Source organism: Tasmannia lanceolata, unplaced genomic scaffold (assembly GCF_043159265.1).
Source record: "Tasmannia lanceolata isolate RefF3 unplaced genomic scaffold, GAP_Taslan_0.1 ptg000018l, whole genome shotgun sequence".
Classification (NCBI taxonomy): domain Eukaryota; kingdom Viridiplantae; phylum Streptophyta; class Magnoliopsida; order Canellales; family Winteraceae; genus Tasmannia; species Tasmannia lanceolata.
Window position 1 is genome coordinate 32,548,456 of NW_027518695.1, and position 144,179 is coordinate 32,692,634.

Consider the following 144,179-nt stretch of genomic DNA (forward strand, 5'->3'; position numbering starts at 1 on the left):
TAAAATTCATATCTCCCTCATTTCTCGTCGGATTTTGACGTTCCTATACTCTACGGATATGAGAAAAATGAGAGCTATCTGTTAAAAATATTTTTAAAAATATTTAAAAATGTTTTAAATAAGTTTTGATAGGATTTAGTTGCTGGTCCAGGTTGTTGCTTCGGAACTCTGTTTTGTTCATTCTTGTGTTGAATGCCATATGGGTCCCAACATGTTGGTACACCACCATGGCCATTCACTTATCCATTTAAGTCCTTAAAGGGTGTGTTAGTCTCTTTGAAAAATATATTTTTAGGGGTTTTAAGATGTGCCTTGATAAGAGAAAACACAAGAGAGATAGGTGATACAATCTACCCTTTTTACCATTCTCTTGAATGAACTCTTGAGGTAGCCATTGCTTGATCTTCTCTTTGAGTGCATGGCTTGCTTTGGGATCTTCAAGGTTGAGCTTCTTTGCTTGACACCTTCCAAGGATGATGCCACCATTTGGTTCAAGCTTTTTTGCAAGTTGTTGATCCACAAGCTTTGGCCTTCATTGTTCTTCCTTTATTTGTTCAATGCTTTGAGATGGTTGATGATGAGCTTCTCCTTGGTACCTCCAAGGTGTGATTGGTCCAAGTATGTTCCGAGCTCTTTTGCCATTGTGTTTGGTTCATCTTCAAGCATAGGCCAACAAGGTGTGTGCTAGTATGATTTGACTTGTGTAGGACTTGTCTAAAGCACAACACTCAAGGCAAATGATTAGTCCATAAACGACTAATCAATTTGCGTTTGTTAATCATCAAAACAAGGTGATTGAATAAACCCATGGGGAACCCTTGGGCTTACAATAATCCTATGTCTATTAAAATCACACAAATAGACTAGGAACCTCAGATAGCTGGGATAAATTTCTGGGCTCAGAGCGGGTACCACATGATCTATATTTGGTTTGTTAGCCTCTTAATCTATTCCCTAGTTTACTCTGATACCACTTGTTAGAAGGGGCATATAACCCCCGGGCAAAATCACTATGCGCAGCGGAATCTAATCGCATAATATAATAATAATCTTTCAAGTTTTACCCTTAGCTCAGGATTTCTAGGAACTAGATTATATTTTGCTGATAAAATAAATAGATAAAAAAATACCTTTGTAGAAATTACCACGAAGAAGATAGTCTACTTGATCTACTCCCCGAATCGCCACGAACGAACTTTTCGCCGCGGACGCCGCAAGTTGATCCGATGGGATCTTTGATCTTTATACAAAGGGATAGAACAACTCTTGTGCTATTTATGGATCTGATCTAAATCATATCTAATATATGGGATCATCTCAATTGTAGATGGAGCTTTAAGGGTGAAGAAATAGAAGTAGTGGAGAGAGAGAGAGAGATAGAGAGAACGTTTCTCACTTATGGGAGGTGTTCCAAAAGCATTACTTCTAAAAATAAACGTCCATCCCTTCTTATATATTTAGTGTTTTTGTTTGTTTTACCTTTTGAAAACCTATAATATCTCACTTAGATATTATCTAAAACTAGTTTTCTTCCTTTTCAAATAGAAATCCTATAGAGTGGGGATTCCATTTTAAAGAAAACTTGGACGTTATAGCTTGCCCAAGCTTTGGAAATTGTGGGTTGTTTTTTGTTGTTTGCCAAAAGATCTCCACTTTATTCTCTCTCTTTTTCTAGGAAACTTCTTTCTTTTTATTCTCTAAAAAAATTTATGGACCAAGATATTATTTTATTTAAATAATAAGATATTAATAACAATAATATCTTCCAAATCTTCCCCTTATTTATTGATGAAATTCCATTTTAGGGAACTTTGACTACCATAATTATGATTCTTATTCGCTTAAAACTTGGACTCTTCAATTGACTAAAACTTAGCATGGCCTCTCCCACTTAAAATTTCCATATTAAACTCTAAGACTAAATATAAGACTCTTTTCACCCTCGTAATGGCCTCCATCTACCTAGTTAGTTAAGGATGATACACATCAACTAGTATTTGCACTTTGTCACACCCCGAACCCGGGATACATAGTCTGATGCACGTGACAGACGCTGCATGCCTGTAGGGGGGGCGCCTCACGAGCATGCAAGGCTCTATTCAATCAACCATACATAACCTACAGAGATGCTAAATAAACTGTAGAAACATCCTTAACCTACAGAGAACAAAAGTTATAGCTTCCAAAGAACTTAAATGACAAATTAAAATTGAAAGGCATAGAAACATGCATACCTACTAATGAGTCAATGAGAAGCATCCTATTGCACACCGTTTTTTAGATTGTTAGTAATCAAAATGGAGCATTCTTTCTATTACAACCTTTTAGAAAACAGCACATCAATTCACAAGTGAACTCCATAAACCCTGGCATTCATGTGCAGCAAGATGGAAACAATACACTTAACATTGATGCATTTTTTAGCTCCACAAATCGAAGGGTTAAGATGATCCTATGAAGCTTATTTGTTTGTGGACACCCTATCTATGACGGGACTATCAAATGAATGCTTTAGATCACCACAAAAAAATGTGGGACCCCTGTGTTTTATGTCGGTAGATTAGAGAATGATCTCTAGTCGGTAGACTAGACACACTTTCCTCATTGTGATATTGTCACAATATTTTATGATAAAAAAATGAAAACATCGCTATATATTTAAAATCTTTGGATTATTTAGGGATTTTGTCGGAGATATTTGTGACATAGCATAGAATGGCATCAGTTTTTATGATTTTCAACATTGAAGTTATTTTTGTCTATTCGACTGAAGGAGATGAAGCCGAATTCAGTTCCACTTTAACACTGATCTCTTTATCACCTGAATGTTGTTTGTACCAAAGACTACTTCCACTTCGGTTGGAAAGATGATAATGGGTCTTCCAACAACACAAAAGATGGTGGCTAAAAAGGAGGATGGATGCAAAGAGAAATTGATTATGGGGAAGGTTTCAACATCTCAAGCTTTAGACCTGGTTTTACAAAAGCTGGTGTAAAAAGAGAGGAAGATATCAAGGCTAGCAATGGATGGAAACAGAAGAACATGAAATCTGAGTAGGTGGAAAGTCATTTTATGATAAATGGTAAAAGTCAATTTGTGGGACCTGTGGGGGAGGGCATGTATGTGACATCAAGACCGTTGATCTTGTCGAAAATCAACAGTTTAGCATTTCTAGGCAAAAATCAATGGCTTAGTTTTTCTTCACAAAACCCTAAACGATGTTTGATGGATTAAGGGCCTAGATCATCAGATCAAGGTGTTTTTACCGGCCATTGGCTGGACATATGGTTGCCGTTCCAATAACTCTCTTCTGAGAAGGAGAATAAAAGTGACCTTTTAGCATTTTTTCTGTTGAGAAATACAGGACATTTATTTGTTTTCGATGTATGGCAAGAGCTAAAACATTCAAAACTGTTTGTTTGTTCATACCACTGCAACTTGCATCTGATGTAATTCTCTTGACAATCTCTTATAAAAGCTCTAAGAGCCTGTTTGGACATACCAAAAAATTATTTCCATATAAACTTATATGCAAACGGTTTTGAAGTTAAATACGATTATTTGAAAAAATAATGAGTATGTTAGTTTCAGGAGATTTGTTAGGGACCATTGAAGAAAGGCATTTCGCAGCCGACTGTTGAATGTGAAAGCATCCACTCATGCAACGGCTAGCCGCAAAATGCCTTTCTACGATGGTCCCTAGCAAATCCCTAGTTTCAAAAACGACTTAGTCAACATAGAAAAATTAAGAAGGAAATGCAGTAACAAGAAAATGTAACATTAGTATCAGTAACCCAAAATATGGGTAACCCTAATAAAGAACCAAAGATTTCATTGATAGAATGAACATGATAACAAGACAAATAAAGACAGGTCATCTGATCACATTTAGAGGAGACCTTCAATTCCTAAGAGATGGAGATGGTCCAAATCAAGAAAAAAAATTATAAACTTTTCTAAGCGCCTCCCATCCGTATTTAATATGGATGTTGAGTCAGATTGATTATTGGACTCAAAATTGTGTTTACTTTTGAGTCCAATAATCAGTTTTTGACTCAAAACCAATTCTCAAAATCCAGAAGAACTGGAATTTAAATGGTCTGATCATTAACAAAGTAGCTCCCATACCCATTCAACCCTAATTATAATTGAACTGTGTTGGTGGCCCATCTAGGAAGAATGGACTAATTACAAAAATAAGGAAATAAAAAACAAAGAGATTTGCCTTTTTCATTTTCAACATAGGGATTTGCTAGCGTCCATCGCAGAAGGCATTTCGCAGATGGCCTGTTGCATCTGACAACAACCACATTATAAATGAAGACAAAACCTACAGAAAAGTGAGCTGGTGTGGCTGCTGTAAGATGCAACAGGCCATCTGCGAAATGCCTTCTGCGATGGACGCTAGCAACATGTGCGTTGGTGACCCATCTAGGAAACTTAGCATGCTAAATATGAACAATTAATACATGTTAATGGAAAAACATACATATAAAAATATTAGCTTGGAAAAGCATGTGATACAAAAAAGCATGGATCAGTTGTACAAGTGGGATACATCCCTCTCATTTAAAGCTTTGGATTGTCTTCTTCAATCTCCCAGACCAATTTAAAACATTTTTTGGTATTTTTGATTAAATAGAAAAGTCAATGGATTTAATTTCAAAGTAAAAGAGCTATGTTCTTGGAGTTATTGAGGCCCCTAGAAATGGGGGGAGGAAGAGTAGGTAAGCGGGCTTCTTTCCATTTTTTGGTTTTTTCCGGAATTAGAGGAGCAGCCAAAGGGCACCTACTTTCATCTGAAAAGTGTTAGTCATTCTTTAGGTCGTGTTTAGATACCCACAAGATTTAGATATGGATTTCTCACATTTACAATTGAGATTTGGAACTGGATCAGAACCTTAGATTTCCAAATCGGCACAACAGTGCAAAAAAATCCGATTTTCAAATCTATTCTGCGAGACATTATTTGAAAATCAATATTTGTGGCAATTACCTTCACCCTCGCTGCTCCTCGACCTTGCTGCAACAGCAGCAAGACGTCCCTCCCTCCCTCTCTCTCTCTCTCTCTCTCTCTCTCTCTCTCTCTCTCTCTCATACAACATGAGCATGAGGATGATTGATGTATTTTGTATCCAAAACTCAAATCCAAATCCGATTACAAAAACATGAGGTATCCAAATGTGGCCTTAAGTATATTTAAATTTTATGTTGATGCCTAAATCCGGACTAGAGCTTGGAGGCGTGGATGATGCTGAGCTTGGAGGCATGGACAATGCTGAGCTCAGTGCATAGAAATGACTTGTGCCCAGAGAGAAATATGCCAGGAGACCCAGAGTTTGGACCCGAGGGGGACCCTCCGGCGCACAGGTCATATCATGGCTCAATAGTAGAGAATCATATCATAAGCAAGGGGGAGCAGAGAGCTTATGAGGGGTTCTGAAAAGTATGTACCTTAGAGTTTGGTCCCTTTATACAGACTTAGAGTCCTCGGTAATTTGGGAAACTTGCCGTTCCCGGTGTCTTTCCAATTGGTCGACTCCCCTAAGAAGATCCTATCGTTATCCTCACTGCCAGCAAGGTTACCATTTAGAGCCTGGTTTCTAACCAATTACCACTTTGATCGTTTGAAGTCTTCACGCATGTTTTGTGACACATGTCGGGCCTCTATTGGAGGGCTGATTTTACCCCAACATACTGCTCCCTAGTTCTTCGAGTCGCTTCCAGTGGATAAATGGAAACTGAGCTATACACGGCAACTCTTCAGTTGCCAGGATAAACTTAGAAACCGACTTCATAAGAAAGTCTGCCAACGGAAAACTGTCCAAGAATAGCAAGCTTCTTAAGCTGCCAAGGACTCCCAAATATATAAAAGGACCCTCGACACTCAAGGTATTCAAACTCTGAGAGCTTTATCGTACTTTGCTCCCTAGCTGCTCGGATTACTGCTATTGAGAGTGGTCTGACTTGAGTGTCGGAGGGTCCAAACTCCGGGACCTTTAATGGTCCTTGCATAGAGTGCAGGACATGCAATTAGTGTATCCCTGTCATCCCTTCGCGCTCCCATCATCAAAAGGATTCTACATCTTATTTTAACATGCACATGCACCTTCAACTTTCTCAAACCCCATAAGCTCAATATATGCCCAAAAGCTAATCCTTATTTTAAAAAATCATCTCAATTCAAACCAGGATGAGTCATGGTAATTCTCGATCCTTACCTATGAAATATCACACTATTATCTGATTATCAATTACTAAGTGCACATTAGGCTGCGCTTTTCAACACTTCTCATTCTTCAAACTTCGGAGTAAGTGAAATGGTAGAATAGAATCTCACTTGGAGCAACCCTACTTCACCTAGAGAATTCTTTGCAAATTCAAGCCAAATGCCACTCAATAGTTGAAAATTGGAGAAATGGGAGTAAGGGATAGATCTACCCAACACCATTCGTTGTGTTTTCATTTTCTGCAAGGGCCAAGAAAGTCCAACCACAACGAGAAGTTAAGAATGATGGGTGTGTGGAAGAGTTAAATATGAATAAAAACTAGTTTTAATATAGCCAACCTACCCATATTCATTTCTTAGATTCACACCTAATAAGTGTATAAATTCTCAAATAAGACCAAACACAAATTCTAGTGCCAACTCTCAACTCAAATTCGGTTGTGTAAATCACTCTTACTAATTCTTTCCACAACTACATGAAGGGCCTTATTTTAAAGGGACACTGTTATAAATTGAAGGTCTTGCTAGATGAAATTTGAACTCTAAGTTACTTTTTTTTGGTGTGTAATCACAATAAAAACAAGAAATTCTGAAAAGTTTTTCTTATTCATTCTTTTCCCCAAAAAAAGTCCTACAATAAAAACATGGCCTAAGAGAAATCAAATGCTCTCAAAACAAGGAAAATCTTAAAAAGATGCTCTCGCAGGGCTCACTTGTGCCACGTCTAGTGATCAAATTGTTGGTTATACCGGGGAGCACAAGTACGACCAAATTTCCTTGAAAACAACTTCTCCATATGATTTTAGGTCCATGGTTTTCTAATGGTGTGTTTTGATGTTTGGATTTTATTTGGATTTTTTCGCAAAAGTGAATTGTCCACTATTTGGTAAACTCATTTTCATTTATTCCAAAGGTTCCATTTCTTTAACAAAAAATGGGCGAAAAACAAATTTCACACCCGTTTTAAAATGGGAAAGGATATCAGCACAACCATATTTTCACAAACCGTCTTGTCTTTTAGTTTTCAGAGAGCTGTCAAAAGGTTATTACATTTCCCAAAAAACTCTCACAAGCCAATCTAAGACAGCTAGGTTTGTGCAAATATCAAAACATGGTTGTTCTAATAACATTTCCCTTTTAAAATTTATATAAATTGGTTTTACATCGTCTTAGTAAAAAAGAGAAAATGACAAAAAAGCCCTTTTTCGACGAATATTAAAAAAACAGTGGTGCTTTGAAAATGACCAAAGAAGAGTACTTTACACTGTTCATATATTTGGGAGGTCAAAAATGGCCCTCCAACCCATTCCCACTGACAAAGATCTTGTCAGTTAATAAAAGGTAGGATTTTATCCCTTTTGCCTTTCTCTCATCTCATTTTCACCTATCTTCTTCAACCATTTGCCCTTTTGCCTTTTACCTCCTCCCTTTTGCCATGTTTTCCCTTCTATTAGAGGTGTTTGAAGATTCATGTGTAGGTACTCCCTATATATATCTGTATCTCTCTCCATGTTTCGTTTTATGTTGTGTAGTGGTCAAGCTAAATCCAGTGGGTTGAGGTAAACCCGTATTCAACCACTATTTAGTGGCAGTGAACCACTATGTAGAGTGTTTTATCAAGAACTATTCATAGTAGTTTTTGTGAACCACTATCTAGAGTTCAATCTAGAGTTCATGTGTTATAGTGAAGCACTATCTAGAGTTCAATCTATTGATATTAGCTATAGTGAACCACTATGTAGATTTCAATCTAGACTTCAAAATGGGCTGAGCTAATACCGTTTTGAACCACTATTTAGTGATAGTGAACCACTACCTAGTAGTTGATGTGTTTGCATAGTGCTTCGTAAGCGTAAATAGTGGTTAAATTTATGTTTACACAATGTTTCGTAAGTGTAAATAGTGGTTCATGGGTGTAAGTAGCGGTTAAAACAATTTAAATAGTGGTTCAGGGTTGTTCAAAGTGGTTCGTTAGATTGGATTTCATCTAGTTTACATTGGTTCATTGGATTGGGTTCCATCTACTTCAATAGTGGTTTATGATTGTTGGAATAGTGGTTCATGTGTTTACATAGGGTTTCCTAAGTGTAAATAGTGGTTCATGAGTGTAAGTAGTGTTAAAAGAAAAATAAATAGTGGTTCAGGGTTGTTCAAAGTGGTTCATTGGATTGGATTCCATCTAATATATATTGGTTCATTGGATTGGGTTCCATCTACTTTAATAGTTTATGATTGTTGGAATAGTGGTTCATAGTGTTGGAATAGTTCATCTGTTTACACAGTGTTTCTTAAGTGTAAATAGTGGTTCAGAGGGTATAAATAGTGGTTCCAACTCTGCCAATAGTGGTTCATGGGTGTAAGTAGTGGTTAAAACAATATAAATAGTGGTTCCAACTCTGGCCGCTTGCGTTAGCACGGGTTTTCTTGGGAAAAAAATGTGAAAGGGAGTCAACTCTGGAATTGACTTTCAGACTACCTTTTTTGGTTGAAGTCTACTCTTGAGTCGACTTTGAAGCTACTGTTAAGTTATTGGGGACTTTGGAGTCGACTCCCAAGCTCCTGTCGCATTTCATATACTTGATACCTAAACAGAAGCTCTTTGAGTCGACTCTGTATTCGACTCAGGGGAAAAATTCATTTACAAATTCAGTTGCATATAAAAAATGGATTAAGTTACAAAGTCAGTTACATTTCATATTTTGTTGCATTTCATATACCTGAAAAGAAAACAATGAACTTCGAATTTCCATGTACATTCAGTTACATTGAAAAATTATAGAAATTAAAGTAGTGATTCATCTGTTCCTTCCATCTACATTCAATTACAGAAAACAATCAACGACATTTTCTTTCCACCTACAATATTGGCAAAGTCCTATATATTGACGCGCCCATACACACCCTCTAAAAATTCATCGAGTAGAGTTCTTCTCATAACAGTAATATCAGCCTGCCCGAAATTAAAACTTTCATCTCTGCTCAGGCAATCCATTTCTTTAATAACAAATAGCCCACAGTCAAAGCTGCAAGAAAGGAAGACTACACGAAGTTAGAACAGAACAGATTTCAAAGTTATAGGGACCAGCTCAAATTAGTTTACATCACCCTTTTTTTAATGGGCCGATGAGCAGGTTCATGCGCATCCCTAAGCTTTACGGACTGAATGCAGTCGTGAAAACGGGAAGGACAACATCTAGATGAAACATAAAATGCTTGCACAAAAATGCATTATCGTAAAAGCGTAACCACTTACAAAAAATTGCTAATGAATTACTAAATGTACGGGTTGAAGTCATAGTTACTCACCATAGTGTCACCCTAGCCTTACCCGTCCTTCTCTGCAAAAACAAAACCATTGCAATATGTGAACAGATGTTATAGAGGAGGAAATGCATAATAAAGACAGTAAAATATAGACACTTTTAACCACTAAAAAGACATACTGAACCCATTTCAAACAATAATTACAGAGTTCAGCCACTATTTGGACATTTTCAACCTCTAAAAAGACACTTTCAACCACTAAATAGATACTTTCAACCACTCATTACATATTTCAATCACTAATTTGTAACTTACACCTGGTTTCACATTTTAAACCACTATTTCGACACTATAGACACTTTGAACCACTAAAAAGACACTTTCAACAACTAAATAGATACTTTCAACCACTAAATAGACACTTTCAACCACTAAATTCTAACTGTAAACCACTATTACACTTGGTTTCACATTTTCAACCAATATTTCGACACTATAGACACTTTGAATCACTAAAAAGACACTTTCAACCACTAAATAAAGGTTCTAGCCACATTTTAAACAATAATTAGAGTTCAACCACTATTTGGACACTTACAACCATAGTTAGAAAAACTCCATTTAAACTCCATTTTTTTGAGAAAACGTGTTTTATTGGTGTGCCGTTTAAAACTTTCACAACGAATAAAACTCTGTTTTTTTAGGCAAACGTTTTAAACACGTTCCAATTTTACCCCTACCATATTTTGTAAATGACAAAATTCTAAACTCATTTTTCTTGTGTTTCCGTTTTTTTACTACGTTTTTTTGAACCAGTACCATATTGAACTTGAATTTTTGTCGTCCCGTTTTTTGGTGAATCATGTTTTGCTAACTATGCTTTCAACTACTAAATAGACACTTTCAACTGCTAAATAGAATATTTCAACCACTTATTTGTAGCTGTAAACCACTATTATACCTGGTTTCACATTTTCAACCACTATTTGGACATTATAAACACTTTGAACGACTAAATAGACACTTTCAACTACTTAATAGAAGATTTCAACCACTAATTTCTAACTGGAAACCACTATTACACCTGGTTTCACATTTTCAACCACTATTTGGACACTGTAGACACTTTGAACTACTAAAAAGACACTTTCAACCACTAAATAGACACTTTAAACCACTACATAGAAGATTTCAACCGCTAAATAAAAACTTTCAACCACTAATTACAGATTTCAACCACAAATTTCTAACTGGAAACCACTATTACACATGGTTTCACATTTTCAACCATTATTTGGACACTATAGACACTTTGAACCACTAAATAGATACTTTGAACAACTAAATAAACACTTCCAACCATTAATTACAGATTTCAACCACTAATTTAACTGTAAACCACCATTACACCTGATTTCATATTTTTCAGCCACTATTTGGACACTATATACACTTTCAACAACTAAATGGACACTTTCAACCACTAAATAGACAAAATAGATACTTTCAACCACTTTCAACAATTAATTTGTAACTGTAAACTACTGAAATTCCAAGGGTGGTCCCGAGTACGCAACTATGAGGAGTGAATATTAATTAGGTTTCTAGCAAGTTTTAATCCTTTTAAAAACTCAAACCCAATTTGGAAATTAAGAGATCAACAATAAAATTTAAGCACACAAGTTAAATCTAAAGGTGCAATGCAAAATAAAGAGCAAGAGTTTAAGAAAGAGTGCACTCGAGATTTAAAGTGGTTCGGTCCTCAAAACGTGATGCCTACTCCACTCCACCATCCAAACCCGTTGATGGCTTCGCTATGTGATCTTCTTAACTTCGGCGAAGATCGGTGCCGATTACAAATTCCGATTACCTTTAACCTTGGTGGCAATCTTCACCACGGAGAGTGGGCTACGCTTCTCCGAACACTCGCCCAATACAAGTTCTTTGAGTAAGAAAGAAAGAACAAAAAATCCCTCACAGGGGTTTACAAAATGTAGAAGATGTACAAATTTAGCCTATGATCCAAATCCTAATCTTTAGAGGATGAGAGGCATAATCAAGTTTGATTCACTCTTTGGATGTTCAAATGAAGTTTTAGAGTGTTAGGATTGATGGTCTTGAAGTTTAGAATGCCCAAATTTATAGAAAACACCACATATGACCGTTCAGGGGCATTGTGGTAATTCCTGCGAAAATTCCCAACGGCTATAATTATGGCCGTTATAGAGTTCTCGGAGTTCCGGGAATACAAACAGAAGTTAGAAAAATTCTACTGGACCATTTCTCGGAGTTCCGAGGAACGAGCTCGGAGCTCCGAGAATTCTCCCGGAGTTCCGAGAAGCCTAACAGCAGCAGGTTTTCAACTCTTGTTTCTGGGCTTCCAATATTTCACCAACTTGGGATTGTTATGAGGGTTCTAAAGTGTTGGAACACCACAAGGACAATCACTTATATATTTTAGGGGTGTGTGAGATTACTTAATTTATGCCTCTAAAATCTAAATTAAGATTGGATCTTTTACAATCTAAATTGACTTCGATCTTCAATGCGATTCTTCAAGTCTTCATTAGTCTTGGACTACGATGTCTTTGGCCTTCATGATGTGGTCTAATGAGAGCTTCTTTGGTCTCAATCCAAGCAATCTTGTCTTAGCACTAATGTGATCTATAACTTAGACAATCAAACACATTAGTGATCATAAATCACTTGTGTATTGGAATCATCAAAATAAGATGGGAATGCCAAGGTGGAAACCATTGGGCTTACAATCTCCCCCTTTTTTATGATGACAAGCACAAGAGATTTTTTAATAAAAAGCACATATATTTTTCCTTATACTAGAATTCTCTCCCCCTTTGGCATCAATAAAAAAGATTGGGGTAAAAGAGAAACAAATGGATGAAATATTCAATTTAAAGCTCCCCCTTTTTCAAGGAAAAAAAAAACCTAGAACTCCCCCTATTTAGAATTTTTATTCAATATAAGAGGAGATAATAAACTAATCATAAAAAGATATTCAGTATTAAGCAAAAAGCCCCTAATCTAAGCACATATGAAGAAAATCATATGGGGGCTTTGGGAACCCAAGATTTCTTGGTTCCACCATAATCCCTAATCTTAGATGCACATTGGAATTGGTAATGACCATTAATTCCACAATAATGGCATCTAACATGAGGGTTAGATAAGCTAGTTCTATCATAAAATGCATGATTAGATTTATGACTAGCTTTCTTTAAGATTATGTCAATTATTTTATCTCCATTTAGGAATCCATGGAGACATAATCTTAATCTTTCATTTTCATTATGAAGATGTGTTATTTGATTTAAAGAATCATTAAATTCATCTTCATAAGATTTGGAAGAGCTTGCCATATTTTGAAATTGTGCTAATTGGCAAGTTTTCTCATCCAAAATACCCTTAAGGGTTTCAATCTCAAGTTTAAAATTTTCAAGTTGAGCTTGAGATTTGGAAGAAGATTCATTTCTCAAAAAATTAAGTTCATTTTCTAATTTTGAAATAGATTTCTTTTGAACTTTATTTTTAGAAATTTGAGAATGCAAGGTTGAGCATAATTCATCATAAGATATTTTTTCACAATCACTACTTGATGAATTACAAGATGGGTTAGAGTTTACCTCATCTTCATGGGTGAATGCCATGAAGCAAAGATCATCTTTTTTATTTTCTTCCCCTTCACTTGAGCTTTTGCTCGATGTGCTTAACCCATCCCAACCGGCGGCAAGAGCCTTATGCTTCTTCCAATCCTTCTTTCCCTTGTACTTTGAGGAAGACGACTTGAGAAGTGGACAATCCAGTCTTTTGTGTCCAATCTTCTTACAATTGTAGCATCTTAAAGCTCCCTCAACTTCACTTTCTTCTTTCTTCTTCTTTTTATTCTTTTTATGTTTATTTCTCCATAAGCTTTTAAATTTTCTGAGCGCTTCTTCTTCATCACTATCTGCCTCACTTGAGGATGATGAGTCTGCTTTTACCTTGGAGACCTTTAGAGCTAGAGATCGACTTTCTTTTTCTTTCTCTTTAGGCTTCTTCTCCTCTTATCGGCTAGTAAGAAGCATCTCATGGGTGATGAGAGATCCTACGAGCTCCTCCACAGTAAACGTCTTGAGATTCTTTGATTCTTGTATGATGGTTACCTTTGGATCCCAATGTGGAGGAAGAGACCTAAGCAATTTACTCACAAGCTCATCAGTAGGATAAGATTTACCAAGATTAGCTAATTCATTTGAAATTTTAGAAAATCGGGTATACATATCGGAAATACTTTCATTTTGACCCATTCTAAACATTTCATATTTGCTCTTTAATAAGTTTATCTTGGAATCCTTAACTTGTGATGTTCCCTCATGGGTAATGGCAAGTGTATCCCAAATAAGCTTGGCGGAATCAAAAAGAGCTACTCTATTAAACTCCTCCGTAGATAATGCGCAAAACAAAGAGTTTATAGCTTTGTAATTTAAATTTGCATGCCTTTTCTCTACGACACTCCATTCTTCAAAAGGTTGGGAAGGCAAAATGTATCAATTTTCAACAATGTGCCAAAGTTCCACATCTATTGAAAGAAGATAGATGCGCATTCTTGTCTTCCAATGTCCATAATTGGACCCATCAAAGAAGGGAGGTCTAGTTGTGGAATGGCCCTCCGGAAGTCCGGTTCCATTTCTATCCGTCATTTCACAAAATAGAAAGTTGCCAAAGATCTTATGATCTTTCCCTTGTTGAAATTTTTTTTAAAAATTTACCAAAGATTTTTTGGAAAATAAAATCTTTTAAGAGCTTTTGCTCTGATACCAAGTGAAATTCCAAGGGTGGTCCCGAGTACGGCAACTATGAGGAGTGAATATTAATTAGGTTTCTAGCAAGTTTTAATCCTTTTAAAAACTCAAACCCAATTTGGAAATTAAGAGATCAACAATGAAATTCAAGCACACAAGTTAAATCTAAAGGTGCAATGCAAAATAAAGAGCAAGAGTTTAAGAAAGAGTGCACCCGAGATTTAAAGTGGTTCGGTCCTCAAAACGCGAGGCCTACTCCACTCCACCAGCCAAACCCGTTGATGGCTTCACTATGTGATCTTCTTAACTTCGGCGAAGATCGGTGCCGATTACAAATTCCGATTACCTTTAACCTTGGTGAAAATCTTCACCACGGAGAGTGGGCTACGCTTCTCCGAACACTCGCCCAATACAAGTTCTTTGAGTAAGAAAGAAAGAACAAAAAATCCCTCACAAGGGTTTACAAAATGTAGAAGATGTACAAATTTAGCCTATGATCCAAATCCTAATCTTTAGAGGATGAGAGGCATAATCAAGTTTGATTCACTCTCTGGATGTTCAAATGAAGTTTTAGAGTGTTATGATTGATGGTCTTGAAGTTTAGAATGCCCAAATTTATAGAAAACACCACATATGACCGTTCAGGGGCATTGTGGTAATTCCTGCAAAAATTCCCAACGGCTATAATTATGGCCGTTATAGAGTTCTCGGAGTTTCGAGAAAAAATCTCGGAGTTCCGGGAATACAAACAGAAGTTAGAAAATTTCTACTGGACCATTTCTCGGAGTTCCGAGCTCGGAGCTCCGAGAATTCTCTCGGAGTTCTGAGAAGCCTATCAGCAGCAGGTTTTCAACTCTTGTTTCTGGGCTTCCAATATTTCACCAACTTGGGATTGTTATGAGGGTTCCAAAGTGTTGGAACACCACAAGGACAATCACTTATATATTTTAGGGGTGTGTGAGATTACTTAATTTATGCCTCTAAAATCTAAATTAAGATTGGATCTTTTACAATCTAAATTGAATTCGATCTTCAATGCGATTCTTCAAGTCTTCATTAGTCTTAGACTACGATGTCTTTGGCCTTCATGATGTGGTCTAATGAGGGCTTCTTTGGCCTCAATCCAAGCAATCTTGTCTTAGGACCAATGTGATCTATAACTTAGACAATCAAACACATTAGTGATCATAAATCACTTGTGTATTGGAATCATCAAAATAAGATGTGAATGCCAAGGTGGAAACCATTGGGCTTACAACTACTATTACACCTCGTTTCACATTTTTTTCAACCACTATTTGGATACTATAGAACACTTTGAATCACTAAATAGACACTTTCAATCACATATTTCAACCACTAATTTGTCACTACAGACACCCACTAAAAACCTAAAATAGTGGTTGAAATTGGTTTTGCAAAACCCTAACAAAATCCTAAATAGTAGTTGCAATTGGTTTTGCAAAACCCTAAAATGCATAACCTATGAAGCAGTGGAAGATGAGAAAACCTATGAAGCAATGAGTTTTGCATCTCTCAAATCTGTAAAACCCATTGAAGCAATGGAAGACGACAAAATATGTAAAAAAATAACCCATCTCTCAAATTGAAGCAACGGAAGATGAGAAAATATGTAAAAATAACCCATCTCTCAATATGTAAACAACCCATTGAAGCAATAGAAGATGAGAAAATATCTCTCAAATCTATTAAACCCATCTTTCTAATCTGTAAAAATAACCTATGAAGCAGTGGAAGATGAGAAAACCTACTTCAACGGCATGTAAAAAACTGCAGGTGAGCTTCAACGACGGGCTTCACCGGCGTGCAAAAACGGTGGCTGGGCTTCGACAGTGGGCTCCACCGGCGATGGGGTTTGGTAATTCCGTCGAAAAAGGGAGTAGTAAAGGAAAGAGAGAGGTAAGTTTGAAAAAGTGAAAAAACAAAGAATAGACGTGAATATTTTATTCGAATAACTCTGAAGGGCATTTTGGTCCTCCCAAATATATGAACGGTGTGAAGCACTCTTCATCGGTTGTTTTCAAAACACCCCTGTCTTTTTAATATTCGTGCAAGAAAGGGATTTTTTTGGTCATTAACCCGAAAAGAAATGGAGCCAAAATAAAAAAAGGGGAAATGATATCAGCACAACCATATTTTGATTTTTTCACAAACCATCTTGTATTTTTAGTATTTAAAGAGCTGTCAAAAGGTTATTACATTTCCCAAAAAGCTAAAAGAAGAAAAACACATCCAGTTTTGTGCAAATATCATAACATGGTTGTGCTGATAACATTCCCTAAAAATTTTTCGATATTTTTCAAGAAAAACTGCAAACGTACTAGACCTTAGATTTTTATTTTGATAACATTTTTTTTAGTTATTTATCAAGGATTTGCTAGCCAATTTTGGCGTTCACTGCCAGCTTTTTTTGCATGAGAGATCAGCCACACAGGCCGACTATTTGGCAAATTTTTTCTTATTCATTCAACTCATCCGAGGTGCCTAGTCTCAGATGCAAAAGCCAGCCACGAAATGGCTTTGGGCGAAATTGGCTACCAAATCCCCAGTCCGAATGGGGAGACCTCATGATTTTTACAAGATCAGCGGTTTCGATTGCACATAAATGTTTCGACCTTGGAATTGATCGTGACCGTTGATCCTTACAATACGGTCAACCTAGTCGTTATCCAAAACAAACAACCAAAAAAAAAGGGCAGTGATATCCCCCCCCCCCCCCTCTTATGGCTATTCCCCCCCCCCCCCCCCCTTTAACAGTTTCCGTTAACTTTTATGAAGGGGTGGAGAAGCAACCGTTAACTTCAAAAGCATAAAAGTTAACGATTTCTGTTAGGGGGGGGGGGGGGGGGGGGGGGGGGGGAGAAATATGCCCAAAAAAAAGGCAAAAACAAATGTAAGTAAGAATGTGAGCGAGAGCATGTGACAGATACGGTGTATCGTCTCCTCCTATTCTCGTATATTCATTAAAGCCAAGAACGCCAAATTAACAAAGCATTGACATATATGAGAGACGGAGAAAAAGAATCAGCAGTAGTAGAACAAAACCCTTTGGAGCCTCAGTCTGTGGGAATGGCAATAGCTCAGGAGCTCCAAGAAAATCCGGTCCCAAATCACGAACCTAATCCATCCTGGTTCACTCCAAAGAGGTACGATCTCACTTCTATTTCTCTCCCTCTCTCTCACTATATATATAAATCTCATCTTAGCAGCGTTTCAAATCCCCTAGGCCATGTTTGGATTGCAGGAAAAGTTTGGAAAGGAAAAATATTTCTAAAATTTCTTACTTTTTTATACTTGAAAAAAAAAACATAACTTGAATTAACCCTAATCAATTTTTACTTAGAGGAATCTTCAATTTATGATAATATTCATCTTAATTAACCATAAATCATATCATTTCCCTCCACATTGTGGAGAGAGAAAATTTTCCCAAGAAAATATTATACGTCGGAAATGTTTTTCTTGCCATCCAAACCTTCAGCTAGATCAGATTAGTCTTCTACTTCTTATTTAGTGTTATTTACTATGTGAATCTCATTGAGTTCGTACATAATTTAACTGTAATTAAGATGATTCGGCATAATCAATGAAGAATATTGGAACTTTTAAAAATAGGGAGAAACTATAGAGGAGGAAAAATTAAGAGGTTGCAAAGGGTTTTTTTTACCTAGTTGGGAGCATCCCTTCAAGGTATATTAAAAAGCGTTTGGTAAAGGACCCAATGATAGGGGTGGGGTCCTTTTTGTTGTAGAAGTGGTGCAAACCCAAGGTTTCACGGGTTATTCTGGAGAACCTTTTGGAGCTTACTGGGTTAATCTTGACATAAAATAGTACAAACCAGTCCCCAGACTAAGTGTTTGATTGGTAAGTCTACCGTGTTAGGATATTTACTTTAAGCTGATCGATGGGATAATTCAACAACCAGATTTGAAATCTACCTAAACCATGGTTTTAAATTTCAGTCTATTCGGGAAATTGAATTTAAAAAAAAATAAAATAGTATTATTCCAAAATTTCGGATATAATAAAATATTACTTTTTTCTATTGCCAGATTTCGGACTGAAACTGAAATTTAAAACCATGACCCAAACATGCATTGCAAATAATATAACACAACAATCAATAGAGAATATATAAATGTGGAAGCAAAAGTGTAATGTCTGATCACAATCTAAAATACATAAAAGAAAGGGAAATTTGTGGCCCAAACAACCTTTATCTAGGGTGAGTAATCTTGTGAATAAATACGATCAAGGGCTCAAGGCCTATGGGTAAAGGGGTACCAGTGAGTCACAAAACCAGGGTTAATGGGCTGAGAATATCAAAGTTCATATCTTACCCGAAAGGTAATCACATTGCCCACGGTTCTCATGTAAAGGAGGTCCAAGAATGATGGCAGAGGAACTGAGAATAGTAGGTCGAGTTTACTTACGCAATAGTAGTCAACACCTCTAGATCATGCCAAGAGGAAATAAATGGTGTGGATGTGATAGCGCATACCCCAAGACAACTAGATCTAGAAAGTAGGGCAAGATAGTTATAATGATGTAAGGGAAAAGAAGAGGAAAAGTGACTGCTATGATGAACAACCTTGAAAACAGTCCTAGAGACTGTTGGAATAGAATATGGACAAGAAGACAACCAAGGGGAATAGAGAGACGAGGAAAAGTAAGGGGAAAATAAGATTGTAGCAGCCAAGGCTACAACAACAGTTAAGAGACGATTTTGGAAAAGAAACCGTGAGGTGAGGGAGAAAAGAATGGTGAAAGAATAAGTGGAGAAGAAAGGAGAAAGAAATGCAGAGAGAAGAGAGAGTCGAGAAAGAAAGAGAAGGAGATGAGATGAGAGAGGAAATAAGAAAAGAAGAAGATTAGAGGAGAAAAGTAAAGGGGATGGATACCTTGCGCGAAGGGGGAGAGATTTTTCTCCTTTTTGCAACAAAGGAGGTGGAGAAACTCGTTTTACGACTGCTCGTTGGGGCCTGCACGAAAATCACTTCAAAATTAGGGTTTTCTCCCCTCTTGGCCTCTTTAAATATAGCTTAAGTGGTTTTAGTGATGGCCCACTCCAAGGGCCAATATGATAAAAGTAGCTTAAGTAACTTAAGTCATTAGATTAATGATTTAAATGCCCCTACCTAATAATTAAACAAATGCTAACCACTAAAGTATAATATGGGTAATGTAGGTGATGGAATGTGTGTGAGGTTTTGTGGGCCCTAGTTGATGTTGACAACCCCCACATCTAGGTTCTAAAATATTAACATAATGAAATATAAAATCTTAGAGGCTAGACAAATGGAAAATCTATTAGGTCAGATCACATCAATTCTCTCCGGCTGGGAGTCGAGTAAAGTCTGCTAAGTGGTGGAATATGGCCTTGCGAAGATGTCACATCAATACGGCATCCAACCATGAACCCAATCTCCCTTGCCAGCAAGCTAAGCATCGTCAATGAAATGCTCGACAGGTCTTCGGCGTCCACGTGCTGACGAAGTCACCTCCATAAGATGAAGCAATGAAGGTCTTAGTAGAATCTCCAAAGTATGAAAGAATGAATGTCGCCAGTCGCGAAATGATAGTGTCGAAGTACAGTCATTATCCAAGTCAATGCTTAATATCTGGCTCCGATGATGTGGATATGCAGTTATCTGGTACGGATCAAGGCTAGCGCGCAACCGCTCCAACACCCCTTGGCATACCTCAATATGATAAACAAGATCTTTGGCTTCAGTGCTATACCGACCTGGGTAAGGTAAAGGGATATAGTAAAAAAAGGTGGTGAATGGAAAAATCGAAAACAGTATCAAAAGAGGGTGTACTAGGGCACCTATCGATGAAACTATAATGAGCAAGCTCTGCTTGAGGCAAAATCAAGTCCCACTGTTGTGATCTCTTTCTGCTAAACATCTCAGTAAAATTCCTAATCTACGATTGATCACCTCCATCTACCAATCTGACTGGAGATGATAAGTACTACAAAATTGAAGTGTGTTTCCCATTGTCTCCATAAATTTTTCTAGAAACGAGACACTACGGAGAACCTAGCTACACAAATCGAAATAAAACAAGTCACATCTATGAACCTATCAACACTAACAGCAATGAAAGCACATCCCCTAGTAGTCGTAATGATAGGGGAATGAATATATGACTATTTGGAAAATGATTTTTAATAGACTGATTTACACCGGATTGGGTCACACAAACCGTCCTCACAAGATCCCCATTAAGTACTGTTGCGTTGTGCTCACCTTCACGGGATTGCTCATTCGTCTCCTCATGTAGAGCTCCACCATCATGAGGATCATTCTTCGTTCATGGTCATTTCTACCCTCATTATCTACGTGTTCTACCAAAGTGTTCTGAGGATTAAATGCGTGACGTGGACAGTGCATTGCATTGTGAACCGGATCACAACATGTGAAATATTTAATGGTAGTATCTTGTGGTTCAAGATCTAGAAGTCTACGCCATGCACCCGTCTCATCTGCGGGTAGTCTCGTGGTCGTAATTTTAAGAGGAAGAGTTGAGTTTGAGCAAGTAGCCACGGGGCCTCTATTGGTTGAGATAGAAGGGACTCTGTGAAGGTCATTCGTCTCGCCTCGCCTTGCACAAGTGGATAGGTTGGGCGAGTATTCCTAAGAGCCATGGCTTCCTTGGGAGCCTTAGGCCCAAGATGTTTGTTAATAGGAGTCTAGGTAACTCTAATCGCTGCTAACATGTCTGAGTGTTGATCCAACGTAGCTTGAGTATGTTGTGCCCATGATGGTGGTGTTCCACTTTGATCACTAGATACTTTTAGAGACCTTCTATCATGGTTTTAAATTTCCCCGAAACGACCGAAATGTTTCTGTTTCAATTACCACCGAAATGAAATCTCAATGAATTCCTTCCAAGTCATTATTTCCTACCAAAATTCCCAAAATTTAACCGAAGTTCTTGAAATTCGACCTAAATGGTCTGAATGATAAAAAAAAGATGTCAACATATTGAACTGCACAGCAAAGTAACTGTATCTTTTGCATGGGATGTCAATTCGGCACGGGACCGGTAATACCTCATAACTTTATGTGGTATTGACATAAGTTGGGGACCTTGGAGGGGAGATTGGTCATTGTACTTTCTTATACTTCATTTCATTATACTTCTTTATTGATTTTACTGTCCAGACTTGTGCGACATTTCATATCATTGGGTGTTCGATGTGATTATGCTTATGTGATGGGTTCAAAGTATGTATTTGTGCTTATTCTAGCATTTCCCAAAGTTTCATTTTAAAATTTCATCATTTGCATATGTTTCTATATGTTCTGTTGGTTTTACAAGATTTCCACCGAAATCGAAATGTTTCCATTTCTGTGCCGACCAAGACCTAAATTTAAAACATTGGGTGTTGTTGCTATTAGTGACATTAGGAGGCGAGGGCTTACTGACGCAGTGCAATCTACAAGGAGGTGAGGGGATGCCAAATCCGAAGTAGATGATAGACCCTTGCAATCTACAAGGATAAAGCTGAAATTTGGGAGAGAAGAGGCAGCATTCAACAGTCCCAAAGCCCTCTTCCCAGAGGCAAGAGAAAACCAAGAGAAATCTCTTGTACAAATCCCCGAAAAAAAAACAAACCCTAAATTTTCATTTCATCAAAAGCTCCTTACAAAATTGAAAATGAGGGTTTATATAGCCCAATACAAGGTTTAAAACCCTAAATTACCCTTACTAAATGAAGTGACTAAAATGCCCAAAAGACTAAAACTAGTTAAACCATCCCCTAAGTATTAAAACAACTAAAAACTACTTGAATGAGTTTTTTTAAAGGCCAATGTAAAATTTGCTAAAGGGGATGCCCTGTATCACTTACGCTACGGCATAAATTCTCTCAAAAGCTGTATGGAAATTACAATAATGGACCTTGAAAATTCTAGGAACTCTTGGGCACTAAGATTAATATAAGCTTATTGGATCTCAAAACTTAACGACAGAGGAACCACAGCTGTAAATTTCTTGGTCTCAAGTCCCTTACCAAATGGAGTGGTTGAAGTTGAAAATGGTCTAGCGGAATATTAATACTTGGTATGCATGCCTATTTTTTGTTGGGAGATAATATGAGGTTAATACTTCAAAAGAAACAAGTAGGAATATACTAAAACTTCTGGTTCTTTCTTATACTGGGATAAACTATTGGAATTGATTGTTTCTTTTCAACTCTAAGCCTTTATTCTTAAGTTTCAGTTTAGGTTCTATATTTAATGTTTTCATCGATTAATAGGTTTTTTTTTTAATATCATCAATTAATAGGTTACATATGATTTGCCGTGATTTATTTCTTGCAACACTTAAATTTATCCGTAAACTTCTTAATGTCCTGTTTTCAGGTTGCTCATAATCTTTTGCATAATTAACATGCTAAATTATGTTGATCGAGGAGCCATAGGAAGTAATGGTGTGAATGGGAGTCTACAAACATGCACAGATAGCGGTATCTGCACTTCGGGTAGTGGAATTCAGTAAGTTATATTGGGTGATGTTATTTATTATTACTTGGATATAATATTACTTTTTAAGCTTTTATAATGATTGAAGAAATCACAATTTTCTTATTATTGTACTTTAGTTTGACCTTGTGTTGACTTCCATCAGGATCTCACATGTTTGCATTTGGAACTATATTTGATTTTCCATTATATTTCTGGAACTATATTTGATTTTCCATTATATTTCATCAACTCGGTAAAACTTGTTGAATGCTTTCATATTTTATATTTGAATTATAAGTATTAACTGTTTTCATTAAATAATATAGAAGTGAATTTGAATATATCCCAAAACTGCTAATACAATATTAATATATAGCCAAAGTGCCTAATTGAATATTTGAGGCCAAATTTGGAGAGGAAGAACAATTGGAAATCTATTTGTTACTTTCACCTTTTATGTTACTTTGCAGGAAACAATTTTGTATACTTAGTGTGAGAGTTAAATCCCTAAATCTAACAAAAGTACATCTCGATTACTTGGTTGGCCTATTACTAGTCCAATTGACTAGCAAAGGAAGCTTTCCTTGAATTTTGGAAGCTAAATTTGGAGGGGTGTAACAATTGGAAATCTGGTTGTTACTTCATTTTCTTGTTATTTAAAATTAAACATTCCAGTAATATTTTATGAGTGACATCACTCCATTAATCTAACCAAAGTTCATCTTAATCTTGATACTTAATTAGCTTGTCATTGACCCACTTAATTGTCAGAAATATATGCTTACCCTTCATTTAGGGTTCTTTGATCTTCAATATCTATATAAATATTAGTTAGCCATTATTATAAATATTAATAAGATGATGGAAATAAATCTGATTCCTTTTTCTCTCAAATTCTCTTCTCCTCTTTCTCTCTCTTATCCTTGTATTAGATTCAAAGAGTTTTTTTGAACTATTAACTCATTAAAAATAAAATCAAGGGCCAAAAACTACCAAAAAAGTGTGACAAAAAGTATAAATCTACAACAATGCATCCCATTTGACACCCTCAGTTTAGTACTAGTAACCTCACAATTTGCCAAAATGTCCGCCATACTATTTTCTTCGTGCTGAATATGAGTAGAGACGTAGTCTTCCAAGCAAAAAATGATATTATCCACATTTTATTTAAGATTCGCCTTTACTTTCATGAAGGAGTCTCATCTTTCAGCCATCTAATAACATTGAGACTGTGACCTTCAATCCCTAGTTTATGGGAGCAACATGACATCATCCGCTAGGACTATTCTGAACACCAAGAACTTCTACCCTGATTGCATTACTCTCATCACAAGAAGTTGCATAAGTAAAACAATATTCCTGTTGGAGTCCAATATGGTGCCTCCACATTTCACCACTCTAACATAATTGTTGTTCACAATAGATAATTTACTATTCTCTCAAGTTTAGGAGCCGACCAAACTTATGGGGATGAGAAAGAAAACATAAAGTACTTCTAATGTACCATTTTGAATCTATAACTGTTCACCAAATTTTTATCAATGTGAAAATTACACAAAAAATATCGGGATCAAATTTCCCTCTTTCAAGAATAGGTTTAATTAAAATAGCGGGGACATACACTTCTGGCTCTAATAGTCATAAAGAAAGAAAATACCTCTGATTATTCATCAAGAGATTCCCTAGCTAAAATAATTTATAAAGCCTAAACAGAAGTTAAATTAATGATTTGTCCTGATGCTTCTTTTGAGAGTCATTGGAGTGGGGACTCTAGATAATTTTGTCGTGATTCCTTCTAGGAGTGAAATTCTTTAAAATTTGATATCTCGAACAACTCTTTCTTGTAAAATATTCCTCCTGGGATAGGAACTTTGAGTTGTAGAGAATCTTCACTATTTTGGCTCTTCTTTTGTAATATAGTCATAGGGAATCTTAATATCTTTGACAATTGTTATGTAAAAGAGATCCCTGGAGAGGAACTCCTTTGAGTCATAGAGAATCTTTAAAACTTTGACTCTTCTTTTGCGAAAGAGTCCTCCTTGGAGAGGTACCCATTTGTGTTATAGAGAATTTCAAGAACTTTGATTATTCTTTTGTAAAAGAGTCTTACCGGGAGAGGAACACCTTTGAGTCAAAAAGATTAACTACTTTTGACTCTTCTTTTGTGAAAGAGTTCTCCCAGAGAAGAACTCATTTGAGTCATAGAGAATCTTAATTTCCAAAAGGAATTCTTGGAGTCTTGTCTCGTTTACGAGTCCTTTTGAAGAGAAACTCTTTATTATCTTCACAAAAGAAGTCTCTTTGTTAATCCGTCTTCGTGATTTTTAGATCCATGAAGGTGACAACATGGAGATCAATAGGTGCTAGGTGTTGAATATTCACCATAGAAACAATCTGGAGATCAATCAAAGCAGTAATTTGAACATCTACTGGCGTGATGAACCAATCATTTAAAGGTGTGATAATCTGAAAGCTGTTCAATGTGACGATCCACAATGTGATCGATTCTTGTTGCTTTGTAGGGATAGCCGCCTGCAAGTTAACTGGATCAAATTGGAGATTGACAGGACAAGCTAGCAGGGAGTTAATCTGGTAAGCTATCCCTATCATAAAAAATATTTGGGAAGTTATCCCCGGGGAAATGGTGCTATGATTTATTGGTGTAGTAACTTGCAAATCAATTGGCGATGGAAACTTCAATTTATAGAGGCTTTAATCTGAAGATTGGTGAACTTCAGTAAATTATTTTTTCTTTGAGGGCTATTGTATATCTCTTCCATCGTTATCCATTTTCCTAGGGGTGCAACTCGGGTCGGGTTGGGTCGGGTTGAGGCCAACCCGACCCAACCTGAGGAATCCATTTTTCCAACCCAACCCGACCCAACCCGGCTGGGTTCACCCCGACCCAACCCGATTTGCAACCCACCCAACCCAACCCAACCCGATTTCGATTTTTTATTTTTTTTGATGGGTGCCAATCTCTGATTTGTAGTCAAGGTTTTAAAATCTTCGGTCGAAATTTAAGGGATTTTGCCAAGAAATCTGGAATTTATTCGTTATTTAAATTATAAAGAGATAAATTGGGAGGAGTTTTATATTTGGGATTTGCTAGGGACCATTGTACAGGACATTTCGGGGCGGGCTGTTGCATGAGAGTGCAGCCACATAGGCAAAGATTTTGTTTTATTCATTCTTTCATAGGTGGCTGCACTCTCAATGCAACAGCCTGCCCGCGAAAGGCCTTGTGAGATAGTCCCTGGCAAATCACTTTATATTTTATCTCGGAGAAGATGAAAGAACGGTTCGGAGATGAACTGTAAATCTTATCCTTTCAAAAGGGTGGCTGACGAAGTGCTTATATGTTCTTATCCTTTATTCGTTTAAGAATCTGCTCACAGGCACGTGGCATTTTATGATTCGTCAATGTAAGAGAGGTGAACACGTGGGATATAATCGCCCCATTTTTCCCTGGCCACGATTTAACATCTTCCCGAAACTGCAGCCGAAATTTCGGTAATTTCAACCGAGATTTTTTACCGTATAAAATATTTGAATACAATACTCTTCATATGGAACCCAAATTCGGGTTTCGGGTCGGGTCGGGTCGGGTTGCCCGACATCCCAACCCGACCCAACCCGATTTCCAATTCGGGTTGATTTTTTCCAGCCCAACCCAACCCAACCCAACCCGATTTGCGAAAAAACCCAACCCAACCCAACCCAAATTCGAGTTGAACCCGACCCAAGTTGCACCCCTACATTTTCCTAGATCTTCTCTATGGAAATCTTTTTTTTATAGGAAGGAATTTCTTCTCTCTTTTTTTTACCAAAAGTTTTCTCTGTTCTTTTACATGCCTCCTTAGATTTTGGTCATGGCTTTCCATCCACCTTTCTCTTTTTTTTACGAAATGTTTTTACCCTCTCTTTTATTTACCACCTTAGATTTAGGTAATGGGTTGCCAGCCACTATTCTTTTTTACTGAAGGTTGTTACCTCCATTTCTTTTATTTACCTTGGATTTAGGAAGACCCATATGTAATTTTGTTGGATTTATTTCTTAATTTTACAATTCTTTTTTACCGAAGGTTGCTACCCCCATTTCTATTATTTACCTCTGATTTAGGAAGACCCATGTGTAATTTTGTTGGATTTATTTCTTAATTTTTGTGTAATTTAGTTCTTTACAAGTGTATTTGAACACATAAAGAGGTATATAACCATAATAAACTAAGCTTATGAAGTTTGTTAACTTTGGTTAGGACTCTTTATGATAAATACTTTTAAAAATTAAGACTTCTAAGGTCTTCAAACGTCAATTGAACTCTTTAAATTTTTAGAGACATTTGTTTTCTCAACTCAGATGGGTTTCTCTGGGTTCTATTAAAGATCTTAGCCCATTACGGTTTATTCAAGATCATTTTTAGAGTTGACTTCTTGGCATTGACAACACAATTTGAGTTTACAATGACTCCTTAAATATAATATTTATCTTTCCTTTTCTTTGGTAAAATTTTCGATTCAACAGTACCTGAGAAGACGATTAGAGAAACGAATTTGGAAATGGGGAATTCGCTCTGGATATTCTAACCATGCATCGACCAGGCGAGCATCGAGATCATGGAGAAATTGATGGACGGTTCCTAGCACATTCTAGACTATTCTTGATTTCTAGAATTTTCTATATTGTTTTCCTTAGTTTCTAGCACATTCTAGGATATTTTAGGATATTATTGCAATTTCTATTTTAAGAATTCTAACTTGGGTTGGAAGTAACGGTGCAGTGCCTATAAATATAGGACAAAAGAGTTGTATTAGACATCTTATGGAATAAAATTTTAGTTTCTTTTATCTTTTCCTTATGGATTCAAGGATTCTTATTTCTTCCTTGTGGATTCATGGATTTTATCAAAGAAGACGGTGTTCTTCTTCAACCGGATTGAAGACGGTGATCTTCGCCTTTCCGCACGCTTCCGCCCGCGTTCTCGTCAATTGGCATGAAGAGCTATTGTCACTCTGGCACACTTGATCCTCTCTGAGTGACTCTGAGTGATTCCAACCGTATTTCTCCTGACCATCCTCAATTGCATCGATCCATTTTAAGCATTCCGACTCGCAATCTCCATACCCAAAGAAGGGCGGAACAAAAGATAGATCCATGGGTGGTGAATTTCGACTACTTTTAACGGTTAGGATCAAAAGTAAGACTAGGAAATTATGGATGGCTACTATTCCGGTGGTCTTTGTAAGGAAGAAGAGGGTTTGCTTGGACAATTAGGCAAAGAATGGTGAAGCTTCGCGTACCTCTATTAAGGGTAATCGGATGGATTTCCTAGGCTGATTTTATGCTAAAAATTAAGGAACAAGTGGTGTCCTTATCAATATTGGGTGGGTGATTTGCAAAGGACAAAGGGTATGTTGATGGAACTTGAGAAGGATAGGAGGTGAAATCTTTTCTCTCAGTTCAAATCAAGATAACAATGACAGAAGCTTCAAGGTTTTGGAAGAAATGATTAAAAATGGGCTTAACTTACTAATTTTTAGGAGCTAACAATGCTAAGTTCCCATGAACAATTAAGGTGGGAGGCATCAGTTGATTTTAAGGATCTTTAAGTTCAATTAGAATCAACAAAATAAGGGGGGATTGTTCGTGGATTTAAGTGGCTTGGGGCTGTTTTAAGAAGGAATGAGAGGCTTTTTTCTAGTGGCTAATTTTGGCCAATGGGGAAAAGATATTATGTGGCTATTTGTTAGGAAGTTGGGTTTGAAATTTAGAATTAGGAGATGGGTGTTCGGTGAAACACAGAAAAAGATTTTATTCTGCTAATTTGGAGGGGTTAGTGGGTAAACTTTTAGGGAAACAGGTGCCTAAAATTAAGGAAAAAAGAGGTCTTCTCAGGTAGAATTAGAAGGTGGGAAAGAGGAGTTTGATTTGGGCGGTCATGATATATGGAAAGGAGGCTAAACTTTGGGAAAAGTGGTGTAAAATGCCTATTTTTGAGGAAGTCTAACTTTTCCTGGGAAATAGGATATTTTCAGTTTGGTAAAGCTTTTCCAAAGGATTTTGGGTAGTGACTATTTTATAGGGAAAGAGGATATTTTCTGTTTTGAAAAGGGAAGGGAATGGCTAAAAAGTAGGAATCTGATGTCAATTGGTTGTGGGAAGATCTACGTGAGTTTGCTAACATACAGGGTACTCGGTTTACATGTGGGAGGCAAGGTTGGGCGGTTTACTGCTGAAACAAAGGTGGTCTTAATGGTTGGTTCGTGGGCTGAAAGTTGAATGGGTCGTTGGGTATTAAGGACCGGTTTGAGTAAAAGATAGGGGACTGGTTTTCACTCGAAGATCTCAGGTGGGGAATCGAAGTAGTGGCAACCGAGTGATTTGGGCTTAGTTTTCAGGGGGTTTGGAATTGGCTAAAAAGTAGGGGCTGGTTTAGGCAGGGTTTAAAATTTCGGTTTCGGTACCTATTTTGGACCCGGTCCGAAATTTGGTATTAAGCTTCGAAATTTGGGTTTGAAATTTCGGACCGAAATTCCGAAATTTTGTAACATATTTTTTTTAATAAAAAAAAATGCCATTAAAATGAAATTTCGGACCGAAATTCCCGAAATTTGGTAATTGGCGAAATTTGGAATTTCGAAAATTTCGGTCGAAATTTAAAACCATGGGTTTAGGTTAAGTTAATAGCAGTTGGGTGAAGGCTTAGGAAGATGGATGGATGTCGGTTGGAGATCCAACGGATTAAGGTTTGATGGAGCCACAATAATGATGGCTTGCACCTAAAAACTAATAGGGATTTCCACTGATGAAAGGCTGAAATAAGAAAAAAAGGAGGTTGTGGAGAGCACAATTGGGTTTGCGTGAAAATATGCTCCTAGAATCTAGGGAAGAGAAAACTAATCCGAAACGGAAGCTCGATGTTTGTGCGGCAAATCCGCCTAAAAAAATCTTGCCTCTCGATTGGTGGGTAAATGGTTGATGCCAACGGTTTCGATCTGAGGAAAAATCCTCGCTTTGATACCACTTGTCGCGGGCGGAAGCGTGCGGAAAGGCGAAGATCACCGTCTTCAATCCGGTTCAAGAAGAAGAACACCGTCTTCTTTGATAAAATCCTTGAATCCACAAGGAAGAAATAAGAATCCTTGAATCTACAAGGAAAAGATAAAAGAAACTGAAACTTTACTCCATAATATGTCTACTACACTGTTACTTCCTATCCAAGTTAGAATTCTTAAAATAGAAATTGCAATAATATCCTAGAATATCCTAGAATGTGCTAGAAACTAAGGCAAACAATATAGAAAATGCTAGAAATCAAGAATAGTCTAGAATGTGCTAGAAACCGTCCTACATCAGAAATGGGGGCTTTTCCAGAAGTTGGCTTACAACAGATTCTCAGCCCTTTCATTAGCCAATGGATCACCCGCACTCTCTCCACTAGTCTCAGGTCCCTTGATGTTCATGTCGAAACCAAGACCACAGATAATATCTCGACAATTTCTTTCTTCCATTCAATTACGGATAATCGAAGAGAATGCTGATGATGCATTCTATAAAGTTACTGACACTTCTAGCCATACATTTAAAAAGTGTGGAAATTAGTGTCGACACGTGTGGACACATGTGTTGTGTCGGACACGACATGGCACGTTTGTCCGCAATAAATTCAAAGTGTCGGCTAAATCATAGGTTATGCGAATTTTCAGGTTGGGAAGGGACTAGAGTTTTAGTAGTTTTCTCAATAATAACAGCATGTGTACTGTATTTAATTATTCGTTGAAAATTTGAAATTGATCCTGCAGTTACAATTGAACTCTATGGTAACTTTTGGGTATTGTTACTCTAATGTATGGTTGAAAATGTTATTTAGATGGTAAGGGCAATTTTAGAGGCTATTTAGTCATGTCCAACAAATGTAACAAGTGGTAATGAGAGTCATTCTAACGAAACAGGATCCTATTAGAAGTGTGTATATGCCTAAGGGCAAGATGGTCATTGTACTATGTTCTCTCTCTCTTTTATATATATATATATATATGCACACATAAGTGAGGGGGAGACATCCCTAACTCTCTTCTCTTCATTCTTCTTCTTCTATCATGGTATCAGAGCTCTAGTGGTTTGGTGCCTGAGGGACATCCATTGGAAGAACCCATCTTCCTCTTCATCATCTCCATGCCTCATGCTCCTTCCTCTTCCATCCGGCGACCACTCCAATCTCCACGTTCTCCTCTCTCCACTCGCGTCACGCTCGTCAACTAACGTCCCTCATTCACACCTCTCCACCAACGCCCCTCTCCACTCACCCCTTGTCCAACGCCCCTCTCTCCTCCCGTCCTTGGATCACTCTTGGATTGCCCCACCTCACGCCTCTCACTCCACCAGCTCCTCTTACCCTTGTCTTCATCATCTCTCAACGTCCCACAATCCACCAGCATCAACCAGCATCTCTCGCCTCTCGACCTCCACTCCTTCACGCCTCCACTCCATCAATCCTCCAATCGTAAAACTCCTAACTTAAACCCTCTCCATTAAACCTTAGACCCTCAAACCCTTGTAGTACTCCCTCCTTGGGCTTGAACCGCTCTCATTCATGACCTAAATCATCTTAGCACATTTTTTATCCATTTACATGACTCCGATTATGTTCCTTGTTTCTCTTCTCCTACTGCTAGTACATGCTATGTCTTACATCCGGAGCTCCGGCCAGTCTGTTCTGCTCACATCACATATGTTCGTCTTTCTGGTGTGTCCACTTCCTTCTCCGCCGGCTTAGACACCCATGATGGCTATGTCCGCGTCTCTAGGGCCAACTATGATGAGGTTTTATGCTTGCGTGCGCACTGCCAGCCACGTCTTGCGCCTTCCGCCCAGCCCAGTAGTTCACCTGCTTCGCTTCTTACTACCTCTGCTATTGGATTATTGATTCTGGCGCCTTCAACCATATGACGGGTAACCTTGCGTCCCTTTGTTCGTTAAGCCTCTTCATCCAGCCTCTACTGTTACTCTGGCTGATGGGACCACTATACCCATCTCTGGTATTAGTACTATTTCCCTTCACTCTGGTCTTCCCTTATCATCGGTGCTTTGTGTTCCTAAGTCTCCATTTAATTCACTTTCTGTTAGCCAACTTACCAAGAGTTTTAACTGTTCTATCTCTTTCTTCCCCTCTCATTGAGTTTTTCAGGATCTTTCGACCGAGAAGACGATTGCTATGTGTCGTGTCGGGAATGGTCTCTATCACCCTGATTGTAACCCTCCTCGTGCCGTGTTGCATAGTTCTGTTGATGCCTATCAGTGGCATTGCCGTCTACGCCATCCCTCCCTTCAGAGACTTCAGTAGTCCTCTGTTCTTTCTAGTCGTCTTCAGACCTTTCAGTGCGAGTCATGTGAGCTTGGGAAGCATTATCGTGTGTCCTTCCCCTCCAAGGTGATTAGTCGCGTCTCGAGTCCATTTGAGCTCGTACATTCTGATGTCTGGGGTCCTTCCCGGGCTATATCTCTTCGTAGTTATAGTTATTTCATCATTTTTTGTTGATGACTTCTCCCGTATGACCTGCTTCTTTCTTCTTAAGGATCGGTCGCAGGTGTTTATTGCTTTTCGTACTTTCCATGCCGAGGTTACTACCCAATATAATTGTCGTATTAAATGTTTGCGCACCGATAATGCTCGAGAATACTTTTCTGCCTCTAATGGCTTTCAGAATTTCTTATCCATTCATGGAATTATCCATCAGTCCTCGTGTGCCTACACCTCTCAGCAGAATGGTGTAGCCGAGCTGAAGCTTAGGTATTTGTTTAATATAGCCTGTACCATTCTCTTTCAAATGTGGGTCCCTAAACCCTATTGGAGCGTGCTATCCTTACCTCTTGTTTCTTGGCTAATCGGCTTCCCTCCTCTATCCTTGATGGTAAATCTCCTTTTTCGCTCTTACATCCTCATCGTGATCCCTTTCCTCTTACTCCACGGATTTTTGGTTGTGTTTGCTTTGTTCACAACTCTACTCCAGGTTTGGATAAATTAGATCCTCGAGCGGAGCGTTGTGTCTATCTGGGCTACTCTCGTACTCAGAAAGGTTATAGGTGTTACAGCGCCGGCTCTTTGAGTTCGTCTCTTTCTTGACTTCTCCTGCTGAAAGCAGTCCCATTGTCTTCGTCCCTCAGGTTCCACTTCCTCTTCCTGTTCTCCCTGACCCTTTTACGTCCCCTTCCTCTCTATTGTAGGTTACTTCGGCTTTTCCTCCTGCTCACATGCAGGTCTATCGGCGACGTCTGCGACCACATGTCCATCACCCTACACCTGAGGCAGCGCCTTCTCTGCCCAAGATACAAGACCACCCCCATCTCAGGTGTCTCCTCTTTCCTCTTCAGATGTTCCTGTAGACTCTCCTATTGCTTCCCGTACTCGTTTTCGTACTACTAAACATCCTATCTCCTCTGTTGTTTCTTATGATCATCTCACTCCCTCTTTTCGCAGCTTTGTCTCCTCCTTGTCTTCTATTTCTTTACCCAGGTCTGTACCAGAGGCTCTTGTGCATCCCGATTGGCATGTTGCCCGGATATTGAGATGGCCGCTCTTCAGGCCAATCATAATTGGGATTTGGTTCCTCTCCCTCATGGTGCTCAGCCTGTTGGCTGCCGTTGGGTGTTTGTCATCAAATACTTGCCTAATGGCACTGTGGAGCGCCTTAAGGCACGCTTGGTTGCCAAGGGATATACCCAGACATTTGGTGTTGACTACACCGAGATATTTTCTCCAGTTGCCAAAATCCCCTATGTGCGAGTATTTATCTCCCTTGCTATTAACCGAGGTTGGTCCTTATATGAGTTGCATGTCTTCATGGTGACTTGACTGAGGAGGTCTATATGGAGCAACCCTGGGTATGTTGCTCAGGGGAGATGTCCTCCTCAGTGTGCTGACTTCAGAAATCTTTGTATGGGCCCAAACAATCCTAAGGCATGGTTTGGGAGATTCAGTGATGCTGTTGTTAGTAGTGTGTATTGTTGCCTTAAGGACATAGTGGTCATTTTGTATCTTCTCTTTTATATAAATACATTAGTGAGGGGGAGGATCCCTAACTCACTTTCTTCCTCTTCATCCCTTCTCTCTAACATGGTATCAGAGCCCTAGGGTTTTGATCCCCTAGGGACCACCATCGACACCTCCATCACCTCTCGGCCCTCCACCTCCCCTTGCCCCACACCTCCCCTCGTCTCACTCTCTCTCCCATCCCTTTCTTCCTTTCGGCCACAACTCTCGGCCCTTCCCTCGGCCCCCAACCCCTCGGCGCTTGGCGCTTGGCCCTCGGCCCTCGACCCTCGACCGTCTTCCCTCGGCCCCCAGCCCTCGGCCCTCTTCTCAGCCCCTCGTAAACCCCCCTAATCTCTCTCTCTCTCTCTCTCTCTCTCTATCTCTGTCACACTTCTCTTCACACCCTAATCCTCTCTTCTTCCCTCGTGTATTAGATCTCCTTATCCTTCTCTTCCTTCCGTGGCTTCGACTCCTTGTCGCCCCTTTATGATTTAGAGGCTCTCTCATGCCTCCTCGTCTCTTGTTTACTCTTGGAGCCGCGCTCTCTTTCCTTGACACCTCTCATCGCCCATTATCGTCTTTGGGCATCTTCGCTTCATTTTCTTTACATGGATTCCCCCATCATTGAGTATCTCTCTCTTGGGCAGCCTTCTGTGGTTCCTCCCCTCAGCGTCACACACCCTCCTCTTTGTATAGTCCCTCTCCTTCAGTAGATGGCTCATTCCCACCCATGACCACAGTTAAGCTAGACAGTTCAAACTATTTGAATTGGAAAGTTACTGTGGAGACATACCTCATTGCTAGGGGGAAGGTCTCTCTTATCCGTCGTGATCCTCCAGCTGCCACGGATCCCACTTATGAGAAGTGAGAACAGGATGATGCTCTCATTCGTACTCTCCTCTGGCCTCTGATGCACCTTTCGACTTCTCGACAGATTTGGGATCACACCGCGATTCTCTATTATGGGGTGGCAACCTCGCCCGCATATGTGCCACCTATTCACAGTGGATGCATCTCCGGCGGGGTGACACTCTTCTTTCTACATATTATAGCCAGTTTGTTTCTCATTGCCAGCAGTTGGATGTTTTGATGCCCCTCATGACTGATCTAACTACGGCCACCGGGCAGGGGGACCAACTTCGTGACGTCCACTTCCTCGAGACTTTGTGCTCAGAGTTCCTTCCTCTTCGCCAACAGATCTTTAGATCCGGTACTATGCCTTCCCTTCAGAAGGTATATTTGCGTGCCCAACAGTGCATTCTTGGTGATTCTATGTCGGGCCCTTTGTTGATAGCACTGCTACAGCGGCATATGGAGTGGGTGATGGTGCTACCCGTGGTCGTGGTACCTTTGGTTGTGGTCATGGACGTGATTCTGGCCGTGGTGGTTGTGTTGCTGGCCGCAACCTTGCTGCTGGACGTGGTGGCTATCCTCGTCCCTTTCGTTCTCACTGTCGCCGCGAAGGCCATTATCTTGAGACATGTTATGCTTTGCACCTTGACTTGCGCCCTTCCACTGAGCCTCGCCTTGGCCACTCCGCACACATTTGAGCACCGGATGCTTCTGAGTCCTTGGCCTCTTCATCTCAGTTTGGACCTGCGCCTGCTGCTGATGGGGTCTTTCTCTCTCGTGCAGACTATGATTAGTTTCTAACACCTCATGTTGGCCAGCCACCCTCCGAGTGCCGATTTCGCTCAGCCACGTAGCTCCCCTGCATATCTTCTTACTAGCTCCCTCTCCTTGATCATTGATTTCGGAGCCTCCAATCATATGATAGGTTCTTCCTCTCTTCGTTCGTTTCGTCCTCATTATTCTCAGTCTATTATCCTTGCCGATGGGAGCTCTACTCCTATCTCTAGTGTTGGGGACATTTCCCCACCCTGGCCTCACATTGTCCTCCGTCTTATGTGTCCCCAAATCTCCTTTTAGCTTGCTTCTAGTCAGTTAGCTTACTAAACATCTTAACTGCTCTGTCTCATTTTATCCATCTTATTATTTATTTCAGGATCTTTCGACTGGGAGGACGATTGGCTCGGGCCGTGAGGTGGATGGGCTCTATCGTCTCGACTATGGCCCCTCCATTGCCATTTTGCATAGTTCCATCAACGCCTATCAGTGGCACTGCCGCCTTGGTCATCCATGTCTCGAGAGTTTATGGCGGACCTCTATTATTTCATCTCCTGTTCAGTCTTTTCAGTGCGAGGCCTGTGAATTTGGGAAACACCGTGTGTCGTTTCCTTCTAGGCCTGTTAGTCGGTGTAACGACCTGAATTTTTACTGCATGGATCGCTACGGGCAACAAAACATATTTATTCCTGTAATTACGCAGCGGAAGGTTAAAGTACATCCTGAATTTACAAAAATCCCAAGTATGACATATTTAAAACCTTTTTACATCTGAGGAGATTGACTAGGTTTATCATTTCCGTATTTCCTCAAGTGGCTTTCACACTTCTCATAACTAAGGTTCCTCATTGACAAATACTCCCGCATCCAAAGTTTGAAATCCTGGTGGAAAAAAGTGGGTTAGGAGAGCAGGGATATATAAGCTTCGACAAGTGGTTGAAATCAATAATAAGAGACAGATCTATAAAAATATGCAGTATTTTGTCTAGAACATAATGAGTCAAAACTAATACTAACAGTATTTTTGGTAGAAACAATCAAACCAGATAGTGGAAAAACAAACCAATTAAAAGCCAATAGTTTCCAACAGCTTCCATTTCCGAAGTTTCTTGTAACGATCAGCCTCTTCCACGTATTGTCCGCTTTGGCCTTGGCCCGCTTCTGCTTTTGGGTAAGTCGACGGCTCAGAGGTACAAACACGTCACACGAGAGATATACTGTCCCACATATACTTCTTCCATTTCTTTCTTTTCTCATTTTCGTTCAAACTTTTTGTGCATATGAAATCCAACATTTCGTTTTATTTTCAAGAACATTTCATCTTTTTGAATCAAACATGATTTTACCAAAATCAAACAGTAAAACAGATAAGAAATATCAAAATAACATATAATCATATCCCCATCACTTTCATTGAGAAAAGATACAAGTCGAGTCTAGCTATCACCTGCTTTATCAAACCAGAGAAGTGGGAAATTGAAGATGCTTGACCTTGAAGATGACAACGATCAGGGAGAAGTGGGAATTTGAAGATGCTTGACCTTGAAAATAACAACGATCAGGGAAAACAATGAGGGAAATAGTAACATGTGAATAGTTTTTATGCATATTAACTGTTATTTTTACCGAGTAATATATTCTACCCCCCTTAAAAGAATTTCGTCCCCGAAATTCCTCTCTCCATACTCTCAGGAGAAAATGGTTCTACCCTAATCGTAACAACAAACAATGGTTACATTCTGCATATGTAAGACGAACACACGAAGGATTAGATATATTTCAAGCTCGATCTATTGTCTTTGTTTCATCTATCTAACCCCTTTCCTAAGACATCCTAAGACTCATGCAACCAGGTTCCTCACAGACTAAATCTGGTGGCTATGATATTGTATGGTTCTAGACTGCAGCCATCCTGGTTTTGTTTTTCCGCAAAAGACGCCTCTACACAGGGAAGGTCGGGATCTACACAAATAGCCCAAGAACTTTTTCTCTCCGCTTCTGGTGTGGGACCAACACACCCTACTAGAGGAGATACAGCTTTGATACCAACTGTAACAACCCGAATTTTTATTGCATGGATTGCTACGGGCAACAAAACATATTTATTCCTGTAATTACGCAGCGGAAGGTTAAAGTACATCCTGAATTTACAAAAATCCCAAGTATGACATATTTAAAACCTTTTTACATCTGAGGAGATTGACTAGGTTCATCATTTCCGTATTTCCTCAAGTGGCTTCACACTTCTCATAACTAAGGTTCCTCATTGACAAATACTCCCGTATCTAAATTTTCAAATCCTGGTGGGAAAAAGTGGGTTAGGAAAGCAAGTATATAGAAGCTTTGACAAGTGACTGAAATCATTAATAAGAGAGTTCTATAAAAATATGCAGTATTTTGTCTAGAACATAATGAGTCAAAACTAATACTAACAATATTTTTGGTAGAAACAATCAAACCAGATAGTGGAAAAACAAACCAATTAAAAGCCAATAGTTTCCAACAGTTTCCATTTCCGAAGTTTTCTGTCACGATCAGCCTCCTCCACGTATTGTCCGCTTTGGCCTTGGCCCGCTTCCGCTTTTGGGTAAGTCGATGGCTAAGAGGTACAAACACGTCACACGAGAGATATACTGTCGCATATTTACTTCTTCCATTTCTTTCTTTTCTCATTTTCGTTCAAACTTTTCGTGCATATGAAATCCAACATTTCGTTTCATTTTCAAGAACATTTCATCTTTTTGAATCAAACATGATTTTACCAAAATCAAACAGTAAAACAGATAAGAAATATCAAAATAACATATAATCATATCCCCATCACTTTCATTGAGAAAAGATACAAGTCGAGTCTAGCTATCACCTGCCTTATCAAACCAGAGAAGTGGGAAATTGAAGATGCTTGACCTTGAAGATGACAACGATTAGGGAGAATTGAAAATTTGAAGATGCTTGACCTTGAAAATAACAACGATCAGGGAAAAAAATGAGGGAAATAGTAACATGTAAATAGTTTTTATGCATAATAACTGTTATTTTTACCGGGTATTACAGTCGGGCCTCGCACCCTTTTGATATAGTGCACTCAGATGTATGGGGTCCTGTGAGGACTGCCTCTATTTTTGGATATAAATATTTTGTTGTCTTTATTGATGATTTTTCTCACATGACTTTGCTCTATTTACTTGAGGAACGGTTTGAGATTTTCTCTGTTTTTCGCACTTTTCATGCCGAGGTTAGAAATCAATTTGATTGTACCCTCAAATGTTTGCGCACAGATAACGATAGGGAGTATTTTTGCAAATCCAATGGGTTTCGGGATTTCCTTTCTACTCGTGGCATTGTCAACGAATCTTCCTGTGCCCATACCTCCTAACAAAATGGGGTAGTTGAATGGAAGATGAGATCTTTACTAGATGGGGCCCGTACTCTTCTTATTCAAATGCGGGTCCCCAAAAGTTATTTGGCTGATGCCATCCTCACTGCATGTCACCTAGCCAACCGGCTTCCTTCCTCGGTCCTTGGTGGTTCTTCTCCCTTTGCTGTGTTACGTCCTCATCATGACCCTTTTCCTCTCACCCCTCGGATCTTTGGTTGTGTGCTTTGTCCACAACCTTGGTCCTGGCTTAGATAAGTTGGACCCTTGGGCTGAACGGTGCATCTTTCTCGGGTACTCACGGACCCAGAAAGGTTATTGCCTTAGTTATAAATTCCGTTCCGTTCACCGTTCCGTTTTGGCTACCGGAACGGAACGTTCCGGTGTTTCGGTCGTTTCGTTCGGCGTTCTGGTCGAAACTTTCCGTTCCGGTCGAAACTTTCCGTTCCGGTCGAAACAAATAGTTAAAAATATGAAAAAAATCCTAAAAAATTAGAAATTGTTAGAAAAATATAAGAAACACTTAAATGAACTAAAAGACATCTTTATTACTTAAAAACCAAAGTTTAATACAACTAAGACATAAAAAAATAGAACATAGAAGAACAAAAGCCAAATACATAGTGCTAGCCACATCTCATATCATCTCTAAATCTAAATCAAAATGGTGGTGAATCTGGTTGAGGATCATCATACTCAACCGACTGGTAGCCCTCATCATCGCCGTCACCACCACCTCTTGGAGGAGTGTCCTCAAGGTTTGCGTCCTCGTCGTCCTCGTCGGCCACATCAACTCTAGAAGGCGCTTCAATATTTTCCCATCCAATGTCGTCTGGTGTCAGAATGACATCTTCATCTTCCGCAACCCAATCCATCATAACATCTAGGTGATCTATACTCAGTGGGTCGCTAGTGGTAGAAGATCTTCTGTTTAAGTCCCTGAAAAGAATGTCCAACATAAATTAATAAGTAATACTTAAAATTTAAAGGCACGTGATGAAATATGAGAAAATTAATTTTAATTCAATTAAGTAGCATACCTTTTTCGAAACTTGAGGTTGTAATGGACAAATACCAAGTCATTCAACCTTTGGTGCTCCAACCTGTTTCTTTTTGCCGAGTGGATGTGCTCGAAAGTGCTCCAGTTCCTTTCACATCCAGTAGCACTACAGGTTTGGCTGAGAATTCTGACGGCGAGACTCTGTAAGTCCGGGACGTCATTTCCAAACTGGTTCCACCATGCAACTGTAAAGGAAACAATAATAGTTAAGCATTTACTTGTGGAAATTTTAAATAAAATATACTTAATTAAATGAACAAACCAATATACCTGGTCCCAATCTGCCTCGGTTGCGAATTGCCATCTTCATTGCAAACATGCCAGTGGACTCTCGATAGTTCTCAATTTGACTGGTGATGGTGTCCTGTGTAACTTCATCAGGTACTAGTCGATTAATACATTCAATCAAACCTCGGGTGACTTCATGATGCTTGGAGAATGTAGGACTGAAAAAGAGAGCAGGGTTAAGAAAGTATCCCGCTGCATGGAGGGGACTGTGAAGCTGTTTGTCCCATCTTTGATCAATAATCCTCCAGATGGGAGCATAATCTGACTTCTTGTTCTTTAGCCTAGCCTTGATGTTTTCTTTGGCCCTATCCATGGCCTCATATATGTAACCCATTGCTGATTTGTCTTGCCGGTCTACCAAACGCAGCACCCTCAGTAATGGCTCGTTGATGTTTAGAATATGCTTGTAGTTGTCCCAAAATTGTTTATCCAACACTGTACTCACGATCTCTTCACTCAATCTATGTCGAATGTACCTACTAGCAGCATACTCATCAGACACGAACATCTGTAGTAGGGCTTTCCTATGAAGCACCAGACTCTGTATACTAATGAAATTGGTAGCAAATCTAGTCCACGCAGGACGACACAAGTCCCTCCCACCCGCGAATTTCTGTCTCATCAAGTTCAATAGAGCCGCGTGGTTGTAGATAAACCTCGTAATCTTCTGAGCTCTGTTAATTGTGCTTCCTATGAGAGGAAACACATCTGGTTTGCCCAAGTGCTCTAAAATCAAGTCTAAACAATGGGCTGCACACGGAGTCCAGAAGAATGTGGCATATTTGATTTCTAACTTCTTCCCAGCAGCTTTATAACTTGGCTCACTATCAGTTATAAACTGCACCATATTTTCCGGACCTACCTCCAAAACAATCTCATCAAAAATTGCAAACAATGCCTCAACATTCTTCACTACACTAGATGCATTAACAGATTTAAGGAAAACTACTCCTTTAGGACAGTACACCAAAAAGTTAATTAAGGCACGTTGTTTGGTGTCTGTCCATCCATCAGCCATAATACTACAACCACTAGTTTTTCATGAATTCTTAACTTCCCCCAAGTAGTTGTGTACATCTTCTACAGTTTTCTTCAATACCCCCCCCGTAAATCGTGAAAAGAAGGCACCTTATAACCTGAGCCTACTGCATTTATGGCATCAAACATTGGCTGCCAATATGGTGAATTAGCAACATTGAAAGGCAGGTTGGCATCATAACAAAGCATGTCAACTGCCATATTTGCCCGATCAAGTGTTTCTTTTGTTGCCAAAGCACTCTTAATGCTTGGCTGGGATCCAGGGGTTGTTCGTGGTGCAAAGAAATCTCTTAACCCCCCTACAAAACCCTTCTTTTTCCTCTTTGCCCCACTCGGTTCTACAACAACTGCTTTCCCCTTATTCCTAGGCTGAGGTGGTCCCATCGGTTCGTCGTCCTCATCCCCCTCCCCCTCCTCCACATCTTCTTCTTCTGGTGCGGCATAAAAACTACCCACCTCTGTCCTTGATACACTTTTCCTAGCCATTTCTTTTCTCATTTCGCCTAACATTGGTGTCATTCTCCATTTTACATCGGCATTAACTTTTTTACATGTCGCACATCGCCAGGAACACCCTCTAGATGTTCTTTAAACCGGGTTATACCTCCACCCTTTATGAGTTTTTCACAAAAGGTGCATTTAACACAGTTTTTTGACCCAGAATTACTAGGCCATAAGCCCATGCCGGGTCATCCGATCTAGTGGGTGCGGAACCAATAGATGAGGCTCCTTCAGAAGAACTCATCTTTTAAGTTGAAATGGAGAGAGAGAATAAGGAATGAAAGGAAATTAAATCAAATAAAGCTTTAACTTTCCGTACGCCTTTTGGATGAGAGAATAAGTTGAAGAAGCCTTAGGTTGTAGAAGAGAAGCCCTTGTCTTTAGTATAGTAGAGCTTGTTGTTGTAGGGAGATAAAAAAAGCCTTTGATCTTCTTGAGCTTGTAGTGGAATTGAAATAATAAAAGCCTTTGAGATGATCTTTGTTGTTGTAGGAGAAGTAGATATAGTTGTATGTAGTGTAGTGTAGGAGATAAAAGAGTTGTAGTTGTAGGAGAAGATTTGAAGAGGAAATGAGTTGTGAAAAAAGAATTGTGAAAAAACAATGGTTAGAGGGCTATTTATAGCTTTTGGGGTGAAAAATGATGCAAAATGCCCTCCCAACAGCTATAAAACGGTCATAAAATGAGGGTAGAAGTGAAAAAAACAGTCCCCAACAGCTATAATGGCATTTCTGTAATTTTTGAGATTTTTATTTTATTTTTTTCAATTTTTTTGCAAAAAGACGAAAAATGCCCTCCTAATAACTATAAAACGGTCACAAAATGAGGGCAAATGTGTAAAATACACTCCCCAACAGCCATAAATGAATTTATGTAATTTTGTGGATTTTTTTTTATTTTTTTTCAATTTTTTTTGAAAAAAGACGAAAAATGCCCTCCCAACAACTATAAAACGGTGATAAAACGAGGGCAAATCTTTAAAATACACTCCCCAACGGCCTTAATGGCATTTTAGTAATTTTTTTGAATTTGTTTTGAATTTTTTTGAATTTTTTCCGCCTTTCTAGACCGTTCCGGCCGGAACGAAAAATATGCCCATTCCGTTCCGGCCGGAACGGAACGGAATTTATACCTAAGGTTATCGCTGTTATAGTCCTCGCTTGCGTCGGTCATTTATCTCTGCCGATGTCACCTTTTTCGAGTCAAAGTCATACTTTGTCACTTCTCATGAGGATTATCCCACCGTTTTTTATTCGGATATCCCTCTTCCTTGTCTAGTTCTTCTATACCCTATACCTTCTCCTTTGCCGGTACTTGAGTCTACCACTGTGTGTGAGCCCTCTTCTTTATTACAGGCGCCTGAGGCTCAACCGCCAGCTCTTATGAAGACATATCAGCGCCGGCCGAAGTCTGGAGATCATCATCCTTTGCCTGCGCTATCTCCCTCTCAGCCAGAGATCACGACCTCCACCTCTCAGGTACCTATTCTCCCCCCTCCTACTGTTACTTCAGATTCTCCCATTGCTTCTCGTACTTGCTCTCATAGTACTGCTCATCCTATTTCCTCAGCTATTTCATATGACTCTCTCACTCCTATATTTCGGAGTTTTGTCTTTGTCTTCTGTTTCTTTGCCCCAGTCCTTGCCAGCAGCTCTTGATCATCCGGGTTGGCATGCGGCCATGGGTCTTGAGATGGACGCCTTTCAGGCCAATCATACATGGGAGTTGGTTCCCTTTCCTCCTGGGGCTCGGCCTGTAGGTTGCCGCTGAGTTTATGCAGTCAAATACTTACCTGACGGAACTGTTGAGCGCCTTAAGGTGAGGTTGGTTGCCAAAGGTTATACTCAAACCTTTGGAGTTGATTATAACGAGACATTCTCTTCTGTCGCTAAGATCCCCTTTGTTCGGGTTCTCATCTCACTTGGTGTTAACCAAGGGTGGCACCTGCACCAGTTAGATGTCAAGAATGCCTTCTTACATGGTGAGCTTACTGATGAGGTTTATATGGAGCAACCTCCTGGGTATGTTGCTAGGGGGAGATGTCCTCCTCAGTGTGTCGGTTGAGGAGATCTATATACGGCCTCAAGCAGTCTCCTAGAGCTTGGTTTGGGAGGTTGAGTGATGTTGTCATGCGTTTTGGCATGAAGCAATGTGCCGTTGATCACTCCGTCTTCAGTTGTCACTCTGCTGCTGGTTGTGTGCTATTGATAGTATATGTTGATGACATTATCATTCCGGGCAGTGATTTAGTGGGGATACACAAGCTGAAGACCTTGCAGAAAGAGTTTTCAACTAAAGACTTTGGTCGTCTTAGGTACTTTCTTGGCATTGAGGCTGCTTGTTCCACTAGAGGCATCTCTCTCTCTTACAGAGAAAATATGTGCTGGACCTTCTTGAGGAGATACGTCATCTCGGAGTGAAACCTGCTTCTATTCCTATGGACCCAATTGTGAAACTTCTTCCAGAAGGAGGAGATTTATTAGATGATCCTGGCAGATACAGGAGGATTTATTAGATGATCCTAGCAGATACATGAGGCTGGTGGGTAAGCTCATATATCTTACAGTCACTCATGTAGATATATCATTTGTTGTTGGTGTCGTCAGCCAGCGTATGAGCTCACTCCGTACTTCACACTGGGCAGCAGTGATTCGGATTCTTTGCTACTTGAAAGGGGCGCTGATGCAGATTATAGGCCAAATAAAAGGCACATTTGCCCATTAGGATTTTATTTCCATATTATTTAGTTTCTAGGATTTTATTTTCCATGTTATATTTAGAGATGTTATTTTCCATGGTATTTTAGTTCCATTGCCTATATATAGGCCTTATGTAGTAGAGATTAATAACTTTGATGATTATTGAATAAAGATTGAGAGCTTCTCCAGATTTCTTTCTTCCTCTATTCCTCTTCTTCTTCACATATTCTTCTTCTATCTCTCCCTATCTCTTCTCTTCTACTTCTAATTCTTCACTTCTTCTCCTATTCTTCTTCTTTTTTTCTTTTCTTCCCTCTCTTCTCTTCGTCTTCTCTTTTCTCCCCCTTTCTTCTATTTCTTTTCCCGATCCTACATCAAATTTGGTATCAGGGCAAAAGATCCAAGAGTTCTAGCGATTTTCTTCCAAGTCTTCTCAATCAATCGCAAGCTGCATCGCCGCAGCCGTAAGAACCGAGCCCAGATGAATAGCCTCTCCCGGCTTCAGATCATTGCATGATCAGTCCTGAGTTTTGGTGCACAAAACCCCTGAAAGTTTGACGCAAACCGCAGCTCAAACTCCCTTCTGTTTAGCCACTTAACCCTTTCCTCTTTCCCACACCCTCTGATGTTAATCAGCCAGTAGAAGTGAGCCAAAACCTAGTTAATTCTATCTTCTCAGCCCTTCCAGAACGTATATACACCCTTACCCTCCAGCCCTCTTAGAATCCATAATCTATTACCTGATACACACACCATAAGTTCTTCCTTATCCACCCGAAGCCTGAATTTCCATCCTAAGTAGATCATCGACCTTGCCGGATTTTTCTCACTTAAGCGTATTATCATATTGCCGGATTTTCCGTCCTAAGTCGAGCTGCCAAAGATCCGAAAGAAAAGCTCTTTTGCATATTCCCTGGATACAGTTTCTATCTAGGCAAGTTAACTTGCACATCTTTCCAATAAAAGGCAAGGTAAGATATCTGATATAGGAAAAGAGGGTTACTTTTTGTGAAAGAAAAGTAAGTGAATAGGAGATGTGTCCATTAACTGTTTGCATAAATTGCAGCGACAGTCTCTAACTTCTTTAATTTGCCTTGAGTTACCTTTTTTACCCGTTCTTTTCCCACAACAGTAACTTTTGCCACAACAATAGATACTGTGTATATAGTGGAAAGTGTTATATCCGGAAAAGAAAGTAAGGTTATCTAGTCTATTCTTTCCTATTAAATAGCTTTAGCTGTACGTGTCACATACATATTCTTTCTTATTTAATAGCTATAGCCATACGTGTCATTCAAAAGGAAAAAAAGAATAGGCTAAGTGATCTTATCTTATATAATAGCCCCGCAATTTTCTCCTTGAACAACCCCCCCTATTACATTGCATACCTTATAAACTAAGGTAAGTTCCACCCCCATATTCCCCTTAGGCACCCCCCTCTTTTTATAAATAGAGAAAAAATCAATAAAAAGAAAATAAGAGGGCAGCATACCCCCATTCTTCCTTTGGGCACCCCTTCCACATTAAGGAAGGGTGATTTCACCCCCACGCCCCTCTTTTACCTTTAGGCACCTCTCAAAAAAAAAAAAAAAGAGAGAGAAAAAATTATTTTCTCTCTTTCTCTTTCTACACTCTCTCTTATCCCTCATCTCATTTTCTCTCTCCTCATCTGAGCCATTTCCGCTCAAAATTGGGTTTCGCTATCAACAGGAAAGTTGATCGTTACAACTTTTAGAATATATCCAGCCCACTTTCAGAAGTCACTAGCGAGCACAAGCACTACAATGACTAACTTTGGCCGTCCATCCGTTTTGGTCCGATTGCAGATCCAAGCCATCCGGGAGTCCGATATGAGATCCGCGAAAAGCAGTGTCTTCCATTCGATATGACAAACAGATCAGACGGTTGATTTCAGTTTTCGACACCGATCCTTGTGGCTTCGCCATTTGTTCCATATTTCTATGGTTATGATGGACATCACTATCCCTATAGAGATGTCGATGATGCATTTCTAAAATGGATTGAGGCACTTGATGCATATCATAAGTAGTATGGTTATAATCATGAAATAGCCATTCGTTTATTGCCAGGCATGAACTAATTGATCTCCCTCTGATACGAGCTCAGCTTACTTGGTCTCGAAGTGAAAGCAGAAGTAGACTCGACAGATTCTTGATTTGTCCTCGGTGGCTTGAGCGCTTTCCGGATGTTTGTCAAATGGCTTTACAGCATTCAGTTTCGGACCATTGCCGGATCTTTTGGACCTGTGATTAGAGTCGTGGGGTCCTTCGTTCAGGTTTGATTTGGCATGGTTGGAAATCCCAAAGATGGAGGAGAAGCTGGGTAATTGGTGGAAAGAACATGTGGTGGTGGGAAAGTAGATGTTATCATTGGCTCAAAGCTTCGGTATGTGAAGAAAAAATTAAAGGAGTGGAATAAGGAGAATGCAAGAACTAAAAATGAAAGAAAAGTTTGGCTTTTGTCTAGAATGAAGGAACTTGTGGAGAAGGAAGAGGCTGGTCTTGCAAGTGTTGAAGAAGGGGAAGAAGCGGGTTTATTGAAAGAGGAACATAATCGAATAGTGTTGCAAGAGGAAATATCTTGGAGGTAGAAATCAAGGGTGAAATGGCTAAAAGAAGGCGATGAGAACACTGCTTATTTCCATGCTATGGCTGGTGTGCGAAGATGGGGAAACTGAATTGAAGTAATGGAAGTAAATGGGAACCTCTCAGATGATAAACATGCTATTATCTCAGAAATCTTGAATTTATATAAGAATCTATATTCTTCTGAAGCAGTTGAACGACCCATTCTTGAAGAAGTGGAATTTGGACAGCTATGGGAGCATGATAGAGCTTCATTGGAAAGGCCTTTTTCTGAGTACAAATGGGGGTTTTCTCCTTGGGAAAGGATAGGGCTCCTGGTCCGGATGGTTTTTGCCTAACTTTCTTCCAACAATGTTGGGGTGATGTTCAATATGATATCAAGAGCTTCTTTCATCAATTCTATGATGGTATGGAGCTCGATAGGGGGATAGGGGCAGCTTTCATCGCTCTCATTCCAAAAATTAAAGGAGGATCGTAGGTGTAGAACGTCCGACCAATTAGCTTGGTTGGATGTTTATACAAAGTCCTTGCTAAAGTTCTAGCAGAAAGATTTAAAAAGGTCTCACATAAAATCATATCCCCTAACCAATGTGCTTTTATACATAAAAGGTATATTCTTGATTGCGCTCTTATTTCCAATGAGGTGATTGACTATCAGGTAAGAATGGGAAGTAAGGTAGTTGTGTGCAAGCTAGACATGGAAAAAGCCTACGATAGGGTGGAATGGGGTTGCCTTGATTATCTTCTTGGGAGAATGGGTTTCGGAATAAAATGGAGATCTTGGATGATGAAATGTGTGTCTTCCGCTTGGTTTTTTGTTCTCATCAATGGATCCCCTCAAGGATTCTTTAAGTCTTCAAGAGGTCTGAGGCAAGGTGATCCGTTATCCCCTTTCTTATTTGTCATAGTAGCAGAGACTCTAAGCAGGTTGATGGTCAGAGGAAAGGAAAGAGGGCTGATCAAAGGTCTTGAAGTGGAGTCTGGGAGTTTGGCGATCTCTCATCTCCAGTTTGCCGATGACACGTTACTGTTTAGCTGTCCTGATATGTTGCATGTAGTGAATCTGAAAGTGGTTCTCCGATGCTACGAGGTGATAACGGGTCAAAGGTCTAACTTCCATAAGTCCAAGGTTTATGGTATAAACCTGGATTCAGAAACAACCCATAGCTTGGCAGGGATTCTTGGGTGCTTTGTAGAACTTTTCCCTTCCACCTATTTGGGTTTGCCTCTGGTAGTGGGCAGACCTAAGAAAGAAAGTTGGGAGCCGATCATTGCAAGGGTTGAAAGAAGACTTGACACATGGAAAACGAACCTTGTCTCTAGAGGTGGCCGAATTACTTTGATTAAGGCAGTACTGGTTAATATTTCTATCTACCAGCTTTCGATGGTGAAATGTCCTGTGAGTATAGCTCTCAGGTTGGAAAAGATTCAAAGGAGATTTCTATGGCGGGGGGATCAGATGAGAAGAAAGGAATACCACTGGTGAAGTGGAAGCAGGTGTGCATGCCTATCAAAGCAGGAGGTCTTGGTATTCAGAGAATAAAGGAGACAAACCAAGCTCTTCTGGGCAAATGGCTTTGGAGATTTGGGGAGGAGGGTTCTCAGTTATGGGCCAAAGTGATTGACAACAAGTACGGTTCTGATGTAGGGAAATGGGTCTCAGAAGATAATTTCAGTAAGAAAGGAACCACACTGTGGCGTGATGTTTTGCAACTCAAGCCAAAGTTCGCAGAAGGGATCAGGTTTAGGGTATATGCAGGAGATAGAATTAGATTTTTGTGTGATAAATGGTGTGAGGATCGTCCTCTGATGGCTTTGTTTCCTGATTTATATGTGGCAGCAGCAGATAGAAATGCATTGGTAAATGATTATTTTACTCGTAGTAACAACAGAATAATCTGGTCTCCTATGTTTAGGAGAAAGTTTTTTGAAAGAGAGCTTCAGTCCATGGACATGTTGTTGGAAAGTTTGGAAAAGTGCTACATTAAATCATCTGGGAAGGATAAAAGAATTTGGATCTGGAACTCGGGGGGAGAATTCTCGGTGAAATCCTTCTATCATCACTTAGTGCCATGTCTTGTGTCCTCCACAGTGGCCAAAGTATGGACCAACCAAGTGCCTCCAAGAGTTTGTGCCTTTGCGTGGGCGGCCATCTTGAAAAGGATACAAATAGTTGATTTCTTAAGGAAAAGGAAAATGATAATCATAAATCATTGCTCCCTATGTTTAGAGGCGGGGGAATCAGTGGATCACTTGCTAGTGCAGTGCAAGGTGGCAAGAGAGTTGTGGTGCAGACTATTGTTGAGGTTCGGAGTTGCATGGGTTCTACCGGGTAAACTAACTCAGTTGTTTGATAATTGGCAAATGTCTCCTTGGAAGGGAAAAGGGAAAATATTGTGGGATGTATCATTCCCTGCAATGATTTGGATTCTTTGGAAAGAAAGAAATGCTAGGGTGTTTAAAGAAGTCTAAAAGAGAACTCTCTTTCTATTTAACAAAATTATAGCAGTCACAATATCTTGGGTTAGAACCATTCCAAGTTTTGCATTTGTGTCTACTTATGATTTGTGGCATGGATATAGAGTGATATGTGAGGGTGTAAGGAATGAACCTAGAATAACCCAATCTTGGGAGCCACCCGATCAAGGGCTCTTAAAACTTAACTTCGATGGTTCTAGTATGGGAAATTCGGGCCCATCTGGAATTGGGGGAGTTTTAAGGGATGGCCAAGGAAATGTCATATGGGCCTTCTTGGTCTGATTGGGGTAGCGGATACCAATGAGGCGGAAGTAAGGGCCATTCACTATGGTATAAAGCTTCTTATGAATGTAGACATGGAAAAGGTGGAAATTGAAGGAGACTCAATGAATGTGATAAAATGGCTCAATGGCAATCACTGAATACCGTGGAGGTTTGCGGCACTTTTTGATGAAATTCAAGACCGAGTTGGAGAAGCTACTATAATAGCCTATCAAGTAAAGAAGCTCGCAAGCGTCGTAGCGGATAAACTAGCCCGAGATGGGGTTCTCCTAGCAAGCGTGGAGAAATTTGATTTTTTACCGCCGTGATAGTTTTTGTGTACTTTGTATTATTTTTGCTCTGTATATATTGTTATGGCCTTCTCGGTCTCTTCCTTTTTATATTAATGATATTCACCATTAAAAAAAAACACCATTCGTTGTGTCAAGGATTCACTTTGCAGAGACGCCAAGTCCAAATGGCAATTCTTCGTGCTAGACGCAGTGACTTAGGCAAGCCACGATTCCATCTATGGGAAGAAGTTCGTTATGAATTTATGAACATTTATAGATATCATTATCAGCAGAAATTGAAACGTGAGCGAGTAGTGTATAAACAAAGATTGATGTGTGAGGAAGCCGCTCTATGAGAAGAAGCTGCTCGACTTGCACTAGAAGCTGAATTTCAGGCAATCTTAGAAAGGATAGCGCGTGACTTGGATGAGAGGAAATTGGTACGCGAACGTGAAGCCGCCGCCCGCCTTGAACGAAACGTCGCAGTCCGTCGTGCACGAGAGGCCGAAATTGACACAGCGAAGGAATTTGCTAACACTATTGACAAGCCAGTCACAGATGATGCTATTGGTCCGACAGATGATATTGTGGATGAGATCATTATAGAGGCAGAGAATCCAATGATTGATGAGGTCGATGTCGACGAGCATGATGATTCAGAGATTTCCTCAATACTGGTATTGCTGAGCATCTAGAGAGACAGCTTGACACTTCCACAAATATTGTGTTAGAGCCATGTGAGGTTGATTCTTTGACAGAGTCCACCGAGCACCGTCATGAGTCAGAGGCGAGTGCCTTGCTTGACGAGCCATTACTTGAGACGGATGTTCGAGAGCATATTGTTGAGGAATGCACTATCTTTGAGACAGTGAGCAGATGGTCGAGATTATTGCTGAAATAGAGGTGCTTGTTACACAAATTGATCAGGAGGATTGCCCGTCTGTATCACTATGCCAGATACGATTCTAGCAGATGACTTTGTTGTTGATTCCATTGCGTCAGATGTGATACCAGTATATGATGACCTTATTGAGGCTAGTCATGGATTCATACTACCCGTAGTTGTTATGCCGATCCCACTGATCCAGGAGGAGTATGTTGCCATTTTCCCAGCCTCATTACTTGTTAGGAGAGGTTCACGTTTTTATGATTCCACGTGGGCAATATTTTCCTTCTCACTTCGTCGGCATTTCAGATGCTTCTCACGGTTGTTACGAGCATTACACATCAGGAGTGTCGCCGATAGATTACGATGACTTATGCTGCTTGAGTGGGTCGTCTACATATTTGATCTAGGCGGACTAGAACTCGAGGTCGAGTTCTTTTCAAACGGGGGAGAACAATGTAGATAGTAGGCCAAATAAGAGGCATATTTGCCCATTAGGATTTTATTTCCATGTTATTTAGTTTCTAGGATTTTATTTTCCATGTTATTTTTTTAGAGATTTTATTTTCCATGTTATTTTTTTAGAGATTTTATTTTCCATGGACTTTTAGTTCCATTGCCTATATATAGGCCTTATGTAGTAGAGATTAATAACTTTGATGACTATTGAATAAAAATTTAAGGGCTTCTCCCCCAGATTTCTTTCTTCCTCTATTCCTCTTCTTCTCATATTCTTCTTCTATCTCTCCCTATCTCTTTTCTTCTACTTCTACTTCTTCACTTCTTCTCCTATTCTTCTTCTCTTCTTCTATTCTTCCCTCTTCTCTTCGTCTTCTCTTTTCTCCCCTTTCTTCTATTTCTCTTCCCGATCCTACATCAGGCGCCAGGTGCTATCAGGTTGGAAGGCTTCTGTGATGCAGATTGGGCAGGATCTTCAGTAGATAGGAGATTCACCACTGGATATTGTACCTTTGCTGGTGGAAATTTAATGTCGTGGAAGAGTAAGAAATAAGACACAGTTTCCAAGTCTAGTGCCGAAGCAGAGTACCGAGCCATGTCCCATACCCATGGAGAGCTTATTTGGCTATGTTCTCTCCTATCAGAGATTGGTTTTCCTTCATCGTCTCCAGCTCAGCTTGATTGTGACAATAAAGCTACGATTCATATAGCCACCAATCATGTCTTCCATGAGAGAACCAAGCACATAGAGGTTGACTGTCACGTCATTCGCCAGAGAATACATAGAGGCGAGATTCATGTTTCCTTCACTCGATCAGTGGACCAACTTGCGGATGTTTTCACTAAGCCCTTAAGTAATGCAAAATTGAATGACATTTGTAGCAAGCTTGGAATGTATAATATATACATTCTAGCTTGAGGGGGTGTGTGTATTGTAGCCTTAAGGCATATTGGTCATTTTGTATGTCCTCTTTTAGTGAGGGGGAGGATCCCTAACTCACTTTCTTCCTCTTCATCCCTTCTCTCTAACAACTGTCATGCGCTTTGGCATGAAGCAATGTGTAGTTGACCACTCTATTTTTAGCCATCGTTCTGATGCTGAGTTTGTCATTCTCATAGTCTGTGTGGATGATATTATCATTACAGGGAGGGACACAGCTGGCATACAGGGGTTGAAGGGCTTTCTACAGAAAGAGTCTCCACAAAAGACTTGGGCCGTCTAAGATATTTTCTGGGACTGAGGTAGCTTATTTTGGCAGTAATCTCTCCCTCTCGCGGAGGAAGCATGTGCTAGATTTATTGGAGGAGACAGGTTCTATGGGTATGAAACCAACTGCTGTTCCCATGGACCCAAATACAAAACTGCTTGCAGATGAGGGAGACTTGATGGATGACCCTGGCAGGTATCGACGACTTGTTGGGAAGCTTATTTATCTCACAGTCACTCAGCCAGACATATGCAGTAGGGGTACTCAGTCAATTTTTGAACGATCCACGCACCTCCCACAGGGCAGCAGTTATTCAGATTCTCCGCTACTTGAAAAGCGCGCTAGGAAAAGGCCGCCTATTCAAGAAGCAAGGGCATGAGAATTTAGAAGATTTTTGTGTTGCGGATTGGGCAGGGTATCCAGCAGATAGGAGATCCACCACTGGGTATTGTACCTTTGTTGGGGGGTAGCCTAGTGTCATGGCGAAGCAAGAGACAAGACATAATTTCCAAATCTAGTGCAGAAGATTAAGCCATGTCACATACGAGTGGAGAGCTTATCTGGTTGCGATCTCTCTTATCTGAGATTGGTTTCCCCTCATCTCTTCCAGCTCAGCTTTATTATGACAATAAGGCTGCTATTCACATTGCTACCGATCATGTCTTTCATGAGAGAACTAACCACATAGAGTTAGAATACAAAAGGGCGAGATTTGTGTTTCCTTCACTCTATCGGTGGACCACTTAGCTGATGTTTTTACCAAGTCTTTGAGTAAAGCTAAGCTAAGTGACATTTGTAACAAGCTAAGAATGTATGATATCTACGTTCTAGCTTGAGGGGGAATGTATGATATCTACATTCCAACCTAAGGGCAAGATGGTCATTGTACTATGTTTTCTTTTATATAAATACATAAGTGAGGGGGAGACATCCCTAACTCACTCTCTTCTCTTCATTCTTCTTCTTCTAACAGATCCAATTGATATTTGGCTTTAAGAAACTCAGTCTACATCGGTATATCCGGTCTAGTTTTTCTGGTAGCTATCATGGTTAATCTTACACCTGGTTCTGAAGATTTAGTATATTGTGCTTTAATTGGATACCGTTTTTCCTGTTTAAGTACAATTTAGCCTTCATCTACTCGGGTAGATTAAAAGCTCCAATGTCAGTCATCATCTTATGCTTCTAGAAATCTAGGAAATTTGCAAACTGAATGCAACTTTTGCCATTTTATTCTCACCAATCTATTTTGCGGAAAAAGAAAATATTTCCGGTATTGATTAAACTTTTGAGTAGTTCCATGATTGAACTGCAAAAAATTTAATACAATATATTGCTTTTTTGCTTTATATGAATCTCTTTCATATTTGTTCAATTTTTGATAATTTCACTGTTGTGTATAGGGGAGATTTTAACTTGAACAATTTTGAAGATGGTATTCTATCATCTGCATTCATGGTTGGACTTCTGATTTCTTCTCCAATATTTGCATCCTTGGCAAAGAGGTAAGTTCCTTCCCAAAGTGGATCAATATTGGATAGATGTTACTCCAATTCACAACTTTCCTGTTTAATGCTTGATTGTTGTTGTGGTTTGTTGCTTCATTCTTAGGAGGACTCGGTTAGCAATATCTATCACTTTTAATGGACTTATTTTAACTCTACTGAACTTACATGAAGAGATGGAACAATTTCTTGGCTTAAGCTTTACCAAAAATATGACGTGATGAAAAGTGGTTTTCCAGATGGATTTCGACATTGTCAAATGAAAATTTGTAAACAAATTATCCCATGGCGTAAGTGGGAAAAAAGGGAAACCAAATTATGGAAAAGGTTAACATTCACAAGATAATCGTATTTGTCTGAAGTATCTGCCTTGTTTGTGCTGTGTACCACTCACTGCTCCTCAAGCAGCTGAAACATTTGCCTCTAGAGAACTTTATCTCGAGGGAAGACTTCATGAAATATTTTTATAACTTGTTTTTGAGGCATGCCTTGGGTTTTGATTTTGCGTCATGCCTTAAAAGGCACTGGTCTGTATATAAACTTGTAATTCTCATTGTTTCAAAATTCCCCCGCGTCATCGTGGACTCCCTTGAGTCGACTCCTTTTTACCTTGGCCGCGTTCTTTTCCACGTCCGCTTTTTGCCCTACAAAATCAATCAAACCTCCTTTGAGTCTCCCGAGTTATGACCGCATCAATTGCATACTCGACCATGTCGTGCCGAGTCACTAGGATTTGCTTTGGCTGCGTTTTGACGCGCATCTGTGTGAACTTTATACACAGCTGCTCAGTTCTGCATTTTTACTTAGAAGTTAGACTAGCCTGTCTTACTCCATAGAATGCAGTGGTCAGTATATGAAGTTGTTATCAGGGCCATTATCTTTCTTTTCGCTTTCTCAATGTGGGAAATAAAGGATCTTTCTTAGTTTTGCATTCCTCGAGTTTTACATTGTTGCTGAGAAAATTACTGACAGTAATTGTTCTCTGGACTATTGATCATAAAGTATAATGGAGATTGGAGCCTCATCAAATTTATCGACAAGCTAGTTTAGCATTTCAGAAGTTGAGAGGCTATATCATTTCCAAAAAATGAAAAAAAAGTTGAGAGGCTTCTCCTAATTGCTGGTTAATTAAGGTAATTTGACAGTCAATATCGAAGAAATTGTGAAGGGCCTCTTTGGTTGCCCCTAAAAGTTACTTGCATACAATTTTATATCCATGCTGTCTTATTTGCGCATAATTTTATATGCAAATAACGGTTATAAATTATTTTATATCTATTTTAGTTAATGGCTTCCAAGTTGTCCTTATGTCTCATTTGCAAATTAGATCAATTTAAAATAATTTTATTTACAATGACTGATTTTGGTGGAATCCAAAGAGGCCGGAAGTCTATACTGGAATAAATTACCATTCATTACCTTCTAAAGAACCACTTTAGCATTTTTACTTCCAATTTTCAGAATGTTTAATCTCCTCCTTTTAAATATCGGCCACTCCTTGTATTTTTGTTCAACAGGAAATTCTTGATGCAGGTATAGTAATTTGAAACCATTAGTATCCAAAACACCAAGTATTTACAAGTTTTGAAACCACTTAGTATCCAAAACACCAAGTATTTACAAGTTCAGACTGTAAAACCTTTCGTAAAATAGATGTACTGTTCACCTTTTCTTTTTGGCCATTTATGCCACAAGTGATATTGCCTGGTAATTATCGTGCATATGCCCAAAAAAATCGTCTTAGTTTTGGGGGGTTAATGGGGGATTTTACTATGCCATTTATTTCTTGTGTCTCCATTTGCTAGGTGCTACTCACCATGCTTTGGTGCATTAGAGTGAAAATTTGGATGGAGTTCGAGAGAACTCACATAATCCTACTGAGTTTATGATATTTTAACTGCTATTTTTCCTCGGAAAATCTTATTTGTTGCTTGCTGTGGGGTCAGTTTGTCCATTCACTTTCTCTATTTTCAATTTATTAGTCCATCTGTCTTGGCCTTTGCAGCCATAATCCGTTTAGGCTAATTGGAGTTGGATTGTCAGTCTGGACATTCGCTACAGCTGGTTGTGGCTGTTCATTTGATTTTTGGTCCATCACAATTTGTCGTATGTAAGTATACTTCAATTAAGTGAACATTTGAAGAATTCTTTTGCCTTGTAAGTTTTTATACTCAGCCCCTCAATTTTGCTTTTTAGGCTAGTTGGTGTTGGTGAAGCTTCATTCATAAGTCTCGCAGCTCCATTTATTGACGACAATGCCCCTGTTGCTCAGGTTTTGCTTTTATGTCTTTGATTATGCTCATGAACAAGGAAAACAAATCTTCTTTCCTTTGTTTGGTAGCCTAAATTTCATTGGGTTTGGTAAGATTTCTTCCAGTGGTTGAGGCCAGCTTAAAATCATGAAAAGCCTCTTTCAAGGGTGGTGTAGTTGATTGTGAGGGCATATATTTCTACACATTCTTTGTCTATTGGTATCGTAGAATAGCTTGACAGGCCTTTAAAATGAATTTCCTATTGCAATTGGCCTTGGATCTTGTTGTGTTTGGATTTGTTTTTATATAAGTTCAGGGATTATGTTCCCCCAAAGTTATTGACTTCTCTGTATTCATGGACATTAGAGAGGTGTCTCTGCTGTAAGAAAGCCTCTCCCTTCTTGTATAGTGTTTCGAAGAAATTCATCATCATAAAAAAGCACTGGAATGCATATGGATATCCCATCCCATGTTCATAAGGAAGGGAGCCTTGTAGCTAATAAAATAGTTATAGAATGTCTTTTACCTACTCAATTATGGGGTTCCCTATTCTATATTTTTCCCCAGTGGTACCTCCTTTGTTAGAGAAGATTGTTTCTCTGCTTTAGATGCCTTTATGCAAGTTTACATGTTCTATTCGAATTCATAATCTGCTTGAACATGTTATTTCTTTGCTTTAAAATCTTACATTTTACTTACTATCGTGGTAGTAGAAAACTTCGTGGCTTGGGATCTTCTACATGTGTATACCAACTGGAGTTGCACTTGGCTATGTTTATGGAGGATTGGTAAGGCTATCAAATACTATTCTTGATGTTATTCTTTTTTGTCAAATACGGTGTCCTTTATAGTGGGCGTTTATTGGCATCTTCAGATGCCTAATACATGCATAACCCTTGAGTTTGATTTTTCTTGAAATGGTTTTTATGTGGTTTTTGTGTTTTCTTATTTATTGTCCTTGCACTATCTTGTTGGAGGTATATAATTTTCTGTCCTTTTTGCTATATTTTTGTGCATCTTCTCTAGTTTCATTAAGTTATATTTTGAATGTTTTTTTGCATTGCAACATTCATATAATCTCTACGCTCGAGAGTTTACTCCCGTTAGTCTTTCTCAATTCCATTTAAGTTGTTATCTTGGATGTTCTTTTTGCATTATAATATTCAGATAATCTTCAATACCCACCTAGAAAGGGAGATGATTTTTTAACCCCCCGTGTAGGATTAAGCGCCCCCCCCACCCCGGCGCCCTCTAAAGTGAATTGTGGCAGACTTTAACACTTTTTGATGTCAAATCATGTGAAAAGGGGGGCGCATAATCCTACCGGGGAGGGGGGGTGAAAAAATCATCTCGCCTTGAAAATGTTACTTCCTTTTATCGCTGTTTTTTCTTTAGTACGTATTTCTTATTTACTAAAACGTATTGTGCATACTAATTGTTAACTTACGAACTTCTCTGAAAGCTTAAGCTGTTGGAGAAAAGCGTTATTTATCATTTATACTTTAACACTCCCCCGCACGTGTAGCTCACTTGGCAAACACGTGGCACATGTGGTCCCACTTTGGGCTGACCATCGCATGTGTATTTTTGCTATCCGGGAGGTTTGAACTCGAGACCTTTGGCTCTGATGCCATGTTACGCGAGAGGTAGAGGAAAAGAAGAATAGTGAGTTAGGGCTAGGCTCCCCCTCACTGACTTATTTATATAATAAGAGAATAAGTACAATGACAAGATTGCCCATACTAGGCTTATTCTAACACTAATCATTTCACTGACATCAATTACCATCCGAACAATATAAAACCTGAACTGGTTTAGTAGTCGGTTAGCAGTTCCATTTGTAGTTCTTTGTTGGTATTTATGTTGTTAATCTGTATTTGACCCCCGTGCTCAACTCCCTTGTTTTGTGTTTTTTTTACTTTCCTTTTACTAACAGTGTCGTTGTCGCTAAAAAAATAAAAATAATAATAAAGATAAACTTGAAGATAAAAATGCTTAGTGGCTAATACATCAAATACTCAATGAAGGAAAACTTTTTGTAAGAATCTCACAAAAAAATTGAAGTGTAATGAAGCAAATAGGGGAAAGTACCTTCAACTAACACATTTAAGGGTCAAGGACAAGAGCACCTTCATAGATGTGGGAATTTTGAGAGTACAAAATCTACAATTATGCACAACACATATAATCATAGTGGTTAAAAGGAAAAAAGAGCATTGGTGGGAAAAGAAGAATGCCTATGGAAGAGGATTGGCAATGTCCTGATTATCGCTATCAAAATTTTGGATGGCGGTTTAGATGTAGAAGATGCTCACAGGCTAGATTGATCCCCTCCCCTTTCCCTCCTGGAGGTGGGGAAGGAGTATCTATAGGGAGACCCAAACATGCCCAAGAGAAAAGGAATGGGGCATGGTTTTGCTCTCCTTGCCAATACCTAGACTACAAATGGAGGGTTGAATGTCGCTGGTGTCATTCGACCAGATCATCATTAAAATGGATTCCTCGATCTCCCAGGGTGCAATCTAAGGATGATGAAGACAACCTTTGGCCTGACTCGGGTAAAATTTATCGTAACAGAAACTCTGTGATTCCAACTTTATCTATTTCAGGGCAGGAAGTCGATGTGCGATCAGGTTCTCTTAGATCCTGCTTGATCGGGAAAAAGAAACATGATAATGAGTCTTTGCAGGAGCTGTGGAATTGGGCACGAGTGTTCTGGGAGCTCCCATCATTACATTGCCCTTATTTGCTGGCAAAGGATGAAGTTCTTTTTATTTTGGATTCAGAGTCGCAGGCTTCACAGATCATTGCTAAGGGATCTGCTGCCTTGGACAACCATCTACTTTCCCTCTCACCATGGAAGAAGGAATTTATTCAAGGAGAGGAGGTGCTTTGGGTTCATTTTTATAGCATCCCTTTGCACGCCTGGGCTGTTTCTACGGTGGAAGCTTTAGAGGGGCTTTTTGGTAAGGTTGTAGAAACCAAGATGGAGGGCAACCATCAGAATTGTATGAGCTTCGTTTCGGCTAAGATTCTAGCCCCTCGATGGCTCTTCCCTAATTCGGGTGTAAGGCTCCAAATCTTTGGACAATACTATCCCATTGGGGTTGAGCTCTCACAGGAAACCCTTGAATCTGACGTCCAGGAATCCGGTTCATCATTAGCGGCGGATCGGCCTCCAGTGACCTCAAGACCATTGCTAGGTGAACCGTTGGACCTTATTGGAATTCAAATTCAAATTCAAAATTCCTTACTAGGATGCCCGAGATAGAGACGTTGGTTATCTCAGAAAAAGGCATGTTGGGACAGGAATGAAGATTATTTGGGTTCGTTGGTAAGTCCCAAGAAACCTACCCATCAGTCCATCATATCAGACGGAAGCATGTTGTCGGAAAGAACTTTGTCAACCGTGCCCTTAGCGGTTCTTCCAAAGACTCGACCTTCTCAGTTAGGGATTTAAGTTCCCAAGATCATCTCATCATGAATAAGATGAGCACTATCTTGGGGTCCAAACCGGGTGCAAAGAAGAAACTCAGCAGGTTGTTTAAACTCTTAAAGTTCTATTCTAGGCCTCCTAGGTTTGGCCCTATCTATAACTAGATCTATAGCTGGGGTTCCCGGGGTTGAAAAAGGCTATGACAATCAAAATTACCCCGATGATTTGATTTTTTGATAGCTAGGGAGGCGTTTTGTTAGAATCATAGCTCTCCTCCCTAGGAATGGAGGGTCCAAGGCTCCATACCCTTTGGTTTTGCTATTAAAAGGCCCTCCCCATCTAGTTTTGAAGATAGGATCCTTAACAAAGTTGGAATGGCTTCCCTTCAAGATCTGGGAAGACCAGCTTCCCCAAGTAGTCAGCTCTCCGTCTCTATTTCATTCTGGGACCTCACCAGGAATTTGGGGATCGGACTTTGCTTTCGATGGAGACAAAAGCGATTCTACATTAAGGCGGTGGGTTGCCGCTTGGTGGAGAAAATTTTGGCGATCAACGACCCTATGGAGGTCCTGATCTCGTTTTTTGGGGTTGTATATCTGCTAGAGTCCCTGACTCAGCATGGCATGTTCAAGTTTCCTCCAGTTTTGTTGGCTTGTCTAGATCACCAAACTAAAAGACTATCTAAATGGTGATGACAAATCTGTTTTGAGGAAAGCCTTGCATGAGAGGTCTCCAAATATGGCACTTTTCGGTGGATTTGATATATTGGAGGCCTTAGGGTAGTGCTTTGGAGCTTTTGGGGGAGTGGTGAAGTCTATCTAGGCTACGATTCTAGATAATAGGGAGGTAAAATAGGTATTCGGCAGGATTGCAGTGTCTGGATGGGTGGTCCATACCGTAGCGGATGAATTAGTAGATTTGCTTCGTTGGTTTTATCTGGTCTAGGAGTATGCTCCAGGCCACCCTTAATTGATTCTATGTATTGCAAGATGGGACCTCTGGTCCCCAATGTAAATTCCATAGTATCAATAAAATTGTCATCTTTCAAAAAAAAAAAAAAGAGGAAAAAGGAGGCCAACAGACATGGCGTTGCATAAAATCAAAAGCTGTCATCATTTTAGAATCTGAAGATGCCATCCAGATATTAAACGGTGTCCAAAGTAACTTGCTTGGTCTGCTCATGGCATAATACTTTATTTTTCATTATAGGTAATAGGCATCACATTATTTTATATTTCTCTAAGAATTTGGAGACTTCACTACAACTTGTTTCTCTAGGCATTAAGGGAGTATGCTGAAAATGGCATGTGACAACAGTAGGCCATTAACCATCGAAAGGAGGGCTGCTTATTTAGCATTGGTTTAGGATGAGGTAAGGAAAATTGAGGTGGTTTAATTTATTGTACCATTAAGGGATGTGGTTTACAAAAGGGGAGCACAAACTGGAAAGTGCATATATGACATGGAAAATGTTTGGCTGCTTAGTTAAGTGATTGGCAAGCTCCAAGAGGGAAAATATTGCCTGTCATTGGGTTCGATGAACATCTCATCCATTGTATAACTTTTAATGCATGGTTGGGTGATGAGATCATGAGCATGTTTATTTTGAAAAGGTCATATCCCTGAGGAAACAAAACTACTTTAAGATGTGTGAACCACAACTCGACAGTGACTTGGCCCTATGGAATGTTAATTTATTGCACATATTTATTCATTCTCTAGTCATTTGGTGTAATATTTATTACATTGCATATATAAATATATAATAAAAAAATCTATAAACTGAAATCTGATATGATTCTATTTATTTGATCTACTATATGCAATCACTCTGTAAAATTTTATTTATAAGGTATTATATATACATTAATGATAGAACTACTTTCTTTAGAACCTGTGATGAAGGAGAATGCCTATTCTTGTCCTTTTGCAAGTAAAATCCTTACCTACAAAGAAAGGGACCTTCTGTGTCCTCCTAGGCTTGTTACTTCACTATGCTGCCCGTGCTCTCTTATTTCTGCTTGTCAAATGTTTGCCCATTTTTCCATTCATTCGGCTTACAATATAATGGATCCTTTGGAAGGAGCCTATATCCATTGTTCTGAATATTGGAATCGAATTTTAAATTGTAATCTGTAATGGGGTTCAAACCATGTTGGGTCGTTTGGATACACAGATTTTAGAATCTTGGATTTCCTCAAAATCCTGAATGGGAGACGAGAGAAGGAGACCGTCCGTCGTTTTCTGATTTCTCGCCCTTCTTTCCGTCTAGCGAGAGAGTAGGAGATCGTCCCATGTTTCCAAGTTTTGGAAATCTCAGGATGGGGGAGAGATTTCTACAACCTGGATTTCTTACTTAAACCCTTCATCTGTGTTAGATGACTACACGATGGAAGAGAAAAAAGATATGATGATTAGAGAAAAAAAATAGAGAAAGCGTGAGAGAGAGAAAGATGGAGAAGAGAATGCGTGAGAGAGTTAGTGTTCTCTCCACACGAGAAATATATACATATATCTATATGTGAGAGATACAATGACCAAAGTACCCTTAATAAGTGTAATGTGTGGTGCGTCTAACAACGAATACATCTAACACTCCCCCTCAAGCTGGAATGTATATATCATACACTCCTAGCTTATTACAAGCATCCCTTAACATAACAAGCCCTAATGGTTTACTGAACACATCTGCAAGCTGGTCTGCTGATCAAGTGAACATGGTGCATATTTCCCCTCTCTAAATTCTCTGACGAATGAAATTACAGTCCACTTCAATGTGTTTTGTTCATTCATTGAATACTAGGTTGTTAGCTATATGAATTGCAGATCTGTTATCACAATACAGTTGTGTTGGTCCTGAAGGTGGAAAACCAATTTCTGATAGGAAAGAACCAAACCAAAGCAACTCTCCACTCGTGTATGGCTTAGCTCTGTATTCTACTTCTTCATTGGATTTAGATACAATATCCTGCTTTTTACTTCTCCAAGACACCAAATTACCTCCATCAAATGTACAATAACCAGTTGTGGACCTCCTGTCTGCTGGAGACCTTGCTCAATCTGCATCAGTAAATTCCTCTACCCTCTCATGATCGTGTTTCCTAAAACATAAGCCTTTTCCTGGTGTGCCCTTCAAGTATCTAACAATTTGAATCACTGCTTCCCAATGAGAGGTGCGAGGAGAGCCCATAAACTGACTGACCACTCCTACGACATGAGATATTAGGACGAGTGACTGTCAAATAAATTAGCTTCCTAACTAATCTCTTGTACCGACCTGGATCATCCAAAGTCGCCTTGATCTGGAAAGGGTTTTACATTCGGATCCATAGGCATAGATGTTGGTTTTATCCCCATGGAACCAGCCTCCTCTAGAATATCTAACGTATACTTCCTCTATGACTGAGAAAGACCATAATGAGAGTGTGCTACTTCAATGCCAAGGAAATATTTGAGAAAGTCCAAGTCTTTTGTTGAGAATTCTCCCTGAAGGAAAGTCTTCAATCTATTTATTCCACCTTTGTCATTTCCAGTGATCACAATATCATCCATGTAAACAACGAAGAATATATAATTAGCAGTGGACTGGTAGCTGAAAACAGAATGATCAACAACGCAATGCTTCATACCAAAGTGCATGACTGCATCACTGAACCGGTCAAACCATGCCCCCGGAGACTCTGCTTCAGTCCATAAATTGCTTTCGTAAGGCGACAAACTGACGAAGCCATCTCCCCCTGAGAAATATACCCAGGAGGTTGCTCCATATATACCTCCTCAGTGAGGTCGCCATAGAAGAATACATTTTTAACATCCAACTGATAAAGGGGCCTCACACGGTTCATAGCAATGAAGATCAGAATCTGGACAGAAGGTATCTTGGCCACAGGTGAGAATGTCTCCTGATAGTCCACTCCAAATGTTTGAGTATGACCTTTGGCTACAAGACGCGCTTTGAGACGCTCAACGGTCCCATTATGTAGGTACTTAATAGTAAATGCCCATCGCCTCCCAACGGGCTGTGCTCTAGAGGGAAGAGGAACAAGTTGCCACGTGTTATTAGAATGAAGGGCAGCCATCTCAGCCTCCATGGCAGCCCGCCACCCAGGATGAGCAAGAGCCTCTGGAACTGTCTTAAGCACAAAAAAAGTAGACACACTAGAGACAAAAGAGCGAAACGAGGGTGAAAGATGCTCATATGAAACAAATTGAGAAATAGGATGTGTAGTAGTGCGAGAGCGAGAAGCAATAGGAGAACTACCGGATGGAGAATCATCCGACTGAGGAAGAAGATTAGCGGGCAATGGTGATGGCCTGACAGTGGGAAGAACAACCTGGCGTGCTCCACGGGTATAGACTTTCGGCTCAAAGATAGGGGGCCTTGCTGTTGTCTCTGTAGTATTCATCGAATAATGACCTGAGCAGTCTCCAGAGGACTAGACAGGAGCAGAAGCAGTAGACTGGGCAGCTCAACAGGAGCTATAGGAGGATCAGAGGAATAGGGAGTATCCTCGAAGAAAGTGACATCTGCAGAAAGAAAGGTTTTCCGCATCTTAGGACTATAACACTTGTATCCTTGTTTAGTACGATAGTAACCCAAAAAGATACATTTCTCAGCTCGAAAATCCAGTTTGTCAAGGCCAGGGCTAATTTGTGAACAAAACAAGTGTTGCCAAAGACACGTGGGATCAAGGGAAAGGGATCACCAAATGAATATAGCCTTAGGACAAAAAATGGTGTATGTCTAGACAGAACAGAAGAAGGGAGACGATTCCCTAAGAAGCAAGCTGTGAGGGCTGCATCACCCCAATAAACTTTGGGTACTCGCATCTGGAACATGGTAGTGCGAGTCATATCCAATAAGTTTCTTATCTTTCTCTTAGCGACACCATTCTGTTGTGAAGTATAAGCACATGAGGACTCATGGATGATGCCACGAGATTCAAGAAATTGTTGAAAACCATTACAGGTAGAGAAATACAGGTAGATGATAGACTAATAGGAAACGAAGGAACATAAAGAACTGAAGATAAACAAAGGCCATTAGAGATGGAGACTACACCAACCCCAGAGACAGGTGATGAGTTCCATCCGCTAATGTAACAGTATGAGGTCCATTAGGAGGTGCGGACTGAAAAGACGGAGATTAAAATTACCAGTCATGTGATGAGATGCTCCCGAATCAATGAGCCATTATCCAGAAGTAGACCTAGAAAGAAAACAAGACAAGCTACCTTGCTGGGCAAATGTGGCAATGGGGACTTGCCTCTATCATGTAGGTGCACAAGTTCCTCATATTCAGCACGATTGACAAGTATTGAGTTTGGAGAGGCAGATATAGCAGGACCAACAAGAGCAGTAGTAGGGCGATAGGGGTGAAGCTCTAGATGTGAAGTATAACAATAGTCAATATTGTGGCCATCCATACGACAATGGGTACAATATCGAGACCCACGACCACGACCTCCCCCGGAATCATGACCACAGTCATGGCCAGCATGCGAAGACGGAGCGATTGGATCCATCACAAAAACCAACAACAGTCTGCAACCACAACAATAATGCCGGGAACAACTAACAGCAAACAACCTCCAACACACTGGAGGGGAACACTAGCAACCCAATATCAATCCACCAACAACCATCAAGAACAATGAAGGCCAATCACCAATCCGGGAAGAACATCAAGTACAGGACAAATGACAACCAACGAGCCGTCAACAGAGACAAATAACACCACCTCCAACAACCACCAACAATAGTCACCACCAACTAACAACCAATCAAGCACCAATAACTTACACCACCAACATTAAGCACCACCAACCAACAAGCACCAAGAACCCACAATCAACACCGCCTCCAACAACAACAAAAAAAGCACCAATAAGTCCACTATCGACAACACCAATCAACAATCACTACGAGCCAACAATCACCAACCTCCAAGAGGACGCCAACAAGGTAGCCAACACTACTAGCAAACCACGAACAACGAGGCAAACGACAACGCAACAAACAATCCAGCGGTCGAACTACTGCGAACACCACACAACAACTGCATAATGTAAACCAACAACCTGTAGACAACAAGGCACCAAGAACTACCTCCAACAAGTTAACCAACAACCACAGCACGAACATGGGATAGATAGTCACCGTCAACCAACAGCCAACAATCACCAAAAAAAAAAAAAAAACTCCACCACAACTCAACACCAACTAACAATCACCACCAATCAACAACAACAAACAACCAACACGACCACCAGCAATAACTACCAAGCACCACTAACAACCAAGTGTAGAAGCAACCAACCAACTAAGCATCGAAGCAACCAACCACCAACGGACGACCAAGACTAACTACAAACCAATCATCACCAACAACACAAGTAACGAGGCACAACCGATTACTACCAAAGACAAAAAAAAATTCTCTCTAACATTTCATCAAACAGTTGGCATGCACTTATTTCCAATAAATCCACCAGGGATAATCATCATTAACTCCTCTAACAATACTCACGTGAAGACGTCAACATGTGGTTCCAGGACAAAGAAGAACGCACAACACCACCCAAACATATATAGAAACAAGAAGGGACGACTAATCAGCGTTCTAGAACCAATTAGGGCAAGAAAAAACTGTTTAGATCATAAATAAGAGACGATTAGGGATTGATTTGTACTAGATCTTGAGTTGAGGATATGATTTTAACACAAAGCTAGGTTGTAGGGGTAGGGATTATTTGGTCTAGGGTTAGGGATGTATGAAAAATTCACATATAGAGGTTAAGGATTGTGAAACCCCTAAAAAAAGAGGTTTGAGGGGTGTGAATGGTCTGTGGATTAAAAATAAGAAGAAGAAGAAATAGGTTTTGGGGGGTGCGGCACTGGTAGAAGATTGAAGGGAGGGCTGCAACTTGGTATAGGGTTGAGGAAAAGTTAGGGTTAGGGTATGGAAGGAGGGGGCGACAATAGTATGGAGGGATGATATAGGGTTAGGGTATGGAAGGAGGGGGCGACAATAGTATGGAGGGATGATATAGGGTTAGGGTATGGAAGGAGGGGGCGACAATAGTATGGAGGGATGATATAGGGTTAGGGTTTTATGTGTTCGAGGGTTAGAGTTTTGTGATGTGATTTCTTCAAGGAGGAAAAAGCTTGATTTTCAACTTTGTGCTCTGATACCATGTTAGATGACTACATGGTGGAAGAGAAAAAGAGACGAGGATAAGAGAAAGAGAAACAGAGAAAGCATGAGAGAGAGAAAGATGGAGAAGAGAATTTGTGAGAGAGTTAGTGTTCTCTCCACACGAGAAATATATATATATATATGTTTGTGTGTGTGTGTGTGTGTGTGTGTGTGAGAGAGAGAGAGAGAGAGAGAGAGAGAGAGAGAGAGAGAGAATCAAGGTTTTAAATTTCGACCGAAATCCGAAATTTCGGCTCGGTGGAGACCGAAACCGAAAGTGGGTAAAGTTGAAACGTTACAAAATTTCGATCGAAATTTCATTTCCCCCAAAATTTCCGATCGAAATTTCATTTCCCCCAAAATTTCGGGTCGAAATTTAAGGAATATCTCCAAAAAAATCAGTAATTTATTGATTATTTAATATTATCCCGAAATTTCAGCCGAAATTACCCGGGGATTTCGTCGAAATTTGGTACCGCCTAAAATATTGTTTTATTTAACCTCGACAGATTTTGCCGAAATTTCGGAAATTTCTGCTGAAATTTCGGTTTCGGTGAGGACCGAAATGCATTCCGAAACCGAAATTTAAAACCTTGGATACAATGACAAAAGTACTCTTATTGAGTGTAATGTGTCTAACAGTGTGGTGCGTCTAACAATGAATACATCCAACAATCTCCAACCTACTTCCCCCAGATCTGCAACCTACTTCCATTGTAAAATCCAAAATTTTACACTGCTTTCAAACTAAACCCTGGATTTTGAAATCCACCAAACAGCCCTTATCAGATCGTAAATCATATTGTAAAATATCATTAAAAAATGCAAAAAATTATACACAAATCATAAACAATAATAATGATACCAAACAAGGTTATAAATTTCGTTTCGTTTCGTCCGAAATGGACGAAACGAAATCCTCAAAATTTCGTTTCGTCCGAAATTTCGGTCAATTTCGGTCATTTCGTTCGAAATTGACCGAAATTTCGGATTTCGTCCAAAATGGACGAAATTTTGAATTTCGTCCGAAATTGCCTATAACGGTTAGTTTGATTGTTTTTTGCAGAAATTACATCAATGCCCCTGTAACGGCTCTTTTGGGTTTTTGACCATTTTAGCCTCAAAATGTGACCGTTTATAGCTGTTGGGAAGGGTATTTTAGTCATTTTTACTTGCACAAACAATAAAAAACTCTATAAATAGTCTTTCCCCTACCTTCTTCTCCTCCACCTTCACATAAGTGATTCTCCTTCTCTTTTCTTCTTTCACTTACATTATCTATTCTAATAAATTTCCTACAAGTCTACACTCTTCTCAACTCAATCCAAGTCCATTTTGGAGCAAAGGGAAGGCCTACCTTCAACTTACAACTACAAGAACTATTTCCGAAGGCTTGCAAATTACAAGTTACACTACAAATTTCAAGTGAAGGCTTACAAGTTACACTACAAATTTCCAGTGAGGGAAGGCTAATATTATCTTATTCTCTTCAAATCAAGTTCAACCTCAAGGTTCTCTTTATTTCTTTCCATTTCCTTTCTTTTATTTCTTACTTCATTTGTCCCCTTCTACTTCATTTTTTTGTAATTTGTTTCAATTTCCTTTCTTCTAATTCATTTTCCCCCTTCTTCTACTTCATTTCAGAATGAGTGGGTCGGGCTCGGGACCTTCTGCAGGAGCATCCTCTATTGGTTCGGCACCCGCTAGATCGGATGACCCGGCATGGGCTTATGGTACATTGGTTCCGGGTCAAAAAAATAAAGTAACTTGCATATTCTGTGGCAAAGTCATATCGGGTGGAGGTATAACCCGCTTAAAAGAACATTTAGCGGCTGTTCTTGGTGAAGTAGCATCATGCAAAAAAAGTGACTGAAGATATAAAATATCGAATGAAGCAACTTTTAGATGCAAAGAGAAAAGAAAGAGCTAGGATGAACCTATCTAGAGCAGAGGTTGGAGGTTTTTATGGCACACCAGACGAAGAAGAAGAGCAGGATGAAGAAGACATTGGCACACCATTGCCTCAACGAAGGGGTAAGGAAGTTCTTGTAGAACCGAGTGGTACAAAAAGGAAGAAGAAGGGAATCACAGGAGGGATCAGGAATTTCTTTGCACCATAAACAACCCCTGGAGCCCAGCCAAGCATTAAAAGTGCTTTGGCTACCAAAGAAACAGTGGATAGAGCAGACATGGCGGTTGGCATGCTTTGCTACGATGCCAATCTCCCTTTCAACGTTGCCAATTCACCTTTCTGGCAACCTATGTTTGATGCTATGAATGCCGTGGGTTCGGGTTATAAGGCACCTACTTATCATGCTTTAAGGGGTTTCATTTTGAAGAATACAGTGGATGAGGTAAACAACTACTTGGAGGAGATTAAGATGTCATAGAGATACACTGGCTGTAGCATTATGGCAGATGGATGGACAGACACCAAACAACGTTCCCTAATCAACTTTTTGGTGTACTACCCTAAAGGAGTCATTCCTCAAATCCGTTGATGCATCTGGCATAGTGAAGAATGCCGATGAATTATATAATATCTTTGAAAAGATTGTCGGAGAGGTGAATCCGGAATATGTGGTGCAATTTGTAACTGATAGTGAGCCAAGTTACAAAGCTCGTGGGAAAAGACTAGAAGCCGCGTTTGTTACATTCTTCTGGACTCCGTGCGCAGCCCATTGCTTAGATCTCATCTTGGAGCATCTGTGCAAACCGACTGTATTTCCTCACATAGCAACCACAATTGAGAGGGCTCAGACGATTACAAAGTTCATCTACAACCATGGAAGCCTCTTGAATTTGATGAGGAAGAAGCTCACAGGTGGGAAGGAGTTGTGCCGCCCTGCTGCAACCAGATTTGCTACAAATTTCATTAGCATACAAAGTCTGGTGTTGAATCAGAAAGCACTTCAGCAGATGTTTGTGTCTGATGAGTATAGTACTAGTAGGTTTGTCTAACACCCACTGAGTGAAGGGATAGTTAGTACTGTGTTGGATAAATCTTTTTGGGACCAATGCAAGTACATTCTAAACATCAGCGAGCCTTCAGTGAGAGTGCTGCGTTTGGTAGATCAGCAGGACAAACCGGCGATGGGTTACCTATATGAGGCCATGGATAGGGCCAAAGAGAACATCAAGGAGAGGTTGAAGAGAAAATCAGATTACATGCCCATCTGGAGGATCATCGACCAAAGATGGGATAGGCAACTCCACAGTCCCCTCCATGCAGCAGGATATTTTCTTAACCCTGCTCTCTTTTTCACTCCTACTTTCTCTAGGCACAGTGAAGTAACCAGAGGCTTGTTGGCATGCATCACTCGACTGGTACCTGATGAAGCTACACAAGACCTCATCACCAATCAGATTGAGGATTATCGAGAGGCTAAGGGTATGTTTGGAATGAAGCTTGCAATCCGCAACCGAACGAAGTTGGGACCAGGTAGATTTGAGTTGTTTGTTTAATTAAGTATAATTCATTTTAACTTTCAGTTTCTCAACAAATAATGCTTTACTATTTGTTACTTTAGAGTTGCATGGTGGAATCAATTCGGATGTGACGTGGAAGAATTACAGACCTTTGCGATCAGAATCCTCAGTCAGACCTGCAGTGCGATTGGGTGTGAAAGGAATTGGAGCACCTTCGAACACATTCACTCTGCAAAGAGAAATAGGTTGGAGCACCAGAGATTGGATGACTTGGTGTTTGTCCATTACAATCTTAAGTTTCGACAAAGGTATACAACGTAATATAATGTTTTCAACTCTCACCTCATCAGTTTAAGCTTTTAAATTTAACCTTTGACATTAAACTTAATGTTTTCCTTTTCAGGGACTTGTTGAGGAAATCATCTACCACTAGTGACCCTTTGAGCATAGACCATCTGGATGTCATGATGGATTGGGTTGCAGAAGAAGAAGATGTCATATTCACGCCGGAAGACATTGGGTGGGAAAATCTTGAAGCACCTACTGCTGTGGTTGGGGCCGGGGACGACGACGACGACTTTCTCATGCCTCTTGAAGAAGATGTCCCTACTGGTGGTCCAGGTGGTGATGACGACGACGACGACGAAGAAGATATTGAGTATGATCATCCGAGTTATGATGACTGAGAGTTGTTGCTACTAGTTATTGTCTATGTTTCACTTTCATGTATCTCTTTTTTTTTATGTTTTTCTATGTATCAGACTATCAGTTGGACTTGTGCAAGATTTTATGTGTTTAAGTAATGAATATGCCTTTTGGGACACATATTTTGGACTATTTATTAGTTTTTCATCATTTTCTATTGATTTTTTATTTTTTTGGATTTTTCTCATATTTTTTAATATATTTTTTGTGTGACCGAAAAGTTTCGACCGAAATGACCAAAATCCCACCGAAATTTCGTTTCGGTGGCCAAAACGAAATGGCGACCGAAACGGAATTTACAACTATGATACCAAGTAAATAGGACAGGTAAAGGGGCAACCAAGATATAGCGATGAAGAGAGAGAGAGAGAGAGAGAGAGAGAGAGAGAGAGAGAGAGAGAGAGATGAAGAAAATGAGATGAGCAGAAAGATTAGCTGAATGTCCTTACTGATTGCGATGCCATCTGCCAAACTCCTAATGTACCTCGGTTGATCTCTTCCAACCATTCATTTGGATTTAATCATGACCAGGCTTACGTAAATTTTTCTGAAATGAAAAACTAATGTCCTTTTGCCATCTATATTTTGAATCAAACTAGCCCTCTTTTAGTATTATGATCCTATTGGGCTTTTAGAATATCGGTTCGACAGTTACTTCATAGTAGTGGATACGTCCATTTTAACGTAGTAAACTTCTTTCCATTTAAATTTAGATGTTAAAATAATAAAAAATGTAAGCAATATCATTTTATTCTTATAAATCCTTAATGTTTAGTTAAATAGCTATAGTCAATAACTGAAGTTCTGTCATGGGTTATTTCAAAATTTGGGGCCCAAGGAAGACATTGATTCATTAGGTTCACAAATTTAAGCGAGTAAAAAAAGGCCACTGCAAATACTTCAGTCAGTAGTTTTTCAGCATTACATTACTTAACTGAAGTGTTCAGAATCTTCAGATCTTACCACTTTCTCTTGCAAGGAAATCCTAGTCTAAAAACATGAAAATGGTTCTGAATTTGTAGATTCATCTTCTATGAGGATATATAAATATCTTTACTTTCACCAATTCTTTCAAATACCAGCAAGTGCATGTGCATACTCTTGAGAAGAACTTAGCCCATTCTAATACAGCTCCTGTGATCCTCTTTGTTGATAATATGAATTGTTTTTATTCATGTGGTTTGAAAGTCAGAACAGTTTGCAGAACTTTCTATAGCAGATTGGTTCTGTACTTTTTTTCATATTGAGCATTAAATACCTTGATGTCAAGGCATTATGGAAATATCTGTGTTAGAAATGCCTAATGTCAATGTCTTTCATTGCGGACTAGATTAAGTAATGTTTAACTTCTTTTGATCTCTTTCTTCTTTAAATGTTAGGTTGGAGGCCATCTTAATTGGCGTTTTGCATTCTTGGGGGAGGCAACGTTGATGCTTCCATTTGCCATTCTTGGCTTTGTCATAAAGCCTTTGCAGTTGAAAGGTTCGTGGTTTATTACATGTTTATGCTTGTATCTAATGTTCAATCTCCGAAAAAATTCCCAGAGGCTGCTAAATAGTTTGGAAATAACAGGTTTCACTTCGTCTGGATCAAAACAAGTATTGAATAAGGAAATAGTCGCTCCAGAAGTTCAAGGTAGTCCACGTGTTTATTCCATAACAATATTTATGGTCTATTCTAATGTTTTTGCTTGTGCACTTTGCACTAGTTTGGACATGGTTTAAAGCAGTTCCAAGGTGCAATAAGGATTTTATTGGCGGGTCTACATAGTTCCAAACTTTTACTTGTTATTGTATAACATGAATGCATCCGGCTCTTTCCATTACGTTGATCTAGCATTTCATTGGCTTCAGTGTTTTTTGAATAACTCATCTACATATGATGAGCTCTTGCAGATAGTAAAGTTACTTTGTTAGAATATTTCACTTTTTTTTAAAAGCATCTGTTATAAGATGCTTGCTATTGGAAATAACAAATATTAGATACCATATTTTACCAACTAATAAAGTTTACGACTAAGATCTTTCATGATAAATGCTTGAAATTCTGATGTTCAGTCATACGCTAAAAATTCTTGATGTGAAATATTCAAAGTTGTACCAATATAAACATTTACCCTTGTTTTGTGGGGACACATTTTTTTACGAGATTCACTGCATCCAAACCAGGGAAATTCTCGTAGAGTTGATCCTTTTTCAAGTTGAATTAAATTTTATTTCTTAGTACTCAATGGCCAAATTCTTTAATTTCAGATTTGAAGATTTCTAATGGTGCAGTTGGTTCATTGACTGGAAGAGAGGAGTTAAATGATAGCATCTCGAAGAAATTTTCCTTGTAAGGGGGTTCCTTTGTCCAAGCTCTTACTATATTATATGTGTTCTTGTGTATGCATGCGAGTGTATATTTTTGAGCACATATGTCTGGCTATATGTGTTCAGATTCTTGTCAGCCTTGTTAGTAAATGCCTGTTGGATGGAGATCATTCAATGAGCAATTCTCAGTTCCCAGAACTGGTATTTCATCATGCATACTTGCTTTATTTTTATTTTTTTGTTATTAGATTTCCTCTCTGGATTAGATCATAGGTGCAAAAAGAAAAGAAATGTCTGCTTCTGGTTGTGACTAATGAGTACAGTTATAAGATTCTTATTACCTGATCCCAATGATTTGGCGGTTGTCAGTATGAATGTCTAATGTTTGATTCCTGTAACAAGCATATTATGCATATATGTATACACATAATTTGCGGGCGCGCGCGCACACAGAGGGACCGCTTTTTCTAGGTTCCAAACAATTCATTTGTTAGACAGCTCACAAAGTTAGAAGGACCGCCTTCAAAATCTCTGCAAATTAAAGGGTGATGGGAGGAGAAAAGGGGAAGATTGAACCACTACATTGCCATGGTGAACTTTACCAAATTATTTTCAACTTTATCGAACCATTTATTAAATTTCGTTGCTTTACCATGAACGGATAGCGGGAACAGGGAACCAGACCTGAATCCTCTTTTTCACAAAGAGAACTTTTGTTCGATCAAATTCACATTTTCTTCTCTTTGATATGCACATGTATGACCACGCATATATGACATACCATATGTCTCTGGATCATAGACAAAGCTTCCTTGGATTTATGAAAGGGTCCCTATGTCTGTATTCCTTTAAAACCCTATTTTTTCAGTCACTGGTTACAGAGTCTAAGGACTCTCTCTCTCTCTGTTTTTTTTTCATTTGAAAGGCATGTGTTATGCATGTGTTATCGGATGTCTCTCCTTATAGCCATAACTTGTTTTTGTTGTTACTAGCATCAGAGCTATTTAAACTCAATTAGTTAAAGCTAAAATTCATTGACATTCTTTTCCCATTAATGTTTAAGTGATGAACGTATACTTTAAAAATGCTTCTCTAACATATATCTTATTGTTGACTTCTTTTCTTCCTTATGGAAGGTCAAAAGGTGCAAGCAAGATTTCAAATCAAGTTACAAGATTTTGGAAAGATATAAAAGTACTATTGATCAATAAGGTTTATGTTGTAAATGTTTTAGGTATTTCTCTTCCCATACACTATTCTTTTGAATGATTGTACACATTCTTTTTTACGTACAGATTTCTTATGCTTGTATTAATTTGTATTACTAAAAAGATTTTGTGTGCAGGTTATATAGCGTACAACTTTGTCATTGGAGCTTATTCATATTGGGGCCCTAAGGCTGGTTATGCCATATATCACATGGTAAACCCTATTCAGCATTGGTTGTTTCTATTACACATTTTATGGTTATGCCAGAATGATTCGATATCCAAACTCATTTTGAATGTGTGACAATGAATTATAAAGAGAAATAACAAAGGAATCTCAACTTTTGGCAAAGTATTAAATATTGACAATAAAAGGTGGCATACATATTCTGAACTTTTTTGCTATGATTTGGCCGACACTTTGAATTTATTGCTGGCACACGTGTCGTGTCGTGTCCACACATGTCGACACTCCTTTAGGCACTTTTAAGTGTACTGCTAGAACTGTCAGTAACTTTATATGTAAGTACGTGCACGAATGTGCCACTATTTCTAGATTTTTGTGGGTTTCCATGTCAGATATCTTGTATCCGTGTCGAAATTCGGCACAGGAATTTGTGTCCACAAAGCATGATTATATGCACTTTCTATTTTAACTACTATGTCCCCGTTTCTAAATTTTGGAAGTTTGCCGTGTCCGACACTCCGTGTCAGCTTGTGACACTCGTGTTCGTGTCCACAAATCGTAGCTTTTTTTATAATGTGGTTTACCCAAGTGTTACTATTGCTCCTTCCCATTGTTTATTGCTTCTCTCATCTAACACATACTTCAAAATTTAGATATTCTAGAACCTCAAAAATCACTCTTTTGAACACTATAAGGTTTAAAATTCCTCAAGAAAACATTATTAACATTTTTGCTTGATAGGGCCCACCAATGCTTGTATAAACTTAAATAGAATTTGGATCTCACTTTCTAGAGCTCTTTTCATATAATCATTAGCCAAGACAACTTACTCAAGTACAGTCAGGCGTCCCTGACGTATATGAGCTCATAACATGGCTTCTTTTTGCATAATTAACTATTGTGTTAGCCAGGCATCCCCGGTACTCTCAAGTCAATCGTGCTATCACAGATTGCTCCTTATCTATTGTCTCTCAAATCCAGACATTATGAATCCTTTTGCTATGATACCATCTTTCCTGTCAAGCCCCCGACCCGACCCTCGAGGTGCGTGACAGGCATCGCACGCATGCTAAGCGAACCCGGCAAGTGTGCAAAGCATCTGAACAGATAATCATCCAGATAAGCATGGTAGTAAACATAATATCCACATTGAACTAGAAGTGCATAAATGAAACTCTCTGTCTCTCAAATATATACATGAATATCTGAGTCGCAGTACATCTCACAAAAAAGATAAATAAACAACCCATACTTACCCTGTAGTATGGTCTCAATACAGATCTAAAAATATACAACACCAGGAATCAGCTCCTCTAGCTGATCTGCTACTCAATATTTGAAAAGAATGCAACAATCTTGCATAAGCATAAATCTTGTAATATATACTATAAGTTTCAGTAATAGATACTATAATATATGTATCATATTCTTGCTTATTCCCCTATAAATAAAAGGTTATATATCATATCAGAACTGGGCCAATAATATGGCATATTCAGAATCAGAACCAGATTCGGAATTAGAATTAGAACCTATGCATATGCATATGTATGTATGTATGTATGCTCAAAATCAGAATCATCTCACGAACCGAGAGTGCCAGGGGTACTCTTTTTTTATAGAGCCCGCAGGCATTTATAGAATTGGCGGCCGTAAGCTTTCAAAATCCTTATATTTTTCAGTATCTTTTACAGAACTTAGCTGGTATGGCTAAGTATGTGAGAATGCACGGAACTCACCCATAGCTATTCTTGAGGGAGGAAACCCACCCATGCATGCTGAATGGTATAATGCATTTGCGATATATATATATATATATATATATATATATATATATATATATATATATATATATATAGAGAGAGAGAGAGAGAGAGAGAGAGAGAGAGAGAGAACGGTTCCTACACATATGTGTAGAGAGTTCTCTACACACTAGCTTAAAATACAGTGGGGGCCCACATTGTTTGGGTGATCCAAGCCATCCATTTTAAAGGCCCTCACATAGATAGGGTGTCTACAAAAAATCAGATCCCAACCCTACGATTTGTGGAGGTAAAATGGATGTCTTTAAACCTTCACAAATTAGTCCAATTTTTGCCTCCACAGTTCGAATGGTTAGGATGATCCTATGGATCTGATTTTTTGTGGACACCCTATCTATGTGAGGGCCTTAAAAATGAATGGTTTGGATCACCCAAATAATGTGGCCCCCATTGTATTTTAAGCTAGTGTGTAGATAACTTATCTACACACATGTGTAGGAACCGTTTTCTCATATATATATATATATATATATATATATATATATATATATATATATATATTCCGACACATACTAACTGATATTAATACATAAGCTAACTATGCTGTCCCATACCAGCATAGTTAGCTCACATATTAATACAAAATAACACAATTATATATATATATATAGAGAGAGAGAGAGAGAGAGAGAGAGAGAGGAAAAGGATTGTACGCTCGAGCGTACCAAGCTTATGGTACGCTCGAGTGCCCCAATCACATGGGTCCAACAATTTTTGTGGTGATCCAAAGCATTCATTTGCAAGGCCCTATCATAGACAGGGTGTGTACCGAAAATCAGCTCCATTGAATCATCCTAACCCCTCCAAAAGTCGAGGGCAAAAATGGGCAGATTTGTGGCCTGTCCATTTTGCCCTCCACAAATGGATGGGTTAGGATGATCCTATGGAGCTGATTTTTGGTACACATCCCATCTATGTAAGGGCCTTTCAAATGAATGCTTTGGATCATCCTAACAAAGTGAGCCCAATGTGATTGGGCACTCGAGCGTACCATAAGCTCGGTACGCTCGAGCGTACAATCCTTTTTCTCTCACACACACACACACATATATATATATATATATATATATATATATATATATATATATATATGAGAAAAAGGATTGTAAGCTCGAGTGTACCAACCTTATGGTACGCTTGAATGCCCAATCACATGGGTCCCACATTTTTTTGTGGTGATCCAAAGCATTCATTTGCAAGGCCCTATCATAGATAGGGTGTGTACCAAAAATCAGCTCCATTGGATCATATATAATATATACCGGATAAATAAATACTCGTAAACAGAAACAGTACTAAAATAGTCTACATAGCATATATATATACATATAAATGTACAGCCATATATATATATATATATATATATATATATGAGGAAAAGGATTGTACGCTCGAGTGTACCTAACCTTAGGTACGCTCGAGTGCCAAATCACATGGGTCCCACATTTTTTTTGGTCATCTAAACCATTCATTTGCAAGGCCCCATCATAGATAGGGTGTGTACAAAAAATCAGCACCATTGAATCATCCTAACCCCTCCAAAACTGGAGGGCAAAATGGGCAGATTTGTGGACAAACATTGTCTGTCCATTTTGACCGCCACAAATGGATGGGTTAGGATGATTCTGGTGCTGATTTTTGGTATGCACCCTATCTATGATGGGGCCTTGCAAATGAATGGTTTAGATGACCAAAAAAATTGTGGGACCCATGTGATTTGGCACTCGAGCGTACCTAAGGTTAGGTACACTCAAGCGTACAATCCTTTTCCTCTATATATATATATATATATATATATATATATATATATATATATATTGTATCTCAATCAATCCATTATCAAACATATCTTTTATTCATTATATATATAATACATATATTATATTTCACATGAAATTCATGTAAGGCAACTAATATTGGCGTCACCATGTTTTAATAATTGCACAAACTCAGCTTGTCTTTTATTATTTAACAGATGTCAAAGGCATGATTTTAAATTTCGGTTTCGGCTAAAATTTCGGACTTATCCGAAACCGAAAATTGAGCTGAAATTCCATACGGCTAATGAAATTCTGTTTTTTTTTTGGACGAAATTTCGAGCGAAATTTCGGTAATTTCGTTTGAAATTCTTAAACGGAATAAAAATTATTATTTTATTACGAATTTCGACAAAATTTCTGAAATTTCAAACGAAATTTTCGAAATTTGAAGATGGTAAATTTCGGGAATTTCGGTTTCGGTACGTTTCAGTTTCGGTCCTCACCGAAATCCGAAATTTTGGATTTCGGTCGAAATTTAAAACCATGGTCAAAGGTGATTACGATTCCCAAAAAATTCTCAGAAGTAGTCCCACAGGTATCACTTGTCGGAGTAAAGACCTCATGATCTGCTATGTCGGCTTGACAAGGCATTTCACAGGTGATCCAATGGAGCTCTTCTCGGCTTTTGTCTTCCCGTGGAATGGCAAGGATCCCCGATCTTGTGCCGGGTTAGTACGTTGGCTTTTGGTTCCCATCAGTTGGTGCTATAAGCTGGCCATGTCGACATGTATGTGAACTTAGAAACTAGTTTCGACCCGTGGTTAGTAGGGTAAGCCAATATGGGCTAGGCAAGAGATTCCCGAGCCAGTCAGTTGTTTCTTCCCTCGTCAAGAATTCTCCAACGAGATTGCTAAAACCATCGCTTCTAAATGGAAGAAGAGGAAACCAGTCCCCGTACTTGAGATAGCCATGGTGCCATCGCCTCGGGATGTAGAAAGAGGTGTTCTGTAAACTGAGCAGCTGGACATAGCTGGCTCCAGGTGTTGACATAACGGTGAATTTGTACCCGTCCTACCTCCAATAGATGTTTTCAGTTTTAAGACTAGTCAACCACAACACCCATTTGTGTATAGTCTCGAGGTGCTTAAAATGACGCTAAGCAGGGTAGTCGTAGATAGAGATATCTGTTAGAGAACCCGAAGGACTACTGGAGGATATTGAACCACTGGTTGAAGTCGAGACATTTGACAGAGTAGAAATTGTGGATCCAATCAGGCAACGCTTCCGAGTCCATGATCTACCTACACAGAACACGGGAGAACAAAAAACGTAGTAAAACATACGGTAAAAACATTAGTTTTTTTTAGTATTTTTCGTCATTTTTTTTTAATTTTTAACAATTTTTCTTGAATTTGGACGGAATCCGGACAGATCCTAGACATGTGAGGGGTTAAGAACGAGGTCTGCCCCTACGGTTGGGGGAATACCCCTGAAGATTGAATCTGGTTAGGGTTTAGAAGAAGATCTAACCCTGTTCGAGATGACAGTCGGACAGACGTCCGACAATTTGACCATGAAGATGATCAAGATGTGCATATCCTCGCATGAGAGGACATGATTGTTTGAGCAGGGCTCGGATGCTGTGACCATAAAGATGGTCAGGACAAGTCTGTCTTCTTATGGGAAGATGGATTTATTTGAGCAGAGCTCCGCCGCTTTGACCATAACGATGGTGTTATGATCCTGTTCAGAAACGTCTTTTTCTCTCTCGTAATGTTACGTTTATTGAAATGAGACCTCAACCTGAATTGCAAATTGCTTTTTATACCGATCCGTCCTCTGCATCCAATAGGCTTAGCTCCTCTACTGCACCCACTACTAATCTAGAGAGACTGCAAGATTGATATAATTATTTTTATTGGCGTGATCATGTTTATGATGTGAAAATATATACACTTGATGACTTAAATTTAGAAATTTTTGGTGTGAAGGTTTGTTGTTTTCTACAATCTTTAAAATTAGTCATTATCGTACGCTAAACGAATAAAAACCTGACCCAATAAACTATCTTCAGGGTAAGACGTTTCTACGTGGTAGCCCTTGAAATCAGAGTGAGTCTGTTACCGGTAAGTCTGTTTCTACATTGTAGCCCTCGAAATCAGAGTGAGTTCGTTACCACACGGTAGCTCTTCAAAGTAACTCCGTTTCTACGCGGTAGCCCTTGAAATCAAAGTGAGTTTGTTACCACACGGTAAGGGGTGCAGGGTGACGCCACAGGCCAACATCCGTGCCGCCATGGCCTTGCGCCCGTGGCCATTTCCCACCTTGCGCTCCGTGGGGGTGAGACTCTTCACGCCCATGGGATATTGTCGAGGGCGCAAAAGGTGCCGCCGCCAGGCAACATCCGTGCTGCCATGGCCTCTTCTCTCTTGGGTAGTTCCGCTTCCTCAAGAATGCACCCGACGATGGCACCGGGTCCTCGTGACTTGGTCCCGGCCGACCCAATCATTATCATTCGCCAAGGTTCTTGAGGCACTCTCGTAGTCGTACAGATTCACACTTTTCAAATAGAGTGATCACATTTGAGGGAATTTTGCAAAGGGAAATGATATCAAAAGAAGTCTTCTACTTTGCTTTATTTGAGAAAACAGTCTTACAGATTCACACTTTTCAAATAGAATGATCACATTTGAGGGAATTTTGCAAAGGGAAATGATATCCTCCCCCCTCCCCCCCTTTTAACGTTATCTGTTTACTTTCAAAGGTAGGGAAAAACCGTTACAGGGGGTGAATTTATCCTCAAGTCGTAAACTCAGCTTGTCTTTTGTGTTTTAATTTGCTTCTGAGAATTTTTTGTGAATTGTACTAACCTTTGACATCTGTTAAATAATAAAAGACAAGATGAGTTATTGCAATTATTAAAGCATGTAATTGCCAATATCAGTAGTCTTCATATATAATTATGTAACACATAATGATATAGTATATCATTAACACTTAACACTTAACGGTGTGTTTGGATTGCCATAACCAAGAACCAGAAATAGCATCCCATTCCATTTCTACTCCGATTCTCCCTACAAACGGAATCTTAATTCCTATTCTAGTGTTTGGGTAAGCAACGGAATTCAACGGAGGAAATCTGAAAATCTCGTGGGGAAAAATACCGAAATACAATCGAAACTGAGAAGAAGAAAGATCAAGGGAGAAAATCTGAAAATCTAGAATTCTTCTAAACATATTCGAGATATTTCTGTTCATATTTCAAGAGATAGGAAAATCTGAAAATTTTCACATGAATGATGGGTTTCTGTTCAGATTTCAAGAGAAATGAAACCAGATTTGAAGAGAAACCAGACTTAAAGAGAAAACCCCCTCTGCAAGCAAGCCAAAGCCCTATCTTGCCTTTGCTCCCACCATCCCCATTACAAAATAAGAGGAAGGCGTGGGAGATAACGAGTGCTCCAAGTAGAAATATGTGTGACATAGAAAAAGGGAAGTAAAAAGACAAAAATTTTAAAAACGGACTGTGACGGCGAAAGAGGCTTGTTGTAAGGAGTAACAAGTAGAAAAAACCCTAGGCAGAGCAGAGAAGGTTGGGAAGAGAGTGGATTAGATAAGTCTAGACTGAGAAGAAGATCAAGGGAGAAAATGTGAAAATCTAGAATTATTCTAAACATATGTGAGATATTTCTGTTCGTATTTCAAGAGATAGGAAAATCTGAAAAATTTCACATGAGTGATGGGTTTCTGTTCAGATTTCAAGAGAAACGAAACCAGATTTGAAGAGAAACCAGACTTAAAGAGAAAACCCCCTCTGCAAGCAAGCCAAAGCCCTATCTTGCCTTTGCTCCACCACCATCCCCATTACAAAATAAGAGGAAGGTGTGGGAGATAACGAGTGCTCCAAGTAGAAATATGTGTGAAATAGAAAAAGGACGTAAAAGACAAAAAAATTAAAAAAAGATTGTGACGGCGCAAGAGGCTTGTAAGGAGTAACAAGTAGAAAAAACCCTAAGCAGAGCAGAGAAGGTTGGGAAGAGGTGGATTAGATAAGTTGTGATTTTTCATCATGCTTTCGGAAGATGAAGTTACAGAGAAAACGAAAGAGGGATTTTTCACTGTGTTTCCTCTGCAAAAAGAGAACGAAAGGAGGGGGGCACCATGCTTTCCTTTCCTCCACCGTGTTTTTGCAAGATAAAGTTACAGAGAGAGAAGGAGAGATAACAACAGAGAAATCAGATAAAAAATGAAGGCGCAAGGAGGGAGAGAAGAGCAGATAACACCTTCACTTGCTGTTTTGATTGATTGAGAGAGAGAGAGAGAGAGAGAGAGAGAGAGAGAGAGAGAGAGAGGCGGGAATCAAAAATACCATCTGCCCCATGGGTTTCCTAATCTGCCTGAAATTCCCTCTCTATTTCCGCCCCGAATCTCCATTCTGCTCACTGTTTGCAATCCAAATACCTGATTTTGTGAAGACAGAATGGGATACCATTTCTGATTCCCAATTCTGGCAGTCTAAATGCCTCCTTATGGTTTTGATTTCGATTTCGGTATGCATTTTGGTGGGGATGTAAACAGAAATATTTCAGTGGCTTCGTGTTGGTTTTGGTGGAAATTTAAAACCATGGATTTAATCATATATAGACATCTAGATCAAATGCTACAACCGAAATAAGTGAGATGACTTACTTGGACATAATGTATCTGTCTTACTAAAGTAACCGTGTTTTCTTTGCAGCCCTTCAAGTTTACATCAGTAACTAAATGGATTGGAAATATGATAATCAAATCTATTTGAATCAGGTTGAATTTATAAGTCTTTTAAATGCTTAAAATTTAATGGTTCCATTTAGGCGTTTCTCCCTCTTATCTGAACCTTTTCACAGTTAATGTTTTTCTGCGTGTTATATCCAAGATTCAGTAATCTATGGTTCTGTATAGCTCTCTATTATATATTCATAGGCTCTAGAAAATTGTTATTCGTTCTTCTACCAATGCATTTTCCCCTTCATTTACATGGATGCTGATTTACTGTTTTCAACTTGCAAAATTTGCATGTGTCCCTTTCACTTCCTATATATAAGCTTTCCTATTTGTTCGTTTAGATTATAATCCACATGGATGAACTTCCCATATTTTATTTTATTTTATTTATACATAATTTAATTTATTATTAATGTCAAGCCGTTTTTCATTCTTTAGAGATTATTGTTATATTCTTAATGAATTTGTTTTCTTGGTGGGACAGAATAATGCAGATCTGCTATTTGGAGGGATTACAATTGTGTGTGGAATGTTTGGAACACTAGGTGGAGGTTACATTCTTGATTGCATGCACTCTACAATCTCTAATGCTTTCAAGGTAGCTACAGTTATATTGACGATGTTTTTCTGATTCCAGATTAGATGCTCAAAATGTATTAGCTCATCCTACTACAAGAACACAAGTTTAGTCATTCCTTTTGATTCCTGATTAGATGCTCAAAATGTATTAGCTCATCCTACTACAAGAACACAAGTTTAGTCATTCCTTTTGTTTCCAGTTGATAAGTTTGCAAAAAAGTCCTATTTTAACTAATTGTTGATTTAAATCGCTTGGTATCTTGGATGACTGCTGTCATCAAGTCCAAATACAATAGTAAAATGAATATAATAGTGAAATGTTCCTTTTTCTGTCTTCTTGTTTGACTTTGGTGAATCCTAGTACATAAAACTTTTAATTCTCACCTGAGTTATGGGAACTGAAAAAAATAAAAATAAAAATCCTTTCCATGCTTTCAAATAAGTCCAGGTACTTTTAGGAAGATATTGAGGATCAAAACAAGTAAATACATGAAGAGTTGTCATGATAAAACTTGCTTGCAATATTTCCTCCTAAGCTGCAGCAACGGCGACCCGTTAGTGTCATTATTAGTTTTACCATATACATAAATGTGTGTGTGTGTGTGTGTTCGTGTGTAAAGATATGTTTCCAGTCTATTTGATTAGGGTGATAGAGAATTTTTCTCAAGAAGTCCACTAGATTGTGATTGGAGCAATTCATGGTATCGTTTGCCCAAAAAAGTAATTTGTGCAAACTCAATCTAAGTGCTATTTTTTGTAAAAAGACATATTTTTTGTAAGAACACCTAGCACATATCAAATAATTCGGTATGTGCGACATTTGACATGTAATTTATATAAATATTTATACATAATAAATATGCCGGAAGCATATGCAAATAACAGAATTTTAATGTGAAACTTCAGTGAATGCTAGAATTAGTCCAATGTATAGAAACTATTACATATTCAAGCAAGACAATCATCCATAATGGTCTAACATCGAACACCTAGCGCATATCTAATAATTCGGTATGTGCGACATTTGACATGTAATTTATATAAATATTTATACATAATAAATATACCACATTTCAGGTGCAATTAACATAAATATAATTATGTAGCACATCTGATATAGTATAGTGCTAAGACACTGTTTTGGTTTCAATCTGCGTTTCGGTTTCGCTGTGTTTCGATGGGGATGGAACCAGTAACATGTCAGCCGTTTTGTATCCCTATTGTTGGCAATTTAAAACCATTCGAATTACATGAGGAGCACATGTGGATGGCATCGGGTGCATATTAGCACGGTTTCTTAATTTTGGATAGTTGTTATAGAGACATGTAGTTATGTTATTTGGCTTAACTCATGATCGAATCTAGAATATGAGACATTCAGAGTTTCTTTGACCTCATAAGTAACAATTTATGAACTCCAGTACTACCTTAAAATGATCAGGCACTGTATCCTCTGTGTCTGGAGTCTAAATAAATTATTTTTAGCGAATGTTGGACTCCCACAAAGAATCTTTGCATTGCCATCAACTTGCTCTTACTGTGAATCATATATTTTGTTGCTTGTGGTCATTGAGCTGCTCATATTATGTTTTGGTTTCTTTGCAGCTTCTTTCTGGAGCAACTTTTCTGGGAGCAATATTTTGTTTTAGTGCCTTCTGTTCAAAGAACTTGTATGGTTACATAGTACTTTTTTCAATTGGTGAAGTACTTGTGTTTGCCACGCAGGTACCCTTCTCATTAGCCAAAAAAATTTATTTCAGTTTCAAGCTCAATATTTACATTCCATATTCTTGTGGTGGTTGTTTGCTTATTCTGGTATTGTTACTGTTTATGAACATTTACTTAGTACCTTTTGGAACATGAGATTGCGATCCTTGAGAGTTGATCAACTAGGCTCTTTTGCCCTGTAAGCCTGTAACCGACCCATAATGAAGAGGTTGATTTGATCATTCAAAGACAAATGTAATGTAGCTATCTTTCATTACTGGAAACATATATACGAGTAAGTGAAACCCGTATGACAATGGTAATACATGTAAAAGGCATGCACTTGTTACCTTTGCCACTTTACACCATATGCATATGTACACTCAACATTTCCAGTCAAAGGAGTTTTGAATTGATTCATTATGACCAAAACTGAGTTAATTGGGTGAATAAACGATTGACTCCTCAATTTTAAATAGTGGTGAAAACATCAGAATGGTTGCAGACAAAGGTTTTAAATTTCAGTTTCAGTTTTGGTTACCACGAAAAGGAAACTTCTAGTTTCGGTTGGAAATTTTGGTGGAAATCTTGTAGATCATGGTAACGTGTGGAAACATATGCATGTCATAGAATTTTAAGATAAAACCATAGGAAATGCTAGAATAAGCACAAATGCACACATAGAAACCATCACAAGAGCTAGACAACTATCCATATTTGTTTATTAACATCAAATACCTAGTAACCTCGTATCGTGATAAAGGGCATGACTACTACGGCGCCATTAATACCCATCTTTGACGGAAGGAGATCTCTACACGCCACATTAAATGTAAATCTGGACACCTGGCCTATGGCCAGTAGTCAGCTCGAGGCGCTGTTTCATCTAAATAGCCAATTTCCTTGCCTCTTCATTTTCCCTCTAAATTATAAGAGAAGGAAAAGTAACCACTCCTATATACCAGATGGAAAGCTTAAACTTCTCGTCCTTCCTCCTCGAGACCCTTGGTTTTGGACCGGAAGAGGAAATGATCAGTGGACTTATCTGTGATGGAGGATTCTCTAAAAAGGATTAAAGCTATGGCTTACAATGAGGAACTAGCCTCTAAGCTCTCGCCAACACCTAGAGAAGTCTTTAAGGATATTTTGAAGCAACAATGGAGGCTTTTGAAAGAGGCGGCTAACAAAAGGCCGGAAGTATTTTTTAGTATGACAGGGTCGCGTAATGTTAAAGAAACTCACTCTCCCATGCACAAGCATCCTTTCTTCATCAAGATGCTGATGGATGAAAAGACATCGAGACTTATCCGGTGGGAGGAAGATAAAGAGTCGGGGATCAAAAGACTGGAGGCTATGATCAATAGGAAGAGGGCCTCTGGAGATAAGGAACCAGCGGATGAGGAACTTTCGGCTATTAGCCTTGATGAGGAGGTTTTTGCTACTGAGATCGTTAGGCTCCTGTCGGACTTACATAAATGTTCATCTTAGCGGGGTAGCCTCCTACTAAGAAGTTCTACAGTTTTTGACATCCCAGGTTCTTCGTGGATATTGGGTTAGAGGGAATTTGCTTAAGGGACTTTAGGTCTTGAAGGATGGAAAGGATTTGGTTTTTGGCATCTCTTACGACCAAGGAGAACCCCTGGTCTCAGATATTGTAAATATGTAAGGGACTACTGGTCCCTATCCTCTGTAACTTTTGTTTGAATTAACATATATAAAATTTTCGCTTTTCAAAAAAAAAAAAAAAAACCCAGTAACATGTGATATCCGCATGTTTGATAATTCAGTGCATACCATATTTCACATATAATTCATATAAATCTTTATACATAATGCTTACACCACATTTCACATGCAATTCATATAAATATAATTATGTAACATATACTAACATCGTATATCATTGGTTTCGGTATGCGTTTTGGTGGGGATAAAAATGAAAACATTTCCGTCGTTTCATGTTGGTTTCCATGGAAATTTAAAATCGTGGCTGCAAGCGAGATTTAGAAGCATTAATGCCACTGGTTAGAAGATTTCATTAGACCCAAATTATGGGTCGTTGACCAATATGGTTGTTTTGTAGTTCGCCAAAGATTTTTGGCTCCTTTGATTAGCATTTTTGCTGCTTTGTAATAACCCTAATTATGTCAAACAGAAAGACTTGTGTACCGTATTGTTCTAACCAAATGACCATACTTTCTCTACTTAACTAAGAAATATGAAAAACAAAAAAAATTGCTCCAATAATATGTGCATTTCCCTCGGGGTTCACTAGTTCATGCATACTAATCATTGCAATTGTCTTTAGTTGAAATTCCAATTAAAACTTCCTTCTTCAAAAATTCCCTCATTGATAACCATGATGCTCATTGATGCTCAAAAATGGCATTGTTGTCACCTCATCCATGCAGCATGCTAGATTACTTCTGAAATATCGCCGTGGACTGGCTTAAAACTGTTACCGCTGTGTTAGCTAGTCAACCAATTACTTGTAAGAGGACTGCTATGCTCAGGGGCGCCCTTGCAAAATTAAGATGAAAGGGCGCCCTCATTGGTTGCTATCACCGATATGCATTTATTGCTGTTTGAATTTTAATTTTTTGGTACTGTTATAAATGCAATTTGGTGATAGCAACCAATGGGGGTGCCCTTTCATCTTAATTTTGCAAGGGCGCCCTTCAGGCTACAATTCCTCTACCTGTAACTATCAAGCTTTAGCATCTCAATATAGTAGGAAGTTGGAGTTTGATATTCAGTTGGCCTTAATAGAATTTTCATTTGCAGGGTCCTGTAAATTATGTATGCCTCCATTCTGTCAGTCCAAGTATGAGACCACTCTCCATGGCTATGTCTACTGTTTCAATCCACATCTTTGGTGATGTGCCTTCCTCACCTCTTGTTGGGGTTCTCCAGGTTTGCCTCTACTTATTCGTTGCCATCTGGTATGACCTTTTAACATTAATTATTTACTGTGTTGAGAACCTATAGTGAAACAACCAATTACTCCAAAAGCTTAAGCTCTTGGAGAAGGCGTTATTTAATGTTTTATACTTTAACACTCCCCCTCACGTGTGGCCCCTCTTTTTTAGGGTTGGCCTACATGTGGCACATGTGGCCCATCTTTTGGGTTTGGCCATTGCATGTGGATTTTTAGTACTATCAAGGAGGTTTGAACAGAAGACCTTTGTTCTGTTACCATGTGAAACAACCAGTTATTCCAAAAGCTTAAGCTCTTGGAGGAGGCGTTATTTAATCTTTTATGCTTTAACACCTAAAATAAGGCTCCTCTACATAAATGTTGGTAATTCTGTTATCATTGTTGGCTTGTTTTTGTCTGGACTGAAGAGACCTGTGAGACAAATGCTGGCTCTGTAGATATCCATTTGATAAAAATCAATAGAATTGAGAAGTTACTTTATCCAGTGCTAATGTTTTATTATAAAAAATACTTAATGGAAGTAGAAAAATCCATCCTAGAAAAATATTTGAAATAAACCAACTATGTTTTTTCAAGGATTCAGCTGTTTATGATGCTTATTATACTCAAAACCATTTAACTTTGTCCAAATCATAATTCAAATTCTCCTTTGAAAATCTCAGCGTTTGAGGCAAAAGCCTCAGTGCCTAGTGGTAGAGTCCCATCTGATAACCCTGCAGCTTCATATACCCAAGAAAATACGATTAGGTTCGTAGCTGCCGGAAAACCATTATGCCACTTTATTCGCCAATCATTCTTGAAAATTGAAAAGAGGATATGGACCGAAGTTTATCAGTGAAATATGAAGTATCCCAAATAGGGGTTCCATAGCATTCATGGGCATAAATTAGCGGTTCATACTCTATTAATAGTCATTTATAAACCTTCTTGTCAAGCTATTTACTGTGCTTATTATGTGTTGTTTTCTTTTATTTTTAATTCAAATGACCCTTTGATAATTTTTCATTGCTTCGGTCTGCGTTTGAGATATGAACCTCCTCATGAAAAGAGGTTTTGTTTCATAATAATAGATTTGGTTGTTTGGTGATTTCATGATGAGTATGATAAGTACAGGATTACACCAATGACTGGAGGAAGACTGCTCTTATACTCACGTCTGTTTTGTTCATAGCAGCTTTAGTGTGGTTTGTGGGTAAGTTTTAATCAATTACTTATGGTAAAATCTTAATAATATTTGCACCTTTGTTTGTTTGATTGTCCCATAACTCAACCTATGTTTCCTGTTACCATTCCTAATGCTTCAATTGTTTGTAATGTGAAAAGATTTATCTTTATCATCAGTTTGGCAAGGAAGAGGAACTTTCCTTTGCTAAAAGTGATCCATATTTTATATTAAAAAAATTGATCCATATTTTCTAATGCACCGATATTCACCATCATCTCACACAATCCTCACTCATGATCATGAGAATCTGTACTTCAAAAATCCAGGATACATAATGCGGAGACCAAAACAACTTTGAAAGAAGGCCTTGTGAGAACCCGACCTTGGGAATGGAGAATTATAGGAAATATTTCTTTCAAAAATCGAAGACGTGGGAATTACAGAATTAGCATCCTGCAATCTCTTAATTAACCGCCTAGTGTACTAACCCATTTCATTTTTCAAGTCTGTTGATTTTTTTTTTTGAAAAATTACAAATTTCATTAATAATCAGCATAGGGACAAGATGTCCCGCACCAAGTACATAGAAATGGAACTGTAAACAATTACAGAATATGTAACAGTACGTAATTTTAAGAAACAACAACCAACATGCACTCCCTGAGTATTCCTTCCTTTGCTAAGATGTCCGCTGCCTCATTAGCCGATCTCCTTCGATGTTCAATCCTGAGCTCCAATATTTGCTTTAGATCCAAAATTTCAGCGATGAGCCCTTGAATCCTCCAAGGACCCCTTTAAATATTTGATGCCCAACTAATTGCATTCGTTGAGTCCCCTTCCACAGTTAGGTGCCTCATGTCATGTTCAAAGGCCCATCGAAGGCCAAAAAGAAGGGCTCTTACTTCTGCCTCATTACCTGGATTTCCTATGGAACTCCAATCAATGTTCAGTTTCACCCAACCCAAGGGAGGTGGCTTCCACTTCGGCATTGGTTTAGTCCGAATAGTTTTGTCCCATATGATCGCCCACCAGTTACACAGAATATTAGTCAAACCATATGGGATTCTCTTTTTTGCTTTTGCCCAGGAGATGATTTCCACTCCTACATCTGTTCTAACTCGATTTGCACACCTTTTTGTTTCCTCAAAGATCCGTCCATTGCGTTCTTTCCAAATGTTCCAAACAATGACATATGGGATGGTTTTCCATAGCATCCTCCCTAAGTCCCCAAATGGACCAGTGCTCCAGTTTAGCAATACTCACCTAATAGATTTTGGACAAACCCATGACATTCCAAAAACCCGAAACACCTTGGTCCATATTTTAAATGAAAAGGGGCAATGCAACATAAGGTGGTCTAAGGTCTCTTCCGCCTCCAAACACAAGACACATCTAATAGCTAGATGGAATCTTCTTTTTTTAAGCCAGTCACAAGTGTTAATTCTCTTGTGGGCCACTAATTCTCTTGTGGACCACTGTCCATGCCAAAGCCATCACTCTTGGTGGAGCCACGGACTTCCATACTCTGCTACTTGAAGAGGCCCGACCATTGTTAATAGAGGCAAAAAATGACCTAGCAGAGAATTCCCCGTCCAGTTCTGGGGTCCATATCCTCTCATCATCTTTGAAATTCGAGCAATACATGGAATTTATCTGTGTGAGAAGCAACTGGAAATCCGAGATTTCCTCATCCTTAAGATTCTCAATCTTAAATCCCCCAAACCCCTGCCCATGTCATTGTCTCTTACCAAATAATCCACTACCGACGCCTCAGGATTCAATGCTACCCTAAAGAGCCTCGGGTAGGACTCACAGAGCAATTTGTCACCACTCCATAAGTCCCGCCAAAATCTAACCTCAAGCCCTTTCCCTACCTTGTAGCGAATGAGAGCTTCAAAATCTTCCTTCACAGAGCAGATGGACCTTCAGGCCCCTGATCCCTTACCTGGGCCCAGGGTTTTAGCATTCCATTCTCCCCACTCCATTCTGTATTTCCTCCCAATCACTTCATGCCAAAGCGCAGATTTCTCATTCCCATACCGCCACAACCATTTGCCCAATAAAGACGTATTACGGGCTTTAATCTTACCTATTACAAGGCCTCCATTCTTCTTCAATTTAGATACCTTCTTCCAATTCATTAGGTGTTCCAACTTCTTGGTTTTGCCATCCCCTTCCCATAAGAAGTCCCTCTGAAGCTTTTCGATTCTCAGAGCCACCTTTATTGGGATTTTGAATAGCGACGTGAAATATACTGGCATATTCGCTAAGGCTGCTTTTATCAATGTGATCCTCCCTCCCAACAAGATGTATTTTCTCTTCCAAGTCGCTAACTTCCGTTCAATTCTTTCAATGACCGGGTCCCACGGAGCTGCTGACGGAATTGCGTAGCCCAAAGGTAGGCCAAGATAAGTTCTAGGTAAAATACCCGCTTCACAACCTATTCCCATTGCATACTTCTGGACTAGTTCTTGGTCCACGTTAATACCTGTCATCATGCTTTTGTGGAAGTTAATTTTCAGCCCAGATACCAGTTCAAACCATCTAAAAATGCGCCTCACATTAGAAACTGAGGATTCCTCATTTTCAATGAATACCGAGGTATCATCTATAAATTGTAGGTGCGTGATTGCTTTACCGTTCACACCCGCTTTCAGACCTTGGATCAATCCCAAGCTCTTTGCCTTTGTTAGCATTAAGCTCAAGGATTTGACCACCATTATAAATAGATAGGGAGCCAGGGGATCACCTTGGCGCAAACCCCTAGAGTTTTTGAAGTATCCTTCCGCCGATCCATTGATTAAAATCGAGAAGCTATTGGAAGACACCACTGCTTTAGTCTGTTTCCTCCATCTTTGCCCGAAGCCCATACATTGCTTTATGTCTTCTTACACCTACCAGTTGATATGATCATAAGCTTCTCAATGTCAATTTTGAGAACCAGACCAGTCATACCATCTCTTTTTACAGAGTCCACCACCTCATTGGCAATCAACACCCCATCCAGAATCTATCTTGAATCAACAAAAGCTCCTTAGAATTGCAATATGATGCCACCCATTACGCCCTTTAAGTGCGCTGCAAGGACCTTTGATATGATCTTTGAAACACTATAAATTAGGCTAATCGGACGAAAATCTTTAATTCCAATGATCCCTTCCTTCTTTGGAATAAGAGCTATAGAAGTCGCCTTTGCTGCTTTGCTGATAACTATGAAGCACGGATACAGGTGTGGGTACGACACGATGCGGGTACGTGCATACGTGATTTTTTTTTTTTAAAGGTACGTTGTGGGTAAGCTGAATATAATATACTTTATATTTAATTATATATTTAATTATCCGAACTCCCAACCGAATGTGAGCCCCAAACAGATTATTGGACTCAAAATTAAACATAATTTTGACTCCAATAATCAGTTTTGGGCTCTCAATCAGTTGTCAGTATCTCAATCTCAAATGAACAGGGGGCCTAAATGTAATTTTGAGCCCAAATGTGAGCCCGCAACAGATTATTGGACTCAAAATTAAACATAATTTTGACTCCAATAATCAGTTTTGGGCTCTCAATCGGTTGTCACAATCTCATATGAACAGGGCCTAAATGTAATTTTTAGCCCAAATGTGAGCTCCAAACAGTTTTGAATTGTTCACTGTTTGGGGCGTACCCGGTACGCACCCAAGGAGTTCTTGGGCGCACCCGCACCCACTACGCACCCGATACGAGTGTGTGGGCCTCCGGAGAGTACCCGTGCTTCCTTGGCTGATAATGCCCCTTTCCTGGAATTCGAAGATAAAATCCATCACTGCTTCCTTGACTATGCTCCAATAGGTCTGGAAGAGAGCCATGGGAAATCCATCCGGCCCTGGAGCTTTGTCTTTCTTCTTCGAGAAGATGGCATTTGCCACCTCGTCTTCCGAGAAATCTTGATCCAAGGAACTTCTCTGTACTATATCGATGGTCCGGAATTGTAGTCCTTAAATTTTCGGGCGCCAATCCACAGTTTTAGTGTACATAGTGGAATAATACTGGATAATTCTATCCTTGATTTCATCCGCATTCCCCACCAGTTCCTCTCATTCCTTAATACAATTTATAGCATTAACCCTCCTCCTTATATTCTCTACCCTATGGAAGAATTTTGAATTTTTATCACCTTCCTGTAACCAAACAGCCCTGGATTTCTGTCGCCATCGGATCTCTTCCCTCCTAAGAATCTTCGCATGTTCTTCTAACAGGCCAAGCCTCTCAATCTTTTCTTCATTCGAGAGGTTCCCATTTGCTTCCTTCCCTTCAAGAGACTCCAGAGCAGCGAGAACTTCCTTCTTTCTTATCCAGTTTTCCCCATCGACTACTTTTTGCCATTCCTTGATCTTCATACTGAGCCCTTTTAACTTTTTACATAGAATAAATCCTTTCCAACTCTCAACCTGGACCTCATTCCACCAAAGCTTCAGTCTGTCTTCAAACTCCTGTAATTCACATATGTCAAGATCAAATTTGAAAGGTCGATGCCCTCCAAAGAAATCCGATATTTCTAGTAAGATTGGATTATGATCAGAAACAGGTTTGGGAAGGGCCCATTGAACGATCAACGGAAAGTGATCCTCCCAATCGTGTGAGATCAATATACGATCCAACCTACTCATAATTAGGCAATCCCTGTTATTTTACAAAGTGAAATTCAATCCTTCTAAAGGCAAATCAATCAATTCATTATCCAAAATAAAGTTAGAAAGATTCCTCATGCTCGCCGTGATCCGTCCTGCTATATTCTTCTCAGCCTAAAAGCGGATTGTATTAAACTCACCCCTCACAATCCAGGCTCCATGCCACCGGCAACAAATAGAGATTAATTCCAACCACAGCTCCCTCCTTTCCCTTGCCCTCGCTGGGCCATACACCACTGTCAGAACCCACTTTTCACCCCAATTCGCCGAATTGAACCTGATCGAAACAGAGAATCTACCGATCGATACTTCCTCTATGACGAAGAACCCCTCCCTCCATATGATTACTATTCCCCCAGCTGTCCCCATGGCCTCTTATGCCACCCATTGTCTATGATTTCTCCCCCACAATCTATTAATGAGATTATCAGTTATCCACATAGTCTTTGACTACATAATCGCGATAAGGCCCAGTCTACGACAATGAACTAGATCCTTAACTGCCCGAATTTTCATGTCCTCCCTCAGACCCTTAACATTCCAGAAACCCTTCTTCATTTTAAACAATTTTAGACCACCCACCGACTCCCCTTCATCGGCTTAAAACCGAACTGACCCCCAGCTGAGATCTGATTCCCAGACTTACTCAGCATATCCTCCATTTTTGCCTCCAATCTACTATCCTTCTTTTGCCAGCAGACCATTCTTGTATTGAACTCCCCATCCCTTTCTTCGTGAGATTTCTTGATCGAGTTTACAGTAAGAGACTTCTTTAACCAAGTACGTCGGTTGGGCGAAGAGGACCGGAAGTTACTACTGCTCCGATGTTTAATAGGTGTGAAGAGCCGAGCCTTCAATTTGATTCCACATCCACACTGAGATTGTGGGGTCAACATGGACGGTCCATCCTTAAAGCAGCCCAATAAATTACCAAATTTTGCTTTAAGGCCAATACCCCTTAGTTTCCAAATGTGAGGCCTACCCAAAGCCCTCTTTTTTATTCAGTCCTTTCCGGGCTTTTCTGATAGACTCACCTTATACTCCTCCTTAGATGGTACCAGAAAGTGATGTACCACAGAATCGAAACTTCCAAGCGCACACTCCATACTAGCTCGATTCTTTTTCTTTTCATCCAGCGAAACTGCAATTGCCTGACTCCTTTTTGACCCTAAAGGGCTTTCCAAAGAGCCAGATTCATGTACAGAGCCTTGTGTATCCATCAAAAGGAGAGCCGAATAGGACATACGACATTCCTCCTTCTCTTTTTAAAATTCAAAATTTGAATTCAAATTAAGGTGGGGGCCCACAACGGGCAGAGGCAGAACAATCTTCTTCATCTGATCTACTCCGTCTTCATGACCAACAATTGAGACCTTCTTGATGGGGGGCCGCAGATCTGACGGTCTTGTAGCAATCCCAGAGTCATCTGACTTCACACTCCAGCCTTGTGATGACCAGAAATTTCCGGACTCCGGCTCTGATACATCCATCCCCCGATCATTCCCCCACTGGTGAGTCTCTTGTAACACTGCTCCCTCCAGAGAATCATGAAGTGATTTAGCATTATTTTTTACAGGTTCCACCCCTGCGCTCTCCACTCCAATCGTGAACCAACTGATATCAATCTTTAGCCAAACAAAATTTCTCTGTAATCTCCATTCGATCGTGAGGACCTTTGCAGATGCAAAGCTCATATCGAGACCACGATCACCTTCCATTTTAACTTCCAAAACCGGCCCAAAAATATTGCCCAGCGCTTCGACCATCAAGGTTGCCCACACGTGAAGGGGGATTCCTCGGAAGGTCACCCATATTGCTTTCGCCCCTGCTGGAATCCCCAATTCCATGCAACAAGAGAAAGGAGATATTGACCCAATGCTTGACCACCTAAATTTAGGACCCTCAAGGCAATTTGAGGCGAATCAAACATGGATAAAACTTCTTTGTTACTCAGGACACAAGGCCGGGGTAAAGAAGGAATATCCCAGAACCATTTTGCCCAGTCCCAGAGATCTTTTAGCTTCCATATCTCCATCTTCAATCTCCCTATAAGACAGGCTTTAAGGAGCTGCTTCCTAGCATCCACCTTACCAGAAATAGAAAGCACCGGAGTGTCTCCATTATTAATGATTTCAATCTTCCCAACGTCGGGCCACTGACCATGTGACCTTTTGTTTGTCTCCAGCTTGGGCAGGACTGCCGGATTTAGATCTTGACACTGTTTACAATTTGTTCTCCTTCTAAATTTGAGATAGCCTCATCTTCTACAGACCCAATCTCCAGGTAGCAACTTGAGGAGAGGACAATTTTTCCTTCCCTTGCACTTCTATCGCACACTTATGGGTACCCCGAACCTGCGGCCTTTGAGGTCTTTGAAATTCCATCGCCTTTACTCCAGAAAGAGCAACCGGGCCTTGCCGAAGGCACCGTAAGCAGGAAAGAGCGATAAGGAAACTTGAAGGACTTGGGCCCCAAGGATCGCCACGAAAAGTGTGAGAGCTTGAATCCAGGAAGACGAGAAGGGCTTGGCCCTCGAAATAAAAGCAAATGCCGGGAGGCGAGAAGGGCTTGGGCCCCCGAGGCAGAAGCAAAGGCAAGGAAAAGCGAGAAGGGCTTGGGCCCTCAAAATCGACGGAGAGAAAAAATGCAGATCCCTTTTTCCGGCTAGCTTATCTCCGTCGAACGTCGATCAAATAATTGAGATAATGAAAACAAATGAATGCCTACCAAAGAGTCACCTATACATATCTCACCTAATGGATCCATTCAGACAGCCCTTTAACAAAACATCGAGTTTAAGAGTTGATGACCTTAGTCATTCACTAATTTCATCACCATTCAAGTTATAAACTTGTAATTTTTTCTTGCAGAAAAAACTGAAGAGGTGTTTAAAGAGCATTTTCTTTAAGTTGCATTATTTTACTCATCTCTCTTCTCATGCTGCATTGTTAGAAATTCCCTTCAGAGCTATGCTCTTTTTTCCCTCTGGCTCCATTTCTTTCAATGTAAAATGGGCATAAGCCGTAAAACCTATTTTACAACCATTTTTAAGTGGAAAATGGACATAAAAAATTTTTACGCCCATTTTGCGTCGAGAATCAAAGGTGGAAGCCAGGCTTCATATGTAAAAAAAACCCAGAAGTTGAAATAAGAACAAGAATCAAGAAGGGCTAAGAATATGAAAAGTGAAAGGGCCAATATTTGCATTTGAATCTCAAAATTCATCCCATGCGACTTGCCTTTTTGACAACCATTCAAACAAACAAACAAAAAAAGTTGCCTTTTTGACAACATAAACTAATGGTTTCATGTTCTGTGTTTGACAGGGATCTTCCTTCACAGTGTCGACCGCTTCAACGAAGACAGCGAGCTGAATGTTACCCCAATTGAAAGGTCAAATGCGAGACCATTGCTTGATCAATATACAACAGAAGCATCAGAGTAGTCCTCATGATGTAAATTCTCCAATTCCAGTGGTCAACAATTACAACCGGCTTGATCAAAAGATTCACATGTGCATCCTGCTTCTTTTTTGCCGCTGTAAATTTCATATGGAATGTAATTAGTATTTTTTTCTTCAACAATTTGAATCGTGATAAGCAATTCTCCATCTTCATGTAAAACAAAACAAAAACACAAAAGAAAAAAGCAAACCAGATTCGTTTTACTTGCAGATTATTCTGTGATGCAAAATTTGTACCGAAGCTAATGACAAATTGCTGATTATTCTCTGATTTGGTTAACTTAATCATGGGAGTCTCTACTCAAGGTACTTTTCTATACAGTGTGAAGGATAGTATCAAGGATAATCTTCAATCCATAATGCCATCTCCACCATACACATGACCATGTTTACAGTGATCTATACCACGCATCCAGTTGGACACAAGAAATGCACTGATTGCACAATCCAATTGATGGCATTTGAAATGGGCCTTTGTAGAAAAAGGTGATGATCCACACAGTGGATCCAACAGTTGGGCCCGTCTAGTCGGTATGATATTTGAATTATGGCATGTTCAGTATCAGTGTTTCAAAATCATTTTATTGAAAATTGTATTATAGGTACTAGATATGGTAAATTTGATAATCAATATAAATCTTAATAAATTGGTCAAAATGTGATTGGTACCAGAACCATGGGACGGGGTCTGGTATGGGTCCCGAGAAAAGGTTCCAAAATGTTTGTAGTTTTTGTTTTTGTTTTTCTTCTAGCAAGAAATGTATTTACATAGATAATATCTTCAGAAAACATATAATATAATATATAATGACCCTTGTTTATGGTTATTATTGTTACATGCATCTTAGGGATCAAAATTGAATAAAAGGATAAGTTTGGTTGTTGCTGCTTCTTAGGATATTCAACAAAGATTGAATAAAGTTTGTTACTAGGATAAGTTATGGTAGAAAGTTGTGGTAGGATAGGATGTTTCCACGTGATGTTAGTTTCCAATTTTGTAGGTTTTATTTCTACTTTGTTGGTAGTCAGGAGAGTCCACTATAAGGTTGATTGTAATCAACGTTTTTTGCATAATTAATGAAGAAACTTTGTCCATAAAGTGTGTCTTAGTGCACAAAGGAGGATTGATCCTTCCCTTGAAGTGGGTGAAGAGGCTGATCTTCCCTCTAAGAAGATCAGATCCGTTGCAAATCGATTTTAGTTCGTAACTAGTGGTATGAGAGCCATTGATCTTGCGCCATGGCTACGTATGAGGTGATTTTGAATTCCATGTGTGATGATTTTCAGAAGTTCAAAGCATTTGTTTCAAAAATGATAAAGAGCAACGACAATTTTCCGAAAGCTTGAACAAAATAACCTTGAGGACAAGGTTGATTTTGAGAGGGTGCAATGTTACGTGCAACTTAGGGATCAAAATTGAATAAAAGGATAAGTTTGGTTGTTGCTACTTTTTAGGAGATTCAACAAATATTTAATATAGTTTGTTACTAGGATAAGCTATGGCCTTTTCAAAAAAATGATAAGCCATAGTAGAAAGTTGTGGTAGGATAGTATGTTTGCACGTTATGTTAGTATCCAATTTTGTAAGTTTTATTCCTACTTTATTGGTAGGAGGGAGAGTCCATTATAAGGTTGATTGTAATCGACGTTTTTTGCTTAATGAATGAACTTCTTCCACAAAGTGTCTCAGTGCACAATGGAGGATTGATGCTTCCCTCAAAGTGGTTCAAGAGGCTGATCTTCCCTCTAAGAAGATCAAATCCATTGCGAATTGATTCGGGTTCATAACAATTATCTTCTCATACTATCTTCCTCGTGGACATAATCAATTGAGCATATTGATGTGTATAACTTGGGTTGTTTCTCATTTTCTTCTACAAAGGGTATGGTCATAGTTAATGAACTTAATAAATGAGGGATATATTTACTATTAGCTGCAGAACTCACGTACTTATGAATTTAGTTTGCCTCGAGTTATAGCATATAGGTAGGGTATGAACATCGGTGAAAATTACATGACACTCATAGTTGTTGGATTTTTCTTAGGGATGCAACTCGGGCCAGGTCAATCCAACCCATTGTAGCGTTTCCTCAATCCTCACCCGACCCAACCCAAGCCTTGGGTTGAGGAGGGTCAACCCTAACCCAAATCACGTCTAAATCTCTCAACCTTAACCCAACCGGTCTAACCTGATTTTTCAAATCGAGTCGGGTTTGGTTTGTGTGTGCTCGGGATCAAAATAGAAAGAAATACAAAAAATGGATATTGGGTTCGGGATCTGAGTCAGGTCACATTCGGGTCGCAATAAAAACTGGATAAAATTAGGGGGATGGGGTTGGGTTCGGGTTGTGTCGGATTGCCTAAGGCCTCAACCCTAACCCAAACCCAAAAGTAAATTGGGTTGGCTTTTTCCAACCCTAACCCAACCTAACCCGAGCGAAATTTGTGTTAAACCCATTGTGTTCGGGTTGAGTCCGACGCACGTTGCACCCCGAATTTTTCTTCCAAACATAATAGATAGTCCTTGCCTACATTGTTTCTTGTCTTTATTCCAAACGTCTTGTAACTGTAAATCTCTATCGATTTAGTCAAAATGATAGCCTTTCCAATGAATTAGCATACATAAGTCATTCTAAAAGAGACTAAAAATTACTGTTATAATCCTATTTAGTATTAGAAGTCCTTTTTTTTAATGGTTTTTATGTAACACACCCAGGCACAATCATGTGGTCTAGATATCACCTGCTCAAGACCGATCTTATCCGATCAAAACATCTGATCAAGATCAACATGAATTGTGATCAACGCCCATATCCAAAAGGAAAAAAATTAACTCTCCTCACGACAATGTGAATTTAGTGTTGGAAGTCAAGGGCTTTCAATATTTTTCCAACTCCATCTGACACAAGTGCATATGAAATAACTGAAATTATCATCAACAAGTTTTTTTTACACTTGCTTTATAAATACAAGAATTATGTTGCAGTTGTTATTTGATTTAAAATGATAAAACTAATTGCTTTTGTTACTTTAGCATACCATGATAGAAGTGCAAAGGATTCATGTAGATTGTATAGCCAAGGCCTCCGCAATCCTATCAGTATCAAATTCGGAAGGCTACTATCAACCAAAAAGAGTAGAGGGCCTACTAGACAGCTGATAGATTCCTAGATTGTTGCTCTTCTTTCTTTCCTCGTGGCAAGAAGTATACTAGCAGCATGCGTTGCGTGATTCCACTGGGTTTTTTGCACTTGGCTAGGGGACAATTGACCGGAAGATCACTTCGTTTCGCTTTTGATTCGGAACTCAGAGCAAAGAACCATACAGTCCCAATTGGATTTCAAATCGAGAATAAGATCTCGGATCAGGTCTTTTCAATTCATACAGCTTTAGCCGAACCAACAGTGTTTCGCTTTACTTGGTAAGCATAGGTTCTTTCTCCCCAACCAGAATAAGGTGTAATGGATATGAGACCAAAAAGACAACCAAAAACTAGCTACTTGTCTTGTCCGATTGTAAGTCCAAAACTGAATATGGGACTGAAAATAGGCCCTCTATTGGATTCATCTGAATTGCATCACTTTTGGACACACATTCAATGTTACCTGGAACATGGTTCGTTCCGGTACGCGGTACAGGAATAGGTATGGGGTACGATGGTAGCTCGGTACGTGGTACGATAAGGGTAGGCTAAGTTGATTCGCTATTTGGGGTTGCGGGTCGGTTTGGAGCGCTAATCCGGGTTGCTCTGGTGCTCTCTCTCTCTGGTTTAATATTATGCCAAGATATGCTAAAGCATTGTTAGGCCTTATCTTAAATATGATGGTCAAGCATATCAACTAGTTGTTGCTGATGGATTTTAGGAAAGGTAATCACATTTAACGGTTGTTTAAAAAACAGATAAAAACTTGTAGTGACAGTATCAGCTTTTGGGAAATGTAATAACATTTGACAACTATTTAAAAAGGAGGTTAAAACTTGTAGTGCCAATATCAGTAGGCTTGTGGACAGATTTTTTGTTTCAGGTATTAAGTGACTGCATGTCTTCCACGGTTTCCCTTTTCCCTCCTCTCTTGCCATTTACGACCTCCCCCACCCCTACTCTTTGCAAAACCAAGGAAGCATGGAAGCAGGTTTTACTGTACATGGATTGTATTTTGACAGGCAATCTTTAGTGGAAGTTTCTGTCGGAACATCTGTTTCAGGTTAGTCTCTTGACCTCTTCTCCGTTTCTTCTTTTATTTTTCTTGCTCCAATGAGGTATGATAAGATTTAAACGGGGAATGAGAGTTGTATTTTGTTTTCTTTCTCCCTTCTTCCCTCACTCTCTATGCATCTCTCTCTCCTTGCTGTAGGTCGCTCGGGTTGCCATTTTTAGCGATCCAGGTCGCAAACGACCCACGTTTGGGGTCAGCAATCCCGGATCGCTGGTTGGAGGGAGGGGGGATCCCAGTAACATTGCTCACAATCGATTCTCAAAATCCAAAACAAATAGGGCCTAATTTTGAGTACAATCATCAGTTTTGGACTCTCAATCAGTTCTCAAATATAAATTTTGAGTCCAATAATCAGTTTTGGTCTCAAATCAATTCTCAAAATCCAAAACAAACAGGTCCTTAGACTTGGGCCTAAGCATGTTACTTTGTATTGCAACCATGAGGTTGTGGGCGCATTTTCAAATTTCGGTTTCGGAAAGCGTTTCTGTCCTCACCGAAACCGAAAATTTGAAATTTCGGGCGAAACCCATGAAATCAAATAAAATAATATTTTATTTCATAGAAAATTCCGTCCGAAGTTACCGAAATTTCGGGAAAGTATTATTTAATGGAAAAAATCTATTTTTTGGGTGAAATTCCTTAAATTTCGGCTGAAATTTCAGGGCAAACGAAATTTCGGTCGAAACTTTATACCGTTTCGGGTATAGCCTACTTCGGTTTCGTTCTTGATCGAAACCCAAAATTTTGGATTTCGGTCGAAATTTAAAACCTTGGTTGTGGGTTCGATCCCTTCTTACCCATCCAGAAGTAGAAGTAAGAAAATGAAGAGTGCAAGACCAATTAGCGTGCAGGCTTTAGTACGAAGTTACCCGGAAGAAAATGACTTTAGTATGAAGTTACAACAAAGAATATTGCTACCAACGAACAAGAAGCACTTAATACAGGATCTTCACAAAAACAGACCATATTGTGCTTTGTGCAGCTGCGCACATCCTAACTAGAAATGGGAATAGAGAATCCATCAAAGGACATCTCTCTCTCTGGGCTACTTTCTTTGAAAAAACCAGTCTTTCATTTCATATATTCAATCAAAGGACAATCTTTGCCGCCTGTTAGGAATAAATTTTCTTATTTAGATGCTTTCGTTATTTATGTTATTGCTATCTTATATTGGGTTTTCTTATTTCCTTTTTCCTATTCTGTTGATTTCTATTTCCATATTTTGCTTTCCCTAATTTCTATATAATGTAGATGCCGTATGGCTTTTTGAGCAGGGAATAATTAAATTTAGTGCAGTTTGCATCATGGAGGCTGAGTTTCCTCGAATTAACTCATTGGAGGCCTGAGTTTCCTCGAATTAACTCATTCTATCCCTTTTTTCTATCATCTTCTTCCCTTTTTTCTATCAAGAATTCCCATCATAACAATGTTAGATGCTGTTTTTTTCAATTATCGCATTGACAAAGGCAAAACAGTTTCATCATGGAAATACAATGGAGATTTAGCTTTGTTGTTGGCATGGAATTACAAATGTTGTGTTCTTGAACCAAAATTAACCACACTTGTGGAGAAGTAGCTGTTTTATATTACATTCCATATGATGATCAAATTTTGTTTTGTATTGGAAAAATAAAAAATCTGCCATTTGTATTTCCCTAAGAGCGAACGATGTCTACTGAATTTCCTAACCTGAAATGAAAAGATTGTCATGCAACCTGCATTGCATAAGCATAACAACTTCAGAAAAAAAATGATGGAATAATGTAGAGGAGAAAAAACTACAATTAAGAATTTTTCGCTATCATTTTCAACTGAAGCAGCATTAAAACAAGTTAATTATTCAAAATATTAACGAGTATTCACTGTAGACTGAACTGAAAATTAAAGAAAATGCCTTATAGAGATACAACATTAAAATGAATTTGATCATCATCTATCTCTATTCAAAACAACCATTGTATTAGTGTACTTGCAGAGGCAGTCAGACAGATCATATATTTGCACTTTCTAAGCTTCAGTTATGAATAAACAGATATATACATTGTTTTGAAACTTTTGCGATTTACGAATCGATTTTACGATTCAAATCAAATCTTTTGCATAACGATTTGAATCCCATGATTGAATCTTAATTTGTATGTGTTGAGAGACAAGTGAGGAGAAGAGAATGAAGAAGGAGAAGAGTGAGTTAGGGATAGCTCCCCCTCACTTATGTATTTATAAAAAGAGAAAGAGACCGACTAAAATGCCCTTAGGCATATTACACACTTCCAACCAAGGAAGCAGGATTCTTCCCTGGGAGCCTTCGATTCCTGTTTTGATTCCCGCTCTAGCAACCTTGAGCAGGATTCTTCCCTGGGAGCCTTCGATTCCTGCTTTCGATTCCCGCTCTGGCAACCTTCCTTCCAACACTCCCCCTCGAGCTGGAATGTATATGTTGTGCAATCCTAGCTTGTTACAAATATCACTTAGTTTAACCTTGCTTAGGGCTTGGTGAAAGCATCAGCTAGCTGATCTGCTGACCGAGTGAAAGTAGTGCATATCTCTCTCCCTGTTGGATTCTATGTCGTATGAAATGGCAGTCCACCTCTATGTGCTTAGTACGCTCATGAAAGACCGAATTGGTAGCAATGTGAATAGATGTTCTGTTGTCGCAGTACAACGAAGCTGGTGATGATGATGAGAATCCAATCTGAGATAAAAGTGAACGCAACCAGATAAGCTAACTGCTAGTAGGTGACATGGCTCAGTATTCGGCTTCAACACTCTACTTGACTACAACATTTTGCTTCTTACTTCGCCAGGATACTAAGTTGCCTCCCACAAAGGTACAATAGCCAGTCGTGAAGCGTCTATCCGTTGGAGAACCTGCCCAGTCAGCATCACAGAAACCTTCTAACTTCTGATGCCCATGTCTTTTGAGAAGCAGTCCTTTCCCTGGAGCGCTTTTCAAATATCGAAGAATCTCAATCACAGCTGCCCAATGGGATGTACAAGGGGCACTCATGAACTGGCTAATAACCCCCATTGCATAAGAAATATTCGGGCGAGTGACTGTGACTTATATGAGCTGCCCAGGTAACGTAACAAGTCACCCTCTTATAGGTGGACCTTTATATTTGGCTCCATGGGAGTAGCAGTAGGTTTCATACCCAGCGACTCTGTCTCATCTAGTAGATCTAACACATACTTCCGCTATGAGAGGGAGAGACTAGTAGCCGAGTAGGCTACCTCAATCCAACAGAAATAGCGAAGACATCTAAGGTCTTTTGTGGAGAATTCTTTTTGTAGAAAAACCTTCAACCTTTTGTATGCCAACTGTGTCACTCCCTATGATGATAATGTCATCCACACAGACTATAAGAAGGACATGGCTAGCATCGGTCTGCTGACTAAAAACTGAGTGGTCAGCAACACATTGCTTCATGTTTTATCTCATGATAGCATCACTGAACTTCCCAAACCAAGCTCGAGGAGATTGTTTGAGACCATATAAGGATTTTTGAAACCAACATACTGAGGAGGACATCTCCCCGTGAGCAACATACCCAAGAGGCTGCTCCATATACACCTCCTCAGGCAAGTCTCCATGTAGGAAGGCATTTATGACATCCAACTGGTATAACAGCCACCCATTGTTGACGGCGAAAGAGATAAGCACACGAATAGAGGGGATCTTGACCACAGGAGAGAAGGTCTCGGTGTAGTCAACGCTAAATGTCTGAGTATACCCTTTTGCAATCAGGCGGGCTTAAGGTGCTCAACTGTCCCATCCGGAAAATATTTGATGGCATAGACCCATCGACAACCCATAGGCTGAGCACCAGGAGGAGGAGTAACTATATCCCAAGTATGATTAGCCTTAAGAGTGGCCATCTCACTGTCCATAGTAGCACGCCAACCAGGGTGAGCAAGAGCTTCTTGCACATACTTAGGCAAGGATATAGAAGAAAGAGGATACAAAACTATGAAACAACGGGGTGAGATGATCATAAGAAACATAAGATGAAATAGGATGAGCAATAGCGTGTGAACGAGTTCGTGAGGCAATGGGAGCATCTACATGAGGGAAGTGATATATCCGCCCCTTTTCATTACTTGGGAGTTGGGACAGCCATCTGCAGTGTACGTAGCAATCAAATCTGTTGAATCCTTCCCATGTGAAGTACAATAGCCCCTTTGCAGTCATAGATACAGTGCAACTAGGTGTCTGAAGTAATGAAAAGGGGCGGATATATCACATTATCAGAAGGAGGAGATACGTGAGTCGTGGTAGCCGGGATCTCAGGAGAAGACATGGCCTCGGGAGGAGCTGGAGGAGGACCAGTCCTGGGTCACCGCCGATAGACTGCAAAGGAGCAGAGGGAGGAACCGCTGTCACCTTCAAGGGCATGGAAGAGGATTGAATGGGATTAGGAAGAACCGGAAGGGGTAAAGGAACATATACGTCGGGGAAAGCAGGCCGAGTCTTAGTGGAAGTAGCAAAGAAGGAAAGAGACTCAAAGAAGGTCACATTGGTGGAAACAAAGACCCGACGAAGCCGAAGACTGTAGCATTTATAACCTTCTGGGTATGAGAGTAACCCACAAAGATACAGTGCTCTGCTCGGGAGTCGAGTTTATCTAAACCGGTGCAAGGTTGTGAACAAAGCAAACACAACCAAAGACGCGTGGGATAAGAGGAAAGGGGTCCCCTGAGGGTGTAACACCGAGAAGGGGAATGATTACCTAAGACAGAAGAGGGTGGGTGGTTGGCTAAGAAATAGGAAGTAAGAAGGGCATCACTCCCATATGTTTTAGGGGCCTGCATCTGAAAGAGGAGGGTGCGGGTCATATTGAGGAGATACCTCAACTTCCTTTCACTACATCATTTTGTTGGGAGGTGTAAGCACACGAGGATTGATGGATGATGCCCTGGGTGGCGAGGAAGTCCTAGAAATCTCCCATTTTGTTGGGAGGTGTAAGCACACGAGGATTGATGAATGATGCCATGGGTGGTGAAGAAGTCATGGAAACCATGAGAGGTGGAAAAATACTTTCTGGCATTGTCAGTGCATAAACTTTTAAGAGGGAAATCATATTTACTTTTAATTTCAGCATAAAAGGTACGAAAAGCATTAAAGACTTTAGATCGATCCTTAAGTAAAAATAGCAAAGTCAAACGAGAAAAGTCATCCAAAAAAACAATAAAGTATTTATGTCCAAAAATTGACTTTGTCCTCGAGGGACCCCATACATCAGAATGGACCAACTCAAAAGGTCTCGAGACCTTACTAACAACCCTGGGGGGAAAGACACACGATGGTGTTTTTCGAGTTCACATGACTCGCACTGAGAGGGCTGAAGTGGGGAAGAGATAATAGAGGTTTGTTGAAGCCGCTAAAGAGACAGATGACCAAGATGACAATGCCACTGATAGGCATCAGCTGAAGTATACAAAATGGTAGGCGACGGGCAACAATGAAGGTGATAAAGGTTGTCCACTTCACAGCCTGTGCCAATCGTTCTCCCAGACGAGAGATCCTGAAATAGACAATAAGAAGGGTAGAATGAGAGAGAGCAGTTAAGAAATTTGGTAAGCTGACTAACAGAAAGCAAATTCAAATGAGACTTAGGAACACAAAGTACAGAGGATAAAGTAAGCCCAAAATGAGGAGAAAGAGTACCAACATAAGAGATGGGAGCCGTGGTCCCATCAGCAAGAGTGACTGAATGAGAAAGAGAATGAAATGGCTTAAGTAGCTGGAACTCCTCATAGTCTGCCCTAGATAGCTGAAAGGTGTCGTCAAATGTCGCTGGGACTGTGGAAGAGGATGTGGAGGCATCAGGAGGACCAATACTGATGATGTGCGCAAAACGGGACTGACAGAGCTCTAGATTGTAAGGTAGCAAGTATCAACATGATGGCCCTCCCGCTGACAATGAGTGCAAAAGGGGCGGCTATGGCCACCAGTACCTCATCTACCACCAAAGTCGCGGCCACCTCCACGACCTCTGCTACCACGACCATGGCCAAAAGAATCATTGTCACGGCCAGAACGGTCAACACCATCATATGCAACAAGGGCAGAACCCTCGACAGGGGGAGAGCAGGGAAAGAACCACCCGAAAGGACCTATTGGGCTCGCAAATAAATCTCAGTGAGAGGGAAAGAACCAAACCTATAAGTTGCAACCGAAAAGTGAGAAAATCTAGGTCCAAGGACTCAAGAAAATGAGCAGCACAAAGCTGGTCCTGCTATCCAGTGAGAACCTCCAGGTCGGTGGTGAGAGGCATGAAGGTATCCAAGTACCGGCAAAGGGAGACAAGGCGGCTATAATGGGTAGAGAAAGGTGTATCACTGCACTCAACACGTATCCACTCAGAATAGGTGGTGCAAATACGGGTGAGGTTATCCACCCCAGAGTAGAGAATAGCAGTGTGGTCCCAGATGGCCTTAGCAGTCTCTAGGCACATCATCGTGCGAGCCACATGAGGGACGATGTTCTGCCATAGGAGACTGCGGAGCAGTGCATCATCCTGTCGCCATCTATCGTAGGGAGGATCCATGGAGGGAGGATCATGCTCAATAAGAGACAGCTTACCTTGATCCAGAAGGTAGGTTTGAACAACCATTCGCTAGTTGAGATAATTTGATCCATCTAATTTTTCCGTAGTCATTTGAGGGTAAGAGTGCTCCACATATGGAGAGTAGGAGGATGGAGACTAACTCGAGGAGGGAGCCGGCGGTGGAGCAGTGAAGCTGCTAGTAGAAGACGGGCTGGAAGGAGGATCGGTGATCATAGGAGGATCTATCACAGTAGAAATAAAGAGGAGGTTGCAACCACACCGGGAAATAAAAGACTGAGAAGAGGCAAAAGAATCACAGGGCGGATCTAGCCATAATACCACGCCCCGAGGAGCAAAGAGAACGATTACATCAAGGCAACTGACTTCTCAATAAAATATGATGGCAACTATTTGAAAGCGTTCATCCTTGAAAGCTTTCACTTTATTCTCTTGATGACATAATCAGAATGATGTAGTTCTCTTGGAATTATGGGAATTATAATAGGAGGATAGAAATGTTCTAAATCTGGTGCACCGCGCACATGCCGTTAAAATTCCATGGACATACATATATTTGAGACATAGACTTGGCCACTAATTTTTTTTTTAAATTTTATGACAAAGGGTCATGGCCAATAATTTGGAGTCCAGATTTATGACATACCCAACCATTTTGGTATATTTAATTCCTCTAGTATAGATGCAAATTCTGATGCAAAGGATTACTGTTGCAAATGTATCAGGGTTCCACTTGAATCTCCCAAACTAAACTCTAGGATGTAATTTTTGTTTTGAATGCAACACCCAGGAAGTTTTCAGTTTTCTTAGTATTTTAGTCATTTAACTATACTAGAAACTTTATCTTTAATAATTTTGAATGGGCATTTTCCATACCTTGCAACATTCTTTGAATCTTCTCCAGTTCTCCTAGACTTCTCCTTCCACATCTCCCAAAAGAATTGTATCATGATCTAATCCCATGGGTGGCACAATATATATGGATTTCGACTATACTTTTCGCCCAGTATAATTTCCTGAAAGTATAAAGAAATGAACTTAGATTGATTGTAGTCCAACATTAAGGAATGGGGTCATTTATATCTAATAATGTAACACACAACAAAATTAAGATGACAGAAAACTAAGGAAATATAGAGAAATAGTCATCCCTCGAAGTTCTGCTTCGTCGAAGATCAACATATCGAAGAAAGTGTGAAAATGATTGCACTTACTTCAGAACTAGAGTATTACTTCATATGCTTCAACACATATACATTGACACCCATCACCGCATTTACATAGCAAATAATCGTGTGATGGATGATAATCAAAAGAAACCTATTGTTCCTTGCCCAAATCCAGCTTTTGCTTCTAATCTTTGTCGCCTATGAATGGACAAAGGTCATGAACAAATCCATGAATTTTCAAGCAATTCTAAAAACTGATGTAGGAGGAAATTTTCAAGGTAACAGCTGACGTAAATATTGAAATGTATTCAACTTAAAATATAAGTTTCATCTCCAAACAAATATGAGATATGAAGAATGCATTGCTAAAAAAGTTTTCACCAACTGCAGGTAATTGCCAGCTGCCATACATTCATGTCTATAAATGATGCTCTAGATGAACCAAAACAATCTTTTGGTCTTATTATCAGGTTAGGAAAAATCAATGATCAAAATATTCCACTAAAATATGTCTATAGAGAATGTAAAACTAAGAGTGGTGGTAGCCGTATTTGCTATTCTAGTTGCAAAGGCTTATTTAAATCTATCCAAGTACTTTGTTTAGAACAAAGAGCTGCACAAGGAAAATAAAGTGGATGTAACATCAACATGCAACTCTTAAGTGAACACAATGTTCATATACCTATTTTACCATTCAAATAAAATATTCCCTATGCCTATTTCTCAAACTTTTGTTTGAAACAAAATACTGTGGCACAAGGATGCCTTAATAGAAATTTTTACGGATGCAAAAGTTGAAAAGGAGCACTTCTTCCCCATGTTCAACAGAAAACATTAGCAAAGGATTTTAAATATTTCCACTGATATAAGCTTCTCATTATAGAATCTAGAACCAGAGATGGTTAATGGTTCTCTTAAATCAAATAATATTTTCTATGATAGGGTTCTTCTTTTTAAGAAATCTTTACAAATACAAGGCGCATGCGTGATAGTGTAGTCCTTCCATGTTGTTCTGTTACGGGAGGATAGGGTAGTAATGTTTTCAATCCCAGGTTGCAAGAAATATCTGGAATACAATCAAGAGATGGTGAATTCATACAGGTGGTTCCTAGCCTGCAAATATAGGAAGAAGACTGGACCAGGACAGTCATCTAGTCACAAAAATAAGTAGAAACTGACATTAGAAATACTTCAATGTGGTATATGAATCTATAAGAATTGGATGTAAAGAATAAATACATTACATTAATATATAGTCAAATAGCATTCAAATGCAGATTAAACAATCCCAGATTCAGCAAGTAGTAGTAAAATGAAACCTTTGTGTACCAGGATATAACATTAGTGATGCAAATCCCAAAGCCCAACAGTCCTACGGAACTATTTAAACCTTCATACAACGGAAGAATAGTAATGTGGTAGGAAAAATCCTTCCAAAAATAACCAAAAACTGGTGAAACATTATAATGTTTTGCTGATGCCAGCAATGATAACTTCCAATCACAACAAAAGACTAAAACTTTCCATTCATTGCTATTTCAACGTATTTTGATTAAGGGTGTAAACGAGCCGAGCCGAGCTTGGCGCAGCTCGGCTCGGCTCGTTAAGCTGAAGAGCTCGGCTCGGGCTCGAACTAGGCTCGAGCATGGCTCTGCTCGCGAGCCTCACCGAGCTCGGGTTATATCAAGGGCAATGTTATATTCTCACCCCCTCATCTTCCCTGGACAGCCCTATCTAGTGTAATTTGACTACTCTTTTTACACTACGGGGGGTGGTCCAAGCAACAAATGGGGTTCCAAAAAAGAAGTGAGATATTTTGCCTCCCCCTTTCACTCCTTGGACAACCCTTTTAGCGTATATATTAATATATAATATATATTTAAATATATTAAATCCTTAACGAGCCGAGCTCGAGCGACCTTCCGAGCCTGAGCCCAAATTGACACCCTTAATTTTGATGTATTTAGTTTTTTCTTTTTTTGGAAAATTTAAGAGCCAATCTGATTATTTTTAAAGAAAGCACAATTTAGAAAGTTTATGGACTCAGAGTTGGTAAAATCCTGAGCTTTTTTCCCTTTGAAACATTCCAAGAATAAAAATGGGGGATCTTAAGTGGCACTTAATGTTAGATGGTCTCCTTGAGTTCCAGAGTTCTAATGGTTTCTAAACCAATGTTATGAAACCTCAAGTTACTAATAACGTATGATGAACTGCATCTCCAAATCTATATAGTCTCTAATTTGGAAAATTTACTTAATTGGAAGGTACTGCCCTTAAGATGTGATTAGTAACATTTAATAGGAGAAAAACCCTTCGTACGCTTTTAGGAAGTAGGATGTCTAAATTTAGTAGTTTTATTATTAGTTTAGAAGTTTCATTTTTAGGAATTATCGGGGTAGCAATTATTCTTAGTTAAGTTTCAGCAGTTAGAGTGGAAATGAGTTGTTTTTTGGTTTGATTTACAAAGTACTATCGGTTTAGAAAGTTTTGGTTTAGATTTTAGAAGATTCTCTTGTACAAGGATTCACTACATATTTCACTGTGACGGTTCAATAGAAAACTTTATGATTACTCATCCTAAAGATACTTTTCTTGCGGCAAAATTAGCTGGAAAAAAAAAAAAAACAAAAGGCGGTGGTAGCTGAATTTGATATCGCTCTTGCTGAGTTATATTAAAACCTATCCAAATGCTTTGATGTAAGTAAAGAGTTGCGTAAGGAAAAGAAGATGAATGTGATATCCATATGCAACTCTTCGATGAACACAATCTCGATATGCCTATTTTACCATTAAAAAAAAAACCACATGCTTATTTCTCTATACTTTTGATTGAAAAATATATTTTTGGTCACAAGGATGTCATAATAGAAATTTCTATGGACGCAAAGGAATTAAAGAAGCAATTCTTTCGCTTCTTCAACAGACAACAATAGCAAAAAATTTAAAAGTTGCCACTGATATAAGCATCAACTTATAGAATGTACAAGCAAAGAGGGTTAATGATTCTGTTAGATGGAAGGAGAATTTTTATGCTGAATCTAAAGTTTCACCATAGAAGTTGTTCTCTTTAAGAAATCATTATAATGACAAGGGGCCTCTAGCATTGCTAGTCCTTCTATTCCCTTCTATTCCCTTCTATTATATAATAGTACAATTTTCAATACCATGCTACAAGAAATATACGTTAACATAGAGGAATTCACACATGAGGTTCCTAGCATGAAATTACAAATATAGGAAGAGGACTTTCACCTAGTATAATTAGAAATTGACATTAGTAGCAGTTCAGTGAGGTATACTAATCTATAACAAAGGGTTGTAAAGACTTTTACATTGCAGAAAATGCGGATTAAACATTCCTAGATTCAGCAAGTTGCAGAAAAAGGAACACTTGTCTGACAAGATATGCCATTAGTGATGCAAATCGTCAAACAATCCTAAGGTAGTATTTACAGCTTCATATAAAGGAAGTGGAATTAGGAGTAAAACATAACTTGAAGTATGGTAATTGATATCTTCTCTTCTTTCAATATTCAACAAAATGTATTTCTTTTCTCAAAAAATAAGAAATAAAAAAACAAGAAAAAATAAGTAGATACAAAATAAAGTGCTTAAAAATTTTCTTGTGTATTTTGAAGAAGATAACAAACAAAGAAATTGAGAAAAGCTTCAAAAATATTAGGAGTGAAGGGAGATACACTGAATGTGAGGATTCTTTTTCTTTAAAATAATTAATGGAATATGGAATAAAAGGCACTTATATATACATAAATAAATCCAACTGGGGAGAGAGAGAGAGAGAGAGAGTTGTGTACCTTCACCATAGCCATGGATCACTTATCCGTCTATTGGGGATGTGTGAGATGTTGGGCCAATATGGGCCTCCCTCCTCTCGGCATTTGTCCTCTACTTTTGGACATTCTTCAATATATAAAGATTTAAGCGACATGGGCAGCCCATCCTCCGGCAAGGAAAGGAGTTGTGGACAGCTAACAATCCTCAAACTTTGGAGGGAGGTGAGGTTCTTTTGCGTCCCTTTGGCTAGGAATTTGAGATTATCACAACTAGTGATTTCAAGTTTTATAAGTGTGGTGGGCAGCAGCTCAATTGGCAATGACTCGAGTTGCATACAATTCGAAATTTTCAATTGTTGGAGGGAGATGAGGTTCTTGGACAGGATCTCTATGTTATCAATAGAGAGATATGTAAGCATGTGAAAGATCCCTTCTGGTAATGACTGCACTGGAGGACACTCTCTAAGTTCCAATTCTTTGAGAGAAGTCAGGTTTTGCATTGACTCGGCCAGAGACTTGAGACTACCACAACTGATGATAGTGAGAGATATAAGTGTGGTGGGTAGCCCCTCCTCACCTGTCAACGACTCTAGTTGAGGACAATTCTCAATTTCTAAGTATTTGAGGGACGTGAGGTTATGGAGGATCCGCTTGGGCAAGGACTTGAGATTGTGACATCGAAAGAATTTCAGGTATTCAAGAGTGATGGGTAGTGTGTCTTCTGGAAAGAATGGGAGTTGAGTAACCAACTCCAAGTGTTGGAGGCAGCTCAAGTTTTCTAGCCCCATATAGGTATACACTTGAGGCTATGACAACCGAAGTATATAATGAGAGATTTAAGCTTTATAGGGAGCCCCTCCTGCTCGTCTCCCAAGGACTCTAGCTTGGGACAACTGAAAATTCGTAAATATTCGAGAGAGGGAAGGTCATGCAACCCGGTCTCCTTTGGCCAAGACAACAATGAACGACAATACTCTATCTCCAACTTCTTAAGGGCGGCTAAGGGCTGAAACAACCCCGGGGGCAGTGATATTAACCCTTCAAAATTGACAATTGTTAATGATGTAAGAGTAGTAAGGCGAGGCACATTGCTCAATACCATCTCACCACAGTATCTCAATGTCAAATTACAAAGGAATGGGATATGAGGGAGCTCATGCAGCTTGGGACAATTTGATATTTCGAATGTACCAAGGTTGGCCATGTTGCCTTCTTTTGCTCCACACCGTTCCTCCAAATTTAGCATACCATTGATCGATAACTCCTCCAACGATGGAAAACCCTTATCAACCTCATTAGACCCACCAATAAATTCACGCCCAATATGTTTCAATTTATCCATTCCATCTATCTCAAGCTTCTTAAGGAACGGTAGCTGCCCAAGGGATGGTAGTTGTTGGCAGTTTCTACATAGGATGAGACGAACAATTGTCAGTTTATAGCAGCACAAGGAATCATACTCCATCATCCACCTCGGAAAACTAACACCGCCATATGATACTATCTCTAAAACTTTGAGGTTGGCGTGAGGCTGGAGGCCTTCAAGTACCTCCTCATCAACTCCTCCATCTCGTTGATTAGTACTGCTCCATTCCAACTTTAACTCATCGAGATACTGTTTATTCTTCAAATTGGCATCCCTACCTTCCTTCTCATTTCTCACATTCTCCAACATTGAAATGTGAATATTTTCTCTCAAATTTGTCAAGTCCTTTAGCTCTGTTATCGTAAATCCACTTTCCCTGCCCACAACAAATACACTCGATGTTTAAAGACTTGTTAATTTCCCAAGTCCCGGTGGCATACATATTTTACGTCCCTCCAGAGCAAGCTGTCGTAAGTTAATTAGATTGCAAGTGTTCTTCGGTAGCTCAATAAGTCGTTTGCAATGACCAAGTTTTAGTGCTTGCAAATTATAGGGGCAAGTTGTTGATTCAGGCAAGCTTCTGATATCCGTAGAAGAGATATCAAGATACCTCAAATATTTTAGATTCCCAATGGAATCTGGCAATTCTGCGAAATATGTATAACGCAAGTCTAACACCCGTAAGAATCTCAATTTTACGAAGAAATCATGAATGACTTTCTTAGTGAGTGTTTGATTGTATTGAAATATAAAAAACGTGTGTAATCTCTCAGATTCATGAAGCCTCTCAAAAATTTGTGACTTGTCATTGTGTTGCCATATCAATGATGAATGGCGAGCCTTTGCAAGGATATTGAAAGAGTTGACGTCCTCCAATTTATAATCACCCTTTTCCATTCTAAAGTATTCATCACCAGATATTGATTGTGCTAGGTCATGAATCAAGTCATGCATCTTGTAACATGATTTGTATTCTTGAGAATATTGAAAGAATGACCTCCATATCAAGTTATCAAAATACTCGGAACCTATGTCTTCCAATCGCTTCCTTCCTTCAGGCTGTATAAATCCTTCTGCAATCCATAGTTGGATTAGAGTGTCCTTAAACACATAATCCTTTGGAAATAAGGAACAGTACACAAAGCATTGTTTCAGACTTGCCGGTAAGTGATCATAGCTAAATTTTAGAATTGGAAAAATATCATTTTTCACATCTGACAGTTCCCACATTTCACTTTTTAAGATATTCTCCCACTTATTCTCGTCAGTGTTAAGAGTGTAATAGACCACCAACTGCTTCTATTGCCAAGGGCAAGCCTTTGCACTTTTTCACAATCTCTTTACCAATTACTACTAAGTTTGGAAGTATATCTGAACTTCCCACTGTGAATGCCCGTCGTGTTAACAATGACCAGCTATCATCCTCTGCTAAACCCCCCAAATGATAGGCAGGAATTGTACCCATGATTCTTGAAACTGTCAAACTGCACGTAGTTACAATAATTCTGCTCCCTTCAGCCCCAAAACAGAGAGGGACTTGGAGCCTCTGCCAGTCACTATGCTTTTCATTCCATACATCATCTAAAACAAGTAGAAATTTCTTCCCATTCAATATTTCCTTGAGGCTACCTTGAAGTGGATCTATTTCGTCAAGATCACATCGTTTTTTAGTCACTGACTCTATAATTGCTTTTGTTATTCTACTAATATCAAAATCTTCAGAAACACAAACCCATGCCCTAACAAGAAATTTTTCTTCCACCCTTTCATCATTGTAAATAAATTGCGCAAGGGTTGTCTTCCCGATGCCCCCAGTGCCGACTATCGGAATAACAGATATAAACTTCTTTGATTCAGATTCATCAAACAGCAATTTTATTATCTTCTCTTTATCGTTATCCCGACCGAAAATATTTGATTCATCTATCAAAGAGCTACTCTGTGATTGTCTTTTTATTTCATGGTGCCTCCCTCCATCACCTTGGATGAGATGAAAGTCATTGATGGGACACAAATACGGCGTCGCCCCCAGATATCGCCACGTGTCGCCCATGCACAAATAAGGCACAGATCATCATGAAGAAAGACGTGGGAAAATGGCAAGACCATACGGTCACGACACGTGTCGCTTTCTCACCGTCCAGGCCTCATCATCACGAGTTATGGAAGGAAACACCCGGCAAAGCCACGCGCGCCGGTGAAGTAGGGGAACGGCCCAATCTCGCAAAGGAAGGTTTTCTTTCCATAATGATGAAAAGGCCCGCCCGCCTCCCTTTAAAAGGGAGGGAAGGAAAGAAGGAAGGGATCCCGCACATTTTTGAAAAAGGCTCCCCTCATTCCCAGCTCCACAAAACAACCGGAAAAAGAGGCGAGGCAACAACAGAGGAGATTAGGAACTCGATCCTACTCTCCCTACTAGTCCCCTCCGACCCACTCATTCTCACCCAGAAAAGAACCCGCGTTTTGGTCCTGGTAACCCTGATCAAACCCCTTCCTCTTCTCGCTGTCCTTTATATTGATTGGTCGAAGGATCTGACTTGGGTGTCGAAGTGGTCGTCCGGGACCCACCCCGGACCCCCTGACCCCCTTTGTTTGTGATTGCAGACCCGGCGGGGGCCCTCTACCGACCGCGCGATCGCAGACCCGGATTCAGGAGCCATCATATTGGCGCCATCCGTGGGACTCGTCGAGTACTGAACGCCTTATGGCGATGAGAAACCACACCCAACAGCAAGAAATTGGGGTAATGACCAGGAGCCAGGCTCAACGCACACAAACCCATACCTCAAGCTCCCGGGAGCCCAACTCACCGCTCTCGGGCCGACACCAGCCCTCCTCCAGGACACCACAGATGGTCCCCACCATGGAAATGTTCAACGAACTCCGCCGAGAGCTACTCCAACGATTGCCTCCGCCGGACCCCCCCGGCCCCGGTGAGGCCCCTGACAACGCAGGACCAGACGGAAGCCTATGGCGAAGGCGACGAGGAACAGCCAGGGGAGTGTCATCCCCGGCGAAAGCGAGTACCGACTCGCCGGACACCGTCCCCATCGGCGAATAGCCCTTTGCCCCCCACCGCTAGGGGACACCAGCGAGACAGTGGGAAGCAGGCTACGCTAAGCCGCGCTCCCCCTGTCCGGGCTGGTCGTTTCCAGGAACCACCCCCGGCTCGGGCGGAAGAAGTAGCAACGTCAGCGCAACCAGCCAGCATGGATCCGATAGCCGACCTACAAAGGCAGATCCGAGAGGTAAAACTGGAAATGAAAAAGCCCTACTCCCATGGCATCCTCGACGAATGGGAGAGGGAAACGACATCCCCATTCACCTCGGAGGTCTTAAAAACCCCAGCAGAACCAAGAATAGACCTCTCCCGTTTCGGTCTGTACGATGGAAGCACAGACCCCCTCGAGTTCTTCCAAACTTTCAAAAGGGTAATGACGCTCCGGGGCGCGTCAGACGAATTCATGTGCAGAGCCTTTGCCTCCCTGTTGAGAAAAACCGCTAACGACTGGTACATGAGATTGGAGCCCGACTCCATCGCATCCTTCCACGAATTCGGAAGGAAGTTCAGAGCGAGGTTCGCCAACAACCGCCTCCGCCATGATCCTGTGGACGCCCTCTTAGCCCTCCGGCAGGGAAGAAACGAGACCCTAAGAGACTTCATGTTAAAATTCAACGCCGAATTGGCCCAACTTTCTAACATGGACGTCCAAATAGCGGTCGCAACACTAAAGCATGCCACCACCGATCCGAATCTCAAGTTGCATCTCACCCTCAAGCCGCCACGGGACCTGCAGGAACTTGAATCCAAGGCTGACAAGTTCGTATGAGCAGAAGAAGCCTGCGCCCGAGAGCAGAACCGGCCCGGCCCCGATGAAAGAAAAAACAACGACGGTCGAAGGATCATGAGGCCAAGGGCCGAGGAGAAACAGGGGAGCCGGAACCCCATCCCCGTCTTCAAAAGACTGGGGAGTGCCCCACTAAAGGTCCCCCTCTCCCATGTCCTACTAGCCATCAGAGATCAGGGTCTCCTGACCCCCCCCCCCCTCAAGTGAATGGCCACGGACCCAAAGAAGCAGTCCGCCAAAAAGTTCTGCGAATTCCACGGGGACCACGACCACGAAACTGACCATTGCTTCCACCTCCGCCTCCAGAAGGGCACCTGAATCAATATCTCAAGAGCCCTGGCGAAAGTTCGCGCGAGGTCCAGCATCCACCCGACGAGCCCAGAGGCAGGCGTCAGTCACCCAATAGGCGTCGGTCCAGCGGCCACCGCCGGTCCAGCAGCCGCCACCGATCCCCGAGCAGGCATCGCTCCCAAAGCAAAAGTCGATCCCGCAGCAGGCACGACTCACGCCGCCACCAGCGCCTCCAGAAAGAACAGCCCCCCGAACAACCGCAGGCCCGCGAACAGCTGCCTACCATCATAGGAAAAATCAATATCATCACAGGAGAGCCGGCAGCATATGCAGAGCGGGTGTTCTCCATGGATATGCCTTCCAAAAAGGCCTGAACGGATCCGCCCCGTCAAGACCAGATCATCACTTTTTCCAACGAAGACCTTGATGGGCTACAAGTCCCGCACGACGACGCACTGGTCGTCAAGCTAGTCGTCACCAACTTCGACATAGGAAAGATTCTGGTCGACACAGGAAGCTCCGTCAACGTATTGCACCTCGGAACCTTCGAAGAAATGAAACTGGGCCAAGAGAGGCTGGGACCCGCAGAGTATTCCATTTACGGGTTCTCCGGGGCATCGGTGCGGGTCAATGGAAAAATTGACTTACCCGTGACTTTCGGGATGTACCCCCTCCAAAAGACCATCCTGACCACCTTCATGGTTGTGGATATACCTTTCACTTACAACGCCATTATTGGACGCCCCGCTCTAAGAGATTTGGGAGCAGTAGTCTCCACCCCCCACCTCAAGATGAAATTCCCCACTCCAACCGGAGTAGGGGAGGTCCAGGGGCAGCAGATGATAGCACGCCAGTGCTACGCAGCAAGCCTAAGAGGGACCAACGCCCCGGCCAAAAACTTCACGATCGGTAGTGAAGATCCCCGGCAGCGGGCCCGCACAATCAGAGGAGAACCCACCGAGGAGCTAGACTCCATCCCCATAGCCCAAGATCAGCCGGAGAGACAAGTCCGGATCAGTTCCCTACTAAAAGGCCCCCTGCGAGACCAGATGATCAACTTCCTCAGAACCAACAAGGACATGTTCGCATGGTCTGCTAAGGACATGCCCGGGATACCCAAGGAGTTGGCCGTTCACAAGTTAAACGTGAACCCAGCCCTTAAACCCGTCCGGTAGAAAAAGAGGAACTTCGCGGTAGAACGTCAAACTCATATAAAGGCCGAAGTGGAGAAGCTACTACAAGCCGGGTTCATCAGAGAAATCCGATACCCCGAGTGGCTGTCTAACGTCGTCATGGTCAAGAAAGCTAGCGGGGACTGGTGGGCCTGTATAGACTTCACAAACCTAAACCGGGCCTGCCCAAAGGACCCCTACTCCCTCCCGCGCATAGACCAACTCATCGACGCCACATCCGGGCACGAACTCCTCACCTTCTTGGATGCATTCTCGGGTTACAATCAGGTGAAAATGCACGAGCCAGACATCCCGAAAATAGCGTTCATTACCGATCAGGGCATCTACTATTACACCGTGATGCCCTTCGGGTTAAAAAACGCCGGCGCCACCTACCAGCGGCTCTTAAATAAGCTATTCCAGGCACAAATCGGAAGGAACGTAGAGGTGTATGTTGACGACATGCTGGTGAAAAGTCTGGAAGCCTCCAAGCACATCTCTGACCTTCAAGAAACTTTCAACACCCTGTGACGAGCCCGGATGAAGCTGAACCCCGCAAAATGCGCCTTCGGAGTAACTTCCGGAAAATTCTTAGGGTTCATGGTTAGCCAGAGAGGGATCAAGGCCAACCTCGAAAAGATCCAGGCCATCCTTGACATGGAGCCCCCGACAACGGCGGTAGAAGTACAGAGGCTCGCAGGGCGAATCACCGCCCTCGGCCGATTCATGCCCAAGTCGGCAAAAAGATGCCAGCCCTTCTTCAAACAACTAAAAAATATACGAGAATTCGAATGGACCCCGGCCTGCCAAGAAGCCTTCGACGCCTTGAAGCAATACCTTCAGACACCACCTGTACTCGCCAAACCCGACCTGGGGGAAGAACTATTTTTGTATCTGGCCATCAGCTCCACGGCGGTGAGTGCGGTATTGGCCAAGCAAAGCGAGAAGAAGGAGCACCCGGTGTACTACGTGAGCAAGACTCTCCATGGTGCGGAGGTCCGGTACCTAAACATAGAGAAATTTGCCTTCACAGTCGTCAGCGCCGCCCGGAAGCTCCGCCCCTACTTCCAGGCCCACCCCATTGTGCTTCTAACTGACCAACCCCTGAGAAAAATTCTCCAAAAACCAGAGACCTCGGGCAGGATGGTAAGTTGGGCCGTCGAGTTGGGAGAATTCGACATACAGTTCTGACCGAGGCCGGCTATTAAATCCCAAGCCCTCGCTGATTTTATAGTGGAATCCACGGCCCCGGCTGCGGAACCAGCAGCAATGGAAAATGGCGAGGGCCCCACCGAACAGACGGCTCACGAAGACATGGCGCCAAACTCAGCGGAACAGAGCAACAAAATTCACTGGACCCTGCACGTCGACTGCTCAGCAGGCAAAACAGGGCACGGGGCAGGAGTGGTCCTCTGTGGCCCAAAAGAATTCATGCTGGAATACGCCCTCTGGCTAGATTTCAAAGCCTCCAACAACGAGGCCGAATACGAAGCCTTACTGGCAGGGCTAAGTCTAGCCACAGAGCTCGGCATGAAAAAGTTAAAAGTCTATAGCGACTCCCAGCTCATCGTCAACCAAGTGAACGGAACATACGAAGCCAAGGGCCTCAGAATGAAGAGATACCTCCAGAAGGTAAAAGAAAAGCTGCAGAGAATGGGAGGGGCCGAGATCCTCCAGGTACCGCGAGCCATGAACAATCGAGCGGATGCATTATCAAAAATGGCCGCCGAAGAGACCCATGACTTCGGCACCGTGCTCACAAAAATACTGCCCCACCCTAGCATCGACGAGGTGCAAGTTTTGGAGGTTCCACCTGGACCGAACTGGATGGACTTCATCATGCGATACCTGAAAGACGGGATACTGCCCGAAGACAAGCTGGAAGCCCGACGCCTAACCACAAGAGCCGCCCACTACATGGTCCACGGGCCCAGACTCTACAAACGGTCATACACATGGCCGTATCTTCGATGCTTGGTACCCTCCGAATCAGAGTACGCGCTACGGGAAGTACATGAAGGAATCTGCGGAGACCACGGAGGCGGCAGGACTCTGGCTCAGAAAATCGTGAGGCACCGCTACTTCTGGCCTACGATCCTCAGGGACGCCAAGGAGTTCGTCAAGAAATGCAGCCCATGCCAAAGGTACGCGACTACCCCCGCCAACCGGCCACACCATACACCGCGATGGCAGGGCCCCTGCCTTTCGCCATGTGGGGCATGGATCTACTCGGACCCTTCCCAAAAGCCTCCGGGGGGCATACAATGTTGTACGTCGCCATCGACTACTTCACCAAATGGGCCGAGGTTAAAGCCGTGGCAAAACCCAATTCGAAAGCGACGGAGAAGTTCTTTTATCACGACGTGGTCTGCCGTTTCGGCATTCCAAAGACACTTGTAATGGACAACGGTCCCCAGTTCGCAAGTGCTGAATTCGGCAGATTCTGCAATAACCTAAGCATCGAACATCGTTTCGCCTCCGTAGCACACCCACAGGCCAACGGGCAGGTAGAGGTAACTAACAGGATCTTGCTTCAGAGCCTCAAGAAGCGATTGTGAGAAGCTGGGAAAAACTGGGTAGAGGCGTTCCCTAGCGTCCTCTGGGCCTATCGAACAACGTCGCGAACCGCGACTGGGGAATCCCCTTTTACCTTAACCTTCGGGGCCGAAGCGGTCATTCCGCTAGAAATCGGCCTCTCCAGCTTCCGCACGGAGAATTATGACGAACAGGGAAATTTTGAACTCCTGCGGAACACTCTCGATCTCGTGCTCGAAAAAATAGAGCAGGGCCTCCTCCGAACCGCCTCCTACTAGCAGAGGGTGGTACGGTACTACAACGCCCGAGTAAAAAAGCGCTCGGTAAAGCTCGGAGACCTGGTACTGCAACGGGCGGAGGTATCCGACTCCCGCAACGCCGGGAAACTCGCACCTAAATAGGAAGGACCATACAAGGTCGTTTGAGCACTCTGCCCCGGGGCCTACCATCTAGAACGCCTCGACGGGACCCCAGTCCCTCGAAGTTGGAGCATAGACAACCTCCGAGAGTTTTACCAGTAAAAAGATAGGGTAAGTTCCATGTTTTCCTTTAAAAGTATGACGAGTGTTTTGTTTGTTTCTTTTTTGTGTTTCTAGAAGCAAAGATGTATTTTCCTCCTTAACAAATCAATGGAATAGCGTTTCTACCTGAGCCATGCGCATCTCCACTATCCGGCCCATGATAAATAAGGGACCCGAAAGAAGACAGGGAGTGAGACAGAGGTACCATCGGGGCCGCCCCCCCTCCCCCAAAGATACCCTAAAACGCTCCCCATGAAAAAAAAACAAAAGAAAAGACAGGGAGTGAGACAGAGGTAGCATCGGGGTCGATCCCTCCGAGAATACCCTAAAATGCTCCCCATGAAAAAAAAGACCTCCCCTTTAAGGGCAGGCGGGACCCATTAACCCCGAACTGATCACTCGAGGGGAAAATAGTCCTTCCATAAAAAAGATGCCCTATGGGGTGCACTAGGAGTACCCTCGCCAACAAAGATCACAACTTAAATAGCCCGAAGAGCAACACCGAAAGCTCAAAAAGCTCGCGGCTCATCATATATAAAGGAGAGAAAGATAGTTCAAATGTTATCACAGACCAAATACATCAAGAAGACCAAAAAAAAAAAAGAAGAGCAAACTTTTTGAGGCATCCGAACGTTACTGAGCCCCCTCAGAAGTCTCGGCAACTACAGGATCTACCAAGGCGGCCACCTACTCCTCGGCCAACCCCGGTACTTCCACCGGTACCAGCGACAGACCCTCCGGAGCGCCTCCCTCAGCCTCGTGCATCAGCTTGTCGAGAGGGAAGGAAGGATCGACCTCTTGAACATGCCGCCGGCATTCGGCAAAAGCATCAATCTCAATGTCCACACTGAACGCGGCCGCGGCCTTGAGAAACTCCTCGGAGTCGCGCCATTCCTCCCGCGCCTTCGCCAGTTCCCTGGCATGCGTTCGGTGAGCCACTGCCAATTTATCCTCCGCACGGGTTCTCCCTTCTATGGTCGTTCGAAGGTCTGCCCAAAGTCGAGCAACAGTATCATCAAAGGTCGCTTTCTCCGCCCGGGCTTTGTCCAAGTCCTCGCTCAGCTGCTGGACTCGCTCCTTAAAAGCACCTATCTCAGCCTCATCCTCAAGCAGGCACTGCACCATCCTCCTGGCATAGCTTTGAGACTGTAAAAGCAGGCCATCAGAAAATTTCTAACTTACGATCTCAAGAAAAAAGGGGGGACGGAGAGCCACAACAACATGCCAGGGTAATTTCCTTTTTTTTAAACTCGAAAAAGGAAACCCGGCGCCTCGAAACAAGGCGACCCACCTAAAGACACCACCGCTTCCCGGAGACGGCTGCCGGATAAAACGGCACGTCTCCTCGTACTCCAGAGCCCCCATAAATGCCCTCATCATGACGTCGCTCGAACAAAACGTTACTCCCTTGGCCCATTCAATGGACCAAAGGAGTAAGGGGGGGTTATGATGGGACACAAATACGGCGTCGCCCCCAGATATCGCCACGTGTCGCCCATGCACAAATAAGGTACATATCATCATGAAGAAAGACGTGGGAAAATGGCAAGACCATACGGTCACGACACATGTCGCTTTCTCACCGTCCAGGCCTCATCATCACGAGTTATGGAAGGAAACACCCGGCAAAGCCACGCGCGCCGGCGAAGCAGGGGAACGGCCCAATCTCGCAAATGAAGGTTTTCTTTCCATAATGATGAAAAGGCCCGCCTGCCTCCCTTTAAAAGGGAGGGAACAAAAGAAGGAAGGGATCCCGCACATTTTTGAAAAAGGCTTCCCTCATTCCCAGCTCCACAAAACAACCGGAAAAAGAGGCGAGGCAACAACAGAGGATATTAGGAACTCGATCCTACTCTCCCTGCTAGTCCCCTCCGACCCACCCAGAAAAGAACCTGCGTTTTGGTCCTGGTAACCCTGATCAAACCCCTTCCTCTTCTCGCTGTCCTTTATATTGATTGGTCGAAGGATCTGACTTGGGTGTCGAAGTGGTCGTCCGGGACCCACCTTGGACCCCCTGACCCCCTTTGTTTGTGATTGCATACCCCGCGGAGGCCCTCTACCGACCGCGTGATCGCAGACCCGGATTCAGACGCCATCAGTCATGTATGTCCTTTGCAATCTTATCCAATCTCCCCCTAATTTCCATTATCTTATTTACCATCTCATGTCGAAACAAAATTGGGTTCGAAGTAAAACAAGATAAGCAGAAGCTTTGTACCTTCTTTCTCTTGCTGGTTTGATCTTCGCCTTCCAATTTTGATCGGAGGGCTTCAGTTGCAAACACGTCCAATATGTCTACTGCATCATAAGCAACATCCTTGAGCTTTCGAAGCCAATCTTTCACTGCTTTATTGGTTTCTTGCTTTTCTTCTGCATCTTCAAGGACAACTTGAATTGTGGATAAGGTGGTGGTGAGGTTTCGAGCTCCTCATCAACACCCCACAGTAAGATTAGCTCTTGTTTGGCTAAGTCCGTCAAGATCACAGAGAGGGACTTAAAAAGAGGGGATATTATTAGAGCTTCCATGACTTCTTCTTCCAATGTAGGAAAGAACAAACCAAATAAAAGAGTAATCTCAACTCTCTTCTTTGCAGCAAGCAGGTAGATGAATCACCTCTGTGTGCTCAATTTTTATATCTTTTTATGAGAATTTATATGATGGGTGGCCGTGAAAACACGTGAAGTCTGAAAAAAGTAGGTACGACCCACTTCTTTTGATGATCCAAACCGTTCATTTGTTTGGGCCCCAAAAATCATTTCCATAGGATGATCCTAACCCTCCAATCTGAACTGATATGAAAATGGAGATTTCCAAAAATCATTTATGGAATCTTCTACATATCGGAGGGTTAGGATCATCCTATGGAAATGATTTTTGGGGCACAACCTATTTACGTTGTGCCCAAACAAATGAACGGTTTGGATCATCGAAAAAAGTGGGTTGTACCTACTTTTTCAGACTTCACGTGTTTTCACGGCCACCCATCATATAAATTCTCTCTTTTTATTACTACTAGTAAAAAATGCACGTGCACCACTAAGGTATTTTACAATTTGTTTATTAAAATTTGTTTATTTCAATATAAATTTCAATACATTTTGGTAGCGAAGATAATTTATAACTCAATTTCTTCCTAGTAGGCTTGCTTTCATTAATCAACATAGAGCTCCGTACAGTGAACTTTTTGGAGAGGCATAATATTGTTGTTTTCCATACAAATATTTTTCCTACTATAACCAATAATACCGTATGATTCTTCACAAACGAGGGTTTCCTATAGTAATCAACAATACCGTATGATTTTGCACAAATGAGAGTGCGCTATTTGGAACTCATCCATAACAAAAGGATGATGTGAATGAAGTGGTTGGTGGTCCAATATTTGGTGGGGATGGTTATAATCTATCATCCACTCTCGTTACTAATGAGGGGTCGGTTTAATATATTTGGGAGTCGATTTATCACTGCCTGTAATTAAATTGTCATTCAAATACTAATCCTCCCAAAAGAATTTGAATAGAGAACATCTAATTCTGACCATTAAGTCAGAAATCTCTTTCTAACAAACTTGGGTAACTGCAACATCGTTTTTCATGGAAAACATCCCAACTTAAAAAACAACCTAGAAAAGATTATAGCATCATCCAAATTCCAACCAACCAAGGCAGATGAAATATAAAGCTATGTTGAAGAACGAAACAAAACACCATCTTAATTGATTTCTTTCTGTCTTGCGTGAATAAAAATCCTAAACCGACTTCGATCTACCTGGAATTCAATGCTGATTGTGGCCTTTCTTTCAAGCATATAATGCTTGAGTAAGCTCAAAAGGCTGCCCATAGTAGTTGATAGAAGCAAATACTATAACAGTAGAACCCGCAATTTTAACCACTCAGATTATGGTGATATGATCATGTGATTAACACAAACATATGATTCCTTACAAGTCTCTTAGAAACGTCTCATTTCATAAATAAATAAAAAGATTCTGCATAGCCCTTTATTTTACACAACATCCTCTCTTCCCCCTATAACAAGATTCCTATGTTGAAGCTTGACAATCAATAAAACTGAGTTTCTAAAGTCTCATCATTGCACCGATATAAATAATGACAGATCTATATCCCAAAGCAAGTAGCAACTCCAGCCCCACAAGAATCATCAACATCTTGCACGAGGCTGCCAAAAAGGGAAAAGGGAAAGTATTCTTGGAACATAAAGTACCGTGAAGAAATATGCCAGACAAACATTTAGATGGTTACCTGTATGCATTGCTTGTGTAATATTCAGTTATAAACCCAATAACCAGCCCATAAACCAGTGGCAACACTCCTAACAAGTCCAACTCATAGATTAGATGTAACAATAGACATTAATGCCCCACATTTGCAAAAACAGAATTAACTATAAGTTATACCAGTTCTTCACATCCTCCTCTACTCCAAAATTGAAGATTTTGAAGGCCGAGGCCAATCCAATTAACAACTGCAGTCCCAAGAGTCATCAGAATAGTGGAGATGACAAGCTACTTCTTCAACCCAGCATGATGAAAAACTGAAAAAAAAAGACAGAAAAAATGAAGACCACTAAAATAAATATCGAAGAGGAAATGTAAATACATAAACTATGCAATTCCCCATCATAAAAAAATAGCAATCATACAACCTAGCATGATTTATGATAATATCCATCTAAATTAATCATATCCATACCATTTCCATCATAAATGTTTTTTCTTGTAATAAAAACAAGCCCTCATAATCCCTTGATAAGTACATTTTTCTCCAACGTGAAGATCATATGATTATCCACTTGCACGCCCATCGAAGTTAAGGCAAAAATACTATTATATCCACGAATAAGTTTTTGAAAATCTTTGGAGTCTCTTGTTTGGCTAGTATATAGTTGATACAATTCCTCTGGTATTTCATTAACATGTAAAGAAACCTGTCCATTTTGACAACATAGCGTTGGGGGCTCTCCTTTGAATCGCTTAGCTTTACAATATGCACAATCGACATCTTGCTTTAGTTTATGGAGATTCACCAATTCTAAAAATATACAGATGCAGATTAATCATACTTTTATTACATCATATTATTATATTACTTATAATGTAGAAGAAAAAATATAGGTTTTACATATTTTTATGTATACACACACAGATATATATATATATATATATATATATATATATATATACGAACCTGTTGGTCCATTTTGATTTTCTTCATTTTGGTTCTTTTTTTTTGCATATGCCTCTCTTCTTCTTCTCCGTAGCTCTTCTTTTTTTTCATTTGACAAGTTTGCATATCTTTGACGTTCTTTATTACAATGATGTAACTTCTCATTATATGTTTCTTCATGAGTAGCATGCTTTTTTCCATAATCCTTTGTCATATTATTTTCTGTACATAAATGTAAGCAACAAATTTAATTTAGACTATTTGGTAAGCTTTTTCTCAATACGTACAATAATAAGTACATCAAAACTGATATTCATATCTAAACTATCAAATGAGCAATTCCTTTACGTGTGGAGTCATTATGCAAAGAAATCAATTTAATAAATACTAAGGCAGTATTTATTAATCTTACTTGTTTTGTAGCATAAATATGTCAATCAAAGAAGGCAAAAGTTCTATTACTTGATCAAAATAAAAAAAGGCAGATAAACATATAAAATTTCACATAATTTGGAATACTCTACTTAGAACTTGTAAATAGTGGAGAAGTTTACCTTCAGCTTGGAAATTGTGCTAGACAGTAGTACCACAAGACAAAATCAAAATGCCTTCAAGAAATAACCCCAATGCTATAAGAGGTGGAAGAAACCAACCCTAAAAAGAGCAATAAGAACTTAGAAAATGATAGTGGGATGGAAAATGGAAAAAAAATGTGATTGCAAATATTATAGTAGTTCTACACCATTATAAAGCATCTAAGAGGAGCACTCATTTTCATGTTTAGAATAGTTAAAAGAAAAGCTATCTGCTTTTAATTTTTTTATATTGTCAGCTTATAAGAAAGAATTCCTAATTTTATTAGCGATAGAAAAACACTTGCCATTGGCTGCAGTGGAGAGTGGGTCAAACTCGGCACCCATATCAATGCCTCCACGTTGGAGGGTTCCCGAAGGGGAAACCCCAGAGGTCGACCCACCATTGGCAAATGACTATCCGAGGAGAGACGAGACGTTGGACATGTTCCCAGGCAAGTTCATGTTATTATTGTACTGCAAATGTGGGGAGAGGAGTGATGGAAAAGCGGATTGTGAAGGGACAGAAGCACCATTTTGTGCTCCCAAAATGCCGGAGTTTGTACACAGGAGAGAAGGAGAAACAGACTGGGCACCACCGACGGGTGCCGGAGGCCCCGACGGCACCATCCTCCCAAAGGCTCAAGTTAACAAAAAATTATAAAGTCAGTGACATTCACTAAAACCGCATGGACTATGGATTCAGAACCAGAACATCTGAACGGTGGATTTCTCACTCAACCAAACAGGCACTTTGCTCCCATATCCAAAGCTTGAAACCTCATAGCTTTCACAATACATCAATTCCATCAAAGAAGCCTTATGCCCAAGGACTGGACTAAGAAAAAGGCAAACTAAAGCCAAGAAAAAAGCTCCCAATCTTAACATTGTAAAACTACCCAACTATTTGTCAAGAAGGAATGGACAATCTTTGCCCAGTACCTACAAATTTGAAGAATCTCTCTATAGCAAGCAAAAAAAGGTAACTTGATCTCTAGAACCCGAAACCCACAAACCCTCTCAGCAATCAAACATAGTATATCAAATCTATAGAAAACAATAATGTGCTTAACTTAGTAAAGATCAAACAATGCAGCATCCAGGAACCAAAAATGAAGAAATTCACAAAGAAATCACAAAAATGAAGAAATTCACAAAGAAACCAGGAACTAAACATACATACAATATAATATTTATATAAAATGAGGAACAATACTGTATGAAGTAGGCATGCACTCCAGATTAAGAAAGTGAAAATTAAAGAGAAAGATCAGATGATATTAAAACAAGGGAATGAGTTCATTTTCAACTTCTATCGAAGCATTTCCACCCCCTTTTGTTAGTCTCCTTTTGACAATGAAAAGTTTTTCTGAAAATGACAAGAATACCCTTCAGTTTCTCCTATTCTGTTTATTTTCATATTTTTTTCCGAGCACAGTAAATTTCTATAGTAGAATCTAGAATGTAATCTTCAGAATCCTTGAAAGACCAACAAAAAAACTCTTATTTCTCAGGGAACACTAACACTAAAGGAGGGCGGGGTCACAAAAGAATCAGAGATAGATCATATTGTTTTAACCATTTATTCGAAGATTCTCCTAAATGAAGGCACAGACAAGCATCTTACTCTGTTAGCAAATGCAGAAAAGAAGAACTAAATACAAATGGATTCCATGATTGGGATTTCAAAAATCTATAACCCATCATCTTTCATTCATTTCAAAATAGAAGCATTAATTTCTAAGGAGAAAATGGCAACAAAGTGATCTTGACAAATATAGAGGATTAAAATCCACACATCATCCCCATTAGCAGATGAAGAAAGAAAAGCGACAAAGAGATTCAGATAAGTTACGATGACAGAATCAAGTCATTCAGGGTATTGAAAGCATCAGTTGTAGACTCAAGATTCATCCAACTATTGAAATCTTTTTCCTCTTAAATGATTCATCACTTTCAAGGCAGGAATCAACAGACATATGAGGGTTAAATCAATTCATGATTAGTGTTTTAAACTCCTCAATTAACAGCAAAATCCAACAGAAAGAAGATAAAAAATCAGAAGGGAGGAGATAGAATCGAACAAAGGAACATACCTTTCTTGAAACCCTTTGTAGATAGTGCAGCTGCTGAAGAAAAGAAAAATCAGATTAGTAACAACAGAGAATAGACCAAGCAGGAAATGAAAATCAAACAAAAGAAGAAACGGTCGTGACCAAAAGAAAAAAACCCAGCAAAAAAATATCCCAACCCACCAAAATCCTCTCCCACAAAACCTTGTTTTGCAGATATGATGTGAAAAATTACCTTATCCAACAAGAAATTGATTCGAAGGTGGGGAATCCTCTTCTTTAATGGCAGCTCCGTGCAATTTTCGTGAGGAATGAGAGATTTTCGTGAGGAATGAGAGCAGGACGGGTTTTGGAACTATGGGGACGAATATAAAGTAGAGTAAGACGACAGAACTCTTGTAGATGGAAACGCGTGACCGGGAAAGGTAAGGTCAAGATCACATGCCGTGGGATTTTTTACACCTGCCTTGAGGGGCGGAATGACAAAAAAGCCCAGGGAAATGGGACCGAACAGAAAGAATTAGAAAGCAAGGGTATGTAATTTCGGAAAAAGATGCAGACGAACATTCAAGGGTTTTCCTTTTAGTAGTAAAGGATTTGCTAGCAAACTTCTCCTATGCCACTTCTTGGCATGTGGCCATCCTTGGTACAAAGATCCGCACATGGGGCAAAGGTTGCTAACAAAAGCAAAAATAAGCAAAAATAGTAATCATTACAAAAAAAGTAAAATAGCAGAAGTTATAAAGTTTTAAATGAAACAATACTGAGAAATGGTTATAAAGTTTGAAAATTACGAAAAAAATACAAACAAAATGTAATAACATATGACAATTATGGAAAAAACTACAAGCAAAAGGTCAAAAACTGAGACGACACGCTTCCCTCGGATGAAAACGCATGGCATGGTAAAGCAATACAGGTGGCGAGATTTCTGTACATAACTCAAGAGAAGTGAAATGAAAATGCCCCTGCAATATTGTACCTGATGGGAAGATTAACAAAGCAAGGGCAGGGAATTTTAGCAAAAGCATCAGATGAACTTTCACATGGTTTTCCCTTTTAGTAGTAAAGGATTATTGCATTCGAGGGTCAACTTTGCATTAAATTGGTTAAGGTTACATTATTCATTAGTTGGCAATTATATTATTGGTGGGTGAGTCAAGTTTGGATAAGAATTTTTCATTTGAGTTGGTTGAGATTCTTAAAAGTTCACACGTGCTGAACAAGACTGGGATGGGAATTGCTAGGCAGAAGGCATTTCGTGGATGGCCTGTTGCATGTGGGAGCAGCCACATTAAGAATGAAGACAAAATCTGCTGAAAAGTGAGCCTGTGTGGCTGCTCTCGCATGCACCAGGCCATCTGCGAAATGCCTTATGCGATGGACGCTAGCAAATCCCGACAGAGATTATATAATACTGCAAAAAATAGTATTACATAACCATGGTTTCAAATTTCGGTTTAGAAATGCGTTTGAAACCGAAATTTCAGCCGAAATCGGACGAAGTCACTTTAACAGCTATTTTATCTCACAGAGAATTTCGACTGAAATTTCGGTAATTTTGGCCGAAATTTCGGGATAATATTAAATAGTTATAAAAATCAAGACTTTTTGGTGAAATCCCTTGAATTTTTTATGAAATTTTGGGATTTCGAAATTTCTAAATTGCGATTGAAATAAACCAGTGTGTCGGGTATTACCGATTTCCATTTTGGTCTTGACCGAAACCCTAAATTTAAAACCATGTACATAACTGGTAAGAAAGAGGATTTTTACCCAGTGTCAGAGCTTCACAACTGGTAAGGAGGGGGCGAATGAGGAAATGTTGCCGCAGGGGGCTTGAGAGTGGCAGGAGAGGGGAACTTGAGAGAGTATAGTGAGGGGACCATGAGAACTCCAAAACAATAATGTAAGAAATACGACTGCTTGGATGACAAAAAGGAAAAAAAAATCCCCAACCATCTCAAGAATAGATAGTGGGTTAACTTTTCACGCCAGACTTAAATACGTAGGCATGATGTAAAATGGTGGGCTCCACGCCTCCACCCATGCATGGGTTTGGGTGGAGATGGTGGGACCTGTTGGCATTTTTTTGGTGTGTGGCCCACATTGGTGGGACCCACTTCAATTAAAAACATTAGCCTTGCTTTCTCTATTTTGTATCCTATTCACAAAGAGTGCCTTGGGGATAAATCCCAAGTGTTTTGAAACTCTTAGGCACTTGAGTCTTTTGAGCTGTGGTGGTAAACAAAAACGTGCACTCCCAACTCTATATAGGTGGGTGTCGTTTGATGGGAGCAATCTCACACATATAGCTAAAGTTTCATCTTCAAGATGGTCCCTAATTTGAGAGGAAGTTTGTGCATGTGATTCCATCGATTGAGCCTTAGGGTCTTCTTAAGATTAGAAGATCCCTCCCTCTCTCTCTCTCTCTCTCTCTCTCTCTCTCTCTCTCTCTCTCTCTCTCTCTCTCTCTCGTGTGTAGCGGAATTTGTGTCCGTGGTTTGCATAACCTTGAGGAATTAGCGACCTTAATTCTAATCGTCATGGCTGGAGGTAAGTTCCATGTTAATTTTGAATAGCATAAATCTATCAGTTGGTATCAGACAACCTTTCGTGCTGTGGTGATTGATTAAGGAAGATCAATCCGTTTTACTTAAAGAATTCGAATCAAATTTCCATCCATGTATTTGGCAATTATTGTTTTGATTCTAGATGAGTGAAAGATTGATTTGAATCATCAAGAATATGATTCCAAGATAATATAATAGCTTCTAGAAATGTTTTGGTGAAATTGCCATTAAAATTGATTAAAAAACAAGTTCTTTTGGATTTTAACTACCGATATTAATCCGGTCATCGGCGGCGTTCCGACAATGTCTCTGGCGAACCAGCCATTCGGATGGATAGCCATTATTGACGGAAGTCCAACGCAATTGACAGCTTGTCAAACAGAGTTCTGTAACTCCTGATATAAGTGTTTAAAGTTTGCCTATATTGGGATGTAATTGGAATAAAGAGAATTGTTTTCTTTTCTAAGGTTGAAGACGAGTGAGTCGACTCGATTGGGTCGACTCAGCAAAGTCAACTCGATCCGACCCGACCCGAGCCCAACTGAGCCCAGCCGAGCCAGACCCGAGTCGAGCCAAGCCGGATTACAAAGAGTAACAATGTTTAACGCATATTGTTTTGACTTTGTCTTTTGTCTATTCTATCTTTTTCCTCAGTTTACCTACGGGACAATTTTGAGCCATCTAATGACATATTCTGGAAGAGTATTGAACTGTATCCTATCAGCGTTCTGAACATAATGGTATAGTTTTCAGAACAATCAGAGACCTAGAGGTTGCTTTTCTAAATATTCCAACTTTTATTGGACATTGGAAGTTGGGTTAAGAATTAGGTTTATGAAAAATTCTGAACTGTACCCTAAAGTTTTTCGGTGTTCTGGACGCCATGGTACATGTTTCAGAACAATCTGAGAATAGCAGGTTGTTGTTTTTTATGTTTCGACTATAAAAGTGCTTTAGTAGTTGGATCTAGCATTTGGGAAACACTCCCAAATTTCAATAGAACGTGTCCAGCACCTTAGGGTACTGTTTTGCATTAGTATTGGACTAATTGGAGCAATGGATTCTAGTTTCAAGATGCCAAGTTGTGTGTTTTCGGTTTCAAGTGCAACTTGGAGGCTCTAGTAAATTAGTTTGGATTCACCATTATCTGAATCCGATCGATCCAAAACTCGTACAATGTAGTTTATAACTGCCCTAAAAGTTATGATATGAATTTAAAGTATTATTATTTTAGTTTCAGTTTGATGCATGTTTCTTTAAATTCACTTGTGTTTGTTGTGTGCAATTCCTTCAGTTGTATTGGATGTTTGCAATTAAGTTAATCATACCACATAAAGTAAATTGTTGTAATATGACATAAAGAACAGTCATAAACCCAAAGATACCATAATGAGGTATTCGACTAGTCTGAGAGGGGCCAAAGCATCATATGGCTATGATGATACCTATAACAAGTGGTGCATTTACAATGCCCATTGACAAATAAAGTGCAACTTTTCAGTTGCTTTACTCTAATGGTATCTCAAATTGCTATGAGTTTATAATGCATAATCGCTTGGCCCAAAGGAAAGATCTTGTGCATTATGCTTTCATTGGAATTGTGAGATCAATAAAATTAGATGGAGGCTCTTGTCCTAGGTCCAAAGGTATGGAGAAGAGACCAAATTTTAATTTAATTGATCCGTATGATTACTAAGGGTAAATTTAATGTGTGTTGTAGCCTCGGCCCAAAAGAGGGCTACAGTGATACGATGCATTTACAGCCAGATATGTCAATATGGGTTGGCATTCTAGTAATATGGCTTGACTGGAATTTAGTGTTAGATTGGTTGTAAAAACCCTGCACAAAATTGCTACACGTTGCGGAAGTATAAACCATGTAAAACAAAATTTTTGCTCTAACCTAGGATTCCTAGGGACTAATTGATTTTAATATTATTCAATAAACATAAATATAAATACCTTATTTTGCTGATGAGAAGAAAAACTTCTGCGTGATCTACTACTCAAAAATCCGCCAACGACCTAATCAATCTGAAACCGCAAGTTGAACCGATGGATTCCTTTCGTTGCACAGAGGATCTTGTAAACAACTCTTTGTTTACTTTATAACCTGATCTAAATCAGATTATAATGTGGGAATATGTTTTTAGATCAATGGAGCTTTGTTCGATGTTTGTCTTTAACTTAGAAAAGACAAAACTAGTTGATGGAATTGAAGAAGAAGAAGAGAAAGACTTTGGGATGTCTCTACCAATTTTCAACACATGGAATTATCGAAAAGCTCTTGAAAACTCCAGTCATATGTCTCATATTTATAGAGTTAACAATTTCCATATACACAACCCAAAGCTGAAAAGTGGAAAGTATGGTGGATCATATAAACTTGCAAGTTTTCTACGAAGTTTCGAACTCAAATTTCTTTTATGGTATGATTACATGAGAATCAAATTTAAGGGAGAAGAGTAGGACAAATTCAAAAGAGGATTCCTTGATTAAAATATTTTTTCTAATTTTTTCAACTTGGGATAGGATGCAAAGATTAAGTATGGGGGTACTCTTGTTCTTCTATTTTGAGTAATTTATCAAAAAAAAAGGATTGAAAAATTTATGGCTTTATCTGTAGTGAGATTTGGAAATAAAAGTTTATTTTTAGAATTTTGTGTGTATATTCACTGCAAACACTCACAAGACAAAACTCGTCCACTAGGGTAATCTAGGGGTTCAAAGGCTTGTTGCACGTGCTAAGTGCAATCGTGATTCCTACGAAAGTGAGTTAAGATCTTATTTTTATTTTTGTCTTTATTTATTTTCTTCTTGTTTGCTTGAGGACATGCAAAGATTAAGTATGAGGGAATTTGATGAACACATTTATGTGTGAATGGTAGTGATAGGAAACATGCATATTTTGTCATTTAAAGCAGTGCTACTAAGGTATTTTCTTGTTTTTGATGTTTCAGGATTATTTAAAGATTTTCACAGAAAATGACGCTAAAGAGATGAAATTTTAAAGAAAATTGCTATTCACACCTTTACCTCTCTTAGATGTTCATACTAATGGGCTGATTGTGGGTGTACCAATTTGATGACTCGGATCAACTTGTGGGAATGATTTATAGGACACGTCCCATTTATCTTGTGGTCCAATCAAATTGAACGGTTTGGATCGGCCTAGAGAATGGCTTAGGGGCGCCATTAATTCATGGTCCATTTATTAAACGGCTTAGATCATCCTATGAAGGGTCAATATTTACCCCATCTGATAAATACACCCATATTTATGCAGGAACTTTACATGGTGCCACCCAATGGTATAGCTGAACCTATATAATTGAATTATCTAAACCGTTCATTTCTCAAACCCAATTTAGAGCCCTTGTATTGCGACCATACTTTAGACATACTCAAGTGATGGACGGTCAGAATTATCCCTTGGAGATGACACAATTCCAATTGATATTGGTACACCCTAAATTATATTCATTGCAGACAAGTTGGGAAGCAACCAAAAATGGGTTGCATTATGGGCCCATATTTAAAACGAAAAAAAAATCAAATGGGCATACATATGAGGACGGTTTACAAGATGTCGGTCAAACAAGTGGGACCCACTTGGAATTTGTCATCCCTCATATTTTTTTTGGCTCCAAATACAGCAGCTACACCCACGTTGGATTTTGTTGGTCACAATGGGAATTTTTTAATACATACTAGGGGTGGACATGGTTCGGTTCGGTTCGGTTTTGGGCTAAACCCATAACCGAACCATGTATAATCGGTTCCCTGAAATTGGAACCAGAACCGAACCATATATTTGTGGAACCGAACCGAACCAGAACCATATATAATTGGTTCGGTTCGGTTTGGTTCTGGGTTTACCCAACCTTCACCAATGGCCCTGTTTATATATGAATTAGAAGCATATCAAAAAAGTTTCATCATATTTTATAACTATTTGTTATTTATTTCAGACCTATCAATAAATGACTATTTCGAAAGAATAAATCATAGAGCATGTTTAATGTAATCCTAAAATCATGAGAAAATCAAGGTAGACTACATATGAATAACATTATTCTTCCTCTAAATTTTAGAATTTGATAATCAATATATCTCCAAAAACTCAATTTTTATGGAAAAGATCAATGGTTTTCTTGAAATTCCAAGCCGTTTTATCATAAAAGAATTCAAAATCCATATCAAAACTTCATACAAATTCATCAAAAAATTTCTATAATGTACCAGTAATATATATTACTGGTTTAAAGAGAAAAATTCTGAAAAATAATAATTTATTAAGAAAAATAATTACCGCACGTAAAATGAAGCATTGAATATAAAACAATGAAGAAAATAGATTTTTTAAAATTTTATTTCACAAAAAATTTTGAATATATTTAAACTCATGATCTGGAAAGTTTCACAAGTTTTTGAATCCATTTGATATTTATTAAAATCTAATCAATTTTAAAATAATTTAAAATAGGGTCAAATAAATTTGAAAATTTTTAAAATTTCTTGTGTGATATGGAAATACTAAAAAAAAACTGGAAAAGGAATTTCATCCAGTTTTGACTTGATTTTATTTGTATTTGATTTTATTCGTCGAAAAATAACCATTTTCTTGGCCATCGTTCGAAAAATAAAACCAAAATTAAAACGAGTCGAACGCGGCTAGAAATTAGGTTTTTAAGAGATTTTTTAACATACTTTAATCTCAAAAAATATTAGTTTAAGAAAAACTTCATGATTTGAATCACTTGCTTTGAAATCAAGTTTAAATCCATATTGAGAGAAAATCAAAAGAAAAGTGATTTTTATTAAAGAAAAATTAATTTTCCAGTAAAAATCTGGAATTTAAAATATTATGATTCATACTACATCATATTAAAATTTCAATTAAAAATTCATTCATATACATCATATACGAAAATAAAATCCTAAAATCAACCTTAACATGCTTTCCTAGATCTAAGATTATAAAGAGGAAGAACACCTACCGTTAATCACTTTCCTTGTCTCTAGAGTGTGTACCTCCGGGATTTATGCTTTGACTCACCCTTATAAATGCTAGAAAAACCCCGAAGATCGATCCAATAATCTCCAATATGATTAATATACAAGAAAAGAAGAAATATGATGGAACTTTGGAGAAGATGAAGTGTCGAAGATGAACCAAAGTGACCAACTAAGGTGGGACGATTTTCCAAGGTGGGGAGAAAAGGTGGACGTTTTTTTTTTTATCTCCATCCCCTAGGGTTGTGTGTTGTTTATATAGAAAAAGTAGGAGTTTGACACGAAGAGGTAGTTTCCAATGTGATGACTCCATACGTAGTAAGTTTCTTATTTTTTTCTCTTTCTTTCTTTCATTTTCTTTCTAAATTAGATTAGCTTCTAATTAGGATTACTTGAAAAGCAAGGCATGCTATTATGCACAAGAGATTATTCTAGAAGCTCACTCATTATTGGAAACAACCTTTTTTTATGAAAGATTCCCGTCCAAAAAAGACTGCCCAACGTTGGAGCTCATTTTTTACCTATTTAGGGGCAAAATCAGGAAAAGTCGTAAACTAGAAAGTTGTAGATCTTTCTGACAAGTACAATCGCAAATTTTTTAGACAAGTATATAAAAGTTTTGGCCGTTTTACTAACCTGACTATATTAGCCATTTCTTTTATTTTTAGCAACCAAATCCAATCAAATCTCCTCTAAATTTTGGATGCGCAACATGTGTAGACCACATGTTTGGACGCGCAATCCATGTGGCTGAACCACACATGTGGTTCCCACATGGGCTTTAGTACATGGGATTTTTGGTTCATAGGCTCTTTAGGTTCATGGGCTTTTTAGGGTGTATTTTATGGGCTTTTTCAAAAGAATCAACCCTCTTTCCAATCAAATTAGAATTTTTTATTATTGGGCCCAGCCCATATGACATTATGGGCTTGACATCAAGGTATAGTATAGACAGCAGCAAAGTATAGAAAGCAGTAAAGTGTTGAAATTAGTGAAAGGTAGGTAGAGGGGCTTGACATCAAGGCGATGAAACCCACGCTACCCGTTTTGTAAATACCCAACAGAAAAGTAAATGGATTACTTTTTTTAGGTTTGTATCGTAAGTTGCTTTCGGCAGAGCCTGATTTCGCAACTTACTTTACGATAGAAAAGTAAATGGATTACATTTTTTTAGGTTTTCTGATCTTACCACTAGAGAGTTGGGCAGTGTAACCGCGCTTGTTGGAAGAAGGAGACTTCAGAGATTGATGAAATTTCGGCAAAACCACGACGCTATATTGAGAATAGGGCGTTGGATTCTCTGAAATTTGGTAGCGCTACTGCGCTTGTATTGAAAAGGGGGCCTTCATGGCTGTGGAGAAATCGGTGGCGCAACGGCGCTGTATAGTCGAAAATACCTCCGAGTTTACCGAGATTTCAGCAGAACAACGGCACTACTATGGAAAAGTAGCTCGTAGTTCTGCTTAATTCGGCAGAACAACGGTGTAAACAAAAAAAGACGCTCTGAACCTTCAAAAATTCGGCAGAGTGCCGACGTCCGAAAGAAGCTACACAGTGTTTCTCTACTTTCTCTCTTTTAAAGCAAGCTAACTAGGGTTTCTTATTTTCTACAGGGGTTTGGGGTTTGAAAAAAGGGAGAAATACACCGAAAGAAGGTGTATACACCTGAGGAAAGAGAGAGAGAGAGGAGAGATAAGTGTTAAAAAACCTTACCCCCTCCCCTATTTATAGGGGAGAGGTAAAAAATATCTGGGCTCGACCCATAAATATATGGTTGATGTCATCCCCGGTTGTCGCGATAGTTCGCCTATTCTTCGTTTTGTTTTATAGTGTTTTCGTCTTTTATCGGTACTTTCGGTCGTCCATATCTCTTCCGATTGGACTCTGATTCGCACGCGGTCAGGTCCGTTGGATTTCTTGTGTTCAGGGATTTCCAATGGACCAGAAATCGGGTGCTTTCGGAGAACCGGGTGCCCTTTGGATGCCAAAAGAGAGTTTTAGACCCAAAGTTATCCTACCGATTGGGAATGCCATGTGCAAACGGGCTAACCAACGAATGCTGTAAATGGCGGGTGCTGAGTGGACAGGCTTCTGGTTTGACGACGAAAGAGTTTGTTGTGTTTAAATAGGCTTCCGGGTGGTGGTGGTTTCATCTCTTGCTAATGCATTTGGTCGTCCATATCTCTTCCGATTGGACTCCGATTCGCACGCGGTCAGGTCCGTTGGATTCCTTGTGTTCAAGGCTCTCCAATGAATATGACATCGGGCGCTTTCGAGAGACAGGGTGTCCTTTGGGTGCTAAAAAGAGAGTTTCAGACCCTAGGTTAGCCTACTGATTGGGAGTGCCGTGTGCAAACGGACTTATTGGTTTATGCCGTAAAAGACGGTTGCTGTGTAGAAAGACTTTTAGTTTGCTGAAAAGGGCGGGTGCTGTGTTAACACAGGCTTTCGGTGGTTGAAAACATCGTTAGGTGCCCTAAAGAGAGATTGAGAGAAACACAACTGGTAAGGTTCTTCCTCGCGTCACCTATCACTAATACATTCTTGACAAAATTGGGTGTCTACAGTATGATACGGAAGAGGCCGGGTCTAAGAAATATGCTGTTAGCAAGTATTTTAGATATCATATGGTGGATATGAAGACGGTGATTTCTCAAACCCACAAGTTGCAAAAATTTGTTCACGACATCCTTGCAGAAGGAATGACCATCAGTGAATAATTTCAAGTTGCAGTCGTGATTGACAAATTACCCCATTCTTGGAAAGAGTTTAAAAATTCCTTTCTTCATAAAACCAAAGAACTGTCAATGGAAGGTCTTCTTGTTCGTCTTCGGAACGAAGAAGAAAAACTTAACCAAGATAAGAAAGAAGGGAATTTGGAAAATGTAACAAATGTAAATGCTATCTATAGTTAATAACCAAAACCAAAAACCACAAGTGAATCTGAAGCCCAAAAAGAAGTTGAAGAAAAAGCGACCGAACCAAAACCGATATACCTTTAAACTTCAGAACCAAAACACAACTTCTGGAAAAAATGACTATTCCAAAGTTGTGTGTTATATTTGTGGTCTCAAAGGTCATATAGCATGGATCTGTCGATGAAAGAAGAATGCATCTATCCCTCAATCCAATGTGACAGAAGAGCCACTTGTGGCTATGATCACAGAAGTGAACGCAGTTGCTGGATTTGAAGGATGGTGGGTTGACATTGGTGCGTCCCGTCATGTGTGTTATGACAGGAAGTGGTTCAAAACGTATGCATCTGCAGACAATGAGAAGAAGGTGTTGTTAGGGGACTCTCACACTACAAAGGTACTCGGTGTTGGGGATGTTGAGCTTTGCTTCACTTAGTTCATGAAGGATGTTCTTCATACTCCAGACATGAGGAAGAACTTAGTTTATGGTTTTCTTCTTAATAAAGCTGGTTTTAAGCAAACCATAGAGTCTGACCAGTATATTGTAATCAAGTTTGGATCCTTTGTTGGAAAATGTTATGCATGTGATGGAATGTTCAAACTGAATGTTGAAATGATGAATGAAAGTGATTCTTCTGCTTACATGCTTTCTTGTGTTAATTCGTGGCATGCTAGGTGTGTCATATAAATAGAAAATATGTACATAACATGAGTATATTACGTATGATTCCTAAAGTAGACTTTAAAAAATGTGAAACTTGTAGTAGGGCTAAAATTTCTAGAAAGCCTTTCAGAAGTGTTGAAAGAAATTCAAAACTTTTAGACTTAGTCCATAGTGACATATGTGAGTTAGATGATATCTTGACTCGTAGTGGTAAAAGATACTTTATAACTTTTATAGATGATTTCTCTAAGTATACAATTATTTATTTAATTAGACATAATAGTGAAGCCTTAAAAATATTTAAGGAATACCTATTAGAAGATGAAAATCAAATCAATAGGAAGATTAAGAGACCTAGAAGTGATAGAGGAGGTGAATATGAGTCATTAGAATTCACTGAATTTGTTAAGTCATTAGGAATTATACATTAAACAACTGCTCCTTACTCCCCCGCCTCAATTGGGGTTGCAGAAAGGAAAAAATATAATACTAGTAGAACTTACAAATGCTTTACTCCTAAGTTCAGGAGCCCCTTCTAACTTATGGGGAGAAGCAATTCTAACTTCCTGCTATGTTCTTAATAGAGTTCCTAATTACAAAACTAAAGTTTCACCTTTTGAACTATGGAAGAATAGGAAACCCAATGTAAGTTACTTTAGGGTTTGGGGATGTTTAGCTTATGTAAGACTTCCTGAAATAGTATAATAGTAGAGTCAGTGGATGTTGAATTCTTTGAAGATAAATTTCCTTTTAAATCTAGACATAGTGGGGGTGCCGAATCTATTGGAGATAGTGAGGGTACAAAACTTAGAATAGAGGAAAACCCTGAAGTTGAAATTGAACCTATAAGAAGTAAAAGAGCTAAATAGCCAAGGTTTTTGGCTCTAACTTCTATGTCTTTAGTTTGCAGGGGGATCCTTCTTCTTTAGAGGAAGCGTTGTCCTCTTTAAATGCCGACTTTTAGAGAGAATCCATCAATGATGAGATGGAGTCTTTGATGTCAAACCAGACTTAGAAATTAGTAGATTTATCACCAGGATTCAAGACCATAGGATGTGTGGGACCCAATCCCGTGAGAGGGGAATGGGCGCGCGAGGCGCCATACTCTCTCTTGGTCTCTCGTACCCACGCGAATAGCGTGTGCTTTTTATTATTAATTTTAATTACCCAACCAAGCATGCAACAACCAAGCCATAGGGTGCAAACAAACGTGCAACCCAGTACCCATAAGGGCAGGGGTAAGCCGCTGAGCCTAGCAAGGTGTGATTTAATTCATCTTTTTCATGAACTTGGGATCACTAAGGCAATCCGAATTCCACCAAAAGAGAGTGACAGAGTCGCCACCTAGATGAGGGATCTCGGACCCATAATTGACCAGAAATCTAGACTCGTTACCTGGTTACGAGAATTGAAGGTATGGGGAGTTACCACCACATGCACCATTCCTGCCCGATAATCGGTCTTCAATTTTAAAAGTTAACTCTTTTGAATTTCTTTTAAATAGCTCATTTAACTCTATATTAATGTGCGAACTACGTGACATGCATCCTAAGATCTAATTTTAATGTAATTCCTAAATGTATATCTTAATTTTCTTAATTTGTTTGAATTCAATCTAAGTAAAAGTTCTCCTAAAATTCTAATTTCATGAAAAGTCCTAAGTGATTTAATTACTTATAATTTAAGGATTAATATACAAAACCCCACCACTTATGTGTGGAGCCGACTCGGGCTTGGTATGCCACTCAAGTATCCAAGTTGCCTACGTATCCCAGCATCACTGGAATCAGAGTCGATCGCAGTTCGGCGCACCTAAACTAAGCTACTTATGCCTAACTCATCTAGGACACCGATCTAGACTGGATTGACTGTTTCAACAGTTTTAAGAGAAATTATTTAGTTCAAGTTGAAGATTTTACTATCCTAGGACTTCATCTAAGATGCTATATGATCCTAGCTAAGTGCAAGATGTCCCTTTGACTAATGCAGGTTA

At 39.8% G+C, this 144,179-nt stretch overlaps 2 protein-coding genes and 1 long non-coding RNA gene across 5 annotated transcripts; 2 read left to right on the forward strand and 1 right to left on the reverse strand.

The window, feature by feature from the left end:
* Positions 1–17,197: 17,197 nt before the first annotated feature.
* On the forward strand, positions 17,198–97,978 carry LOC143849513 (putative sphingolipid transporter spinster homolog 2). 3 transcript variants are annotated; one of them, XM_077358570.1, is made up of 17 exons: positions 17,323–17,460; positions 22,690–22,821; positions 25,314–25,383; positions 54,007–54,108; positions 56,114–56,218; positions 56,305–56,380; positions 57,074–57,148; positions 72,508–72,610; positions 72,701–72,763; positions 73,381–73,462; positions 74,577–74,674; positions 74,786–74,862; positions 83,670–83,783; positions 85,370–85,489; positions 88,256–88,384; positions 89,523–89,601; positions 97,571–97,978. In XM_077358570.1, exons 2-17 carry the CDS (start codon positions 22,764–22,766, stop codon positions 97,687–97,689), a joined length of 1,470 nt encoding a protein of 489 aa, XP_077214685.1. In that variant the 5' UTR covers positions 17,323–17,460; positions 22,690–22,763; the 3' UTR covers positions 97,690–97,978. The 3 variants fall into 3 exon arrangements, with proteins under 3 accessions (XP_077214686.1, XP_077214684.1, XP_077214685.1); XM_077358569.1 differs by lacking the exon at positions 25,314–25,383 and having other exon boundaries at positions 17,202–17,460; XM_077358571.1 differs by lacking the exons at positions 25,314–25,383; positions 89,523–89,601 and having other exon boundaries at positions 17,198–17,460.
* On the forward strand, positions 67,935–71,370 carry LOC143851198 (uncharacterized). Its single transcript, XM_077360544.1, has 3 exons — positions 67,935–70,436; positions 70,527–70,731; positions 70,827–71,370. Exons 1-3 carry the CDS (start codon positions 70,088–70,090, stop codon positions 71,107–71,109), a joined length of 837 nt encoding a protein of 278 aa, XP_077216659.1. The 5' UTR covers positions 67,935–70,087; the 3' UTR covers positions 71,110–71,370.
* A 29,074-nt stretch (positions 97,979–127,052) lies between the features above and the next one.
* LOC143851934 (uncharacterized) lies at positions 127,053–131,394 on the reverse strand. Its single transcript, XR_013236568.1, has 6 exons — positions 131,254–131,394; positions 131,043–131,075; positions 128,929–129,028; positions 127,606–127,742; positions 127,451–127,520; positions 127,053–127,367 (listed from the first exon to the last, which is right to left on the reverse strand). It is a non-coding gene; the product is annotated as an uncharacterized LOC143851934 (long non-coding RNA).
* Between the last annotated feature and the right edge of the window lie 12,785 nt (positions 131,395–144,179).

Coding starts and splice junctions, on each gene's coding strand:
- LOC143849513 (XM_077358569.1), top strand. CDS start 17,318: ATGAGAGACGGAGAAAAAGAATCAGCAGTAGTAGAACAAAACCCTTTG. Junction 57,149..72,507: donor GCTATGTTTATGGAGGATTG/GTAAGGCTATCA, acceptor TTTAAATGTTAG/GTTGGAGGCCATCTTAATTG. Junction 83,784..85,369: donor CAATCTCTAATGCTTTCAAG/GTAGCTACAGTT, acceptor GTTTCTTTGCAG/CTTCTTTCTGGAGCAACTTT.
- LOC143851198 (XM_077360544.1), top strand. CDS start 70,088: ATGGGTTACCTATATGAGGCCATGGATAGGGCCAAAGAGAACATCAAG. Junction 70,437..70,526: donor CCGAACGAAGTTGGGACCAG/GTAGATTTGAGT, acceptor GTTACTTTAGAG/TTGCATGGTGGAATCAATTC. Junction 70,732..70,826: donor AATCTTAAGTTTCGACAAAG/GTATACAACGTA, acceptor TTTCCTTTTCAG/GGACTTGTTGAGGAAATCAT.